The sequence below is a fragment of the Stigmatopora nigra genome, chromosome 20 (assembly GCF_051989575.1).
Source record: "Stigmatopora nigra isolate UIUO_SnigA chromosome 20, RoL_Snig_1.1, whole genome shotgun sequence".
NCBI lineage: Eukaryota > Metazoa > Chordata > Actinopteri > Syngnathiformes > Syngnathidae > Stigmatopora > Stigmatopora nigra.
In genome coordinates this window covers 5184000-5328178 of record NC_135527.1, presented here as the reverse complement: position 1 = coordinate 5328178, position 144179 = coordinate 5184000, and the positions used below count along the sequence as shown (strand labels likewise).

Genomic DNA, 144179 nt, shown 5'->3' with positions numbered 1-144179 from the left:
GTCCTGAAGACGTCATCGGCACCTGCGAAGAAATTGTAGATGAAAGATAATAAGATCATAAATTGTCAGGGTTTAAATGAGATCGTTTAAGAAAAATCTATTTGAGTTATAGTGTAATTATGGATAAGCTTGAGCTGAAAATAAACATGGCCTTTGGTATGATGTCATGTGAACTGGGGAAATGGAGAGAGTTTACTTGTGCATTATGCATCATAGCTCTAATTTGGGCTCATTTGGAACTGTCCTTATATAACCTGCATGAGGGATGGCCAATGTCCAATGTGGTGTTTCCCAAATAGAAAATAACCTGCCAAGAAGTCATATATTGTAATAATCTGAGAGAGAAAAAACTGTAATATTTTGAGGTTGAAATATGATGAAGATTCCATACTGTAATATTACCATAATTTCACAACTATAAGGCGCACTTAAAAGTCTTAATTTTTCTCCAAAATAGACAGTGCGCCTTATAATCCAGTGCGCCTAATATATGGGAAAAAACAGAAAACCAAAAACGAAAAACCACCACTGTCGGATATTAAAAAAAAACACAAACGCCTGTACTGAAACAATACTGTTAAATATGCAGATGCCATCTTAGTTTACAAAATCTTCCATCATATAGCTCCTCCCCCACTGCAAGATTTTATACAAAAAAATCCAAAACATCAACAATGGCTGGCTCTAGAGGTGACTGTGTAGTGAGTGCTTCATACCTGGAAGTCAATTGCAATTACCGTATTTTCACGACTATAAGGCGCACTTAAAAGTCTTACATTTTCTCCAAAATAGACAGTTCGCCTTATAATACAGTGCGCCTAATATATGAAAAAAATGTCATTCATTGAGGGTGCGCCTTATAGTCGTGAAAATATGGTACAACATTCAAATTGTACAGGGATAAAGTTGTTTGAATGTAATGTGAAACCAAAGTTGTTTCATGAGTATCAACCTTAGAGCATAAAACCATAAGAAATTGAAGTAATCTTGGGAGAGAAAAAAAAATCATTAATATTTAAAGATTCAAAAATTGGTACATTATTTATTGTATTTTAGGCTTTAGAAGGCGCACATTAAATCAATGGTCTATTTTAACATTTGCTTTTACATAAAAAGCGGTAATAGTGGTAGTAGGGGGTTGTGGTATACACCCACTAAATGAAACTTTTGTGTAGAAGTAGTAGTTTATGTTATAAATCCACTCGATGAAGCTGTAGTAGGAGTAGTGGGTTATGTTATAGATCCACTGGATGGAGCAGTAGTAGTAATATATGTAGGGGATTGTGTTAAAGATCTACTGGGTGGGGCTGTATTAGTAGGTGGTGTTATATGTCCAATAGATGGAGCTGTTGTAATGGTAGTACTAGTAGTAGTAGTGGTGGTGGTGGTGGTGGTGGTGGTGGTGGTGGTGGTGGTGGTGGTGGTGGTGGTTTGAGTGGTGGAGGTGGTGGTGGTAGTAGTAGTAGTAGTGGTGGTGGTGGTGATGGTGGTGGTGGTTTGAGTGGTGGAGGTGGTGGTGGTAGTAGTAGTAGTAGGGGGTTGTGTTTCATATCCCTTAGATGGAGCTGTATTAGTCGTAATAGTAGTAGTAGTAGTAGTAGTAGTGGTAATAGTACTAGCAGTGGTAGTGGTGGTGGTGGTGATGTTGGTGGTCCTGGTAGTGGTGGTTGAAGTATTATTATTATTAGTAATAGTAGTATTAGTAGTAGTAGAAATAGTAGTAGTAGTATTAGTAGTAGAAGAAATAGCAGAAGTAGTATTTGTAATAGTAGTAGAAATAGCAGAATTAGTATTTGTAGAAGTAGTAGAAATAGAAGAAGTAGTATTTGTAGTAGTAGTAGAAATAGCAGAAGTAGTATTTGTAGTAGTAGTAGAAATAGCAGAAGTAGTATTTGTAATAGTAGTAGAAATAGCAGAAGTAGTATTTGTAGTAGTAGTAGAAATAGCAGAAGTAGTATTTGTAGTAGTAGTAGTAGTAGAAATAGGAGAAGTAGTATTTGTAGTAGTAGTAGTAGAAATAGTAGAAGTAGTATTTGTACTAGTAGTAGAAATAGCAGTAGTAGTATTAGTAGGGGGATGTGTTTCATATCCCTTAGATGGAGCTGTGTTAAAGGGAATTTCATACATTGATTTACCAATATCGATCCATGTAAGAACAATAATAAGGAAAATACTGTTTTTTTTTACATCATGTAAACCGCAAGTCTTTCGGGGTCGACGGTTTTCCACTTTTGGCGATGTAAGGTCGATGAAAAAATAATTAAAATAGTTTTTATACAGTCCTTTGCTGCCTGTAGAAAAAAATAGGAGAAAGGATTTGATATAAAAAAGGTGATGTTGCTTGACTGTAATTGTTGCTTCAGCTCCAAAATTGTATTTTCAAGTTTTTAGGGAAATATAGCTTTGATTTAAAAAGCGTGGGTCAACAGTTGATATTAACTAGACATTTTAAGCAGATTTGCTTGTCGCCACAGGCATTGTCAAGCGCATGCAAATGAGCACTTTGGAGTTGCTATGTCCATTCATGTAATCTTCCCCGCAAATCCGCATGTGACACGGCCCGTCACAAATGCACGGAGGAGATTACCGCGTCATCATAACGTTGTCAGTCGGGGTTACGTAACAGCGCGGGATAAGCGAGCGACCACTCTCTATGCATGAATGGACTTCCTTTTGTATTGCAAAATGGTTTTATCACCGCCTGGTTTTAAGTTGCTGTGTACTCTGTCCAGAAAATTTAAATTGCCACTTCAGGGGGGGGATTGCCTGCTTAATTTTAAAATGAAAAAATATACGAACCGCAGGCGGTGTTTTACCTGACTTTGTAGCTCATTCATACTGTAAACACAGAATCGACTGTTTTTCAAACTAGAATTTTATCAGTTGTGTGTTTTGAGGTAAAAAAAGGTAAAAACTCTAAATCAATTGCATTAAAATCGTTGAATTTTACGATTTCTCTCGTATAAGCCGCCTCTGATTCACAATTTTAACCTCCATATTCATGGTTTTAATATGGAGTACAAATGTGTTACTTTGAAGGGGAAATCTTAAGAAAAATCATTGCAGGTGCGTAGAAAAATTAAAAAAGGAAGTCATGTGAGCAGTACAACCAGGAAGTGGTTTCTTCCTGAAACTCATTCACATTCACGATTTAAAATACAATTTGTTAAGCATTTTATCTGTTTATCTTTTCTCTATTTTGAAATAAATGACCGCAACGGACACATTTTATGGCGTCTATTTTGTGCGAATATAGGACGTACCCTCGATTCAGTCATTTTTTTGCGACAAATACGGCTTATATGCGAGAAAAAAGGGTAGTCTCCTGCATGCAACAGTATAAAAATGTTGTCGAAAGAATTCTGGCCATTTTTGGACTTTAAAAGAGGTGAAATGTAATTTTACGCTAATGTAATTCAAGGTACCGTATGTTCACGACGATAAGGCGCACCACATTATAAGGCGCACCCTCAATGAATAACATTTTTTTTCCATATATAAGGCACACTGTATTATAAGGCGCACTGTGTTATAAGGCACACTGTATTAGAAGGCGCACTGTATTATAAGGTGCACTGTATTATAAGGCACACTGCATTATAAGGCGCACTGTATTATAAGGCGCACTGTCTATTTTGGAGAAAATGTAAGACTTTTAAGTGCGCCTTATAGTCGTGAAAATACGGTAATAGCTATTGACTTCCAGGTATGAAGCACTCACTACACAGTCAACTCTAGAGCCGGCCATTGTTGATGTTTTGGATTTTTTGTATAAAATCTTGCAGTGAAAAACCCTAACCATGACCGTATTGGCCTGATAAGACGACCCCTTCTTTTTCAAGACTCAAATCTGACTTTTTGAACACAAAATTCTATTTTTTTCACACAACATAACGACAGTAATGATTATAAATATATATTCAAAAGAAAAAGCAGGTAGCACTATCTATCATTGTGAATGAATTTAATGTCTAAACCCCGAATGTAATACTTCAATATTTTTCAGCCTTATTTCAATGCAAAAAAACACCGTCTTATATTCGGGCCTATCCGGTACCACTACTATAGCTCCATCTAGTGTATGTATAACACAACCCAAATTTTAATTCATTATTTTGAGGGTAAAAAATACGGTAAATATTTATATATATACACACAAGAACAACAAAAGTTTAGAAAATTACAGTCAAAAAAGCTAATTTCAAGGCATTATTTCTTGGATAACATTAAATATTCAATAGGTATATTGCCAAAAATACATAAACTATGTTTAATACTTTATATTTACAATGCTGAAATAAACAAAGAGAGCATAGAAGTCAAGAATATATTAATCTAGAGAGTTTACTCTATCAAATTAGACTATTTTTCAATATTTTTTGTGAATATTTAACCGTAATTTGGTTGGTTTTAATGTTCTATGGCTTTATTCATACATTCGCATTTCTATGTGGATTTTTTTCTTTTCATTATAATTTTGAGGTATTGAATCAAATCCACAAACGTATTACTGTTAAAAAATATTATCAAAATATATTATTTGTGTTATTGATATTTTTTCAAATTAACATACAAATATGAAATATTATGTAATTGGATTTATTTCTGTAGAGGGGCAAAAACATGTAATTTTGTGGTTATAATAGGGGTGATCCTACTTTTTGGTTTTTCAATTATCGCGGCCATGTTTGGTTTATATTATACGCGTTATTTGAGGGATTACTGTACTTTATTTCCATTATTATAATTTAAAGTCATTCTATCAAATGAGATTTTTTCCACGTAGCATTCCCCGCGGCTAAACCATTAGCGCTATCTTATTCATGCGATTGAAATGTTTAAAAAATTCTGTCATATTTTTTTTGTGAGTGCTTTATTAGGAATAAGAGTTAAAAATCAAAATTTGAGTTTTTTTCTGACAAGGAGGGCTCGATGTGGCTCTGAGCAAGGTTGCCAGATGCTGCTGAGCTCAGCCTGATGTTTAGCTGCCGGACCGAACAGCAGGAGATTAAAAATGTACCGTGATTAACGTTGTGGACCTTGCCAACTGGCACGCTTCGCCTCGAGGTGTGGAAGGTACCATGAATGGAAAGAGGAAGCAAAGCGTTTTTAACCCTTAAATAGATTAGATTCCTAGTAAAGAACAGGCTCGGCATTAAACCAAGGGTTGTTGCCAGATTGGAGTAGTTCCAGCCCAATAGAATTGCATGGCATTCGTGCTATTTTAGATAAAAATGTTGATGTTTAATGTTTATTTTAAATAAAGCACTTACGAAAAAATATGACGGAAATTTTTAAACATTTAAATCACATGAAAAGATAGCGCTAATGTTGATTGTTTAGCCGTAGGGAATGCTACGTGGAAAAAATCTCATCTGACAAAATGACTTTAAATTATAATAACGTGAGCAAAAAAAGTCAACGGAAATGAAGTACCGTATTTTCACGACTATAAGGCGCACTTAAAAGTCTTACATTTTCTCCGGAATAGACAGTGTGCCTTATTATCCAGTGCGCCTTGTATATGGAAAAAACAGAAAACCAAAAATGAAAAAGCACCACTGTCGGATATTAAAAAAACACAAACGCCTGAACTGAAACAATACTGTTAAATATGCAGATGCCATCTTAGTTTACAAAATCTTCAATCATATAGCCCCTCCCCCACTGCAAGATTGTATACAAAAAAAATCAAAACATCAACAATATCTGGCTCTAGAGGTGACTGTAAAGTAGTGAGTGCTTCATACCTGGAAGTCAATCACAATTACCGTATTTTCACCACTATAAGGCGCATTTAAAAGTCTTAAATGTTCTCCAAAATAGACAGTGTGCCTTATAATACAGTGCGCCTTATAATAAAGTGCGCCTTATAATACAGTGCGCCTTATAATACAGTGCGCCTTATAATAAAGTGCGCCTTATAATACAGTGCGCCTTATAATACAGTGCGCCTTATAATACAGTGCGCCTTATAATACAGTGCGCCTTATAATACAGTGCGCCTTATAATACAGTGTGCCTTATAATACAGTGCGCCTTATAATACAGTGTGCCTTATAATACAGTGCGCCTTATAATAAAGTGCGCCTTATAATACAGTGCGCCTTATATATGGAAAAAATGTCATTCATTGAGGGTGCGCCTTATAATGTGGTGCACCTTACAGTCGTGAAAATACGGTAGTACTTCAAATTTTGCGGGAAAATGTTGAAATGCTTCTACTCCTAAACAAACATCCGTTCAGGAATCGCTTGCAATTACTTGGATGAAGATCAAATCATTTGGTCCAAGCAAAGGTTGGACGCATCATCTCACAGTCAATTAGACTTCCGAATGCCGAAGCCCGCCATAATAAATGTGCGAGCAGACTTTAATTAGCACGGATGCTGCCTCACATTAGTCACCAGCTCTCCAAAACCGAGATTTCACTCCGGACACACACCTGGATTGGTACCAGGTCATTGATTAAAAGGTTAAAACTTGGTTTAGCCACCTAGCTCGCTGTCAATGTGTAAATGTTAGCTTGAATCATCCTTGAGGAAAATGTAGTTCGTCCGACTTGGTTGCCACGGCGACAGCTGCCGTGGCAAAATGGGCAGGTGGCCGAAAGAGAGGGAAACCCCGCCCACAAACGTCATGTGAATAAGGAGAAGAATTGGATTAAGCATTGGAGTCTTAATTTGAATTTCCCATCGCTACGTGCGGGAATAAACGCAAGCTTCGTGTGAAGCCTGTAAAATCGCTCTTCACACAAGAGGTCGGCTGTTCGTTAGCACCCCCGACGGCTGTGACAAATTGACTCCTTTATGTGAGTCGAAGTGTGCAAGGGGGGGGGGGGGGGGGCGGTGAAGCGGTGTCTCGTTGGAAAATGATCGTTACATGCCAAAACGAAATCACAAGGAGCTTAGCGTTACCAAAATAAAAGCAGCTACCTAACGCGAAATAAATAAACGGTTGAATAATTGATCTTTCGCGTATAGAAATGTGTTAATATTTGAGCTATATAACATTAAAAACAACCAAATTACGTTTAAATATTTGGTTCTTGCAAAAAAAATTATATAACAATTAATCTAATGTGATAAAGTAAACTCTCTAGATTAATATATTCTTGACTTCTATGCTCTCTTTGTTTATTTCAGCATTGTAAATATAAAGTATTAAACATAGTTTATGTATTTTTGGCAATATGAAGAGAGAAAAAGCAGATGGCGCTATCTATCATTGTGAATGGATTTAAAGTTTAGGCCCCGAATGTAAGACGCCAACATTTTTCAGCCTTATTTCAATGCAAAAAAACACCGGTACCAATACTACAGCTCTATCTAGTGTATGTATCTCAACCCAAATTTTAATTCATTATTTTAAGGGCAAAAAATACGATAAATATTTATATATACATACACAAGAACCACAAAAGTTTAGAAAATTACCGCCAAAAAAGCTAATTTCAAGGCATTATTTCTTGGATAACATTAAATATTCAATAGGTATATTGCCAAAAATACATAAACTATGTTTAATACTTTATATTTACAATGCTGATATATATATATATATATATATATATATATATATATATATATATATATATATATATATATATATATATATATATATATATATATATATATATATATATATATATATATATATATATATATATATATATATATATATATATATATATATATATATATATATATATATATATATATATATATAATCATATTTAAGAGCTCTCATAGGTTCTGGGATCAAACGATGCAGTTCTCATAAGCATCTGGTATGCTCGTATCTCAAGTTCATGTTGTATCTCAAGGCAAAATCTTGCTCTGAATTTTCCTCATATCTCAAATTTCTCCTATGTTGGGACACTCTTATGTTAAGGTATTTGTAGTCGGAGTTGTTTTGAAGGCTGGGGTTATTTCGGCGAATTAAATGCAAGGTAGATTGTTTCAAATGAACGGTTACACGATTTTTACGATGTAGAATTCTGTTTCGGTGCGACTAGATCAAAGTGTGTCAAAGTCGCGGCCTGGGGGCCAAATCTGGCCCGCCGCATCATTTTGTGCGGCCCGGGAAAGTAAACCATGAATGCCAATTTTCTGTTTTAAGATCAAATTAAAATGAAGAGTATAGATGCATATTAAATTTCCTTATTTCCCCCTTTTCAAATCAATAATTGTAATTCTTAATCCATTTTTTCTGTGTTTTCAATTCAAAAATCATTTTGTAAAATCTAAAAATATATTTAAAAAAAAAGCTAAAATAAACATTGTTTTACATCTATAAAAAACTGAATATTCAGGGCTTTTAATCCACTTCCAATTATAAAAAAAAAAATCTAAATATTATATCTAAAATGATCCGGCCCACATAAAATCAAACTAACGTTAACGCAGCCCGCGAACCAACCCGAGTCTGACACCCTTGTACTAAACTGAATGAACATTTCCATTCAAGTCCACCATTTATTCCCCCCAAGAGCACCCAATCCCAACAACATGAGGACAAATTTCCTGATTACGACCCACCCACGCATCTTATTTTTGTGTCTGTGTGTCACACTTCCTTCAAAGTGCTTCTATAAATAGACACGACATTACGTAACCTTCCAAGGCGCACCCGTATCGCTGTCCTTCTAAGTCTGACCCCTCGTTCGATCTCATTGTGACCATCCTAATTTGTCACGGTTAATTTGAGGGTAACATTTATTTTGTTCATCGTGTATTTAAGCCTTGTATTGGCGAGCGGCGATGGCGAGTACGGCTGACCTACATTCCGTAAGCCGTGCTGCATTTACACCCGCCCCAATGACATATAACATCAAAATTCAGAGGCGGTCCTTGAACGCATCACACTGCTATCTTTGTGTCTCGTCCCCTCAAAATCCTTGTCATTCCTATTTGTCCTACAAGGTCATATTGACAATGTGTAGCCTTAAATCTTGTGTGAGCACTTTCATCATTTCCCACTAATCTATCAGGCCGCACCACCTGCGCACCACCCCCACTTCATCGCTTCCTTCCTCTTCTATTTCCCCGGTGTCGTGGTTCAATAGACACGCTAAGCTAAACCTCAAGTGGTTTATATTTGGCCCAAAATGTGAACTACCGTATTTTCTCGCATATTAGCCGCCCCTGCCTATAAGCTGTACCCTTAAAATTACCTTAAAATCATTGAATTTTACAATTTCCCTCATATAAGCCGCCCCTGCGTATAAGCCGCATCCTTAAAATTGCCTTAAAATGGTTGAATTTTACAATTTCCCTTATATAAACCGCCCCCACATATAAGCCGTACCCTTAAAATTGCCTTTAAATCATTGAATTTCAATATTTCCCTCATTAAAGCCGCCCCCGTGTATAAGCCGTATCCTTAAAATTGCCTTAAAATGGTTGAATTTTACAATTTCCCTCATATAAACCGCCCCCACATATAAGCCGTACCCTTAAAATTGCCTTAAAATCATTGAATTTCAAAATTTCCCTCATATAAACCGCCCCCAAATAAAAGCCGTACCCTTAAAATTGCCCTAAAATCATTGAATTTCAAAATTTCCCTCATAAAAGCCGCCCCCACATATAAGCTGTACCCATAAAATTGCCTTAAAATCTTTGAATTTTACAATTTCTCTCATATAAGCTGCCTTGTGATTTTTTCTTATTAAAACCATGAATACGGAGGTGAAAATTGGTAATCAGGGGTTCGACTTATACGCGAGAAATTGTAAAATTCTAAAATTCTTAGGCAACTTCCAAGATGCGGCTTATACGCGTGGGCGGCTTATATGCGAATAAATATGCTAGCTGTTTTTTTTCCTGCGTCAGGACGCCATTTGTGACTATCGTGACGTATACTACAAACTTGTAGTCCGGAAAATACAGTAGTTACAATACACCGGCTGTAAACCATTTGTAAAACAAGGCGCTAGTAACGGGCACGCCTGGTGTTTTATTGTCCAAATAAACCTTCTGTGGCTTCCTCGTTTATCAGACTTGCCGAGGTTTCTTAAGCCAGATGTCTAAACAGACAAGCGCAGTGATTGAGAAAAATGGCGAGGGAACGATCAACGCGCAGCGATGCATCAGCCCGTAGCGGCAAGGGCGATTGATGGAGCAAATAGCCTTACATGGGCTCTTTGCTATTCACAGCCGAGCCCCCCCGACACTATGCCAGTGACACTCCCAAACGGCCGGCTGCGATAAATAAAGACCGATTGCAGATTGAGTCAGTTTTGTTCGCCATCCAAAATTTACAAAAGGAGCATAGTGGGTTAGAGTACCGTATTTTCACAACTATAAGGCGCACTTGAAAGTCTTAAATTTTCTCCAAAATAGACAGTGCAGTGCGCCTTATAATCCAGTGCGCCTTATATATGGGGGAAAAACAGAAAACCAAAAACCACCACTGTCAGATATTACAAAAACAAAAACGCCTGAACTGATACAATACTGTTAAATATGCAGATGCCATCTTAGTTTATAAAATCTTCCATCAAATAGCTCCTCCCCCACTGCAAGATTTTATACAAAAAAATCCAAAACATCAACAATGGCTGGATCTAGAGGTGACTGTGGAGTGAGTGCTTCGTACCTGGAAGTCAATAGCAATTGCCATATTTTCACCACTAAAAGGCACACTTAAGTCTTACATTTTCTCCAAAATAGACAGTGCGCCTTATAATCCAGTGCGCCTTATATATGGAAAAAACAGAAAACCAAAAACGAAAAACCACCGCTGTCAGATATAAAAAAAAACACAAACGCCTGAACTGAAACAATACTGTTAAATATGCAGATGTCATCTTAGTTTTCAAAATCTTCCATCATATAGCTCCTCCCCCACTGCAAGATTTTATACAAAAAAATCCAAAACATCAACAATGGCTGGCTCTAGAGGTGACTGTGTAGTGAGTGCTTCATACATGGAAGTCAATAGCAATTACCATATTTTCACGACTATAAGGCGCACTTAAAAGTCTTAAATTTTCTCCAAAATAGACAGTGCGCCTTATAATACAGTGCGCCTTATAATAGGGTGCACCTTATATATGGAAAAATTGTCATTCATTAAGGGTGCGCCTTATAATGCGGTGCACCTTCTGTATGGTTTTTAAGTGCGCCTTATAGTGGTGAAAATATGGTAATTGCTATTGACTTCCATGTATGAAGCATTCACTACACCACAGTCAGCTCTAGAGCCAGCCATTGTTGATGTTTTGGATTATTTTTGTATAAAATCTTGCAGTGGAGGAGGAGCTATATGATGGAAGATTTTGGAAACTAAGATCTCATCTGCATATTTAACAGTATTGTTTCAGTTCAGGCGTTTGTGTATTTTTAATATCCAACAGTGGTGGTTTTTGGTTTTCTGTTTTTTTCCATATATAAAGCACACTGGATTATAAAGCGCGCTGTCTAATCTGGAGAAAATTTAAGACTTTTAAGTTCGCCTTATAGTCGTGAAAATACGGTATTACTGTATTTCACAAGTAGAGGTACAACCATTAAAAAAAATAATAAGAATACAAACAAGTTTTATCCATTTTGCTACAAGTTACCTGAAAACGTCTCCCTGAATACTTCATGTGGGCGGCGATCTAACGAGGGCTCGCGTCTCTAATTACGCAGGCTTCCACCGCTGAGTCACCGAGGCCACTCCGGGCCACCGAGCCTTACCTCGGCTCATCCCTTGCCGCCCTCCCCTGCCCCCACCAGTCTTGGCCGCCAGCAACCCTGCGCAACCTTCGATTTGGCAAGGAAACGCTACCAATTGGCCTTTGCGCCACTCTCCGTCTGTTTAGGTCTGTCTGCGTCCAAAATGACATTAAATGCACATTACATGTCTATGTATAGTAAATAGAAGCAGACAGAAAGCAGAGGGTGGTGCAGTGGAGAGGGAGGGGGGGTTGAAGCGGTATTTAAATGACTGCATTAGCCTGCTGTTAGACGTGGAGTGCTGCCACCGCTCTGGCACACGACCCGCTGATGAATATGCAGAGCAGCTGCAATGATGTGCAAGTGCACAGTGTGCTTCTGTTCGTAGAAAATGGCGCTGATAGCAACAGTCATGGTAAGCATACTTCGGTTCAAATGGGCAAAATACATTGCTTATATACTACAGTGAGTAGTACCTCTACTTATAAATGTTTCTACATACCAAATGTTCAAGATACGTAAACCAGGTCTAAGTTATGAAATTCCTTCAAAACGAGAACGCATTTCTTATGATATGACGGTATTTTACTTTGAAATTGTCACGGTAGAATTGTGTTCAATCCCTGGAAACATTTGTACCGTATTTTCACGACTATAGGGCGCACTTAAAAGTCTTACATTTTCTCCAAATTAGACAGTGTGCCTTGTAATCCAGTGCGCCTTATATATGGAAAAAACAGAAAACCAAAAACGAAAAACCACCACTGTCAAATATTAAAAAAACTCAAACGCCTGAACTGAAACAATACTGTTAAATATGCAGATGCCATCTTAGTTTACAAAATCTTCCATCATATAGCTCCTCCCCCACTGCAAGATTTTATACAAAAAAATCCAAAACATCAACAATGGCTGGCTCTAGAGGTGACTGTGTAGTGAGTGTTTCATACCTGGAAGTCAATAGCAATTAACGTACTTTCACGACTATTAGGCGCACTTAAAAGTCTTACATTTCCTCCAAAAAACACAATGCGCCTTATAATACAGTGCGCGTTATAATACAGTGCGCCTTATAATACAGTGCGCCTTATAATACAGTGGGCCTTATAACACAGTGCTCCTTATAATACATTGCGCCTTATAATACAGTGCGCCTTATAATACAGTGCGCCTTATAATACAGTGCGCCTTATAATACAGTGCGCCTTATAATACAGTGCACCTTATAATACAGTGCGCCTTATAATACAGTGCGCCTTATAATACAGTGCGCCTTATGATACAGTGCGCCTTATAATACAGTGCGCCTTAGATATGGAAAAAATGTCATTCATTGAGGGTGCGCCTTATAATGCGGTGCGTCTTATAGTCGTGAAAATACGGTAAGTAGAAGTACCACTGTACCCAGTTTCAATCTAGATGGGCTAAAAATTTATGTTGGTAGTTGGAACAAGGCCTATGATATTTATTGGGAGTGGAAGTATATCATTCATTCATTTTTTGAATTTTTTTCCCAGGGGTGGGCAACATTTGGGCCCGGGGGCCACATTGACTTTAAAAATTTGACAGATGGGCCGGGTCAGCACAAGATACGATACATATAAAAAAGTGCATCCGTACATATGAAACAGTACATATGAAACAGAAAAAAGGACTAAAGTATTAACATACTTATCACTCATCATTAAAGTAGAAAGTATAAACTAGAAAGTAAAGTAAAAAGGAATGTATTAAGAATTATTAAAACGTCATTTAAAAAAAGATAGAGGGGCTATGAAAAAACGAAAAACAAACAAGAGTGGACAGAGCTACTGCCACTGGCTTCCACGTTACGGCGCCATCTTGAAAAAAAATTACAAATAAAAAAAAAAAATACATTATTTGGAGGGCCGGATTAAAAGGCCTAGCGAGCCATATGTAACCCGCGGGCCGTAGTTTGCCCATGTCTAGTTTATCCTCACAGGGGTCAAGGGGGGTGCTAGAGCCTATCCCATCTGATGTGCGGCCGGACACTGAATCGGTGGCCAGCCAATCACAGGGCAGGCTGAGACAGACAACCATTCACAGTCATAATTTAGAGTATCCAACTCGCCTACCATGCATGAAACCAGAGTACCCAGATAAAACCACGCAGGCTCGAGAAAAACTTTAAAACTCCACACATGGATTCGAACCCAGGGACCCCAGGACTGTGAGGCCAACCCGCTAATTACTCATCCACCGTGCAGCCCTCAGGTTGACAGAGTCTTCCAATTTTAATCATTTTATCACTCGCTCACACAAGCAAGTGTTTTTTCACACTATTTACTCACTTTTGTGTATTTGTCCTACACATTCAGTAAGGTGCAAAAGAATCCTCCAAAATAAGAGTGCTATAAATAAAGTGTGAAGCATTTGCTTTTATTATTGAAAAAATGAACAAATGACACATCTAAATAAAATCCTTACTTGGTGTAACAACCCAACAGACATTAATTTATTTTGTTGACATGCTTCAACAGGTAATCCGAAAAAGAAATTTCAACATCACCTTTTCAAGGTTAGATGAGATTAGCATCATTTTTCTTTTAAAGGGGAGAGAGGCGGCTATTTTGTGCCTTACTAGGTGCCTTAAGCTATTGAAATAAAGATCTCTTCCTATTCTGGCAATCAATACATTCACTAGATGAAGCTGTAGTAGTAGTGGTGGGGAGTTGGTACACATTCAAAAGCTGAAGCAGTAGTAATAGAAGTAGTAGATTGTGTCAGTTATAGTTCCACACTAGAGTAGTAGTAGTAGTGGAAATAGTAGTGGTGGTGGTAGTAGTAGTAGTGGAAATAGTAGTGGTGGGGGCAGTAGTAGTAGTGGTAGGAGTAGTAGTGGAAATAGTAGTAGTAGTAGTAGTGGTAGTAGTAGAGGTAGTAGTAGTAGATTGTTTTAAAGTTGCACACTATAGTAGTAGTAGTGGTAGTGGTAATGCTGGTAGGAGTAGTAGTAGTAGTGGTAGTGGTAATGCTGGTAGGAGTAGTAGTAGTAGTAGTAGTAGTAGTAGTAGTAGTAGTAGTAGTGGTAGTGGTAATGCTGGTAGGAGTAGTAATAGTAGTAGTGGTGGTAGGAGTAGTAGTAGTAGTAGTGGTAGTGGTAATGCTGGTAGGAGTAGTAATATTAGTAGTGGTGGTAGAAGTAGTAATAGTGGTAGAAGTAGTAGTGGTAGGAGTAGTAGTAGTAGTGGTAGAAGTAGTAGTGGTAGGAGTAGTAGTAGTAGTAGTAGTGCTAGGAGTAGTAGTAGTGCTAGGAGTAGTAGTAGTAGTGGTAGAAGTAGTAGTGGTAGGAGTAGTAGTAGTAGTGGTAGAAGTAGTAGTGGTAGGAGTAGTAGTAGTAGTGGTAGAAGTAGTGGTAGGAGTAGTATTAGTAGTGGTAGAAGTAGTAGTGGTAGGAGTAGTAGTAGTAGTGGTAGGAGTAGTAGTAGTAGTGGTAGGAGTAGTAGTAGTAGTGGTAGAAGTAGTAGTGGTAGATTGTTTCATAGTTGCACACTATAGAAGTAGTAGTGGTAGATTGTTTCATAGTTTCACACTATAGAAGTAGTAGTGGTAGATTGTTTCATAGTTTCACACTATAGAAGTAGTAGTAGTAAGGGTTTTGTTATACATCCACTAGATGGACCTGTGCTAAAGTCAATTTCATACAATGATAAACCAATATTAATGGCTATATAAGGCACATCTGTTTATATGACGCACTGTCGGCTTTTGAGAAAGTGTTTTAGTTGCACCTCTCGTCTGATCTGTGTCAATTCAAAACTGCTTTTAGGGAAGAGCAAGTCATTTCCATCTAAAGGCTTATTATTGGTCAGAATGCATATAAGTCTTTACCAGTGTCTCCCTTTTTCTCTATTTATGGCGTCCTCCTTCCTTCCCATGGTAATTGCTATTCTTTTGACTCACCGAAAAGACCCATCTTTTTTTCTTCGGGGGTTTAATGTGATAAAAGGAGAGTGAAAAAGGCAACCCCCCCCCCCCCCCCCTCTAATGCACATACACACTATGCACTAGTCAAGCAGAAACTACCGCGTTGGGTACTTTGCTTTTGCTGCACTACTTCAAGCCTTTTATAGCACTTCACTTTAACCTCCACTAGAAAGTATACTAAAAATATTCCTAATATTGACCATTTTCTTTAGGTTGAAACTAATATTTATTCCTCTTCACTCAATTTTCTCTTCAATTTTCCATCTCCAAACCTTGGGTCATCCTCCATGGCACTTACGTTGATATATATATTATATATAAATATAGCTTTTTATTTTTTTACAATGAGTTCCTTTCAAGCGAACCAAGCCATCCCAGGCCGGCCCCAATAACTCAAACAGTGGAAGCTTTGATGCATCATTCATGGTTTTGTTCCCTAATGCACTCTCTCCGTCTCCATCACAGTATCAAATCTCCATCGCGGGCTTTTATCTGGTGTTGCAGCTTTGTCCCTTTCCCTTCTTGCTTTCAGAATCTCATCTTGTTGCCGCAGCTTCTGCAAAAACCCCCCTCCCCCATTTCCACCCATGCACCAAAACTCTCCCTTTCAACTCTTTTTCTTTGACGCCCTGGCTTCATCCTGCATCCGCTATCCCACATGTGTCAAAGTAGAGGCCCGGGGGCCATATCTGGCCCGCCGGAATAGTTTGTGTGGTCCGGGAAAGTCAATCATGAGTGCTGACTTTCTGTTTTAGGATTAAATTAAAAGAGTATAGATGCATATACAATTTCCTCACTTCCCCCTTTTTAAATCAATAATTAAAATTTTTAATCCATTTTTTTCTGTGTTTTTAATTCAAAAATCATTTTGTAAAATCTAAAAATAGATTTTAAAAAAGCTAAAATAAACATTGTTTTACATCTATAAAAAACTCAATATTCAGGGTTTTTAATCCACTTCTTTTAATCCATTTATAAAAAAAAGTATATATGTATACCAAATTTCCAGATTTTTACCACTTTTAAATCAATAAATGTCTTTTTTTTGATCGATTTCTTTCTGTGTTTTTAGTTTAAAAATAATCTGGTAAAATCTAAAAAAAAGCTCAAATAAACATTGTTTTAGATCTATAAAAAATGGAATATTTTAATCCAGTTCTGTTTCAGGATCAAATTAAAATGAAGAGTATAGATGTATATTAAATTTCCTGATTTTTACCCCTTTTAAATCAATAAATGTCTTTTTTTGATTGATTTCTTTCTGTGTTTTTAGTTAAAAAATAATTTGGTGAAATCTAAAAAAATAAACATTTTCAGTATTCAAGGCTTGTAATCCAGTTTTGTTTTAGGATCGATTTAAAATGAAGATTATATATGTATATTAAATTTCCAGATTTTTCCCCTTTTTAAATAAATAATTGTCATTTTTTAATCCAATTTTCTGTGTTTTTGGTTCAAAAATCATTTTGTAAAGTCTAAAAAAAAAGCTAAAATAAACATTGTTTTAGATCTATAAAGAAACTGAATATTCAGGGTTTTTAATCCAGTTCTGTTTTAGGATCAAATTAAAATGAAGATTATATATGTATATTAAATTTCCAGATTTTACCAGTTTTAAATCAATAATTGGTATTTTTTGATCAATTTCTTTGTGTTTTTAGTTAAAAATAATTTGGTAAAATTAGAAAAAAGCTAAAATAAACATTGTTTTAGATCTATAAAAAACGGTATATTAAAGGCTTTTAATCCAGTTCCTTTTTAGGATCAAATTAAAATTAAGAGTATAGATGTATATCAAATTTCCTGATTTTTACCTCTTTTAAATTAATAATTGTCATTTTTAATCATTTTTCTGTGTTTTTAGTTCAAAAATCATTTTGTATAATCTAAAAAAATGCTGTTTTTTCAGAGATTTGGAACAAATTAATCACCGTATTTTCACGACTATAAGGCGCACTTAAAAGTCTTAAATTTTCTCCAAAATAGATAGTGCGCCTTATATATCCAGTGCGCCTTATATATGGAAAAAACAGAATACCAAAAAAACGAAAAACCACCACTGTCGGATATTAAAAAACTCAAACGCCTGAACTGAAACAATCCTGTTAAATATGCAGATCAGCCATCTTAGTTTACAAAATCTTCCATCATATAGCTCCTCCCCCACTGCAAGATTTTATGCAAAAAAAAACCCAAAACATCAACAAGAGGTGACTGTGTAGCGAGTGCTTCATACCTGGAAGTCAATAGCAATTACCGTATTTTCACCACTATAAGGCACACTTAAGTCTTAAATTTTCTCCAAAATAGACAGTGCGCCTTATAATACAGTGCGCCTTATAATACAGTGCGCCTTATAATACAGTGTGCCTTATTATACAGTGCGCCTTATAATACAGTGCGCCTTATAATACAGTGCGCCTTATAATACAGTCCGCCTTATAATACAGTGCGCCTTATGATCCAGTGCGCCTTATAATACAGTGCGCCTTATATATGGGAAAAAATCATTAATTGAGGGTGCGCCTTATAATACAGTGCGCCTTATATATGGGAAAAAATCATTAATTGAGGGTGCGCCCTATAATGCGGTGAGCCTTATAGTCGTGAAAATACGGTAGTTTTTATTTCTATGGGAAACATTTGTTTGAGTTACGAGAAAATCGACATACGAGCTCAATCCTGGAACGCATTAAGCTCCTATCTCAAGGTACCACTGTATTCAAATTTGTATTTACCTTTTACATGAAAACAAACTCCAATTGGTTTAGTTTCAAGGTGCAATTCAGGTCACCTGGGAAATCACAGCTTTGCAAACACGGTCACTTAAATTGCAAAGCGGAAACGCAAATGACATTAACGGAACTCAAAGAGTCGACAAAAAGCGGGTTGCGTGTAAAGCCAAGAAAAACAAATCACCACACACCCACATAAAGCTGGCGGCACACCGTGAGTAAACCGCGTTTCCAGATTTTGTCACTCAGGCCGTTACATAAGCGTATTTTCTGATCTTTTCTGAGCTTTTGGACACTTGAAAAGTCTCCATTTTTGCCAAAACTAGTACAGCCTTTTCATTCTGGAAATTTGATACTTGAAATGATTCATCTTGTGATAATAACATAAATAATAAATGCTATTGTGCTTGGATTTCTGTAGCATTTCCCGAATCTGTCTTGAGAGGTTGTCGTTTGTCTTCGAGTGGTCTTCTTTTTTTCCCCCTTATCTAAAAATCACTCAAATCAAAACTCTCATAAATGTTGCTGCTTTTAAAAGAAGCTTTTATGAGAGATTTGCATATTAATTATTCACTAAACAGCCCTGATGTTTTAATAACTAACACAAAGGAATTGAATGCTTTTTGAGCGGCTTATATGCGAGTAAATACGGTAAACCTTGTTTTGTTTGCAAAATGAGATTTAAAGCTTCACCATGAACTGAGTAAATAACAAAAACACATAAATAAACGACTAAAATAATTAAAATTCAATAAATAAGTAATACATTTATAAGCGGGGAAGGGCAAATATAACAAAAAGAAACAAACAAATAAATAATACATTAATTAATTAATAGATAAGTAATAAATACTTAGTCAGCATAATAAATAAGTAAAAGTCCAAATAGATAAGTAGTCGTAATTATAAGATATTTAATAGATATTTAACATATAAAATAATAGAAAATAGAATAAAATAAATAAAAAAATATAATTTTATTTTCTTGCTATCCTTTCAACACTAAAATTATTATTTTTTGTTTGTTATTTTTGAACAAAGCTTTTGTTTGAAGGCTGTAATGCCATGTGACGTATTTTACGGACTATAAGCCGCATTTTTTTCATAGTTTTTGTGGGCCTGCGACGAATACTTTAACGTATGTTAGTTCTGAGTTTCTAATAAAATAAAAAAGTGCCCTCCCAAAATGGCGACTTCTACTCTAGTATGACATAGACATGTTTTTTTCTCTTTATTTGGGTTGTTTGTCTTATATTTGGGTGCGACATATAATCCGAAAAAGACGTCACTCGTTTATTTTTTGGCTGGCTAGCATCGGGTGGTATAGGATAGGCTTCAGCACCCCTGTGAACTCTGTGAGGATAGAAATTGCTTTTGAAAACAAATGTGAATTGCCGTAATGGCCCGGAATTGAAGACGGTATTTTTTTGGGAATTACCGTATAGACCCGAATATAAGACTATTTTTTGTGAATTACCGTATTGGCCTAGATATAAGTCAGTGTTTTTTTGCATTGAAATAAGACTAAAAATATGTCGTCGTCTTAAATTCGGGTTTTAGACATTATACACATTCACAACGCTAGATGGCGCCAGATATGTTAAAAGCGAATAGTGAATGCAGTCATTGCAATATATATATATTTTTTAATCAGTGTAGATTAGTTAATTGGTGTAATTAGTGTAATTTGTTAATTGGTTAAAGCTAAACCATTTTGTATGCACTTTAGTTAACATATTTAAATGTTCAGTGAATATTAAGATACAACAGACAATTTTGAATGTGAAAAAAACATGCATATTCCCTCAAATATATTCTTAGAAAAAAAGTACTGTCATTATTCTCTGGATAAAAATTGAATTTGGTGTTCCAAAAAGTATTTTTCCAAACATGAGTCTTGAAAAAAGAGGGAGTCGTCTTATATTCGGGCCAATACGGTATTATGGACAGACAGCAAGTAAGAGGGATTTCACCACTATGACTACCCCTACTACTACTACTACTACTATCACCACTATGACTACCCCTACTACTACTACTACTATCACCACTATGACTACCCTTACTACTACTGCTACTACTGCTATCACCACTATGACTACCCCTACTACTACTACTACTACTGTCACCACTATGACTACCCTTACTACTCCTGCTACTACTACTATCACCACTATGACTACCCCTACTACTACTACTACTACTACTACAACTATCAGCACTATGAGTACCCTTACTACTACTACTACTATCACCACTAAGACTACCCCTACTACTACTACTATCACCACTATGACTACCCTTACTACTACTGCTACTACTACTATCACCACTATGACTACCCCTACTACTACTACTACTACTACTACTACTACTACTACTATCACCACTATGACTACCCCTACTACTACTAAAAGTCTTATCATTCACCTCGGCTCACAGAAGCACGGAAACCATTTTTTATCCTACGCCTGAAAGAATCTCATTCAACTCATTGGCGACAGACGACCCGCATTTCCTCATCAGTCTTGACGGACCTTGAATTCCAGCTTTGATTGGACTAAATGGGGCGGCGTTACAACGGTCGCCGAGACAAGACTCAGAGTCAATTAGCCCCCTCCTCCCGACCAAAACATATTTACCTTCATGCCGCAGTGACAGTGAAAAGCAACCCGAGGCTCGTAAACCGGGATAGTCGTGACTGGGTGAACGGCAAAATCCGCGGGAATCACTTGAGTGACTTCACGCGCCCAGACGACACCTGGAAACCCCGGAAGACTTGGGGACGGTAGTGTCGGGTGACAGGATTTGTTCAGGGTACAAGGAAACAAGATTTTTCACAATGCTGAATGCGTAAAATACAAGACTCTACGGTTTCCCAGGAGCCATAGCAACAGCGTTACACCGCGTGAACAAGGAGGAATGCATCTAGCACCTCCTGGGCATGCCTGATTTCTCCTCAGCCCTGCAGGCATTCTGCATCTTTGAATCTTCACTCTTTTATATTGTCGGCCACGTGGGAGGAATGCAGCTTTGTCAGTTTTTTAGGTTATGGGGAAGAAAAAGGGAGGAAGACGGAGGGAAATCCACAGCCTCGCAGGTTGAATTAGCATTCTAGCGACTGTACAAATTGACATAATGAAGCCATCCTCAGTGACAAGTTGGGAAAGTAGTGGATTTTACCCACTATAAGGTGCGCCTTTGCTGAATTTTCAAATCTGTTTTGTATATAAGGTGCACCGGATTATAAAAATGCGGTAATAGCAGGGGTGGTGATGGTGGAAGTCATGATATTAGTAGTAGGAGGAGTAGTGGTAGTAGTAGGGGTAGTCATAGTGGTGATAGTAGTAGTAGGGGTAGTCATAGTGGTGATAGTAGTAGTAGTAAGGGTAGTCATAGTGGTGATAGTAGTAGTAGTAAGGGTAGTCATAGTGGTGATAGTAGTAGTAGTAGTAGTAGTAGTAGTAGTAGGGGTAGTGATAGTGGTGATAGTAGTAGTAGTAGTAGTAGTAGTAGGGGTAGTGATAGTGGTGATAGTAGTAGTAGTAGTAGTAGTAGGGGTAGTGATAGTGGTGATAGTAGTACTAGTAGTAGTAGTAGTAAGTAGTAGTAGGGGTAGTCATAGTGGTGATAGTAGTAGTAGTAGTAGTAGTAGTAGTAGTAGTTGTAGTAGTAGTAGTAGTTGTAGTAGTAGTAGTAGGGGTAGTCATAGTGGTGATAGTAGTAGTAGTAGTAGTAGTAGGGGTAGTCATAGTGGTGATAGTAGTAGTAGTAGTAGTAGTAGGGGTAGTCATAGTGGTGATAGTGGTAATAGGGGTAGTCATAGTGGTGATAGTAGTAGTAGTAGTAGTAGTAGTAGGGGTAGTCATAGTGGTGATAGTAGTAGTAGTGGTGGTCGTGGTTGTGGTAATAGTGATTGGGGTAGTGGTAATTGTAATATTGGTAGTGGTAATAGTAATAGTGGCAATAGTAGTGATGGTAATAGCAATGGTAGTAGTAGAAATAGTAGTAGTGTTGGTGGTAGTTGTAGTACTTAAGTACACGTAGTAACAGTGTGTAGTGTTGGTGGTGGTTGTAGTACTAAAGTACACGTAGTAACAGTGTGTAGTGTTGTTGTTGGTGGTTGTAGTAGTATAGTAGTAGTAGTGTTGGTGGTGGTAGTAGTAGTTGTATAAGTAGTAGTAGCGGTGGTGGTGGTGGTGGTGGTAGTAGTGGTGCTGGTAGCAGTATTAGTAGTCATAGTAGTAGCAGCAGTAATGCTAGCAGTAGTAGTAATAATGGTAGCAGTATTAGTAGTCATAGTAGTAGCAGCAGTAATGGTAGCAGTAGTAGTAGTAATGGTGGCATTATTAGTAGTCATTGTAGTAGCAGCAGTAATGGTAGCAGTAGTAGTAGTAATGGTGGCAGTATTAGTAGTCATAGTAGTAGCAGTAATGGTAGCAGTAGTAGTAATAATGGTAGCAGTATTAGTAGTAATAGTAGTAGCAGCAGTAATGGTAGCATTAGTAGTAATAATGGTAGCAGTATTAGTAGAAATAGTAGTAGCAGCAGTAATGGTAGCAGTAGTAGTAATAATGGTAGCAGTATTAGTAGTAATAGTAGTAGCAGCAGTAATGGTAGCAGTAGTAGTAATAATGGTAGCAGTATTAGTAGTAGTGGTAGTAGTAGTACTGGTCTGGTAGTAATAGTGGTGGTGATAGTAGTAGTAGAAAAGCAATAAAAACACTAGTAGTGCTTACCATATAGATGTTTTAAAATATCTATATTATACGTTTATCTCTTTTAAAGGGCTAGTTGTACTATTGGGAACCTTGTAATGAATTTACATGTTAAATGTCACTCTACTTTGGAAACATTCAGGTTATGAAACCAATTCTGAAACGAATTACTGTTCTAAATTAATGTAACACTTTCAAAACAAATAACTCATTGAATGATGAACCACACCAGCAAAATGTAATATTTACAATATACCTACAGCAAGTAGTAAATGTCCAGCATCTCCAAACGTGCCGATTAGCCTATTGGATAATGACCATGATATTAAAAATAATATATAGTTCTCGTTATGAAAAATTCAGGTTACGAAACAACAAATCGATAAATCACAACAATTCCAGTAACAGAATACCAGGTGAAGATCATAAGATCATCCTAATTGAGAAAATCCCACAGACTCCGCCCCCTCGAGTCAAAAGAAAGGAGAGGAAGGAAGAGGGGGAGGGGTGATGCTTTTGAGGCACACGAGGGTGCGCTTTGTGAGGCTAATGAATTGAAGGGGTTGTACAAGAGCAGCATTGACCCCCACCCAACTTCCTAGTCCCTTCAAATGCCTGGTCGAAAATATCCGGGTTTCTCCATTTCTGGCCCAGACATCAGATAAATTCTGTTGAAAACCCACAAGGGTGCGACAGCAGCAAATTGCCGTGGAGTGAGAGACGGGATTGGACGCCAGACTTTTCTTTAAAGGCCTTTCTGGAGGGATAATTTATGTGCACCTTGATCAATGGGTTAATTAAGTAGAGAAAGGGGGAGGGGCAAGATGAAGGGACAGATTTGGGGTCTGGAGAACGTTATCGTATCGACCCGAATATAAGACGATGTTTTTTTGGCATTGGAATAAGACTGAAAATTTTTCTGTGTGGGTTTTTTTTCAGGGTACTCCTGTTTACTTTCAAATCCCAAAAACATGCATAGTAGGCTAGATGAATATTCCAAATTGTCTTTGGGTATGAATTTGGACAAATATGCTGGTTTATCTCATTATGGTCTGTGATTGACTGGCTAACACTTCTGGGTGGGATATGATAGGCTTCAGCACCCCTGTGAACCTTGTGAATTGCTGTATTGGCCCGAATAGAAGACGGTATTTTTTGTGAATTACCGTAATGGCCTGACTAGAAGGCGGTATTTTTTTGTGAAGTATCGCATTGGCCCGAATATAAGACAGTTTTTTTTTGTAAATTTCCGTATTGTTCCAAATATAAGACTGTTTTCATGAATTACCATAATGGTCCGGATATAAGTCAGTTTTTTTGTGAATTACCGTATTGGCCCGAATTTAAGTCAGTGTATTTTGCATTGAAATAACACTAAAAATGTGTCGTCTTAAATTTTGGGTCTAGACATTATTCCCATTCACGGCGCTAGATGGCGCCAGATATTTTGAAAGGGAATGGTCAAAACTTTGATGATAAACGCAAATATTGTCATTTTGTTGTTTTATCACAGTGGATTGATTGATTTTCATTTGAAAAACCAGAAGCTAATCATTTCCAAATGTGAGTGCACTATAGTTTACCGTAACAGGACGTTTTGTCGCATAGACGTTTGGTCGGCGGACGTTTGGTCGCCGTACTTTTGGTCGCCGGACGTTTGGTCGGCGGACGTTTGGTCGCCGGGCGTTTGTTCGCCCGGACGTTTGGTCGCCGGGCGTTTGGTCGGCGGACGTTTGGTCGCCGGACGTTTGGTCGCCGGATGTTTGGTCGCTGTACTTTTGGACGCCGGACGTTTGGTCGCTCAGACGTTTGTTCGCTCGGACGTTTGTTCGCCGGACGTTTGGTCGCTCGGACGTTTGTTCGCCCGGACGTTTGGTCGGCGGACGTTTGGTCGGCGGACGTTTGTTCGCCCGGACGTTTGGTTGGCGGACATTTGGTCGCCAGACGTTTGGTCGCCTGGACATTTTGTTGTCCGGGTGAATATAATTTTGAGAGCTGGTTTCAATAGTAGATATTTAGATATTAAAATATTTAATATATATAACTTTGTGAGCTGGTTTCAACGGTAAACTCAACATGTCATGTTGTCAAACATTTGGCAACCAAACGTCCAGGCGACCAAAAAACCAGGCGACCAAACATCCGGCGACCAGACATTCGGCGACCAAACATCCGCCGACCAAACGTCCGAGTACGATAATTTACATTCTTAACTTTAGATAACATATTTAGATATGCAGATATTAAGACGTAATCGACAGTTTTGGCATGATTTGAAGAAAACTTTTTCTCTCAAATACATAAAAATGAGGGGTCGTCTTATATTCGGGCCAATACGGTAACTCATCAACAAAATAGTCAATTCAGATGGAAAACGCCATGTCAGGCAAACGATAACTAGCGTAGCATCTTCTTTAAAATGAATTTATTCCTAATCCAGATCCAAGAAAAATTGAAGAAAATAAGATTACTTCTACTCCCCGTTTCCGATTCCCCAACGTTTTATGTGGGTGCCAGGGGAACCCTGCACTACTTGGCGTTCTTTCCATGTTTTCAACCTCAACAGCAACCAACGAACCCTCTTCTCAACCAGCCCCAGCGTCCCCATCCAATCCCAGCAGCTGTTTAGAAACGATACGCACTAATACACATCCCAACGAGGCGCTCTCGTTTGCCACCAGCGTGTGATCAAGGTTACACTTTCTTCGCAGGCCTAATTAGGCTGACAACACCCAACATCTTTCTTCCTCTAATGCGGGTGCACAGTCGATGTGTTTTAGCGGGTTTTTGTGCCCCTACATGTGTGTATTGAGGAATGAGGGAATTCAGTCTTTTCTAGGTAAGATGGCGGCGCCCCCTTTAGCGAGCAATGGCAGACACAAGTGAGTTTTTTTTACGTTTTATGCAAGATACAGTTCATTTTTTCCTTGAATTTCATCCATAGACGTTAAAAAAATATTTTTTAGTAGTTGTTTGTGGACTGTGGAACAAATGAGAGAATTTGCTTATAAAGTACTACTTTACTTACAGAATTTTCAATTTAACAAAAAAGTTCTGGGGCAAATTATTGTATTTACTTGCATATAAGCCATTTTTTTTGACAAAAAATGATGACTGAGGGTACTGGTCAGATGTGCATAAAATACATGACATGCAAAAAAACATTACATGCAAAAAAATGAAAGTTGACGTCATGAAAAAGTGGCACCATTGCGTGCGAGTTGAAGTCTTGACGCAAACAATTTATTTTGACGTCTATGAATAAAATTCAAGAAAAAAACTTAGTTAAACGTTTTCTGATTGGCCAGATGCGTGTAGCCTTGTTTTTGACATAAAACAAAATTCCACTTTGATTTTTTTTGGTAGTATTTCTTGTTCGAATGTGCCAACTATTGGAATAATTTGAACATACACAATAATTGAGATATTTTGTCATTAGAAACAATATGGCTGCCAAAACTTAAACTTCTGGTAAGAAAATTGTCATTTCTGCAATTAAAAAGCATCAGGTTCTTATCAAGATAGACTTATTTCTTTTTTCAAAGTAAATAATTTGATATTTTGCATTTACAAAGACAAGCATAATAACTTTAGCTTATGATATTGATCCTAATAATGTGCTTTTGATTCATATCTCAGAAATGAAGTGAAAAAATTTTGAAATCATACTTTCTCGCATATAAGCCGTATTTGTAACTAAAAAAATGATGACTGAATCAAGGGTAAGGCTTATATGCGCATAAAAGTTAGAGCGTTGCAATACTCTTTTTAACCAGTAGATGTCGGCAAATTAACATTGACTTTTTGTTGGTTATTTTCTTTTTTGCAGTAAGATAACAACCATTATTGGATGAATTAGTAACTTCTTTATGATATTGACCCTAATTATGTGCTTTTGATTCATAGCGTATTTAGTAATACCACCTGTGATGATTTAAAAAAATATATTTTCCTTTCAAAGTAACACATTTGTTCTCATTAATAAAATATACATAACATGGAGGTCAAAATTGAGAATCAGGGGCGGCTTATACGCGAGAAATTGTAAAATTCAGAAATTTCAAGGCGATTTTCAGTGTGCGGCTTATATGCGAGTAAAAACAATAATTTCGTAAGTAGACATATGACTGTACATATAGGTTTGCGTGAGTCTTGATCATTCAAATTTAAATACTCAAACAAGATTCTATCATTCAATTGGTGTGTAGAAAAAAAAATCCATGATGGGGGGTTTGGAAGGGGTGGGGGGTCTTCAATATATGTCCCCGGTTTTTCCTCGGGTAATTCAAGACGTGACTCACGAATGGCGCTGGATTTAGAAGATAAAGCTGCGGGCCAGGTAGATAGCCGCTGTCGTAAAGTTCAGTGCAAATCACTGACATTTGCGTCGAAAAAAAACAATTCAGGCCAAAAAAAACGGAGGTTTTCGTCGGGTAATGTTTCTCAGCAAAGGACACACTCCAGCCTTGAAGTGGCACGTATTCACGCCGCGGCTTGTTTTGGGTATTCTCACGCTCGCTGTTGATGCGATGGCGAGAGTGACAACAAGTATCGCAGTCTGCTTGGCATCAGCTGAGGCCAACAGTGACACCCAGGCGCTCGTTTGTCACTGTCAGCCAACGACAAAACCATCTGCGCTGCTTTTTTTTCAAGTTCGCCTCACAAAACTACCGTATTTTCACGACTATAAGGCGCACCGCATTATAAGGCGCACCCTCAATGAATAGCATTTTGTCCATATATAAGGCGCACTGTATTATAAGGCACACTGTATTATAAGGTGCATTGTATTATAAGAAGCACCCTCAATGAATGACATTTTTCCATATATAAGGTGCACTGTATTATAAGGTGCACTGTATTATAAGGCGCACTGTATTATAAGGCGCACTGTATTATAAGGCGCACTGTATCATAAGGTGCACTGTATTATAAGACACACTGTATTATAAGGCGCACTGTATTATAAGGTGCACTGTATTATAAGGCGCACTGTGTTATAAGGCGCACTGTGTTATAAGGCGCACTGCATTATAAGGCGCACTGCATTATAAGGCGCACTGTATTATACGGCGCACTGTATTATAAGGTGCACTGCATTATAAGACACACTGCATTATAAGGCGCACTGTCTATTTTGGAGAAAATTTAAGACTTTTAAGTGCGCCTTATAGTCGTGAAAAGGCGGTAATTGCTATTGACTTCCAGATATGAAGCACTCACTACTTCACAGTCACCTCTAGAGCCAGCCATGTTTTGGATTTTTTGGTATAAAATCTTGCAGTGGGGGAGGAGCTGTATGATGGAAGATTTTGTAAACTAAGATAGCATCTGCATATTTAACAGTATTGTTTCAGTTCAGGCGTTTGTGTTTTTTTAATATCCGACAGTGGTGGTTTTTCGTTTTGGTTTTCTGTTTTTTCCATGTATCAGGCGCACTGGATTATAAGACGCACTGTCTGTTCTGGAGAAAATGTAAGACTTTTAAGTGTGCCTTATAGTCGTGAAAATACGGTAATTGAATCTTGTTGTTGAAATATAATGCATATTTGTGACCTCTTATTATGTTGATTATTCATTCATTTACTATTTATTTGTTGGTTGTTGTTATTATGCACTTCTCTACCTATTTATGTTGTTAATTACTTATGTTGAATACTTATTTACATATTAATTTTGTGTTGATGATTTATTATCATTATTATTTTTTGATTATGTATTTGTTTGTTGTTGTGGTTTGTGAACTTTCCTACCTATTTATGTTGTAGACTACTTATTTATTTATGACTGATGTATTGCTTATTAACGTAATCCCTATCTATTATTTATTATTCATTGATTATTTGTTTTTGTTGTTTTTCTGCACTTCCCTACTTATTTATGTTTTTGACAACTTATGTTGACAACTCATTTATGTATTGCTCATTTATTGATTATTTATTATTAATTGATGTTGTTTACCTAACTTGACTTATTATCGTTTATTACTTATTTATTGGTTAGAAATTATTTTTAGAATTATTTACTTTTGTGTAACGCCCTTCTTATGTATGTTGTTGACTACTTATTTGATGATTAATTTCTTGATTATGTATTTATTACTTATTTAGTATTTATTATGTATTTTTACTTATTTATTATTTCTTTTTGTTGTTATTTTCCACTTCTACTTATATATGTTGTTGACAACTTATGTTGACTACTCATTTATTGATTATTTATAATTCTTTATTTTATAGTTTTTGTTATTGGCGCACATTCTATATTCTGTTGTTGATTACTTATGTTGAATACTTTATTTATTACTTTTTTATTGCCTTCTCATCATTTTTATTATTATTTATTTGTTTGTTGTTGATGACTACTTATATACACTACTTATTTTATGACTTATTTATTATTCTTTGTTGATTATTTGTTTGTTTTTTATTATTCGTGCATTTTCCTACTTATTTATGTTGTCGACAACTTATGTTGACTACTTATCTATTTTTTACTTATTTATGGATTCTTTATTGTTCGTATTATTATTTATTGATTATTTATGTTTGTGTAACTCTCTACCTATTTATGTTGTTGACAACTTATTTTTTATTACTTATTTTTTAATTTTGTAAATATTTTGTGATTATTTACTGGTTGTTGTGATTTGTGCACAAACCTACTTATTTATGTTGTCAAAAACTTATGTTGATTACTTATCTATTTATTACTTATTTATGGGTTATTTATCATTTTTATTATCATTTATTGATTATTTATGTTCGTGTAACTCCTTACCTATTTATGTTGTTATCTACTCATTATTTTTACTACCTTTTTTTACTTATTTATTTATCTTATAAATATTTTGTGATTATTTATTTGTTGTGGTTATTTGTGTGTTTCTCTACTTATTTATGTTATTGACAACTTATGTTGACTACTTATCTATTTATGACTTATTTATGGATTATTTATTGTTATTATTATATATTGATTATTTGACTACTTATTTTTATTACTTATTTGATTTTATAATTAGTTTTTGATTATTTATTGGTTGTTGTTATTTGTGCACAAACCTACTTATTTATGTTGTCGACAACTTATGTTGACTACTTATCTATTTATTACTTATTTATGGGTTATTTATTATTTTTATTATCATTTATTGATTATTTATGTTCGTGTTACTCCTTACCTATATTTATGTTGTTGTCTACTCATTATTTTTACTATCTTTTTTTACTTATTTATTTATCTTATAAATATTTTGTGATTATTTATTTGTTGTGGTTATTTGTGTGTTTCTCTACTTATTTATGTTATTGACAACTTATGTTGACTACCTATTTATGTATTACTTATTTACTGGTTATATATCATTTTTATTATTATTTATTGATTATTTATATTTGTGTAACTTCCTACCTATTTATGTTGTTGACTACTTATTTATATATCACTTGTTTATTGTTTATTATTTGTTGTTGTTATTTGTGTACTTCCCTAATTTATGTCGTTGACTACTTATTTATTAATGGATATATATTGATTATTCATGTATTACCTATTTTGCATTTATTATGTATTTATTACTTATTTATTATTTCTTTCTTTGTTGTTGTTGTTATTTATGCACTTCCCTACTTATTTATGTTGTTGACAACTCATGTGTACTAATTATTATTTAACTATTATCTGTTTGTTTGTTGTTGTTATTTGTGAACTTTGCAGCAAAGCTTTAAATCTCATTATACTTGTATCATAAATTCAAATTTAATTAAAATTGTACTTAATTTCATTCATTTCAAACACACAGTCAACACAAATGAAAAATCTGGAATTTAGGGTGAAATTTTCCCATATTTTGCATCACATTTTTGACCAAAATACACACACTGACTACACACTTAAAAACACCCAAATCCATCTCGTCTCCGCCATTTCAGGGTTAAGCTTGAGCTTTGTTTACCTGCCAGAAAAACCTTTTTTTGTCATGTTTTGGGCCGGTGAACCACTTTTAAAAAGGGGTCCAAAATAAATGTAAAAAAAAAATGTAAAAAGCCAATTAACCCTAGCCAAAGCAGCCTTGGAGATGAGAACAGGGGTCTTCTTGTCCCCCGCTGTCATCTCGCAGGCTACATGGCATATCAATGCGCCCCATTCTTTGCCGCGTGCCTCATTTTTTGACGTGCCGGCTGGCATTTAGGCACTCAAAAAAAACCCTGCTTGGAAATGGAGTCAGAAAATCGACACCTGAAGTCGAAAACCGATGATTGTGTTGTCATATGAATGGAAAATGTCCAAGAATAGGATTTGAAGACATGTTTTTTTTTGTTTTTATCGGATCTTCATAGCCAACTGGTTAATGTCCATGTCCACTAAGACATATTTAACAGTTTAAATTGAGTGTGACATCTTACCTGTTAAATCCGGATCCCCGGGTGCAAACGGAGAGCCAGGTTCCGACAGATGTCCTTTCTTTTCTCCAATGGTGTCCTCCCTTTTCCAAAAAAGCCCATTCAAGCAGCAATCTTGGACAGTGACTACAAAAAAAAATGCAACAAAAAAAAAATGACAGCAACACTGCTCCCTATTGGACTCGAACCAACAACACAAGCATCTGACCGCTCCACAGGCGTCTAAATGCGTCTCAAAAATTAGACACTGGGGGGGACAATCAGGTAGCGGGGTCCACTCCGGGGGCAATTCCAGGCCCGGAAAAGCCACGACAGAAAATCGTACGTGCACGCGCCTGCAGACGCGACATTCCCGGGGTGGAAGCTGGGCTAGCTCCGCCCACCACGGCGTCGTCGATGAATTGTCAATCGGAAAAGCAGGAAAGGTCGCTAAAATCTAGATCAATTTCGGGCTAAGGACCGGTTCCGCAGTTTTACGGCTCGTCTGCCAATGAGGTGGGCGCGCGCCCCCGTCAATGCGCGTCCTCGCCGGCACGCCCCCGCTGCCGCCGCCGCCGCCGCCACGCACGCGCCGCAGTGTCCTCCTCCCCGAACGAGAGCAGGTCGCCATGGTAACGCTTGCCTATGACCTCAATAAGATGGTATGATCCAGCCTCGGCGTGAGGGGTTGCTTTGATTGTGGCTGGGATAGGCTCTAGCACCCCCTCCTCTCATACGATATTTGAAATGAGAAATAAATGTGGTGTCAAAGTGGAGGCACAGGGGCCAAATCTGGCCCGCCAAGTCATTTTCTAAGGCCCGAGAAAATAAATGACTTTGTTTTATGATCAAATAGAAATAAAAATGATAGATTTGTTGGGAATATTTACTGTTTCCTGTTTTTAGATTAGTAATGGCATTTTTTTAATTCAAAATTGCATATTTTAAAATTAAAAATAGAATTTTTTAAATTTCAAAATAGAATTTTTAAATACAAAATTGTATATTTTAAAATTCAAAATTGCATTTTTTTAAATTCAAAATAGATTTTTATTTAAATTCAAAATAGATTTTTTTGAAATTCAAAATAGATTTTTTTGAAATTCAAAATAGATTTTATTGAAATTCAAAATTGCATTTTATATAAATTTAAAATTGCATTTTTTATAAATTTAAAATAGCATTTTTGAAATTTCAAAATTGCTATTTTAAAATTGAAAATAGTATTTGTTATTATTCAAATTTTTATTTTTTAAATTCAAAATTGCATTTTTTAATTCAAAGTTGCATTTTTTTTATTCAAAATTTGTAATTTTTTTCTCTTGTTTTTGTTCAAAATGTTTTTTTTCAATTTAAAAGATTTTCTGTTTTTAGCTTTATTATTCAACATCGATAAAAAATAAATTTTCTTTCCTTTCAAAATGAAAAATAAAATAATAAGACAAATAAACATTATTTAAAAAAAATAACAAACAAAATATTAAAGGCTTTTGATCCAAATCCTTTTAATCAATTTTTTTCAAAATATATAAATATTATATCTAAGAAATAACCTTATTCCACTTTTATTTTTCACTGAAAATAGAGTTTTAAAAATGCTAAATTGATTAATGAAAAAACAACAGGCCAAAATATATGATATATTTAATATTTGCCAGTCTGAATTAAAAAAAAATACATTTTAAAAATTCCCTACAAGATAATTTTGCTATAAACACAATTAATGAACCGATTAATTTTGTACTATTTTATGTATATGCAAAAATTTGGTATAAAGTTTCTTTAATCCTGATACAACCCTAAAAAAGTCATAAAAAATTATAAACATTCCGTCCCTGTCAGACCTTTTATTATTTTTTTCATGTTCAAAAATTAGCATAAATATGAAACTATCTTGACATGGTTTCAGATATAAAGCTATAAATAAATAAGCCTTGACTTGGATTAAAAAAAGAAACAATCATTATTCCCTAGAACAGAACAAACAACAGAAAGATTCATATTTTTAGATCGGCCGTTCCCCAACCAGCGGTCTGTGGGCCGGTACCGGTCCACAAGTTGCCTGGTTCCGGTCCATCAGAAAAAGATTTACCGTATTTTCACGACTATAAGGCACACCACATTATAAGGCACACCCTCAATGAATGACATTTTTTCCATATATAAGGCGCACTGTATTATAAGGCGCGCTGTATTATAAGGCGCACTGTATTATAAGGCGCACTGTATTATAAGGCGCACTGTATTATAAGGCGCACTGTCTATTTTGGAGAACATTTAAGACTTTTAAATGCGCCTTATAGTGGTGAAAATATGGTAATTGCTATTGACTTCCAGGAAAGAAGCACTCACTACACAGTCACCTCTAGATCCAGCCATTGTTGATGTTTTGGATTTTTTTAATATAAAATCTTGCAGTGGGGGAGGAGCTTTATGATGGAAGATTTTGTAAACTAAGATGGCATCTGCATATTTAACAGTATTGTTTCAGTTCAAGCGTTTGTGTTTTTTTAATATCCGACAGTGGTGCTTTTTCATTTTTGGTTTTCAGTTTTTTCTATATATAAGGCGCACTGGATTATAAGGCGCACTGCACTGTCTATTTTGGAGAAAATTTAAAACTTTTAAGTGCGCCTTATAGTCGTGAAAATACGGGAATTGCTATTGACTACCAGGTATGAAGCACTCACTACTTTACAGTCACCTCTAGAGCCAGCCATTGTTGATGTTTTGGATTTTTTTTGTATAAAATCTTGTAGTGGGGGAGGAGCTATATGATGGAAGATTTTGTAAACTAAGATGGCATTTGCATATTTAACAGTATAATAGCATTTTATTTTAAAAATACGGCTTATATGCGATAAAATATGGTAAATATAACCATGTAATATCAAAATATTAGCATAACTTAACCCTCCCATACTATTAATAAAGTATTCTCTTAATTTCATTTTAAAATTTAGCTTTAACATTTTATGGTTAAATTTATGATTAAAATTTGACATTTAAATTAAGGATTTGGATTTCACATTTTAAATGAGAATTTATATTGAAGTTTCAATTTAGGATTTAAGTTTAACCTTTGTGGATTAAGATTTGACATTTAAATTTAGGATTTATATTCGATAAAAAAAATAATAAAGTTTCAAAATATTGCTAGAAATGTGCAAAAAAATGACTTACATGAGAAAAAATAACATGCTATTTTTCTCAAATATATTGTTATGATCATTGGTTTCAAATTTACTGTCATTATTTTCTGTCTAAAAATGGAATTTAGTGTTCAAAAAGTCTTTTTTTCAAAGTCCAGAAGTGAAAAATAGGTCGTCTTATAATCGGAGTCGTCTTATATTCGGTAGAGTTGTGGAGATGTTTATATTTTGAAGCTCTGTGGGAGGCGTTCACGCGAAAGTGACTGCCAAAAAATGTCTTGAATTATACGGAAATATGTAGATGTGGAAGCAGGTGGAATTTATAAGGGTTTGTATTGCTTGAAGGTAGAAATGGAAAACTTCCCCTAATTTTCGCCTCCATTAAACCGAGCGATCAACGCAGCATTTAATGAGGGAGCCTGTTCATTTGCACTGGCCAAGTCAGGCCTCGTAAATAGCTCGCTTGGCTCACTTTTGAAATTATTACCCAGAAATATATATACAGTGTTCCCTCGCTTATTGTAGTTAATGGGGACCGGGACCACCCGCAATAAGTGCATTTCCGCGAAGTAGGCGTGCCCCTTCAAAAATGCTTAAATAAACGTATAACAAAAGCACCACCAAGCAAAAACATCATAGTAGTCCGGATGGAGGATCTTCTGCAGTTTTTTTGCACGTAAGAAACATCGTTATTAGGAGTTGTGAACATTGTTTTTTGGGCGGTGAAGATGCCCCATGACGTCATCAATGCGATTCCTGAACTCTCACCATGTTATTGACCATTTCTTTGGCCTTTTTAGATGCAATTACTAATTCTTATTGAATATTTTGTTTCCACCTCTTGTAAAATGATGTAATTTATAATTTTAACTTAATATCTTTACATATGTTGCTCCGCCGCATAAAATAGTGTGTTGCAGTAAAACCACTAAGAGGGATACAGAATACCACACAGTGAATTTACATTGAAAAAATACAGAAGGTATTACTTTAAAAGTGATTGTACTTTAGTTTACATATTTAAATGTTTAGACAGTTTTTGCATGATTTAGATGAGGCAAAATAATGTGCCTATTTTTCCTCTAATTTATTGTATGTATTGAATATTTTGTTTCCACCTCTTGTAAAATGATGTAAATTATATTTTTTAATATCTTTAAATTTTTTATTTATTTTTTCCTGAGAAAAAGTCGCGAAGCTCTGAGTCCGCGATAGCTGAAGCGCAAAGTAGCGAAGGAACACTGTACTGTATTGACCCGAATATAAGACGACTTCTTCTTTTTTCAAGACTCATGTTTGGAAAATACTTTTTGGAACACCAAATTCAATTTTTATCCAGAGAATAATGACAGTACTTCTTTTATAAGAATATATTTGAGGGAATGTGCATGTTTTTTTCACATTCAATATTGTCTATTGTATTTTAATATTCACTGAACAATATGTAAACTAAAGTGCAATCAAAATGGCTTGGCTTTAACCAATTAACAAATTAACTAATCTACACTGATAAAAAACAAAAAATAATGCAATGACTGCATTCACTATTCGCTTTTAACATATCTGGGGCCATCTAGCGTTGTGAATGTGTATAATGTCTAAAACCCGAATTTAAGACGACGACATATTTTTAGTCTTATTTCAATGCAAAAAAACACTGACTTAGATCTGGGCCAATACGGCAATTCACAAAAAATACCGTCTTATATTCGGGCCTCTACAGTAATTCACAAAAAATACCGTCATCCTTTCGGGCCATTACGGCAATTCACATTTGTTTTCTAAAAGAAATTTCTATCCTCACCGTGTCCACAGGGGTGCTGAAGCCTATCCTATACCACCCCATGCTAGCCAGCCAAAAAATAAACGAGTGACGCCTGGAAACAGCCATGACGTCATCAATGCGATTCATGAACTCTCACCGTCTTATTGACCATTTCTTTGGCCTTTTTTTGATGCAATTACTAATTATTATTGAATATTTAGTTTCCACCTCTTGTAAAATGATGTAATTTATAAGTTTAACTTAATATCTTTAATTTTTTTTCCTGAAAAAAATCTGCGAAGCTCTGAGTCCGCAATAGCTGAAGCGCGAAGTAGCGAGGGAACTCTGTATATATATATATATATATATATATATATATATATATATATATATATATATATATATATATATATATATATATATATATATATATATATATATATATATATATATATATATATATATATATATATATATATATATATATATATATATATATATATATATATATATATATATATATATATATATATATATATATATATATATTTTGGTTCAGGTGGGAAAAGTCTGAACCAGGCGTACATTGGTTTTACGATTTGGTTTCTAAAAATAAGGTCGGGTTTTTCTTAATTCTGATGTTTTCTTAGAATTGGAAAAAGATCAGAAAAATTAGAAAGATGAAAAAGAACATTGAGACTTTTTCAATCCAATTGTTTTAATTCTAAATTCTGAGAAAAAATATTGTGAATTTTAAAATGAGTTTTTCAAGTTTCTGAGGAAGGCAAATTTCTGAGGAAGTCTGAGAATTCTGATGTTTTGTTGAAATTTTGATTTTTTCGTAGAATTGAAAAAAGTCTGAATTTTGACGTTTTCTCAGCATTGAAAAATGTCTGAAATTTTACCTTTCCTTAGAATTTAAAAATGTTTGAATTTTGACTTTTTCTCAGAATTTAAAAATGTTTGAATTTTGACTTTTTTCAAAATTGAAAAATGTCTAAATTTTGATTTTTTTCTAAGAATTGTAAAATGTCTGAATTTTGATGTTTTCTCGGAATTGAAAAATGTCTGAATTTGCACTTTTCCCCAGAATTTAAAAATGTTTGAATTTTGACTTTTTCTCAGAATTTAAAAATGTTTGAATTCTGACTTTTTCTCAGAATTGAAAAATGTCTGAATTTTTACTTTTCCCTAGAATTTAAAAATGTTTGAATTTTGACTTTTTCTCAGAATTTAAAAATGTTTGAATTTTGACTTTTTCTCAGAATTTAAAAATGTTTGAATTTTGACTTTTTTCAAAATTGAAATATGTTGAAATTTTGATTTTGTCTTAGAATTGGAAAATGTCTGAATTTTAACGTTTTCTGTGGATTGAAAAAATGTCAGAATTTTTACTTTTCCCCAGAATTTAAAAATGTTTGAATTTTGACTTTTTCTCAGAATTGAAAAATGTCTAAATTTTTTACATTTTCATAGAATTCGAATCTCAAAATTTTGACTTTTTCATAGAATTCAAATGTCAAAATTTGGACTTTCCCAGAATTGAAAAAAGTCAAAATTCTGACTTCATTGTAAGTTAAAATTCTGAACCATCAGATTTCATACTTTTCCAATTGACTTTCATACAGTAATTCCAGTCAAAATTCATATTAAAAAGTCAGAATTCAAACTTTTTAAACCAAATTCAACTCAAAAATCTCATAACAAAAAATCAAAACTCTAACTTTATCCATTGAATTCATTACAATAAGAATTCCTCAGCCATAAATCCTCTCCCATACCTTTTGACAACCCCTGCAAACCCAGCAAACCCCCCCTAAAAACCCCACAACCTCTCCACGCAGTATAAGCAAAACTACTCAAACTCCACATGCGTCCATCCCCAGGATTCCAAATGAAAAATGGAGGTGAATTATGCAGTAAATGCATTTCTTCCCCTGTGATGAAACCCTCGCAATAACCGAAGCTTCCAAGCTACAAGACAGACTTTTTGGGCCTAATTGGCGCCAGTGGCCAAATCGCATCTATTTGCATTGATCTCCTTTGAAGAGCAATGCAGATGAGCTTAACTAGGGCGTTAATTATGCTTGCGCGGCAACGTGTGGGGGTGCCTGATCTGGGTGCACCAGTCAACCTCATGCCTTCACAACAAAATTTACATCTGTGAGACCAATCCGCCTTTAATAAGGGACAAACAACTTGCCTTTAACCAGAGTTTTGAATGACATACCGGTCAACCTGTGCCGATAACTGCCCTTATAAATGATTATGATTCCCCGTACAAAACCCCCCAAAAACGTACAAACACCGTATGACGCATGTTTACTGGCGGTAACTCGTTTCTTATTAGGTGGCTCCTCCTTGCTTGCTTCCACGATATTTACTCTATGTATATCTACACACTTTCATTTTTAAAAAAGGGAACTGTCTGTATTCTTTCATATTAGATAATAATAATAGTAGTAATAGTAGTAATAGTAGTAATAGTAGTAATAGTAGTCATAGTAGTAATATTAGTAATAGTAGTAATTGTAGTAATAGTAGTAATAGTAGTAATAGTAGTAATAGTAGTAATAGTAGTAATAGTAGTAATAGTAGTAATAGTAGTAATAGTAGTAATAGTAGTAATAGTAGTAATAGTAGTAATAGTAGTAATAGTAGTAATAGTAGTAATAGTAGTAATAGTAGTAATAGTAGTAATAGTAGTAATAGTAGTAATAGTAGTAATAGTAGTAATAGTAGTAATAGTAGTAATAGTAGTAATAGTAGTAATAGTAGTAATAGTAGTAATAGTAGTAATAGTAGTAATAGTAGTAATAGTAGTAATAGTAGTAATAGTAGTAATAGTAGTAATAGTAGTAATAGTAGTAATAGTAGTAATAGTAGTAATAGTAGTAATAGTAGTAATAGTAGTAATAGTAGTAATAGTAGTAATAGTTGTAATCGTAGTAATCGTAGTAATCGTAGTAATCGTAGTAATAGTATTAATAGTAGTACGAGTAGTAAGAGTAGTAAGAGTAGTAAGAGTAGTAAGTGTAGTAAGAGTAGTAAGAGTAGTAAGAGTAGTAAGAGTGGTAAGAGTAGTAAGAGTAGTAAGAGTAGTAAGAGTAGTAAGAGTGGTAAGAGTAGTAAGAGTAGTAAGAGTAGTAAGAGTAGTAAGAGTAGTAAGAGTAGTAAGAGTAGTAAGAGTAGTAAGAGTAGTAAGAGTAGTAAGAGTAGTGAGTGTAGTAAGAGTAGTACGAGTAGTGAGTGTAGTAAGAGTAGTAAGAGTAGTAAGAGTAGTAAGAGTAGTAAGAGTAGTAAGAGTAGTAAGAGTAGTAAGAGTAGTAAGAGTAGTAAGAGTAGTAAGAGTAGTAAGAGTAGTAAGAGTAGTAAGAGTAGTAAGAGTAGTAATAGTAGTAATAGTAGTAATAGTAGTAATAGTAGTAATAGTAGTAATAGTAGTAATAGTAGTAATAGTAGTAATAGTAGTAATAGTAGTAATAGTAGTAATAGTAGTAATAGTAGTAATAGTAGTAATAGTAGTAATAGTAGTAATAGTAGTAATAGTAGTAATAGTAGTAATAGTAGTAATAGTAGTAATAGTAGTAATAGTAGTAATAGTAGTAATAGTAGTAATAGTAGTAATAGTAGTAATAGTAGTAATAGTAGTAATAGTAGTAATTGTAGTAATTGTAGTAAGAGTAGTAAGAGTAGTAAGAGTAGTAAGAGTAGTAAGAGTAGTGAGAGTAGTGAGAGTAGTGAGAGTAGTGAGAGTAGTGAGAGTAGTAAGAGTAGTAAGAGTAGTAAGAGTAGTAAGAGTAGTGAGAGTAGTAAGAGTAGTAAGGGTAGTGAGAGTAGTAAGAGTAGTGAGAGTAGTAAGAGTAGTAAGGGTAGTGAGAGTAGTGAGAGTAGTGAGAGTAGTGATAGTAGTAAGAGTAGTAAGAGTAGTAAGAGTAGTAAGAGTAGTAAGAGTAGTGAGTGTAGTGAGAGTAGTGATAGTAGTGATAGTAGTGATAGTAGTGATAGTAGTGATAGTAGTGATAGTAGTGATAGTAGTGATAGTCGTGATAGTAGTGATAGTAGCGATAGTTGCGATAGTAGTGATAGTAGTGATAGTAGTGATAGTAGTGATAGTAGTGATAGTAGTGATAGTAGTGATAGTAGTGATAGTAGTGATAGTAGCGATAGTTGCGATAGTAGTGATAGTAGTGATAGTAGTGATAGTAGTGATAGTAGTGATAGTAGTGATAGTAGTGATAGTAGTGATAGTAGTGATAGTAGTGATAGTAGCGATAGTTGTGATAGTAGTGATAGTACGAATGAATGAATTACATTTTTTCCATATATAAGGCGCACTGTATTATAGGGCGCACTGTATTATAAGGCGCACCGTATAATAGTATTGTTTCAGTTCAGGCGTTTGTGTTCTTTTAATATCCGACAGTGGTGGTTTTTCGTTTTTGGTTTTCTGTTTTTCAATATTTAAGGTGCAATGGATTATAAGGCGCACTGTCTATTTTGGAGAAAATTTAAGACTTTTAAGTGCGCCTAATATTCGTGAAAATAAGGTAATTTAAATTAACTTGATTACAATGCTTCTTGTTTCATACTAAAATTCAAATGAAGCTTATAGATTTATAGAGAATAATTATACTATTTTACAGTGGTACCTCTATTTATGATGTTAATTGGTCTCACAACTTGGATTTTTTATTTGTAAAGCAGAATTTTAACTCTAAATTATGTCAGCAGGTCCAAGGTTTTCAAAAATAACTACCAACTAAACCCTTTAAAAATACAGTGGTACCTCGAGATACAAGCTTAATTCAGTCCAGGACTGAGCTCGTATGTCAATTTTCTCGTAACTTAAACGAACATTTCCCATTGAGATGAATTAAAAACAAATTAATTTGTTCCAACCCTAAAAAAAAAAACACCAAAAACAGAAAGAAAACCAAAGCAAACAACATTCGATAGGTTGCATCTAAAAGTCAGAGTGGAGGCGGGGCTAATAGAGCCAACCCGGGAGAAGAAAGGTATCAAAATATCAAACAAAATTTGAATATAGTTTAATATAAGGTTCGATTAAATTTATTTTTGAGTGTCTGCATTGTAATCCAAGTTCATTTAGATTTGTTTGTTATGTTACGAGCGCGTTGCCATGCAAAAACTCTAATTTTAGTTCTATTAAACACATTTTAGTACTATAAAACTACCAGTTATTTGTTACTTTGTTAACAGATAGCAAATTAGAACAAATACATGTTTTTTTTCCAATCCAATAACCAGTTTTGGTGTTTTTTCAGAGGTTTGGAACAAATTAATTAGTTTTTAGTTCATTTCAATGGGAAACATTCGTTTGAGTGACGAGAGAATCAACATACGAGCTCAGTCCCAGCACGAATTAAGCTTGTATCTCAAGGTACAACTGCTTTTTGGTCCAGTGTAGTACAAGTGTACATATGCGACAATTTTTTTAAAGATGTTTAGGTGATATTCATTCTTTAACTTGCAAAAAAAATGAAAATAGTTGGTTCCCTATTTTGGGCTAATGACGTAGCATGCATACAAAATAATTTCTTGACTTAACCGTGCGCATGCCTAAAGCTGTTTGTCTCTCTGCCAAACTGTGTTTTTCAATGACAATGACTAGTTTTGACTTTCTTTGCACACAATGGCCCAAATTCTGAGACAACATGTCAGTGGACAGCGCCGTTTCTGCTGCCTCTTCCGAATCCTTCTTGGCTAAGAGCAGCGAAATGGATGACACGAACTTCTGATGTTAAAAGATGTGACAATCGGGCGAGCAGTGCATCTACAAATTCTCATAACACACAATCAGACGGATACTTACTTCTCTTAAAGTCAGTCAAAACATGCAAAGAATGTTATTATTGATGTTGCCATGCTAGTAGTGTAGCGCTAAAAAATGATTTATTTATGAAGCTATTTATTTATGTCTAAAATGTATTTTCCTGTGTCTGTATTGTGTCTCACTCTCTTGCTACTGTGACAGTGAAATTTCCCGAATACGGGATGAATATGGAAAAAAATACCGTATTTTCACGACTATAAGGCACACTTAAGTCTTAAATTTTCTCCAAAATATTCAGGGCGCCTTATAATCCAGTGCGCCTTATATATGGAAAAATTTAAAATGTGCCATTCATTGAGGGTGCGCCTTATAATCCAGTGCGCCTTATAATGTGGTGCGCCTTATATATGGAAAATACGGTATTTAGCTTCTATAGTCAAGTTTGAAATAGAATAAAGCTGGAAAACAACAAAATCTGTACTGACACTGATAAATGCAAAAAATATATTGAATAAACAATAATACTTCAACCAATAGTGGCCTCCACGCCGAATAAAAACAAAAAAATCTAAAAAAAAAACAAAAAACGTACTATATTTTCACGACTATAAGGCGCACTTAAGTCTTAGATTTTTCTCCAAAATAGACAGTGCGCCTTATATATGGAAAGAAAGTGCCATTCATTGAGGGTGCGCCTTATAATGCGATGCGCCTTATAATGTGGTGCGCCTTATATGTGGAAAATATGGTATTTAGCTTATACAGTCAAGTTTTAATCAGAATAAGGCTGGAAAACAACTAAATCTGTACTGACACTGATAAATGCAAAAAATATATTGAATAAATAATAGTACTTCAACCAATAGTGGCCTCCACGCAGAATAAATACAAAAAAAATCTAAAAAAAACTAAAAACGTACTGTATTTTTACGACTATAAGGTGCACTTAAGTCTTATTTTTTTTCTCCAAAATAGACAGGACGCCTTATAATCCAGTGCACCTTATATATGGAAAAAAAGTGCCATTCATTGAGGGTGCGCCTTATAATGCGATGCGCCTTATAATGTGGTGCGCCTTATATATGGAAAATATGGTATTTAGCTTATACAGTCAAGTTTTAAATAGAATAAGGCTGGAAAACAACTAAATCTGTACTGACACTGATAAATGCAAAAAAATATATTGAATAAACAATCGTACTTCAACCAATAGTGGCATCCATGCAGAATAAAAACAACAAATACTAAAAAAAAGTACTGTATTTTCACGACTATAAGGCGCACTTAAGTCTTAAATTTTTCTCCAAAATAGACAGGACGCCTTATAATCCAGTGCGCCTTATATATGGAAAAAAATTAAAATGTGCCATTCATTGAGGGTGCGCCTTATAATCCAGTGCGCCTTATATATGGAGAAAATGTCATTCGTTGAGGGTGTGCCTTATAATGCAGTGCGCCTTATAGTCGTGAAAATACGGTATCTAATTTCTTCTAATTCTTAATTTGACTACACCGAAAAAGAAAAGAAAAACCTTAGATTTGTTTTTCCTTCACAAAAAAATTTAAATTTGAAATGTAGAACAAATGCATTGCACATACCATAATTTCCGGACTATAAATCGCTTCCGAGTATAAGTCGCAGCAGGCAAATCATGTACAATAACGAAGAAAAAGTATAAATAAGGCACACTGGAGTTTAAGTCGTATTTTAGGGAGGACATTTTTTTTGTTTGATCAGAAACAATTAAAAAAACAACATACTTTCAAACAAAAGTACAGGACAATGGAACATGTATTTTTTTACTATAGTCTAAAACAGAGGTGTCAAAGTGGTGGCCCGCAGGCAAAATTTGGCCCGCATTTTCATTTTCTGAAGCCCGGGAAAGTAAATCATGAGTAACAACTTTCTGTTTTAGGATCAAATTCAAATGAAGAGTATAGATGTATATTAAATTTCCTAATTTCCCCCCTTTTACATCAATAATTGTCATTTTCTAATCCATTTTTTCTGTGTTTTTAGTTCAAAAATCATTTTGTAAAATCTAAAAACATAAAAAACTCAAATAAACATTGTTTTAGATCTATACAAAAACGGAATATTCAGGGCTTTTAATCCAGTTCTTTTAATCCATTTATTTTAAAAAAAAATCTAAATATTATATCTAAAATTGTCCGGCCCACGTGAAATCAAGTTGACGTTAAAGCGGCTCGCAAGCCAACCCAAGTCTGACACCCTTGGTCTGAAAAAAAAAGGGATTTGGAAAAAAACAAGTCACACTTGAGCAATACATACTGTTGAAAAAATGCAATTTATAGTCCGGACAATACGTGATGAGTGTACGTATTATATAAATTAATTCTAGGCCATATTATTTATCAAGTAACTAAATTAAACTGCTTGACACGAAACAATTTGAAATGGGAGGACTGGCAGACATAATGAACTGCCTCTTGCTAGAAAATTTCTATACTGTGCTCTCATTGGCTGTCTGTCTCACCATGTTTGACGGCCGTTGTCTGCTTAAACCAATTCATTTCATAAGTCAAGGTGCAACTGGGGCTGGCAATCAGTTTAAAAAGTTAAGATGGTGACCTCAAGTGGACAAAAATAGGAACTCCACATCATGCAAATTATGTCATTTCCTGGTACGTCACCTTTACGTAATTTATGGAACAAAAAAAAATCTGGGAAGAAAATAAATGCTGAAATTATGAAGTAAATGGTGTAATATAGATTTTTAAAAATTAAAACAAAACGATTGACACCAATTTTAATTAAAATGGGCATTACCATAAATAAAATTTTCAAAATTTTACAAATTGTTGAAAAACAAACAAAATTTTGACCTCAGATTGACCTATAAGACTAAAAATTAAAAGCTAAATATCTAAAAAAACATTTTAGCATTATTTTTTTCTGGCACAAACATAGCAGAAATATTTATAATTTTTTTTCTATCAGATAATAAAGAAGTAAAAATCCTGTCTGTTTTCCTTGTCTCCCTCCTGCCACACACCTGAATCAAATAATCAACTCACCAGCAAGCGAATGATTTGATTCAGGTGTGTGACGGAAAAAAAAAGACTGTAAATGTAAAGTTGACCTCTAAATTAAAGCATCAAAACTCTGTTAATATTAATTTAAACTTGTCATTAGTGTAAAAAAAATAATTAATCCTCGTTGCTACAGGTCAATTTAATGTTTTAATAGAGGAAAAAGATGTATGGACAGACAGCTGTTTAATAATAAGCTTGTAGTCTTTTAATTTGAAAATATTTTCCGTTTGAGTATTATAAAAAGTGCTGGAAATTGTGATATGTTCAATAAATGAAAACTTTAATCCAAGTAACATCCATTTTTCATAGATAATCAGTGCTGAATGTCGACATATATGACAACAGGAACATGTATGCATGCAGCGGTCACAGGACAAGCGCCAGCCAGCCCGCAATCATGGCCATTCCTCCCACGGGGGCAACTTTGCGTAAACCGGGGTCCCCCGTCATGGCTTGGTGGTAGAGTGATCCGCAGAACATTCCCATGCCAGCGATCAGGAGGGTGCCAGCCTACATTTTAAAAAGAGAGTAAAAATGCTCTTTAAATCAATTAAAAAGGTATGTGTCAAGTACTACACTTCTCTACTTGTGAGAAAACAAACTAAGCATCAATCAGCTGGCATCTAATTGATACTTTGTTGCCTTTCTTATTGTACAAGGCTGGAGTAGTGAACTGGTTCATGACCTATGACCTCAGGAAGGAAGTGAGGTGAGTTTGATTGGGTTTTTTCCTGCCCCCTGTTGGTCTGGAGGAGGGCAGCCGTATCTTCTCCATAGTTGACTATTTTAAGGCCAACCATATGTATACATGTGCATCTACGTGTATATAAACGTATACAGTGTTCCCTCGCTACTTCACGGTTCAGCTATCGCGGACTCAGAGCTTCGCGGATTTTTTTTTTTAAAGAAAATAATAATACAAATATTACATTGAAACATATTTTACAGTTTTTTTTGTTATAAAATGAATTTCAGTCTCTCTACCCGTATTCTATATGATGTACTGTATACAGGGGGGTAAAAAAAAAAAAAAATAATATATATATATATATATATATATATATATATATATATATATATATATATATATATATATATATATATATATATATATATATATATATATATATATATATATATATATATATATATATATATATATATATATATATATATATATATATATATATATATATATATATATTTATATATATATATACACATTTGGAATTCAATTTAAATTAAGCATTTTTGAAGGGCGATCCCTACCTCGCGGAAATTCACTTATCGCGGGTGGTCCCGGTCCCAATTAACCGCGATAAGCGAGGGAACACTGTATATACATATATATACATGCACACACATATATACATACACACACACACACATATACAGTGTTCCCTCGCTACTTCGCGCTTCAGCTATCGCGGACTCAGCTTTGCAGATTTTTTTCAGAAAAAAAAATAAAGATATTAAGTTAAAATTATAAATTACATCATTTTACAAGAGGTGGAAACAAAATATTCAATAAGAATTGGTAATTGCATCAAAAAAAGGCCAAAGAAATGGTCAATAACATGGCGAGAGTTCAGGAATCGCATTGATGACATCATGGCTGTTTACAGGCGCATCTTCACCGCCCAAAAAAACAATGTTCACAACTTTCAATAACGATGTTTCTTACGTGCAAAAAAACTGCAGAAGATCCTCCATACGGACTACTATGATGTTTTTGCTTGGTGGTGCTTTTGTGCACCTGATACACGTTTCTTTAAGCATTTTTGAAGGGGCACGCCTACTTCGCGGAAATGCAGCTATTGCGGGGGGTCCCGGTCCCCATTAACCGCGATAAGTGAGGGAACACTGTATACATACATAAATAAGCGGGTTGCTATGTTGCTATAAAACACCTCTGACCAATCATTCCATCATGGGCCTCATAATTACCAGGCCGGAAACGGAGTCGAGGAGTTCTACTCTCCTACTCTTGTCTGTTGCTATATATATCTATCTCTTTCTCTTTTATCTATTTATTTATTTAGCGATTTATTTATTCGACCAGAGGTCGTTGATAGGCAGGATTCTGTAAAATACATGATTGGCTGGTCACCAGATGACATCACTAGATGACGAATGTCACGAGATTGTACGCACACCCTGCTGCGTCACTACGGTATCGCATCGACGATCAACAGAACTTTTACGATGCTAGGATTCTGTAAGTGTCTGCTCCCCGTCTGCGTCGTAAAATTCATGAATGGTTCTTTCAATTGGTTCATTTTTAGTGGTTTATGGTTCTTTTTAGGAATTTGGAATCTTACTCAATCACGGGAGTACAAAAACATATTTTCCGTATTGCAGATTTATAAAAAAATAGTTACAAAAATATTTGTCTACGTAATTCTATGTGATTTTCCCACAAAAAAAAAAGCATACGATGAAAATAGTCACAGAAATAAAATAAAAAACATGATCGACCGCCTCCGATCGATTATGCTTACTATGTCACCTTTATTTATGTATTTATTTATGTATTTATTAACTTATTTAGTACTTATTTATTTATTTATTTATTCAAAAATGTCTTTTTCTGTGTCTGTATTCTCACCCTCTTGCTACTTGACAGTGACATCTCCCAAATAAGTAATAAATACAGTTATCTAATCTAATCTATTTTTTTAAAGATAACTTTTGTAGCCCGCCAAACTATTAGAAAGTATACTATACATGACTTTTCATCTTAAAGACTGAAGATGTAGTCATGTATTATATTTACAAGGTGTAAAAAGAAAACTTTACTTACCACAGCAGGTTTGCTGGAATGGGCTGCACCTAACAAGGCCAAACTGTGGTAGAAATGGTACTTGTTGGCTGTTTCAAATAGCTGTAAAACACATATTTAAACGATATTTTAGATTAATCGTGCTTTCTCGATACTAAAGGGTCATTAAATCATACCACTCTCTGGTAATCATCAGGGTCGCTGTGTTTAAAACCTGCCAAATGAAGTCACAACGACAGAAATTAAGCTGCGTGTTAGTTTTAAAAGATTATTTAGGGGAAAATATTTCAAAAGCAGTGAATAGAATATGATATAAAATAAATACCATGTGCTCCGTAGGCACCGAGAGCAACCGCCGAAGCCCCAGAGAGAGCAGCTAGCCGCCGGACAACAACAGCGGTCATGGTAGCTTAGCATGTAGCTACAAACAACCGGAAGTCAACAAAGCTGCTCGTCTTCTTCTGTAGTTTTATTGCAATTGCGAACATTACTGCCACCTCTTGGACTGAAGTGTAACAAGCCGTCATATATAAACTACTAAACTAGTAAGCTTCCTTTTGTAACATAATTTAGGCCTTCATGTTGTTGTTTTATATCGAAAATATTTCATTAGTTATAAAAATTATTATTTGTGTTAGTTTTTTGACTTTTAATCCATGTTTTTTGTTTATTCTTCAATTATGTTGTTGTAATTTTCATACGCGGTTTGCAAGATTTTTTGTTACTTCATTGCCTTGTTTTGTTTGAATAATTGTTTTTTTGTTTTAAAAAGAAACATTATTTAGAGAAGAGGATATTATCTTAAAATATTGATTACATTTTTTTCTCTGGCACGACTATGTGGACATTTACGTGTATCGCATGTAAGAATGAGTATTTGCGATTTTTTAAAATGCAGCATTTTTGTTATTGTGTTATTTAATTAAAAAAATATAGAATCCACCCTACTGCCTGTAAAAATAATAATCATAATATAAAAATAAACACAATTAATTAAACTGGTGCAACATGCAGTCAGTGAAAAAAATATTGTATTCACTTGAATTTATATCTTATATTAAAGATGTAAGCGCCCTTGAAATGTATTTGTTTGGGACAGATACATTTAAACACCAAAAAAATATCTTGCCATGATTATTTTAATCAGCCATCTTCAATATGGAAGAGCATTAAATATATAAACAATATTTTGAGCAATAATACAAATACAACATTCACAAGGATGCAATAATTTACATATTATGTCTTATAAACTTTCTTTTATGGCTATTTTACCATCATTCATGTATTTCATGCTAATACTCAGCAAAAGACAGCCATTTTACAAATTAATTTTCACAAATTAAAGAAATGAAAAACAATTTCACTGCAACAGCCACGTTTAATTTTGATTTACTTCCTCAAACATAAAAATAATAATTAAAATCTGAACCGTAGCAGCATTAAAATAACAACATTTGGACTATAAGTCACATAAGGAATAAACAAAAAAAAACAACAACATATAAGTCTCAAAGTCACAATGCAAAGTAACAATAGTAAACAAGCTTAGTAGAGATATCTCAGATAAACTCAGCTGAAAATTAAATAAATAAATAAATAAATAAATACCACCTGTGATGATTTTTCTCTAGATTAAAAAATTGTACTACCTATTAAAACCACGAATTTGGAGGTGGAAATTGTGAGTCAGGGTGCATCTTATACGAGAAAAATTGTCAAATTCAACAATTTTAAGGCAATTTTAAAGGTAAGACTTACATGCGGAGGCAGCTAACATGTGAGAAAATATGGTATATAAGTCGCACTTGAGTATTTGTCGCAGGCCAAACCATGAAAAATGAAGTTGGACTTATAGTCCGGAAAAAATGGCAACTTGGTTGATTGTCACATTTATACTCGTGAAAATTAATAAAATCATCATTCGAACCAAAATAATCAGCATGACAGACTAAAATGTTTATTGGTCACCATTTTCCATCCGAACACACACGTGTCTCTTAACCTGATATTTCCAAGACAATCTTTCACCACAAACTGAGCAGGAGAAAGGTTTCTCACCAGTGTGGGTTCTTGTGTTTGGAGAAGATTTGACCGCAAAATGAGCATGAAAACGGTTTCTCACCACTGTGGGTTCTCGTATGTTCCGTCAAGTGCTCCTTCTGAGCGAATCTTTGGCCACACAGTGAGCAAGTGAAAGGTTTCTCACCGGTATGGGTCCTCGTGTGTTTTGTTAAATCTGAATTGGCAGGGAATCCTTCCCCACCCACGGAGCAGGAGAACGGTTTCTCGTCCGTGTGGGTTCTTTGGTGGATTTTTTAGGAGTTCTTGTGCGCAAATCTCTGGCTGCAGACCGAGCAGGCATAAGGTTTCGCCCCAGTATGCGTTCTGGTGTGGATCCACAATTTAGCCTTCTCGGCAAATCGTTGGCCACAAACCAAGCAGAAAAAGGGTTCCTCCCCAGTGTGTGTTCTCGTGTGCTGTGTCAAGTTCTGCTTGGAAGTCATTTTCTTACTGCAAACCGAGCAGGAAAAAGGTTTCTCACCTGTGTGAGTTCGGGTGTGGTGGGTTAGGTTTTGCTTGGAAGACAATTTCTACCCACAAATGGAGCAGGGAAAACGTTTCTCTCCGGCGTGGCTCCTCAAGTGCCTCTTCAAGTTGGACTTCTTCCCGTAGGTTTTCCCGCACTGTGAGCATTTATGGTCCGCGGCATTATGAACTTCGTCTTCGTCATCGGTGTCCAACGACGTAGCGGCGTTGCTATCCGTTAGCGGAGCAATGAGCTTGCGCGCTCCCGTTGAACAGCTGCTGGCCTCGCTCAGAGCTCCGTCTTCGCTTTTTCAAAGGATCAAAAGTGCACGTGAGGATGTCCATCTCTTCTTCTTTAACATTGGGGGGGGGGGTCTCCTTCCTTTTTGAGGGGATTCTGCACCCCCTTAATGTGGGGGTTCCCAACTGTAATTAAATTCCTGCTCCTCTTTAACGGGTTTAAACTTTCCCTAGAGAAATGTAATCATGTACAAAATTCTTCGCTGATTACAGTTTTTATTCATGTTAATCCGTCTTTTCAAATGAAAACAGAGTAAACAGGACAACAGTATGGTTTCTCAATATTATATATTTTTTAAAAGACATTGTCATTGTAATACATCATCTGAAAACAAGTGCTATTTTAATAAACACCATTTTGATGATCGCCAATTGGTGAAAAAAAGTCACCAATGCACCAACTGAAAGATTATTTAACTTTATACAAAACGACAGTGATTAATATTAAGTATACACTCGTCAGAATAAAATCCCTAGTAAATTAATTATTAATCAGTAACAGAGAATAGATAACGCGACTGAACTTGGAATTTTTATCGTAAACGGAATTTTCATCAACAAATTATATAGTTTTCCTGGGCGTCACGTGGTGGTCAATTGACCACTTTCTCCTTCTCTTTCAATTGCTATGGTTTGGATGTGTACTACAAGTACTTTGGACTAGAACTAATCGCCTTGTTTGTCCGCTTATGTCGCAGTTATGCCAGGCTAAACTAAGCTAGGCTAAGCTAGGTTTCAGCCTTCGTTCATAAAATTCGAAAGGAAATGGAACAAATAAATGCTCTGTTCCGATACTTTTGGTGGATTCTTTCATGAGGCTAAGAAGAAATAAAAAGCGAGAAATAAAAAGCATATTGCCTTAAAACCCCGTAAAAATTCAAACACTTCCAAAACTATCGTATTGATTTGACAGAAACCCCGTGTCGCCGCTAGGTGGCAGCATTACGCCCAACTGCCGGAAATACAAGAGAAAAAGACTCACAGCCTTTTGGATCCGCGTTTTTGTTATTATATTCCTCATTTTTAGTCACTTAAATCTACCATATTGAAGTTTAAATTAGTCCTTTCCTTTTGTTTCATGTTTTATTTTGAAGCATAACTAAAAAAAAAGTACGATTTAGATCTAAGCAAATAACGCTTCTCTTTTTTGTCACCGTTGAATTTGGAAGGCTCATTTTATTCAACAAAAAGACCCCAAAATTATTTTCACCAAAAAGAGAGCTTTATTGGAAGTACACAAAATATGACAAGATAACTTATAATATGACAAAAGTATAAGGACATTGTACTACTTATTCATTTTGACAAAATTCATTCTTTCACACCATATTTCTACTGTTTCTTAGATCCTTGATTCAATATATCAATTATTTTCATTAAAATGGACTATGTTTGAATAACACTCAATACTTTTATTGGATTTGCAAACAAATTCAATAGACAAATACTGCAATTTTCAAATTTCGTTTTTAACTGTAAAGACATTTTCCATATTATTTACATCACATTATTGATTATTTACTTTTTCAATTTCCTAATTTAGGCTCTAGTATTTTGGATAGAATTGTGAAGTAAATAAAACACTCAATTTTATTATACAGACGATCTCCTACTTACGAACATTCAACTTACGAACAAACGGTACATACGAACATACCTGCAAATTGCGTTGATGTCGAAAAATGTTCATAAGTTCGATTTTGAATTGCTTTTTGTGAGTAGTGCTTTTTTCCGCCGCTAATAACGACGCCTGGCTCTGTGAGAGCTCAGCTCACCCAGCATCTACTACCTTCCTCTGCCCAGTTCGTTGCAATGCAGAAGTGCGTAGCGTATCTCCGGTGTGCAAAGAACCTTTTTCATTTCTATCATTAAATATCCGGTGCATCCATTATTCAATATGGTTGGTGAAAAGCAAAAGGCTTCTAGTGAGGGAGGTACAAGGAAGAGGCAAGCCATTTCCTTTGAAACCAAAGTGGCAATAATATAGAGGCTTGATGCGTGGGAGAAAGTGGTGAGCATTGCACGGGAATACAACTTGAATCGTTTGACCGTCAGTTCCATTTATAAACAGAAAGATCGAGCAGCGGGACCTAAACATTGAACGTTGCACAAAGGTTGCAAATCAATTGAATGATGCCATACAGTGCTACCGCATCATTTATGATGAAAAAAAAGAAGATAGCTTCTAGATAGCTTCTTTTGGCCAGTTTCTAGTAAATCTCTCTAATGTATGTATTCTCTCCATTTTATTAAATGATTTTTTTTTTCAGTACAAACCAATACTAGTTACTTATACAAGCCTTAAACATACAAATGCACTTATATAAACCCTCAATATACGTATATAGACATTAAACATGAATTATAATGCAAAATATAGCACTGAATCAACTTCAATTTGAAGAATTTCAACTTATGAACACTTTCAACTTATGTACACTTTCAACTTATGAACACTTTCAACTTATGAACACTTTCAACTTATGAACAAGCGCTCGGAACCTAACTACTTCGTAAGTAGAGGAGCGTCTGTACAGTAATACCTTGACATACAAGTGTTCCAACATACGAGAAAAATTTGAGATATGAGCCTACCAGATGGTTCCCAAATGAGTCGGTAGTAAATTAGAACAAATTTGATGTTTTTTTTAGGATGGAAATGGCTTAATTTATATTTTGTTCATTTCTATGGGAAGAATTGACTTGAGATACGAGTCAATTGACATAGTAGCTCAATCCCGCAATGAACTAGTATTTTAAGGTAATACTGTATTTGAAGTGTGGATTGTTATTACACATTAAAAAGTGTAAACATGATTTTCAGAATGCAAAATATTATTATACTTTGATTACAATGATCTTGCATACAGAATTTGATAAAGCAAGCAAAGCCGTCCTTGGTTATTGCTTGTCACAACACATTTGCATCTTTTAAGTCGATCCTTACGACTAAATCACTGGCAAGAAGCTGAGCAGGAAAAGGGTTTCTGACCGATGTGGGCAATTGTGTTTTTAAGATATTCCTGCCAAAAATTGAGCAAAAAAGGGCTTTTCTCATGTGAGGGTTGTTGAGTCTTCTTTTTAGGTTCACTTATGTGAAAATGTTGGAACATTAACAGCGCCTGGAAAATGTTTTTGAATTGCGTAGCTTTTAAATTGGGCTGTTGTAGCGCATCTGTGTTCACAGACTGAGCAGGAGAACATTGTTCTCCAGTGTGGGTTAATAAGTATTCTTCTAGGCTTCTCTTTCGGGAAAATGTCCGACCACAAACTGAGCAGGAAAATGGCTTTTTACCTGTGTGTATGCTTGTGTGCCCTTTTAAGCTTTGCTGTTGAGAAAATGATTTACTACAAACTGAACGCGAAAATGGCTTTTCACCAGTGTGGGTTCTTAGATGGGCTTTTAAGCTTTCCCTGTGTATGAATCATCGACCACAAATTAGGCACGAAAATGTTTTTTCACCAGTGTGGGTTACTACGTGTCTTTTTAAGTTTCCCTTCTCTGTGAATCTTTGACCACAAACTGAACATGAAAATGGTTTTTCACCTGTGTGGGTTATTACGTGTTTTTTAAGCTTCCCTTCTGTGTGAATCCTTGACCACAAACTGAACATGAAAATGGTTTTTCACCAGTGTGGGTTCTTGCATGGCTAATTAATGTTGCCTTCACTCTGAATCTTTGACCACAAGCTGAACATGAAAAAGGTTTTTCACCAGTGTGGGTTATTACGTGTTTTTTTAAGCTTCCCTTCTCTGTGAATGATTTACCACAAACTGAACACAAAAATGGTTTTTCACCTGTGTGGGTTCTTGTGTGGGTTTTTAAGTTTCCCTTCTGTGTGAATCTTTGACCACAAACTGAACACGAAAAAGGTTTTTCACCAGTGTGGGTTATTACGTGTTTTTTTAAGCTTCCCTTCTCTGTGAATGATTTACCACAAACTGAACACAAAAATGGTTTTTCACCTGTGTGGGTTCTTGTGTGAGCTTTTAAGTTTCCCTTGTCTCTGAATCCTTGACCACAAACTGAACACGAAAATGGTTTTTCACCAGTGTGGGTTCTTGTGTGGTTTTTTAAGCTTGCCTTCACTGTGAATCTTTGACCACAAGCTGAACATGAAAATGGTTTTTCACCTGTGTGTGTTCTTGTGTGCTGTTTTAAGTTTTCTTTAGTAGAAAAGGCTTTACTGCAAACTGAACACAAAAATGGTTTTTCACCAGTGTGGGTTACTACGTGTCTTTTTAAGTTTCCCTTCTCTGTGAATCTTTCACCACAAACTGAACATGAAAATGAGTTTTCACCAGTGTGTGATCTTACATGAATATTTAAGCTTCCCTTCTCTGTGAATCTTTCACCACAAACTGAACATGAAAATGTTTTTTCACCTGTGTGGGTTCTTGCGTGGGTTTTTAAGCTTCCCTTCTGTGTGAATCGGTGACCACAAACTGAACACGAAAATGGTTTTTCACCAGTGTGGGTTATTAAGTGTTTTTTTAAGCTTCCCTTCTGTGTGAATCCTTGACCACAAACTGAACATGAAAATGGTTTTTCCCCTGTGTGGGTTCTTGTGTGGGTTTTTAAGTTGCCTTTTTTATAAAAGGCTTTACTGCAAACTGAACACGAAAATGGTTTTTCACCTGTGTGTGTTCTTGCATGGCTAATTAATCTTGCCTTCACTGTGAATCTTTGACCACAAACTGAACATGAAAATGGTTTTTCACCCGTGTGGGTTCTTGTGTGTATTTTCAAGGAAGACTTTCTCCCAAAGGTTTTCCCACACTGAAAGCATTTGCAGAGTTTGTCACCACTGGGATTTTTCATATCTTCATCATCATCATCATCAACATCATCATGATCATCAAGCAACTTGTTGCCATCTGATAAAGGAGAAATTACATTTTCTGCTCGCCATCCTTCTGTTGAGCTGCCGTTCAGAAGCTCCACCCCTCTGTTGGCCACGCCCATATCGTCTTCACTCTTGAAAGATTCCCCAGTTGAACATTTAACACATTCGTTTTTGATTGGAGATTGGTCTTCTCTTTTGCACTGTTGAGGGAACTCTGGCTTCTCTTTAATTTGGGGCCATGCTGAGGCGTTTGCAGGCTCCGCCCCTTCACTGGCCAAGCCCAGATAATCCCTTTTCACGGACTCACCTGGTGACCAGGTGAAATGATCTTCCTCCTTTTTGATTGGAAGTTGCTCTTCTATTTGTTTTAGAGGGAACTCTGGCTCCTCCTCTTTAATTGGGGGCCCTGTTTTGGTGTTTGCAGGCTCCGCCCCTCCACTGGCAACACCCAGAACATCTTTCTTCTTCAGTAACTCACCAAGTGAACAGGTGAAATCATCTTCCTCCCTTTTGATTGAAAGTTGCTCGTCTCCCATTTGTTGCTGAGAGAACTGTAGCTTCTCCTCTTTGATTTGGGGGAGCTCAACTTCCCCTTCAAGGTCAACAGACTCTTGCCCATCAGCACTAAGATCATTTCCGAAACCTGCGAGGACACAAACATAATTGATTAACTATTTTCTAATTATAAAATGCCTGAATTTCTTGTTCCCAGAAATGAAACCAAACGGAAGAGGGCGCCATACATTCATTTTGTCTCAATGCTGTACTTACTACTGTATTATTTTCTTCAACAGCAACACGAGTTGAAAACAGTTTATGGGTGCATTTTTCAAAGTAAGGCACTATTAGTCAGAAAAGTTTCTTCACTGGTGATGTATCTCCTTAAAATTAGTCAAATCTTTTTTGGAGCCCTTTCATTGTAAACATTCTCTTTTATGTTTTAGATTTTAATTTAATAAAAATGCTTTCACCAAAGGGGAGACATTAAAAAAGGATTAACTTGTATTAAGTAGCAGGTCTGTTATTATTTGGAGGATTAATGAGATTGAAATAGAGGTAAAGTCTGATTGGACACTTAATTTCCCTTAGGTACGAGTGTGAGCATGAATGGTTGTTTTTCTCCTCGTGCTCTGCGATTGGCTGGGCACCGATTCAAGGTGTTCCTCGCCTCTGGCCTGAAGGCAGCCGGGATAGGCTCATGCACCCCCATAACAAGATTTAGCATATCAGAAAATGAATGAATGAATGAAGGGATCAAAAACAGTGGGAGAAGACCAACGTAGCCTCAGCAGCAAATCTCGACTGGTTGGATGGTGCATTTCCAGACAATTTTCTGGCACTTGGCTGCCAGATTCAAGTATTCGGCCTTCTTGCCTTCGAAGGTGGTGTCGATCCCCTCCTCTGATGGTACGGGTAGTTCTATGAAGTGAAGCGCTTTTGCCTTAGAGGACCATACCTCAATGTCTGTGCGGATTGATGCAGTGAATATCTCTAAGGATAGTTTATATTCTATTTATTTATAAGCTGCATTTGAATTTTAGCATTAAATGTAGAACTACTTTCGCAGGCCGCACCACGGAGTGGTAGTGGGCCAGGCTTGGCCTTCGGGCCGCAACTTTGAGATCATTGTTTGATCGCTGCTCTCGTTGTTTAGTTCATCTTTATTTTTTTCCAAGATGGCGCCTTTCACACCGGCTGCCGGTAGAGGTACCTCTGCCCACTCATGTCTTTCAGGTTTTACAGCCCTTCTATCTTTTTTCATGACATTTTAATATTTCTTAATACATTCCTTTTTACTTTAATGTTTTTACAACTTTCCTTGTTATGTTAGCCTGGCTTCTTTCTGCTACTTATTTTTTGGAACCATTCAGCCATGCCTACGCTCTCATTCACATGGGACTAGCTGTTACAATACACAGCAAAAGGAGCAACACTTCAATACCGGTGGATATTCGGCGCAGGACAAAAGTGGCGGGAGAAGAAGCAACACCTGTGACCAATCATTCCATCATGGGCTTCATAATTACCAGGCCAGAAACGGAGTCGAGGAGTTCTACTCTCCTACTCTTGTCTTCAGCTCCACACTTCTGAGGAACTGTGTGGATAAGCTTGGAAGAGTGACTCTGCATATTCTCTACCTCGGTCACAGGTTGCAAAAGTTCCCCATCTTGTGGAAGACTTCCTGTGTGTTGTTCCAAAAAAGACTGCGCTACAATGGTAAACAGCCTCTCATGTCATAGCCACCTGGCTTGATCGCATCTCGACATTTTGATCATATCGCGGGCGGACTATTCGATCTAAATTTTCATCGTACCACGAGCATGTCGTAGGTTGAGGTACCACTGTACAAGAATATTTCATGTTCAGAACAATACATCATGGTGGGCAGCAATGTTTTATGTGAATACAAGGTTACTTTAAAGTTACAGAACACATACCTGTCAACCTCTGCCGTTAACTGCCCTTATAAATGATTATGATTCCCCGTACAAACCCCCCAAAAACCGTACAAACACCGTACGACGTGTTTACGCGCGGTAACTCGTTTTTTACTATGTGGCTCCTTCATGCTTGCTTCCACGATATTTACTCCATGTATATCTACGCATGTGCATGTCATCCTTTACCGATATTGCCGTACACACCTCTAAAACAATACATACGATTGAGGATAATTTTTGCTGGTATACCGTGACAATAGTAACGGTCGATGACAGTAGCGTCGTTGGCTACCAGCCTACGAAACTATCTGGATTTCAGCCAAAACGGTCTCGTTGAGATCGGTTATCATAAATATTGGCGATATTTTTTATTCCCCCGTACAAAAGTCGGTGTACGGCGTACATGATTTGAAATGGTAAGAAAACGTATAACATACGTATAAAACTTACAAATTGACAGGTATGAGAACAGTAATCTAAAGGAAGATGTTGCAGATTAAAGGCATGAATATTGAGCAGCTGGCGACATCTAGTGGTTTATTATTGTAGCACGTTCTCAGTTCGACTAATAATGCTAAGCGCTGTCGTGCTGCGATTCATTCAATAAAGTCACGATCAGAAACAACATTGCCACCCTGTTAAATATTTCATTAGGAAATATTAATTGTGTAACATAAAGTACATATTGGTCTATTATGCAATAATGCTCGTCTAAAGTGAACGTACCTTCGAGTTTGTGAAGAACAACTTTAACTTGCATCATTTTGCAAACAATAGAATGTTGATGACATGAGAGATCCTCTTGCACGCTATTAAGTTCCATCTGAAACTTTGCAGCAACCGGCGTCGTTCTCGCAAGCATTTTTTTACACTTTTTGTCTTCGCTTGACGACGTACTGATGCAGACGACGTGTTCCTTTGTTAGCCGCCAGCTAGGCTAGGCTAAAGTACGACTCCCAAAACGCATAGAAGAAAAACGGACTGGCCTCCGATTGCACAAACTATTTAATTTTGAGCGTGTTGTCTAAGTTTAGTTTCATTTAAGTTCAATCAAATTGAGGAGAAACAAGAGGCGCACAAACAAAAAGTTAAAATCCTAGCCATGCAGAAATGAACACCCCACCCCTTCTTTCTCTTTATGTTTTCCGGTTAGAGGCAGCCAACGTACTGCAGCATTATCGCCCTCTACTGTCTCAGTACCTCACGCCAGGTTCTCAATTCAGATTTTAAACAGAGGGGGTGATAATGTTAAATTTGGTCTCCTAATGCCACAGCGTGAAGAGAGCAGCTCGAAGTCCAGGTCGAGTCTAGCTAGCCGTGACACTAAATCGAAAAGCTACATTTTGAGAAAAAGTTAGGTAATTTTAAGAACATTTGTTTTAAATAATACATTGTGTTTAATCTTATTGCAAGTAACAAATTACATGTTTCAATATTTAAATATAAGGGTGTTTAAGGTTCATTTACAATTAATGCATGCGCCACTTAAAAGGCCAAAGGTAGTGTGGCCGAGCGGTCTAAGGCGCTGGATTTAGGCTCAGTCTCTCAGGAGGCGTGGGTTCAAATCCCACCACTGCCAATAATTCATGCACTGAATACTTATAATTTTTTCTTAGTGCTTATGGCTCTTCACTAACCTGGAAGACAAAATATGAAACCATGGGTGAGAAAGCGGAGTCCCGAACTCACTATTATGAGTGTTGTTTTTGCACACCACCGTGCCACTGACGGTGCCTCAAGCTTTGCGTTAATCATTATGAATTTTTTATAAGACCCAGTTTTGCATATCAAAAGTGTAACGATGTTAAAGAATTCAGAGATTTTTGTGTTTTAAAAGTAGGAATATTAAATTAAATGCACACAATTTCACCTGTGCGGCTTAGTGTCATGAGTGGTTAGTGTGTTGGCTTCACAGCACTGGGGTCGTGGGTTCAAAGCCAGGTCATGTCCATCTGTGTGGAGTTTGCATGTTCTCCCTGTGCCTGCGTGGGTTTCCTCTGGGTTACTCTGGTTACCTCCCACATTCCCAAAACATGCATGGTAGGTTGATTGGACACTCTAAATTGCCCCTGGGTATGGGTGTGTGTGTGTGCGTCATTGTCCGTCTCCTTGTGCCCTGCAATCAGCTGGCCATTGATTCAACACGTCCCCCGCTTCTGGCCCGGAGACAGCTAGGATTGGCTCAAGTATGCAGGGGTTTCATAAGCCTAGAGAGGATAAAGTGGTTCAGAAATGAGATGAGAGATGATAGACATTTTCAGGTATTTTTACTTTTAAATTCTGGATCTAAAGAATACTACAATTTAAGAATATAAATTGTTTATGACTGTCAAAAAGTCTGATATGTTAGTTTCAACCCCACCAACATTTTGCTTGTAACATTCTGCTGAAAGAGATGCCTCCCTAAACAGCCGAGGAGTTACAACTCATTGATTTTTGGGCTGAGCAGACCACTACTGCTGCGGGAACTTGTCTTTTCTTACACAGTACTTGGGATGAAGCTGTATGTAGACTATAGGCAAAGTCAGTCCATTATGAGAATTAAAATTTGGCAATATTTCTTCCATTTCTAAAGCAATACTCGCAATAATTGGCAGTTATTTTTTATTTTATAAGTGGAAATAACACATCAAATTTCAATTAGATTGGTAGCATGGTTTAGAAAATCCCCTATTCACTCAACGTTAAATAATAGTCAATAAATTCCTATTCACCTAATGTTAAAATCTATCAATTGCATGCTAATTGGGTAAACATGAACATTTTTTAAGTGTCCATCTGATCTTTATCAAATTTGGTGGGAAGTTAACCTCTTATAAAATAAATAATAACTGTCACAAATTGTGAGTATTTGTTAAGATTTATTGAAATTACAGTGATCCCTCGCTTATCGCGGTTAATGGGGACACCCTCAACATAACGCCTCTCTGCTGCTCCGTCTGCAGAGGCTGCATCTCCATGCAACGACACATTCTTTAGTCCGACTCGCCGCTTAAATCTCTCAAGCCAGCCCTTGCTGGCAGCGAAAGCCGTACGTGGTCGATGGTTAGTCTGGCTTGAGGCACCGGGCAGAGGATCACCTTCGTCGTCGTCACCGTCCTCTTCTTCCTCGTCTAGAACGTTGTCGTCGTCGTCACCACCCTCAGGCACCATAGCATCAAACAAAGATTTAGCCTTACTTCGGATTAAGTTTCCGTCCAGGCTGATTTGCTTCGCGCAACAATCACGGATCCAAATAACCAGTGCATGGAGAGCGTTTGGGAGGCATCACGAAGGGCTTCACAAAACTTTTACGCTTAACTTGGCGAGAAGCGTACTGTATAGCACGAGATAAGCGTGGACTGAGAATGGGCATCGGGAGAAGCTTGGGCTTCCGTGGTGAATGGGCCAATGGGGAGTCGAGTATATTCAGTGAGCATTCAGATGGCCAATCAGCTTGCGTTTTTGCCGTGATGCTTCCGTGATGCCCCGTGATGCTTTGCGCATACGTGCATTCTTTGTGTTTTAAAATTTTGTAAAATTATGCAATTACTAATTCCAATTGAATATTTTGTTTCCACATCTTGTAAAATTATCTCATTTATAATTTTAATATAATATCTTTAATTTTTTTTTCCCAGAAAAAAATCCGCAAAGCTCTGCGTCCGCGTTAACTGAGGCGCGAAGTAGCGGGGGAACACTGTATCTTATGAGAGTAGTTTTTTTACATTCAGGGAGGACGGGGTTGGTTGCCACAAGGGTTGGATTTGCCTACATATTTATGGAATAGATGAGCGTTTGTTTTCCTCCGTCTGCCATTGTGGGTGGAGTTTACGATTTTATGATCTATTGTGGTTTTTCAAAGGTTTTCTTGTGTTTGCAGTTGTTTAAATGTATAGATACCATCTAATCTGTTTAGTTAATCTGATACGATTCATGTCAGAAACTGTATTGTAAAATAAGTTCAATATTAACATTTCGATTTTAAAAAGGGGCCTATATTTATTGCTTGACATATGTGCAATTATCTTTGTTATATGATTTACGATTTCTGCTGCTAAATCTCTGACGCCAAAACTTGGGGGTTATGCTTCTAAGTAGTGTGTTCATAAATTGCTTTGTTGTGATTTGGAAAAAAGAATCATTTTTAAATGTGAAATTACCCATCACATTCAAATTTAATATTGTCGCGTATATTTTCATAGATGAACTTAGTGGATGAACTTAATACAGTTGAACTTCGGTTATCGCAGTTAATGGGGACGGAGACCACCCGCGAAAACTGAAAATCCGCGAGGTAGCGGCGCCCCTTCAAAAATGCTTAAAAAAGCACCACCAAACTATATGCTGTTCATTCAGGTGTTTTATTCCACATCAGAATGCAGGTGCCATGTTGATGCATACAAACAAATCAAATACAGTTTAGTAAAAAAAACTGTAAAATATGTTGTCTGTTTACAATAACAATTGAGGGTCTAGAACACTGTTCTTCCAAACAATTTACTTACAAACAACTAATTATCGTTATTCAGCTTTCAAAAACAAGCAAACACTACAATTAGCTAACACAATTAGCTAACATAGTAGTCCGCATGGAGGATCTTCTGCTGTTTTTTGCACGTAAGAAACATCGTTATTGGGAGTTTTTTTTGGTCGACGAAGATGCGCCTATGAACAGCCATGACGTTATCAATACGATTGCTAAATTCGACCGCTCTTACCATGTTATCATCAATTTCTTTGGCCCTTTTTTGGAGGTCTTTGGCAACATTGAAGAGGTCCTGTAAATTATTCAATGTAAGGCCACCTTTGTCAGCTTCGTCAGTAGTAGACTCGTCTTCCTCCTCACTCGCCGATTTGGTCATTACCTGTAGGTCCTCCTCTGTCAGTGGGTTTAGGGGCAGTCGATGAGATTTGTAATTTCATCAGCTGTCATATCCGAAAAGCCTTCAGTCTGCACCAACCGAGCCAGCCTGACAGCCTTATCAACGGCAGAGTGATGGATTTCGTTAGGCTTGAAACCCTCATAGTCTTGAGTGATTTTGTATGGCCACAATTTCTTCCAGCTGGAGATGAGTGTCTGTTCTTTCAGGTCCCTTAGGGCATTCTGAATATTAGTCAGACACGTAGCTATGTTGTAGTCCTTCCAATAAGATTTGATGCTGAAGGTCTCGTCGGGCTCTTCAATGGAGGACGTTAGACCCTCCATTGTCAACCAGATTCTCTGGCTACGCTCGCGTAGCTATTTCATGCTCTCAACCTATCCAATAAACTCACTTTTTCGTTAATTGTTAACATATTTCGCTTTTTCTTCGATTCCATAGATGCACCAAGGGATAAAGAGCGTTTGGGAGGCATCACTAAGGGCTTCACAAAACTTTTACACTTAAGTTGGAGAAGATAAGCGTGGACTGAGAATGGGCATCGGGAGAAGCTCGGGCCACTGTAGTGAATGGGCCAATGGGGAGTCGAGTAGTTCAGTGAGTATTCAGATGGCCAATCAGCGTTCGTTTATGCCCGTGATGCTTTGCCCATACGTGCATTCTTTGATTTAAAATGTTGTAAAATGATGCAATTACTAATTCTAATTGAATATTTGTTTTCAAATTTTGTAAAATAATGTAATTTCTAATTTTAAATTAATATTTTTCATTATTTATTTATTTTTACATTTAAAAAAAACAACCTCAAAGCTCTGAAGCCGCGATGGATGAACCGCGAAGTAGCGAGATCCCAATATAATTTCATGAGTCCATCATCCAAACTGCATGCTTCTACTTGATCTGGATCAGCTTCAGAAGATATATCCCATATGGTCTAGCGGTCAGGATTCCTGGTTTTCACCCAGATGGCCCGGGTTCGACTCTAGGTATGGGAAACCTCGTGCTATGTGGATGGATTGAGAACTTTTGACTTTCTATAATTTCCAGAAACAAATCCCACAAGCCTTTCCCACTTCTAGCCGAGTAGATGTGTATTGCAAATGATGTGGTAATTGAATGAGTCTGTCATCAAAGGTTCATACTTCTTATGAAATATCCCATATGGTCTAGGGGTCAGGATTCCTAGTTTTCACCTAGCAAGGCCGGGTTCAACTCCTAGTATGGGAAACTTTGAATTAGATGTCTGGAATCAGAAATATTGGACCTCTATACCTTCCGGAAACGAACTCCAATTTTTCGCCATAAGGCGAAATAGAACAAACATCTAAAACTAATGACAACTTACAGGGTCGGGAGACTCGAATTGAGGAGGTAAATGAGCAGATCAGTAACCGACTGTTAAAACTGGAGAAGGAGAACCAAAGTCTTCTCCAGACTCTCGAAGAGCTCAGAGCGGTCCATATTCACAATCGCATGCAGTCCCACAAACATACTCACTACAGTGAAAAGGATGATGCCCAACAGTCCCTTTTGTGTAGTGGCTGGAAGTTATTGATAAAGGAAAACATGCCATTTACACAGCTAGTGAAACAGCAGATATTTAATACCTTGCCGTCTGGAGTATTCATGAGCATCAGCTCACAGAAGAGGATGTGAGGCGACAAGTTCGCAAGACTGTTCAGAATAACCAACAGGTAGAGAGACATTTGGAATGTAATGATGTCATCTTTTGTGGGGGAGAGTGTGACATGCTAAAGTGTTTAAGTTATTAATTATTGCATGTTGGGGATTAAAACTAGTTTTGGATTGGATGTTTATCAGTGTTCCATTATTGATTCCTTGATCCAAATAGCAAGAGTGACATGGTAAAGCCTGAACCGGTATTTGATTATTGATGTCTAGGTGCATATAGCTTGGCAAACACAGGAGATGTTCCTCATTACAGTAAAACTTGGATTGAGGACAACAACTAATCACTGTGTAATTATTTCTCAGTGTTTCGAGCAATAAAAAATGCATGGGTGTAACAATTCCAATGATTACAAATCTATAATTTCTTAATTATATTTAATTCCTTGCATTGTTGGTCATTTGCTTCAAATATTGCCCATGAAAAGTGACAGCTGATTACATCAACATTAAGTAAAAAGTAAATTCTAGATTTGTATCCCTATAGAGCAGATTTTTCCGCAGTATCAAAGTAATAAACAAAGACAAGTAGACTCTAGACTTGGCAAATAATGTGTCGACTGCGGGGGAAGCGCTTTGTTGCGGCGGCTGCTGATTATATTGGAATGAAACATGTGGGCCGTGGGGCGGCCGATTTGTACAAGCGACTAAAATATTTTTTGGGCCCCTTCCATGAAGACGTTACAATAATTGGCCTTGGGGGTCCTAAAGCAAAAATGGTGTTTGCTATGATATTGTTGTGCTTGCAGTATATTTTTGATTATGGGGTCTTGGCAAAATATTGTGATATAGTTGGATATCGGATGAGGAATTAATTTAGCTTATTAATGAAAGTCCTCTCTAAAATGTGTGATATACAGGGAAAAAAGAGATGACATTTCAATTCATTTGGGACCTTGCTGGGGAGGAATAAAAGACTAAACAAAACAAAAAGATAAGAACGCTGATTTCGCAGCGAGCGTCAAGGTCACAGGTAGCGGCTAAAGCATTTCATAATAAGAGCAAAACACGGTCTGCAAGAAATGCAGGGATATGCGAATGCTTTCACATTCATTTTTCGAGTTTTAAACAGAAATGTATATTAAGATGATAGAAAATCTGTTTAGTAAAAGGTTGATTTGGTAAAAGATTTGGATTTGGGAATTCAGCAAAATGGCCATTTTTGAGCAATTGTGGGTTTCAAAGGGCTCCTAATTAAAAAAAACTAGCTTTTGGAGGATAAAAGAATATTAATACTATTTTTGAATGGTTGGATTGTTCAAAATACTTTAACGTAGGGGTTTGGCTGGCTAAACGAAAAGAAAAAGATGCAAAAATGTATATTATGGTATATTGGTGACCATTTTTAGGTCTTTTATTAAACATTGAAAATTGTAATTAGGAAATGCCTAGCAAGAGGTTGATTTCTCGGATTTAATTGTTGTAGATTTTTATTGTGGTAACAGAGAGCTATATGAAATGACTCTTATCTTAAGTAAACATCGTATCAGGTGATTTGCAAGGTATATCTTAGGTATTGAGAGTTATTTGGTTGTTAATAATATCAAACAGCGAATTTAACAATGCAATCACAATCGAGCCTGAAAACTTTGAGTGCAGCACAGTAGAGAGTGAGAACATTGGAGAGACCCTTCAATGGTAAGAACATAATCACTTCAACAAACTTCTTGTGTTCACATTTCTTTTTAATGTGGGTTCAAATTACTGTGGTACCTTGAGAAACGACCTTAATGCGTTCAGGGACTGAGCCCGTCGAAATGAACTACCGTATTTTCACGACTATGAGAGTGGTTATCACGTTGGCGTTACAGTTCCGAGGTCATGGGTTCAAAATACACACAAGAACTCATACAGGTGAAAAAACATAGTCAGGACGAATGTACTCAATGGACGTTTTCAACTTTTAGTACTATGCGTGTGATTTTATCTAATACAAGAGTGTTGGAGTGTGGGAGAATTTGGAATTTTGCTGGATGTTCAAGTACTTACATTGAACTCACTGAATTAGTTTACAAAATACAGTCCAAATACAGGCTGGAGACGATGGACAGTGACTTTGAAGGTTTGATTACAGAATATTCTGGGCACAGGTTAACCACGGGCAATGCTGTCGTCCACAAATGCGTCGAGACAGACAACGTTCATTCATTCACCTTTATTCTCTCAAGAGGGTGATATCAAAACTGAACAGGAATGGGATTTTACCCTACTTCATACAGTAAGAAATTTGTTATGAACCAGCGAATAGAAGATAACGACAATGTTGCAAGTCTTCAAGGATAAGCCATTTGTTATGAACTGGCAAATAGAAGATAATGACAATGTTGCAAGTATTCAAGGACACATCTGGCTACAGGACAAAGCTCTACTAAGGAGAAGCTTGAGACTCATGGAGTCATGACTAGAAACAGGCAAAATACATATTTCAACATGAGACCCACTTCATGACCCAGCTATTTGCAAAGCCCCTCTTTTTAGGCAATGAATCGAATATTTGTCCCAATATCAGTGGTGTGCCGTCGGGGCCTTCAAGGCCTTCTCTGCTGGCCTAAGGAATATCTGAATCACAGACCGATGCTAATTATATTTTGCTTATGAAAAAAAATATATATACACACATACCCACATACACAGTCACACCCCACCCCCACGCACGCACGCGCACGCACACGCACACACGCGCACACACACACACACATACATTTGTTAACTGGTAAATCATGCGAAATAAAAGTGATTATTTCGTTTTGCCTGACACGATCAAAATAATTCCACACTGGGGAAAACTTCTCAGAACGAGCCATAATTACGCCAAAGTCCGTCCAACAGACCCACGTACTTTGATACAGTTTATTTCTTTAAACTATTATCACACTTTGGCCAAACGATACATTTCTTGTTCTTGTCACGTGATTCTTTCTTAAAGCTTTACACGCCCCACTAAAGGCTTTCTCTCTTGAGCCATCGGCACAGAGCTGACGCACCAGCGTCGCTCGTTCCATCACTATCTATCAACAAACCTGCTTTAGCTATACCAGCTAGCAGCTATCAAAGAAACAAGTCGCTGACTAGCATATTTATAATCTAGCTTTATTTAGCTAGAAGCTGTCAAAGGAATAAGTCGACGAAGAGGTCGTTTTAGGTTTACTGGCTATTTTAGCTCAGCATAGCTAGCAGCTATGTCGGCAAGAACACAACGGTCAAAGCTCCGGGGGGAACTTTTTGAGGTCAAAAAGGTGCATTCAACTCACGAGCAATCGACGGTTTGCTACATAACGCAAGAAAAAGTTGTTCTTCGTAGACTAGAAGGTGGGTTCACTTTTTTTTTCCATATATTCTCTCAAAGGTATTCAATTCACATGACACTATAGTAGCGTACGTGCGTTTTCAAGAAGTCGCAGTGGCACCATTCGAAGAAAGACGTAATAAATTATTTCTATGTATATGTAACCACTCTAGGAGGGAAATGATGAGTCTCAACACGTGTTAATACTTACCAACGGCATTAAACAGTAGCTTTCCTATTGCATCCTTATCACAAACAATGTATTTTTCAAATTACGCAAAGCGTGAGCGCCCACCAGAGGCGTTCAAGAGTAAATCCTGCTACTCGCCCTCCATTTTTGGCTATTTGCTTGAGGAACATAACACTTATTTACATACTCTAAATTGAAAATTAAAAAATAGAGATGTCATACCTGTCAACCTCGAACCATTTGTGATCTTACCAAATTTTGTTTTCGCCCTTACATATATGTATAAATACATGGAAAATCTTACCACTTTACTTTTTTGTAAAAAATCACGAACAACAAGTAGAAATTCTTGACTTGTAAACAGACCAGAAACAGCTGATCAAATGAAAGTAAACATAAACAAGGGAACAGGAAACGGAAATCACATGGTGAAAGTGTTACAAAACGAAATGTTTATCATGATCTTTTTTTTTTAGCCAATCAGAGGCGCCGGTACATATATCACTTGGCAGACATGCGTTTCCGGGAAGAAACAATGGCGGATGGTGAAAAATGGCTAGAAAGTGCCTTAATTTATTTTTTTTTCTCAAAATCACCGTTTAGCGTACCATTTTCATGTGTACAGCGTACCAATATAAAAATGGGCTTTCAGTTGTACCAATTACGGCGAGAACGTACCAGTTGACAGGTATGAGATGTAGATGTACTAAACAACAACGAGAGCAGCGTTCAAAGAATGGTATCAAAGTTGTGGCCCGATGGCCAAGCGTGGCCCACTACCACTCTGTGGTGCGGTCCGCAAAAGTACCTCATATTTAATGCTGAATTTCAAATGCAGCTTATACATGAATAGAATATTAACTATCATCAGAGATCAGCCAAGTGCCAGAAAATTGTCTGGAAATGCACCATCTACCCAGTTGAGGTTTGCTGTCGAGGCTACGTTGGGCTTCTCCCACTGTTTTTAATCCCAACATTCATTCATTCATTCATTTTATGATATGCCAAATCTTGTATAGGGGTGCTGCCTATCCCAGCTGCCTTTGTGCCAGAGGCGAGGAACACCCTGAATCGGTGGCCAGCCAATCGCAGAGCACGAGGAGCAAAATAACCATTCACGCTCACACTCGTACCTAGGGGCAATGTACAGTGTCCAATCAGACCCTACCTCTATTTCAGTCTCATTAACCCCCCCAAAAAATAGATCCACTACTGAATAAAAGATAATGCTTCTTTTAATGCCTCTCCTTTGGCGAAATCAGTTTAACTATGTTAAAATCTAAAACATAAAAAGGAATGTTTACAATGAAAAGGCTCCCAAAAAGATTTGACAAATTTTAAGGCGCTACATCACCAATGAAAAGGCTCCCAAAGAGATTTGACAAATTTTAAGGCGCTACATCACCAGTGAAGAAACTTTAATGACCAATTGTCCCTCACTTTGAAAAATGCACCTATAAACAGTTTTCAACTCATGTTGCTGTTGATTAAAATACTACAGTAGTTAGTACTGGTCACCGGTCTTTTGGTCACCGGTCTTTTGGTCACCGGTCTTTTGGTCACCGGTCTTTTGGTCACCGGTCTTTTGGTCACTGGTCTTTTGGTGACTGGTCTTTTGGTCACCAGTCTTTTGGTCGCCGGTCTTTTGCTTGCAGTTAGGGTTATGGTTGTCAAATGTACCGTATTTTCATGACTATAAGGCGCACCACATTATAAGCCCTCAATGAATGACATTTTTCCATATATAAGGTGCACAGTATTATAAGGTGCACTGTATTATAAGGCACACTGTATTATAAGGCGCACTGTATTATAAGGCGCACTGTATTATAAGGCGCACTGTATTATAAGGCGCACTGTATTATAAGGCGCACTGTATTATAAGGCGCACTGTATTATAAGGCGCACTGTCTATTTTGGAGTTATTTAAGACTTAAGTGTGCCTTATAGTCGTGAAAATACGGTCATTGCTATTGACTTCCAGGAAAGAAGCACTCACTACACAGTCACCTCTAGAGCCAGTCATTGTTGATGTTTTGGACTTTTTTTGTATAAAATCTTGCAGTGGGGGAGGAGCTAGATGATGGAAGATTTTGTAAACTAAGATGGCATCTGCATATTTAACAGTATTGTTTCAGTTCAGGCGTTTGTGATTTTTTAATATCCGACAGTGGTGGTTTTTCGTTTTTGGTTTTCTGTTTTTTTCATTTATAAGGCGCACTGGATTATAATGCGCGCTGTCTAATTTGGGGAAAATTTAAGACTTTTAAGTGCGCCTTATAGTCGTGAAAATACGGTACTTGGATATTAATCACTAACCTTAACCCTAACGGCAACCAAAAGACCGGCGACCAACGGGACCAAAAGAACTGCGACCAAATGTCCGACTGAGCTACTTTAACTGTTTTTATTTGGATTGGATTGGATAACTTTATTCATCCCGCATTCGGGAAATTTCTTTGTTGCAGTAGCAAGAGGGTGAGGATGCAGAAATAGGAAAGGCATTTTACACAAATAGGTAGTTAATAGTAAGTTAATAAATAAATACATGAATAAACATATAGATAAGTAACCGTGTTGCTGAAATATATATATACATACACATACATATATATAGAAGCACATGTATACTATATGAGAATTCAGTACGTCCTAGCCCACAGCCTTTTTTTGGTTAAAAAGCCTGACAGCTGATGGGAGGAAGGATCTGCGGAAGCGCTCCTTCCTGCAGTGAGGGTACCGCAGTTGTGACAAAATGAATATATGGCGCCCTCTTCCGTTTGGTTTCATTTCTGTGAACAAGAAATTCAGTCATTTTATAATTAGAAAATGGTTAATCAATTATCTTTGTGTCTTTGCAGGTTTCAGAAATGATCTTAGTGCTGATGGGCAGGAGTCTGTTGGCCTTGAAGGGGAAGTTGAGCTCCCCCAAATCAAAGAGGAGGAGCTAGAGTTCCCTCAACAACACTTGAGAGACGAGCAACATCCAATCAAAAGGGAGGAAGATCATTTCACCTGGTCACTTGGTGAGTTCGTGAAGAGGGAAGATGTTCTGGGCGTGGCAAGTGGAGGGGCGGAACCTGCAAACACCAAAACATGGCCCCGAATTAAACAAGAGGAGCAAGAGTTCCCTCAAAAACAAATAGGAGAGCAACTTCCAATCAAAAAGGAGGAAGATCATTTCACCTGGTCACCAAGTGAGTCCGTGAAAAGGGATTATCTGGGTGTGGCCAGCGAAGGGGCAGATTCTGCAAACGCCTCAGCATGGCCCCAAATTAAAGAGAAGCCAGAGTTCCCTCAACAGTGCAAAGGAGAAGACCAACCTCCAATCAAAAACGAATGTGTCAAATGTTCAACTGGGGAATCTTTCAAGAGTGAAGATGATCTGGGCCTGGCCAACAGAGGGGTGGAGCTTCTGAACGGCAGCTCAACAGAAGGATGGCGAGCAGAAAATGTAATTTCTCCTTTATCAGAGGGCAACAAATTGCTTGATGATGATGATGATGAAGATGTTATGAAAAATCCCAGCGGTAACAAACTCTGCAAATGCTTTCAGTGTGGGAAAACCTTTGGGAAAAAGTCTTCTTTGAAAATACACACAAGAACCCACACGGGTGAAAAACCATTTTCATGCTCAGTTTGTGGTCAAAGATTCACACGGGAGGAATACTTAATTAGTCATGCAAGAATACACACAGGTGAAAAACCATTTTCGTGTTCAGTTTGTGGTCAAGGATTCACAAAGAAGGGAAACTTAATTATCCATGCAAGGACACATACTGGTGAAAAACCATTTTCATGTTCAGTTTGTGGTCGGACATTTGCACGGAAGGATAAATTAGGAAGACACACAACAACCCACACTGGTGAAAAACCATTTTCATGTTCAGTTTGCAGTAAAGCCTTTTCTACAAAAGAAAGCTTAAAAAGGCACACAAGAACCCACACAGGTGAAAAACCATTTTCATGTTCAGTTTGTAGTCAAAGATTCACAGAGAAGGAAAGCTTAAAAAGACACATAAGAACCCACACTGGTGAAAAACCATTTTCATGTTCAGTTTGTGGTCAAAGATTCACATTGAAGGCAAGCTTAAAAAAACACGTAATAACCCACACTGGTGAAAAAACATTTTCGTGTTCAGTTTGTGGTGAAAGATTCACACAGAAGGGAAACTTAATTAGCCATGCAAGTACACACACGGGTGAAAAACCATTTTCATGTTCAGCTTGTGGTCAAAGATTCACAGTGAAGGCAAGCTTAAAAAACCACACAAGAACCCACACTGGTGAAAAACCATTTTCGTGTTCAGTTTGTGGTCAAAGATTCACAGTGAAGGGAAGCTTAAAAAAACACGTACTAACCCACACTGGTGAAAAACCATTTTTGTGTTCAGTTTGCAGTAAAGCCTTTTCTACTAAAGAAAACTTAAAACAGCACACAAGAACCCACACAGGTGAAAAAACATTTTCGTGTTCAGTTTGTGGTGAAAGATTCACACAGAAGGGAAGCTTAAATAGACACGTAATAACCCACACTGGTGAAAAACCATTTTTGTGTTCAGTTTGCAGTAAAGCCTTTTCTACAAAAGGAAACTTAAAAAGGCACACAAGAACCCACACAGGTGAAAAAACATTTTCATGTTCAGTTTGTAGTCAAAGATTCACAGAGAAGGCAAGATTAATTAGCCATGCAAGAACACACACAGGTGAAAAACCATTTTCATGCTCAGTTTGTGGTCAACGATTCACACAGAAGGGAAGCTTAGATTTTCATGCAAGATTACACACTGGTGAAAAAACATTTTCATGCTCAGTTTGTGGTCAAAGATTCACACGGAAGGAATACTTAATTTGTCATGCAAGAACCCACACTGGTGAAAAACCATTTTCGTGTTCAGTTTGTGGTAAAAGATTCACAGTGAAGGGAAGCTTAATTACCCATGCAAGAACACACACAGGTGAAAAACCATTTTCATGTTCAGCTTGTGGTCAAAGATTCACAGTGAAGGCAAGCTTAAAAAAACACACAAGAACCCACACTGGTGAAAAACCATTTTCGTGTTCAGTTTGTGGTGAAAGATTCACACAGAAGGGAATTTTAAATAGACATGTAATAACCCACACTGGTGAAAAAACTTTTTGTGTTCAGTTTGCAGTAAAGCCTTTTCTACTAAAGAAAACTTAAAACGGCACACAAGAACCCACACAGGTAAATAAACATTTTCATGTTCAGTTTGTCGTCAAAGATTCACAGAGAAGAAAAGCTTAAAAAAACATAATAACCCACACTGGTGAAAAAACATTTTCATGTTCAGTTTGTGGTCAAGGATTCACACAGAAGGGAAGCTTAAAAAGACACATAGTAACCCACACTGGTGAAAAAACATTTTCGTGTTCAATTTGTGGTTGACGATTCATACACAGGGAAAGCTTAAAAGCCCACCTAAGAACTCACACTGGTGAAAAATCATGTTCATGCTCAGTTTGTGGTCAAGGATTCAGACACAAGGGAAACTTAAAAGCTCACAAAAAAACCCACACTGGTGAAAAACCTTTTTCGTGTCCAGTTTGTGGTAAATCATTTTCTCAAAAGCAAAACTTAAAAAGGCACACAAGTACACACAGGTAAAAAGCCATTTTCCTGCTCAGTTTGTGGTCGGACATTTTTCCGAAAGAAGCTTAGAAGAACACTTATTAACCCACACTGGAAAACAATGTTTTCCTGCTCAGTCTGTGACCACAGATGCGCTACAACAGCCCAATTAAAAAGCTGCACAATTCAAAAACCTTTTCCAGGTGCTGTTAATGTTCCAACATTTTCACATAAGGGAACCTAAAAGAAGTCTCAACAACCCACACAGGAGAAAAGCACCTTTTTGCTCAATTTGTGGCAGGAATATCTTAAAAACATAACTGCCCACATCGGTCAGAAACCCCTTTCCTGCTCAGCTTCTTGCCGGAGATTTAGTTGTAAGGATTGACTTAAAAGATGCAAATGTGTTGTGACAAGCAATAGCCAAGGACGGCTTAGCTTGTTTTATCAAATTCTGCATGAAAGATCATTGTAATCAAAGTATAATTGTATTTTGCATTCTGAAAATGTTTTTTTTAATTCAAATACAGTAATACATTAAGCTATGAGCTTACAGCGCGATCGAGCTAGTATGTCAATTTACTAATATCTCAAGTCAATGCTTCCCATGGAAATTAACAAAATACAAATCTATCGGTTTCCTTCTGAGAGAAAAAAAAAACTGAATGTAACAACGGTAAAAAAAATCTTAATTGTTAAAAATTTCCACCGACTCACAATCTGGAACCATTTGGTGTGCTCATATCTCAAATATTTCATATCTCAAGGCAAAAATTTGCTCAGAATTTTTCTCGTATCTCAAATTTTATCATATGTTGGAACGCTTGTGTGTCAAGGTATTACTGTATAAGCAAATTGAGTGTTGTTGAAGATTTTATTTACTTCACAATTCTATCCGAATTAGTAGAGCCTAAATTAGGAAATTAGAAAGTAAATAATCAATAATGCGATGTAAATAACATGGAAAATATGTCTTCACAGTAAAAGACATGCCTAAGAAATTTGAAATTTTTTATTTGCTAGGAAATCCAATGAAAAGTTGAGTGATATTCAAACATACATTTTAATGAAAATAATTTATATATTGAATCTAGGATCTAAGAAACATTAGTAAAAATATATTGTGTGAAAGACTATGAATTTGCTCAAAATAAATAGGTGGTACAATGTACTTTTGTCATATTAAAAGATGAATCATGTTTTTAAACTGATTTAACGTGTAATCTTTTTGGAAGTTCCAATAAAGCTCTCTTTTTGATGAAAAATACTTTTTTGGTCTTTTTGATGACAAAATCAGCTTTCCAAATTCAAAGGTGACAAAAAATAGAAACGTTATTTGCTAAGATTTAAAACTAAGAGTAAAATGAATACATTAATTTTAACAATTTGACAAAATAATACGGTAACTTCGATATTCCAAATTCAAAGTAACACTTGGAAGGGGGATAGTTTTCTTCTGCAAAAAAACCTGACTGTTAGTAGCAAAGCATGGTTTTGATTCAATGAGTGGCAGCGAATTGTTTTGATTCAATGACCTCTGGGTTATGGCCCGAGCATGTTTCCCTTGCACTACTCTGCTTCTTCTCACTTCAGGTTTCACAAGCTGACTCAAAACTAATCAACCAAATCAATCGAACAGATATCAAAGGTGCCAGCCAGAGTATTTCTAAAGGTAATGCGATTCAGGCAAAATTGTTATAAAATGGAAAAAAAAACAAGCATAGGACATTTAAATCAAACATAATTGTCCATAATTTAAATACTGCATTTTTGCAATCTATTGAAAAAGTACAGCATAATGAGAAAGCATTGGACCTAAGATCTAAAGTTGCCTGGTTTAACCATGGGCTTCAGCACTCCCTTGGCCTGTATCTAATCAGCTAATAATCTATTTGAGTTCAGTTTACTAGGGACCCTAGAGTCAATATACAGTTCATGTTAATTTTTATTGACCTACTGAAGCGCAAGTATCTTTGGTGAGAGAGCATTTGACTGAAAATCTAAAGGTCCCTGGTTCAACCTTAGGCTTTGGCAGTCTGTTGGATTGTATCAAACCAACCAAAATCAGCCACAACTCAATTTGTGATCAATTGTCCTGTAATCAGTGTGTAAATATGCAGTCTAGGTTGGTTTTTGTTCACCTACGTGAGTCAAAGTAACTCAGATGGGACAGTACTAGCCTGAAGATCTACAGCAGTGGTGGCCAAGTCCGGCTCTCGAGAGCCCTTATCCGGTCTGTTTTCTATAACTTCCTCCACCAACAGACCTGAATCAAATAATCTGGATCCATATTAGAGCTTCTGGATATCTTGCTGATGAGTTGATCATTTGATTCACGTGTGGTAGAGGAGGGTATATGGTGAACAGACTGGATAGGGGCTCTTGAAGACCGGACTTTGCCACCTCCGATCTACAGGTCCCAGAATAAACCCCACAATTTGGCAGTTCATTGGACTGTAAACTCAACTAAAATCACGATCGCGAGTTCTCCTCAGACCAATTGAAGAAGCTTTCTGATAGGTCTGAAAATACAACTTCAGGAGCAGGTTAAGAACGAGTGAGATCAATTTAAATAGGCCGTATTACGTCCGCCTTCATCAGAATTTCAAGGCATTTGGGGGACCTGTTTCAGAAAAATGATTAGTTTTTTTATCAGATTCCGATCTTGTGAAAATGATGCGTTCAGGCCCGATTTTCGACCAATTTCGATCGGATTTTTGATCAGAAGAATATGTGAGAAAAGGTAACTTTTGCAGAATTAATCATTTTCAAGAACATTTCTCACACCAATGGCAACACTTGGAAGTGGCGTAGTTCGCCATTACATAAAGGGAACTGGTGTTAGCAGCAGAGAATGGTTTCGATCCAATGACCTCTGGGTTATGGGCCCATTATGCTTCTGCTGCGCCACTCTGCTTCCAGCTTCATGCATCAAATCAAAGCAGATATTCTGATGAATTGTGGGTATTCTCACCTCCTGACGGAGCTTCTGTGGACCACCAGCTCAAGAACCTCGGTCTCGGCCGGGGACTGTCATGAGTTAGTCCTGCTATTCACAGAGTCATCCATTATGCATTTAAAAATTTCCATTCCAATGAAAAACTCGGTATGAGACATTCGGCGCTAGGATTTACAAAACAATATACCATGTTGAATTTAAGTTAATAATACCCCACCGTCGCACCCGAGCCAATGCCAACACATTGCTCTTTATCTCATTTAGGCAGAGCATGGTGCTGTAAATGCCAAAGTCGTGGGTTCGACCGCAAGGTTGTGCATTTAACCTCCATACGGGCCACGACAACTCCAAACTCAATTGAAATTATCTAGTCCAACTTCTTTTGCCTTACCATAAATGTTTAGCTAGTTGACGTGTTGCATTTGCTTCATTATGAAAATACCTGCACTGGGCAGCACATGGCCTGTTAACTCAGTTGGTCAGAGTGTGGTGCTAATAACGCCAAAGTCGTGGGTTCAACCCCCACATGGGCCATGACCATTTTGATGTTTCCTCAGTTTCTGTGATCTGGTAATTTCTCTGCACCACAAGGAAGGAGATGCCACTCTGGATTAGAATCATCTCAGTGAGGGAAGACTAGCTAGGTTCGTTCCCACCACATTTCTGCTCTTCCAAAATTGTTTTAAAATTACATTTGTCTTCCTACTCAAGCGGGCAGAACAGTGTTTCTCAACTTTGCTTAGCCTCCAATGAGGAAGCCTGTAGAAAATCACAATGTGGTTATCTTAATAGTCGTCACAAGTGCAAAATCTCTAACTAAAAATGTAAAAACTCTTCAATTCGAATCAACAAAATGCAGTACCATAGTTGTTTATCTGTCAGGTAAGGTGACTGAGCTACCTTGCTAATGTTAGTGGGCTAACATTTTGAACCTTAGCTTTTCATAATATTTCTAGCAAGCACGAACACGAGATGAGACACAATTGGTATATGTTCTATCAATATTACAACACATCACAAAATATTTATAGTTGAGGATTGTGGTCACATTTTTCACTCATTCATGGATATCTTTTTAACTTTACGCAAAAATCTAAGATAACCACAAACGACATAGAACCCTTCTTTAGAGAGCAATTACTTGTCCAAGATGCTAAACAAAAAGTGCATAAGCTGATGACAACACATTTTTTTTCAAAATTGAATGTAATTTTTACAACCATAAAGAGGTAATTAAAGAGGTAATTAAATCTTAAATGGCCATCCATAATGATTTCATGATCACATTTCCCTTCCCAATACTTGTATGAGACCAACGAAAACGGCGACCAAGTGGTCCTCGGAAAAGGCATGTACGGGGTGCTCTATGCCGGCAGGGACGTTAGTTACCAAGTGCGCATCGCCATCTAGGAGATTCCAGAAAAGGACAGCACGTGAGTGGATTGTTTGTCCCTCTACTTGACAGCCACTAACAAACACTCCTTGGACAGTTATTCCCAGCCGCTCCACAAGGAAATCTGCCTGCACAAGGGACTGTGTGTCTGGGCTCCCCTCTTTCATCAAGATCTTAATGGAAGAAGTCCCAGGAGGTTTGTAGACAAAGCAGCGTTGATGAATAAATCACAAGAGAGTGTCCTGAGAGACTGGAGCCTAAATTCAGTGCCTTGGACCGCTCGGCCACAATACCATAAATTGGGGTGATAGAAGGTTTCCACAAACCTACAGCAATCTATCCCAGATCTCTGAGGGTGCAGTGAGACACCCGGCTGACTTGCAGGCAGGCGTGGCCTCAATTCCTAATCGTGGCGGTTTGATTGTGAGTGCAAATAGTTTGTGCCCTACGGCTGCCTGGTGTTGTCTGCCTTTCGCTTGAAGTCAGGTGGGATTGACTCCAGCAACCCCCACAACACTTGCTAGGATGTGCAGTATGAAAGATGAATGAATGCATGTTGACATTGGCATGCCCAACTCCAGCCCCCAAGGGCCCGCATCAAATTTGTTTTCCATGTCTCCCTCCATCAGCACCCCTGAATCAAATAATTAGGATCATTATAAGGCTTCTGGGCAGCTTTCTGAGGAGTATATCATTTGATTCAGTTGTGGTAGAGGAGGCAGATAGGGAAAAGAGACCGGAAAAGGGCTCTAAAGGAGCGGAGTTGGACTGCTTGTGCTGGCTATGGTGTGAGAAGAAGCAGAGTGGCGCAGTGGAAGCGTGCTGGGCCCATAACCCAGAGGTCGATGGATTGAAACCATTCTCTGCAACTTACAATTATTTCCTTTTTTTGCAGAAGCAAAATACCTGATCTTGACAATTATTAATTCTGTAAATTAATACCTGTTGGGTTTATTCTGTATTACTATTATAAATATAGTTGTGTTAAGTCATTTCTTTGTTAAATCATTCTCTTATTATTCTCAAAGTGTTGCAAGGTCATAAACTGCCGCCTAGTCCACTCTCACATGGACTTCTCCAAGGATTGTTGACGCTACATCCACATACCCAGTATCGGGCTGAGAGGGTTGTTGATCGGGCAAGGACTGGATATCTGCCATTTCCAGCAACGGAGCCCATAACAAAGATATTGTTTCTGCCACGTCCATAACACTCGTGACGCACTTCGGGTTTTTCTTTATGTAATTATTATATGATTCTTAGGTCAAGGAAGGCATAATTGTTCTAATCTAAATGTTGTTTAGGTCTAGTCTCCTGTTTTTGTTTTTGGTAAAATACTTTGATTGTTATTGCAGTCCCAGATGTTGTTTTTACTCATACGTGATGGAATGATCAACAACTCTGTAAATTGTTTTGATTCATGGCAATAAGAGTCGTACGAAAACGTCTATTCGGTGAGACGTTCGGAAGTTGTAAGAGGAACTTGCTGAAACTCCCCTCGGAGGTTTTACCTGTTGTTAACCATTTCTATTTAATTAAATGTCAATAATTGAATAAGATGTCTTCCTGCAGTTATTGATAATTACGGACGAAGGTAATTATTAATGAACCTGACATTTTGGTCCTTCTGAGCCATGGAGGTCAATATACCGGAGCGAGAACCCAGGCGCTGCTGTTCGACATCTGGTAAGTGACCGTGCGCACGGCGTCTTCAAAACCCTTGGTGGGCCGGAGTTTTTCGACGGGGGCGCCTGGATTCTCGGCGGTTGAAGACTTTTCCTGCTGGAGGGAGACATCTGATGGATCTCGGGTAAGTCCACATTAATGTCTGCATGTTGTGAAGGTGTTTACAAATGCGTTAAAGGGACATTGTATGTGAGGCCCATTGTTGGGCTGGTTTCGCGTCCTGGGTGACGGCGATAAAACCCTGTGTTTATACTAGTCAATGGCAGGTACGGTGGGGCACTTTGCTGGAAAGTGTCCTGTGTCTCAGGGGTAGGCACGAATATATTGTACTAGAGGTACAATATTGGGGCCGGGGAGTGTCCTGTGTCTAAAGGGTAGGCACGAATATACGTTGTATGGTGTTTGTGTGGTTTCTGCAGTAAAATTAGGAAAGGCCTAGGAGATACAGTCGATACAGTCAAATAGATAATAATAATAAAAATAGATATAATAAAGTTAACTGTGTGAGGCACACGAACTCACTACAAAAAAAGTAAAATATGGGAAACACGTGTTGTAAGGCGGGTTTGGATGACGATCCAAAAAATACGTCTAACTTGTAAGGATTGGAAAAAATTGGAAAGACAAAGCGCTTTAAAAATATTATACAGCTATATTTATGGATAAATAAATATGGGTTTGCTGGCCAGCTTAAAATGCATAAAATGCAGGATAATATATGCACTAATGCATAGAGGTAATATACATATATAAATAATATGTGAGTGGATAAAAGTGTAACAGCTTGTTCCACAGACACTAATGGAGGTAATATACATATATAAATAATATGTGAGTGGATAAAAGTGTAACAGCTTGTTCCACAGACACTAATGGCGAAATAAGGCCGGGGAGAAGTTAAAAAAATACTATTTTGGGAAAATAGTGGGGGGTCCCTCGGATAACGGGGATATATTTAAGACCGTGGCGGCGGGAAAGTACTGTTTGGTAAGGAAAAATAGCGGGGCCTCCTCGGCTGACGGGGAAAATATTTACCGAGATAGGTGACGGGCGCGGAGGAAGTTTAACAAAAATAAAGGGAGCTAGAAAATTAATGGGGACACTGGTATTTGATTTGGTTAATCCGGGTATGACGTTTTGTGATTACAATAAATTGGGTTTTTTTGTGATGCTTGGGCTTGTATAACAACAATTAGAATGGTTATTTCCAAGTGCTGGTGGTGCTTTGTTAATATAACCTATATGTACTGTCAATTTACAGCAATGTGATGGCTTATTGCAGCTTGGTTTTTGATCCCGTCCGCTAACGGGAAGATGGTGTTTAAAAAAAAAAAGACAAAAGAATATATACAAAATGATCATTTAAATGTTTAGCAGGGAATGTCACCTGTGTTTTTATTATGCTCTAGACTTGCCAAAAAATGTGTCAACTGCGGGGGAAGCGTTTCTGGTGCAGCGGCTGCTGATTAGATGGGAGTGAAACATGTGGGCCGCGGGGCAGACGATTTAACTGTGTTGGGCTTTCGGGAGCGTTCGGACCGTGTAAACGACTAAAATTTTGTGATCCTTTCCGTGAAGACATTATAATAATAATAATTGGCCTTGGGGGTGCTGAAGCAAACTTGAGGGCAGAAAATGGGTTTTTGCCATATTGTTGTGCTTGCAGCATACATATTCTGGATATATGGGGTCTTGGAAAAAATATTGTTATGTAGTTGAATATCGGAAGAGGGGTTAATTTGACGTTTTAATGGTTGTCTTCTCTAAAAAGCGTTGTATTTGGGCACAGGGAAAAAGCTGGTTTGTAAACATAAGATAACAATGCTGTTTTCGCAGCAAGAGTGGAGGTCATAGTTAACGGCTAATTGCGTTTTCTGTTTGGACTTTTCAGAATAAGAACAATACATGGGCTGCAAGAAATGCAAGGTTATGCGAATGCTTTCGCATTGATATTTTGGGTTTTAAAATGAAATGCATTAAGAGGATAGAAAAATCTGTTCAGTAAAAGGTTGATTTGGTAAAAAGCTTTGGATTTGGGAAATAGACCAAAATAGTCATTTTTGAGCAATTGTGGATTTCAAAGGGCTCTTAGTTAAAGGAAACTAGCTTTTGGAGGATAAAATAATATTAATACTATTTCAGAATTTTTTGATTATTCAAAATACTTTAATCCAGGAGGTTGGCTGTTTAAAAGAAAAAAAGGCCAAGATGAAAAAATTTACAAAATTATGGTATATTGGTGACGATAAGGTTTTTAAAACATTAAAGTTTGTAATTAGGAATTGTCTAACAAAAGGTTGATTTGTCTCATTTAATTGTTGTAGATTTTTGTTTTGGTAACAGGCTATGGGAAATGACTCGTGTCTTAAGTAAACATCATATGAGGTGATTTACAAAGTATAGTAGGTATTGAATTATTTGGCTGTTAACGACATCAGATGGGAAATTTACAATGCAATAGTGGCATGATAAAATTCATGGCATTCATCCAAATAATTAGGTGAATTGTAAATAAAATAATTGATTTAGGATGAGCATATTTTCCCTAAGAATGGAGTAACATGGAATGTTTTTCAAAGTGCACTTGAAAGAACATTGTCTGTTGTCCTGGCAGGAGGAAATATGCTTTGTCACAGGTCATATTGATGACTTTAAGGATATTACGGATTGGATAAGCATTGGTCAATTGATACAACCAAATAACGTTGCTTTTACGGCATTAAGGGCATGCAAATTGGTGAGAACTTTAGCAACGATGGGGTTAATACGCCTGAATGTTACAGTGATAACGAGTGACAATAACAAGCTTAGATAAGGGAGGGAAAGGAGAAATTCTCCAAATTCCAGAATCTGGCTTAGAAACAGGTTATGTTAGTCGTTTTGGGTTTTTGACAGGATGTGGTAGTACATTAATTCTGGGAAATTTTGGGAAATTGGGGACCCCATATCTAAAACAAGTTTGAGACAAATGTGTAAATGGCAACCCTAATGCCGTCCTAAAATTATAAACTCGTTGGTCATTTATTTCCTATCTCTAATGTCTTCCACTGTATTGGGACAATGAAAACAACTGCTAAGAAAGTAAATGACGCTCCACTTCACTGGATTAATGTGTTGAACACATATTTCATAGATAATACGCATCCAGTTAAAAGTTCTCTGTAGAATCTTTGTCCCAATGTTGTCACCGACTGAAAATTTATCTTTATAAAAAAGAATTCTTCGAAAAATCTAATTCTGGTGCTGCAGGTTTTGCTCGTTTAATTCTGGCAACACAAAATATTTTTAAATATTCATATACACGTTTCCCAAACATTTGAAACAAATATTGGTGCCTTAGTCTATGTATATTCTAATTCAGAGTGAGAAATGTTGCTAATTTGTTCAAGGAAACGCTTGAAACTAAGGGATTTTCACCCAGTAAAATTAAATATATACAGTGGTACCTCGACTTACGATCGTAATCCGTTCCAAGACTGTGTTCGTATGACAAGCATATCGTAATCAAGCGGACGTTTCCCATTGAAGTGAATTGAAAACAAATTAATTCGTTCCAACCCTTTGAAAAATTACCAAAAACAGGATATTGGATTGGAAAAAAGGTTTCATTTGTTCTAATTCGCCATATATTGACAAAGTAATGAATAATGAGTGGTTTAATAGTAATAAAATGTGTATAATGAATGTAAATTTAGACGCATTTCGCGGAGTGGAGAGACAATGACACACATGGAATAGGGGTTGGGGGCTGTTCGGCGGTCCTTCATGGGTTTGTGTAACGGTAATGCCTTCTCATCTGCTTCGATGAATGTCCACCTGAGCACGAAATTTTGATTGTATCTCGGGCGAATTATTCGACCGAAATTTTCGCCGGAAGACAAAAATATCGTATGGTGAAGCGGTCGTATCACAAGGTTCGACTGTATTGTACTAGTAGGCCATGAGTCAATTTGAAGTCCAAGTTGATTCCTTTTTCTTACAATCAGCCGAAGTAGCTCAGTTGGGAGAGCGTTAGACTGAAGATCTGAAGGTCCCTGGTTCAACCCCGGGTTTCGGCAGCAAGTTGGATTTTGCAAACCCACCCTAAATCAACTGATTCCTTGTATGCCATGAGGCATTTTGCAGTCAAGTTTGACTCTTGTCACCGACATGATCCGAATTGGCTCAAATAGTGAACGATGGAGTGTTCCCTGAATAGATCTCGATCTTCGTCAGTCCATTGGACTCTCTAAACCAGATCAATATATGTTAAAACTCCAATTGTAATATTGTACTAGTAAGCCATGAGTCAGTTTTCAGTTCAAGTTGGTTGTTATTTTTATCAATCAGCCGAAATTGCTCAGTTGGGAGAGCGTTAGTGATAGGTCTGAAAATGCAACTCCAGGAGCGGGCTAAGAAAGAGTGAGATCAATTTAAATAGGAAATAGGTTTACTACCAGACTGCAGCTCTAACAGTGGAGTCCTGTTCATCGTGATGTTCTTGCAACTCTTGTCGAATGACCAGTGAGTGTGTCTTAAATACAGGCAAAACTGACAGTTGTCAGTAGGACTTTGGACAGTTATGTTTCAGTCATTAGCAGGGCAAAAAGTAATTGATCAGTGTCGGACAGTTGAGTATTTGTGCTGACATATCAAGTCAATCAGAAGACTAAGATTGATTATTCAGTCAGACAGTTGGGTGTTTATGCTGACATGTCAGTCATAAGGATGACTACGATGTTGTTATACTTACAAAAACTAATAATGTATAAACAAGCCATTGCAAAGAGACTTTGTCTTATATTACAAATCCTATTATGATTTTCTACAGGCTTCCTCATTGGAGGCTAAGCAAAGTTCAGAAACACTGTTCTGCCCGCTTTAGTATGAAGACAAATTTAATTTCATAACAATTTGGGAAGAACAGAAATGTGGTTTGAACAAACCTAGATAGTATTCCCTCACTGAGATGATTCACATCTTGGGTGGCATCTTCTGCCTTCTGGAGCAGAGAAATTAACCGATCACAGAAACTGAAGAAACATCAAGACAACATATTATGTTATGTCAGGGAAAAAGTTGTAGTTAGGCAAATTCAACAGATACACAGAGGTCATGGTCTGTGTGGGGGTTGAACCCATGACCTTGACATTATTAGCACCACACTCTGACCAACTGAGTTAACAGGCCACATGCTACACAATCCAGGTATTTGCATGATGATGCAATGACATACAGTCCTGGAGTCTCACATATTGTGGTCTGTCGGTGAGGAAGTCGATGATCCATGCAGCTAGGTGGTTCCTTACTCCAGCCACCTCCAGTTTCCCTCTCAGAAGGACCGGCTGAATGCTGTTGAATGCACTGGAGAGGTGTTATGTTACGGCAAAATAAATCATTTTAGGCAATCTTTACTTACTCTAGAGCAAGGGTGTCAAACCGCACAAAATGTTGCAGCAGGCCAGATATGTTCCCCGGCTGCCTCTTTGACACCTTCTGTTCTAGGGAGGCTTTGCCCGTTCCACGGTCGAACCCACGGCTTTGGCATTTTCAGCACCATGCTCTGCCTAAATGAGATAAACAGCAATGTGCTGGCACTATTACTAAACTATCACTAGACTATGCCGAGCCGGAATTTCTCAACCTTACGCTCAGGATCTTTCCTAACCGCATCCCGGCAAAGGAAATTTCGTCCAATAGTGTTGCTCATCATAAGAGGTCATCTGAGCCAATCTTTGTCTGATCCCTCACATCAGACAAGTTGACCATGGGTAACCCTACCAGGGCTACAAGGCTCCAGTCAACATTGGTCCAAGGATCACTGGGATTGATTAACCCCACGGGGCACACATCATCAGTTCCTTTTTTTGTTGAAGCAAACTACCCCACTTATAAGAGTTACCATTGCTGTGAAAAAACTATTCTTGAAATTGCCATCTAGATTCATACACATACTTGAGAGCATGTTACCAACAAAAAATGCAGTATCATTTAAAAAAAACAACTGAACAAGACAGGTAGAAAAAATTGAAAACAATCGAAAATTACATCTAAATATGAGAAAAGAAATATTCATCCCTAGTGTTGGACAGTATTCAGTAATACTATTATATATGTGTGTTTAATCATTTTTGTATGAAAGCTTCTTCAATTTGTCTGAGGAGAACTCACGATTGAAACAAGTCACCAAGTCCTCGTCTCAAGGACTGTGTACTGAACCTTCACCACAGAATGCAGACCTAGAAGGACACTTAAGAAGATGCTGATTGAGCGGGATCACTGTCTGAACAACCTTTGTGATTCAACGCATATTGTCGTAAATTTTCAACAATCTGTGTCTGAGCCTATTTGGGTCATGGAGGTGATTAGAATCTAACTTGACTGCAAAGCAACTCATGGCTTACAAGGAAACCATTTTTTAACTGAGAGCCAGCTGATTTAGGCTGGGTTTGCAAAGTCCGATATTTTGCCGACACCAGAGGTTGAGCCAGGGACCTTCAGATCTTAAGTGTAACACTCTCCCAACTGAGCTACTGCAGCTGTTTTATAAAATCAACATCCAACTTGAATTGAAAATTGACTCATAGCCGAGACTCGCACATTCACGCATACACATCAAAAGTAAATAAACATTACTAAACATAATCTTCCTTCTCACATGCTAAACACTGCACAGTCGAACATTGTGATATGACCACTTCGCCATACAACATTTTGTCTTACGACAAAAATTTCGATCGAACAATTCGCCAGTGGCAGTAGCTCTGTCCACTCTTTGTTTTTTATGTTTTACAGTCCCTCTATCTTTTTTTAAATTACATTTGAATATTTCTTATAACATTCCTTTTTACTTTACTTTGTACATTATACTTTTTACTATAATAATGAGTAATAAGTATGTTAATACTTTACTTCTTTTTTTCTGTTTATGTTTCACATGTACTGTAACGGATGCAGTTTTATATGTATCATATCTTGTGCTGACACGGCCTATCTGTCAAATTTCTAAAGTCAATGTGACAGACGTGCCAGGGGTGCCCATACGGTGACACTTTTTTCCTTAGGTGGCTCATGTGAAATATAAATGGTATTCTTATATTAAATCTTGCACCCTTTTGCACTCTGATGTATTAAAAGTTACTAGAATAGAATTTAATTTACACCTATTGGTTAAAATGTACACAACACCTTTTGTACTCCACCTCCTTCATTTGTATTAACGCCTCCCATTTTTATGACTTGTCTTATCTCTATTAAAAACACAGTTGAAGCAGCTTTTCAGCGGGAAATAGCTTTGGGGAGCCTGGAGAGTTGTCACACTCTCCGGCCTCTGAATTGTAGCATCCCCGCCTCTGCAGACGCGGCCTTAACTTTCATTATTTCTGCCTCAGTATGTCTTCCAATGTTCGAGTTTATTCAAGTATTGGCCAACAAGCTAGAGGAGCTCTTAAACTGACACTTTTTTTCTTAGATGGCTAATGTCCCATATCACCCACCCCATCATATATCATCATTCAATAAAACCAGGACTCGTTGGGGAGTTGGACCCGGGACCTCTCAGACCCGGAGCAAGAATCATACCACTAGACCAACGAGCCAATGACAGTAATTTAACTATGGAGGGGTGGCCAACTCCGGTCCTTCAGGGCCCCTTTGCGGTCTCTTTTTCATATCTCCCTCCTCTATCACACCTGAACCAAATGGTCAACTCATCGTCCAGAAGCTTGATAACGATCCCAATTATTTGATTCAGGCGTGTTGATGGAGGGAGACATGGAAAACAAATTTGATTGCGGCCCTCGAGGGCTGGAGTTGGGCACGCTAATGTAATGTAAACGATCCCAATTATTTGATTCAGGCGTGTTGATGAAGGGAGACATGGTAAACAAATTTGATAGGGGCCCTATACTACACATCCTGATGATGGAGTCTATCCCACCAGACCTCAAGCGAAAGGCAGACAACACCAGTAAGCCGTAGGGCACAAACAACCTTTTGCACTCATAATCATACCGACACTATTGGGAATTGAGGCCACGCCTGCCTGCAAGTCAGCCGGGTGTTCCACTGCACCCTCAGAGATCTGGGATAGATTGCTTTAGGTTTTTGGAAGACTCCAATAACCTCATCCAAGGTAGTGTGGCCGAGCGGTCTAAGGCGCTGGATTAAGGCTCCAGTCTCTCAGGAGGCGTGGGTTCAAATCCCACCACTGCCAGTTTCTTCTGAGCTGCTTAAGTCTCTTTTAATGGGTGCAACTGGCTCTTCCCTAACATTTCAATTAAAATGTGAAAACCACTTGGGAGGGAGCCGAGTCCCGGGTGCATTAATAGGAGCCTCATGGTTTCCCACCACTGTGTTTGGTAACATCCACAAAATACATTTGTTCTGTGTTGAAGCCATCATGGATGACAGACAATCGTTATTGTCCACTGCTCACCATCCAAGACATATGTGTCTCTTTGCTTTTAGCTTCTGACTAAACCTTTTGCCTGAGCAGTAAAAAGGTTTGTCACCAACGTGGTTTGTTAAATGTATTTTTAAACACACTGTTAAATTGTCTTTAAATCAAGCTTGTACATTCAGTCGACTTGAGAATTTAAAAAAAAATCAATTGCAGCGAACAAAAAGCCCTTTTGTTGCACACTGAGAATATATATAAATATAAAAAAGTGAACCCACCTTCTAGTCTGTTAAGAACAACTTTTGTTCTTCGTGGAACACTCCCACACGTAAATTCTGTTGGAGGCACCTTTGATAGTTAATAGCAGGCTAAACCTAAAGGCAGTGGCTCCTTAGCCGGTATCCGGTCAAGTAGTCGCAGGGGCTATTTAGCCGGTAACCGGTCAAATAGCCTATACGGCCCCATATGGCTATTTACATGCACCATGTTGTTGGAGAAGGGCAGACTTCATGAATTTGATATAATGGCTTGGTGTACTCTGGCAGGCCCATGACGGATGAGTATAGTATGGCTTGTTTAATGGTGTGGAAAGCTTCTTCAGCAGCTGGAGTCCATTCTACGGGATCTGACAGGTTGAGGTCTTTGTCACTCATGAGGTCCAATAGTGGCTGGGTGATTTGTGCGAAGTAAAGGATCCATCCTCGACAGTAGTTGGCTAACCCAAGGAAAGCAAAGACTTGCTTCTTGGTCTGGGGGCATCTTTGAGTGCCTTCTTCCTGTTGTCCGTTAACCTTCGACCTTTTTGTGACAAGAGATGTCCCAAAAATGTGACTTTAATCTGGCAAAATTGAAGTTTAGATAACAAAGCCTTGTTCCCCGTCTTTTCCAGGTGTCGGAACATTCTAATGGACTGTTTTCGCTTTTCTTCTGCTGTTGGGCTTGCAATTAGGATGTCGTCCACATAGTTGAGGACTTGTGTGGACTCTGGATGTGGATGGTAACTTATGGATCTCTGGATCTCTGTGGAGAATATGGTTGGGCTGTCGCAGAATCCTTGTGGCAATCTGGTGGAGGTGAACTTTCTGTTGCCAAAGGTGAAGCCGACATGGTGGTGGCTTGAAGCAACTCGGTTATCATTTGTGCGCTGGCTGTCACCTGGGCCCTTTTCTTCTTGGAGCAAATGTTCTCCTTTGCGTGGCTTGCCCAATGGAGTATCTCAGCGGATGAGGCAGTCTTATAGGTGACCAAGTGTATTTTGATGAATCCAGAAATGGGAACTTGGAGTCCTTGGATAAAGCATTATTTAAACTGGACTCGGAATGGGCCATTTTCATCGTCGTCATCCATCATGCGGCTGTTGGACTTGACACAGCTTTCTAATCTGGCATAGTAATAATTTGTCGTCTCGCCCTCTTTATGCCTACATGTCCTTATTCTTTGGTAATCAGAGGGTCTCTGGAACATTGTCCCTGCTCTTCCTATTAGCTTTTCTATTTCTCCGGTTAGGGCATGGGGGTCGTAGGCTAAAATGTTTCCCCCTACATCACTTCCTGTCAATCTCTCTCTGACTCTGCCCAATCTATGTTTCAGTGAGTTCTTTAAGGCTTTCTCCACTTCAGCTGCATACAGGTTATAGGATGCCTCTAACTGACAGAATTTTCTGGCCTATTGTTCCGCATTTTCTTCCACATCTCCGAGTCCCTTTGCATGCTTCCAGGCATCGGGCCTTGGTCCAAGATCGGTAGACCAATAAGGTGGGTTGTTGTTGTTTTTCCCCCCACCTTGGATTCGCCGCAGCCATCATTGGGTAGGTTTGGACATTTCTTTTTTCTGTCATCATCGTTTGTAAAGCGGGCTGTGGAGCTCCTCTTCCGTTCCAATATTCTCAGGAGTTTTGAAGTCGGTAGGAGTTAGCGGATCTGGTGTGGCCTGGTGACAAAATGGTGTCGTCAGGGCGCGAGGCAGCAGTATCATAATCGGGGGGCGTTCCAATCCTACGAGGGAAGGGTAGATGGGACCTTTGGGTGGCGCCGCTGGAGGAAGAGAGTTGGGCAATCTTTCAGCAACTTGGGCATTTTTGGTTGTGTCGGTCTTTGATGAATGATGGTTTCCTCTTCCGGGCTGATTTTCATGGTGGTGATGAGACCTTGTTTTCGCTCGTTATTCTTATCTTATTTTTTCAATGTCCTGTAGACGTTTCACACACTGTTCTTTCCATATTTTCAACACCGACCACTGTTTCTCAACTTCATCACTTTTCTTCCTCTTCCTCTCCCTTTTCTTTAACAATTCCCTTTCTAAGCTCATCAAACCTTTCATATCCTTCATATTGGGACAGAAACCATGTTTCGTCACCAACCTTGGCAGATACAGGCAACTCCCCATACATTGCATTTGCATACATTTCACATCTGGTAACTCCCCGATTTTAATTTTGCAGTCTGACAATAAACCCACCTCTTTTGTTGCTTTCTGACCCATATTAATCATTTACTTAATAGTTTAAACAACAATTAGTTTCTAAATTACCTGAAATTGATCTCAATACTTCGTGATTCACCCAATATCTCTGAATATACCAAGACCAAAAGTCCCTGACTTTGTCTTAGGAGAGTCCCTGACTCTATTAACAGACCAAGACTATAAGTCCCTAACTTATTCTTGTTCTACTTACGTTGGTCCCTGTCCAAAAATTATAATGCTCTACGTACGTTGGTCCCGAACCACAAATTATAATGTTCTACGCACGTTGGTCCCAGACCAAAAACTATTATGTTCACCGTAAGTTGGTCCCAGACTGCAAACTTTTAATACTACCGCAGTGATAATACTCATTCAAATCATTACACTTCACATTGACAGAAATCAAAGGGTGAACTCACGATCTTTCTCGTTCCGAATCTGCCCTAGTCCGGGGACCCGTCACCAGATTACAGGAGTGGCGAGGGAACGTCAAAGGAGGATGCTGTCGTCGTGCCCCGTCGTCGCTCCGGCAATTGTTGGTTGTTGGGTCTCAGGTTTTCGGCAACCAAGTATGATAGATCTGAAAATACAACTTCAGGAGAAGATTAAGAAGTAGTGAGATCAATTTAATAGGAAATAGGTTTATTATCAAACTGCAACGAGGGGAGAGAAAGGTTAAACAGTGGAGTCATGTTCAGCGGGATGTTTTTGCAGCTCTCTATCGAATGAACAGTGGGTTCGTCTTTATATAAGAAAACAGGGCATAGTATGGTTTCTAGACAACGACCAACTCTGGGCAATGTCCGATTAATTTGTGTCAGGTCTCCATGACAACGACCAAACTTTGGGCAAAGTCTGATTAATCAGTGGCAAGGTTCCATGGCAACGACCAAATCTTGGGCGAAGTCTGGTTAATCAGTTGGGAGAGCATTAGACTGAAGATTTAAAGGTCCCTGGTTCAATCCCGGGTTTCGGCAGTACTTTGGACATTAGTGAACCTGCCCTCAATCAGCTGGCAGTCGTTTTACAGTCAAGTTTGACTCTTGTGAGGGAAGATAGGGAATGTTGGAGAGCGTTCCATGAATCGACCTCGGCCTTTGTCAGTCCATTAGACTCTCTAAACCAGACCAATATCAGTTCATGCTCCAATTGGAATATTGTACTAGTAAGCCATGAGTCTATTCCTAGTCCAAGGTGGTTGTGACTATCAGTCGGCTGAAGTAACTCAGTTGGGAAAGTGTTGGACTGTTGACCTAACAGTACCTTGTTCAACCTTTGCAAAGCCATGGGTTGTTTTTTTTTTTTTACATACGGTTAAAATACTAGAGTGGGGGTGTGTGTTTCAATGTGTCACGACTTTTCCGTTATTGCATTATTGGCAAACAGATAGTTAATCACAGCCACTCCAATGGCAGTCGCTCATGCTGACTGACTGTGGCGATGAATGGCGGCACTTTACCTTCCAAAACAAATTTCTATTTGTAGATGTGTGGCACACGAATCTAATGCATAAATTACCTGGTTCCTTCTGGAATGAATATTGCTGATAAGGCAGCAAAAGGGGGTGGAGCTTCCAGGAGCCGATATGGGGATGTGTGAGGTTCATTAATTAACTCAAGGCATGTTGGTCTAGTGGTATGATTCTTGCTTAGGGTGCCATAGGTCCTGAAGCCAACCATTGGATGAGTCATTGCTGTGTTGTTTGGTGATCTATGGTGGGAAAAAAAGTGTCTCTACATCTGGCTCGTTGGTCTGGTGGTATAATTCACATTTAGGGTGCAATAGGTCCTGGGTCCAACTCCCGCATGACCCATTGCTTTGATGAATTGTGATCTATGGTTGAGTGATATGGGACATCAGCCACCTGAGAAGAAAAGTGTCACTGTTTGTGCATCCATGCCACGTTGGTCCAGTGGTATGATTCTTGCCCAGGATGTCATAGGTCCCGGGTCCAACTCCTGCACGAGACCTTGCTATGTTGTTTTGTGATCTATGGTGCAGTGATATCGGACATAAGCCATCTGAGAAAAAAGTGTCATTCCATGAGCACATCTGGCTCGTTGGTCTAGTGCAGGGATGGGCAAACTTTTTGACTTGCGGGCCACTATGGGTTATAAAATTTGAACAAGGGGCCACAGCAGTACATTGACTGCCGGGCCAAATATAATAAAGCGTTGCTTGTAGTATCCAAACCTCATAGTACAGCAAGCACATGCAAATAAATGTTCAACACGTTTCACTAACATTGAGGACTGCATTTTCCAAATGTACAAGAGAAATAGTAGGCCAAATAGATTAGAATAGAAAACTGTGATCTATCAGCCCTGGAGATTGCATCTGTTTTTAATACAATTCAATTGAAGGCACCAAGTAAAACAAATATCAAAATTTATTGAAATCTTGATGAATATAACTTTCAACATTCAAAACATTACTACCCAACAACATAGGCGACTAACCTCAATCCTTTCTGTCCCGCTGCAGTGCGTAATTAAAAGATGCGCCCTTTCAAACTTTCAATTTTTTTATCATAGTAGAAAAACTCGAACTTTCAGTGGGAACAGTGTTGTTGGTCTCCCTTTTTTGCCAGTGCATCAAAGTTTGGTGTTAGTTTTGTTGTGGAAAGTCTCAGGATAGATCGGAGGTGTTGGTCAGTTAACTTTGATCTGTGACGGGCTTTGTTGATGTTCATGATGCTGAACGTCTGCTCACAAACGTAGGTCGAGCCAAACAACACCAGCATCTTCTGTGCCATCCTCCGCAGGTTTGGAAACATGGCTTCTTTAAGTGAAGCGTAAAAGTCATCCAGTTTAGAAGAGTTAAACTTCTCCTTTGAAGTGGAATCGGACTGAAAATCGATCAGTTCCAATTGCAGCTCCAGTGGCGCTGTTTCAGGGTCTTGTGATAATGGACAGGAGACCAACAGAAGTGACTTCTCAATTTTTTCAAAATCTGAGAACCGACGGCAGAATTCTCTGTGCAGGTCGTCCAGTGTTTTGCAGTATTTCTTTATGTTTCGGGTGGCCTCTTTTAGCGTGGCTAGAGTGGGAAAATGAGAGAACGATTTGTTTGACATTTGTCTGGAGAATAAAATCAGCTTCGATTTGAAGGCTTGCGCATTTGTGTACATGTTGTGTACAAATTGATCTTTCCCCTGTAGTTTCACGTTCAGCTCATTCATGTGCGAAAAAATGTCAACAGAAAAAGCAAAGTCGAACAGCCAGTTCACGTCTCTCAGCTCGGGAAACTCTTCGGATTTCCCAATTAACTCCAAAAAGGAGATGATCTCCTCTTTGAGCTCCCATACTCGTTGTAGCACTTTGCCCAAACTTAACCAGCGGACACGGGAATGGTAGAGTAAGCCCTGGTGATCCGCATCAGTTTCCTCCAAGAACCTAATGAACTGACGGTGATTAAGTCCTCGTGCGCGTATGAAATTAACAAGTTTTACAACTGGATCCACGACATGATTAAGCTGCAATACAGACTTACACAGAGACTCCTGATGAATTATGCAATGAAGGAAGATAAGATCCTGCCCAGGGTTTTGTTCTTTCACCTTATCCTGGATTCTTTTCAGCAGTCCGACGTTTTTTCCAGTTAAATTTGGCGATCCATCTGTGGTGACATTGGCAAGTTTATTCCATGGTAGTTTCATTCTCTCAACGACAGCAGACAAATGTTCATATAAGTCCTCGCCTCGCGTTTTCCCCTTCAGCGGCTCCATGCTCAAAAGTTCCTCAGTTATCTCAAAACTTTTGTTTATCCCGCGGATAAAAATGAGGAGCTGAGCAGTGTCTTTAATGTCCGTACTTTCATCAAGCGCTAATGAAAATAACTCAAAGGTTGCCGCTTTTTTGTTTAACTCGCTCACTATATCTTCATCAATGAGTTCCACACGGCGAGTTATTGTCCTGCGTGATAAGCTGATTTTTTCGAACTTGCCTTTGCTCTCCGGACACAAAACACCAGCTGTCTCTATCATGCATTCTTTCAAAAACTCGCCTTCGGAGAAAGGCTTGCTAGCCTTTGCCAGTTTGAAGGCCAGCAAAAAGCTTGTCTTTGTGCTTGCCTCTTGAATTGCAGTTTGGCGGTGAAAAAAATTCTGCTGACTGCAAATTAGCCACCAATCTCTGAGCAGTAGCCGCTCGTTGTTGTGTTGACTGCTTGCTAGCGTAGTTTGCATGCTTCGTGGCAAAGTGACGGCTGATATTGTACTCTTTGAAAACAGCAATAGTTTCTTGGCATATCAGACATACAGCTGTTGATCGGACTTCAGTGAAGAAATATTTAGTTGTCCACTCTTTATTAAATACACGACACTCACTGTCCACTTTCCTTTTCTTTGGTCCGCTCATTTTTACAGAAGGGCTCAAATGACAATGAGAAAATTAAAGAGGGATAAATAAAGAGAAAGGCGCGACTCAACAAAGGCCTAAATGTCAGCACGCCATTTATTGGTGAAACACGGAATTGCATGGACAAGATGTAATGAATGATTTATGAAGCATTATTATTTTATTTATTGGACAAGCTCGACGGGCCGGAATAAATTGTCTAACGGGCCGTATACGGCCCGTGGGCCGTAGTTTGCCCATGTCTGGTCTAGTGGTATGATTCTCGCTTAGGGTGCGAGAGGTCCCGGGTCCAACTCCTGGACGAGCCCTTGCTTTTTTTGAATTGTGATCTCTTATGGGGGTTGATATGTCACAAAGTAACCTGAGAAAAAAAGTATCACTGTATGGGAGCCCCAGGCTCCTTGGTCTAGTGGTATGATTCTCACATAGGATGCGAGCGGTTCCGGACCCAACTTGACTGCAAAACGACTCATGGCTTACAAAGAAACAGTTTTCAAACTGACTGCCAGCGGAATTAGGCTGAGCTTGCAAAGTCCAAAGTATTGCCAAAACGAGGAGGTAAACCAGGGACCTTTAGATCTTCAGTCTAATGCTCTCCCAAACGAGCTACCAAAACCAAAAACAACTTGAACTGTAAATTGACTCATGGCCTACTAGTATAATATTCCAATTGGAGCATTAAGTGATATTGGTCTGGTTTAGAGAGTCCAATTGACTGACGAAGCCCAAAGTAAATTTAGGGAACGCTCTCCAACATTCCCTATCCGAGCCAATTCGGGTCATGTTGATGATAAGAGTCAAACTTGACTGCAAAACGACTCATGGCTTACAAGGAAACGGTTTTTAAACTGACTGCCAGCTGTTTTAGGGTGGGTTTGCGAAATCCAATATGCTGCCGAAACCCGGGGTTGAAGCAGGGAACTTTAGATCTCCAGTCTAAATGGTTTTGGTTGAGTTTACAAAGTCCAATGAACTGCCAAAGATTGGGGTTTATTCTGTACATCGGGGGTGGCAAAGTCCAGTCTTCAAGAGCCCCTATCCAGTCTGTTTACCAAATCTCCCCCACTACCACACCTGGATCAAATGATCAACTCATTAGCAAGATATCCAGAAGCTGAATATATAGATTATTTGATGCAGGTCTGTTGGTGGAGCGAGTTATGGAAAATAGACCAGATAAGGGCTCTCGAGAACCTGACTTGGCTTACTTTGACTCACGTAGGTGAACAAAAATCAACCTAGACTGCATATTTACACACTGATTACAAGTCAATTGATCACAAATTGAATTGTAGCTGATTTTGGTTGGTTTGATATAGTCCAACAGGCTGCCAAAGCCTAAGGTTGAACAAGGGACTTTTAGATCTTCAGTCAAATGCTCTCTCCCCAAAGATTTATCCGCTTCAGTAGGTCAATAAAAATTAACATGATTAGATACAGTCCTAGGGAGTGCTGAAGCCCAAGATTAAACCAGGCAACTTTAGATATTAGGTCCAATGCTTTCCCATTGGAGCTATTTTCGGTCAGACCTACCACAAAACCACCCTGAACTGCATATTCACTATTGGTTAATTTATACTGTAAGAGCTCAAGTAATTCATTTTGTTGCAAGTATTTTTCAATCCTGTTTGTGTTTCATTCATTGATTTATGTCCTTGTCAGCTGATTAGAAATCTGTTCCTTTATCAGAATACATCTCTGTTATTTGTATTCTTCTGGCAAGATATCTTCTGATTCCATTGAGCCAAGCATTAGTCTCGAGGGAAGATGAAACTTTCAATGAATTAATTCATTCAACTTCCGTATTGCGCACCCTTGTTAGTTAGGGTTGCGTGATCTTCTTAATGTATCAATATTGCAAAAATGTATACCAAAAATAATGATGGCTCACCTATTAGGGTATGTTTTGTGCATTGTCTACATTATAAAAGAAACAAGTTTTTCCAGGGTTAAAGAAACTGTTGGGAAATGTTATTTTTTCCATGACTCTATTTGAAATGTGAATTTTCCTTGCGGGGTGCAAAATTACCCAGGTTTGCTGCTGTTAATAACTACCTGGGATAGATCCAGCAAACCCTTAACCCCCTTGAGGATAGGCAATACAGAGGATGAACAAGTGAATCCATAACACCCCGCTCATCTATTTCATAAATATGTAGGCAATTCCAACCCTTGTGGCAACCAACCCTGTTCTCCCTGAATGTAAAAAAAACTACTCTCATAAGATATTGCAACAAAAATGAAAACTTTCCCCATCTTAGTGGGATACATGATATCCATACATTTTTAGATGCAGTAGTTTTTCATGGCGAGAAAAAAAACTAGAAATACGTACCCCCAAAAAATGGAAAAGGGCAAAAAAAGCACAATTTTGGTCAGCCTGCTCCACAATGGCTAATATGTAATGTAAACTATTAGCGAAATTGCAAGTTTAAATTCAACATGGTATCTTTTTTGTTAATCCCGGCACCGAATGTCTCGTACGTCGTTTTTTTGAAAATGGAATTTTATAAATGCAAAATGGATGACTGTGAATATCAGCACTAACCGTGGTATGACGGTCCCCAGCCGAGACCGAGGTTCTTCAACTGGCGATCCTGAAAGGCTCCAGTAGAAGGTTGGAAAAAGCCACGAGTCTCACTATATCTCAGGGCAGCCAACTACTCTGGAATTCCATGAATTTCCCTGGAAATGCATCACAAACTCCGGACCACCTGCTTAAACTCGAGAAATCCTGAAGTTTTAATTTTTTTGAAGCAACCATTTTGGAAAAAGTACCATATTTCCAATTTAAATGCCTCAACATATTTCTCAAAATTCACACCATCGCTATGGCTTCCGTCATTTTTATTCAACTGTACAATAAACCAGAAGAATTCAGTAACACGAGTGCTATGTGAATCATTACAAGTTACAAGTTTCGACAAATGATTACACTTTTGCGAGTTCAGCGTAGCAATCGATTTGGAATTGATTGCATAGGTAACCCCTATCGCTTTAACAGTCTCGTTTTTATTTTTTTCATAAGGGAAGTAACTATTATCAAGGCTGACTAAACCACCAGTTTTTTTAGACAAATCCTATCATTTCCAGGGTTGTTCTAAAGAAAGTACTCGTACACAGCACTGACTGGTAAGTCAACCAGTCACTGGTTAAGTGCTAAATTAACGGCATTTTGGATGAAACCTCTAATACGAAACCCAGATAGTCACAGAAGTTTATTGGTTCGTATTTGACAAAATATCCCATGTTGGAGCCATCGCCAAAAAGACCGACATTTGCGCATTGCACTACATCCAAGTGTTCAGCGTGACAAGTTGGAATTACTGACAATAGAACACACGTAGAAGGACCCAAACACAAACATAAATGTATTTTCATTATGCTGTACTTTTTCAATAGATTGCAAAAATGCAGTTTTTCAATTAATGTACAAATATGATTGATTTATATTTCCTATGCTTCTTTTTATCTCCATTTTATAACAATTTTGCCTGAATCGCATTCACTTTAGAAACACTCTGGAATCGGGGCATGTCTACTCCTGAAATGGGGTCGGCGGAGGTTGGCACCTTTGACTTATGTTGTTGTTGTTGAGCCACCCAGGCGCCTAGGGGTTACCCTCAGCCGCGCGAGCGCTGCCACTGGAACGCGGATTAGTTCATCCGGGGGGGTAGCCGGAGGAGGGGGCAGTCGAATATCTCCGGCTGGATGAAAACGTAGCGTGCCACATTCCTGGTTGGCAGGTCTGGGTGGTATTTTGTTGGATTCACAGGCTGCGCCAAGCGAGCCCCTCTCAGGCGACACCACGTGAACGCTTCCAACTTTGTCTCCCTTTGATATCTGTGCGATTGGTTTGATTGATTAGTTTTAAGAGTCAGCTTGTGGAACCTGGAGTGAGAAGAAGCAGAGTAGTGCACGGGAAACATGCTGTGATCATAACCCAGAGGTCATTGAATCAAAACCATGCTCCGCTACGAACAGTATTTTTTTTTTTTTTTTTGCAGAAGAAAACTACCCCACTTTCAAGGTTTACTTTGAATTTGGAATGTTGAAGTTACAGTATCATCACATTGTAGAAACAAAACTATCTTTTATTTTTTATGAATTTGTCAAATTGTTCAAATTAATGTATTCCTTTTACTCTTGGTTTTATATCTTAGCAAATAACGTTTCTATTTTTTTGTCTTTTGAATTTGGAAAGCTGATTTTGTCATCAAAAAGACACAAACATTATTTTTCACCAAAAAAAGAGCTGTGTTGGAACCACCAAAAATATTACACGTTAAATCGGTTTAAAAACATGATTGATATCTTAAGGTATGACAAAAGTACATTGTACCACTTATTTATTTTGAGCAAATTAATAGTCTTTCACACACACCATATTTCTACTAATGTTTCTCAGATCCTAGATTCAATATATAAATAATTTTCATTAAAATGTATGTTTGAATAACACTCAATTTTTTATTGGATTTGCTAGCAAATTTAATAGACAAAAAATACATTTTTTCAAATTTCTTAGGCATGTCTTTAACTGTGAAGACATATTTTCCATGTTATTTACATCACATTATTGATTATTCACTTTCTAATTTCCTAATTTAGGCTCTACTATATCGGATAGAATTGTGAAGTAAATAAAATCTTCAACAACACTCAATTTGCTTATACAGTAATACCATGACACACAAGTGTACCAACATATGATAAAATTTGAGGTATGAGAAAAATTCTGAGCAATTTTTGACTTGAGATATGAGATATTTGAGATATGAGCACACCAAATGTTTCCTGATCGGTGGAAAATTAGAACAATTAAGATGTTTTTCCATTGTAACATTCTGTTTTGTTTTTTTTCTCGGATGGAAACGGATCAATTTGTATTTTGTTAATTTCTATGAGAAGAATTGACTTGACATATGAGTAAATTGACATACTAGCTCGATCCCGCTGTAAATTCATAGCTTAATGTATTACTGTATTTGAATTAAAACACAAGATTTTCAGAATGCAAATTACAATAATACTTCGATTACAATGATCTTTCATATGGACATTGATAAAGCAAGCCAAGTCGTGATTGGCCACTGTTTATCACACCACATTTGCGTATTTTAAGTCTATCATTTCGACTAAATCTCTGGCAAGAAGCTGAACAGGAAAAGGGTCTATGACCGATGTGCCTAATTGTGTTTTTAAGATATTCCTGCCACAAATTGAGCAAAAACGGGCTCTTCTCCTGTGTGGTTTGTTAAGTCTTCTTTTTAGGTTCCCTTATGTGAATATGTTGGAACATTAACTGCGCCTGGAAAATGTTTTGAATTGCGTAGCTTGTTAATTGGGCTGTTGGAGCGCATCTGTGGCCACAGACGGAGCAGGAACACATTGTTCTACAGTCTGGGTTAATAAGTATTCTTTTAAGCTTTCCCTTTGGGAAAATGTTCGACCACATCCTGAGCAGGAAGATGTTTTTTCGCCAGTGTGGGTTCTTGTGTGACCTTCTAAGTGGTGCTTTAGAGAAAAGGCTTTTCAACAGTGTGGGTTCCTATGTTTTTTAATCTTTTCTTGTGTGCGAATGTTTGACCACAAACTGAACACGAAAACGGTTTTTCACCAGTGTGGGTTCTTGTGTGTATTTGTAAATCATGCTTTTGAGAAAAGGCTTTATCACAAATTGAACACGAAAATGGTTTTCCACCAGTGTGGGTTCTTGTGTGTCTTTTTAGATTTCCCCTCTCAGTAAATGTTTTACCACAAACTGAGCATGAAAATGGTTTCTCACCCGTGAGGGTTCTTGCGTGGAAGCTTGTTTTGTGTATGAACGCTTGACCGCAAACTGAACAAGAAAATGGTTTTTCACCAGTGTGGGTTCTTAAATAGGTTTTTAAGCTTTCCTTGTGTGTGAATTGTCGACTACAAACTGAACACGAAAATGGCTTTTCACCTGTGTGTGTTCTTGTGTGGCTTTTTAAGGATTGCTGTTGAGAAAAGGCATGGCCACAAATTGAGCACGAAAATGTTTTTTCACCAGTGTGGGTTCTTGCATGTGATCTTAAGCTCTTTTTGTTTGTGAACGCTTGTCCGCAAACTTAACAAGAAAATGTTTTTTCACCAGTGAGGCTTCTTGTGTTTTTTTAAATTTCCCTTGTCATTAAATGTTTTACCACAAACTGAGCATGAAAATGTTTTTTCATCAGTGTGGGTGCTTATGTGGGCTTTTAAGCTTGTCATTTGTGTGAATCTTTGACCACAAACTGAACACGACAATGGTTTTTCACCAGTGTGTTCTCACATGACTATTTAAGTGTCCCTTCTGTGTGAATGCATGACCACAAACTGAGCAAGAAACTGGTTTTTCACCAGTGTGGTTACTTGCGAGAGATTTTAAGCTTTTTTTGTGTGTGAACACTTGACCGCAAACTGAACAAGAAAATGGTTTTTCACCAGTGTGGGTTCTTGTGTGTGCTTGTAAATCTTGCTTGTGAGAAAAGGCACTACTGCAATTTGGATACAAAAATGTTTTTTCACCAGTGTGGGTTCTTGTGTGTCTGTTTAAATTTCCCTTCTCAGTAATTTTTTTACCACAAACTGAGCATGCAATTGGTTTTTCGCCAGTGTGGGTTCTTGTGTGTATTTTAAATCTTCCCTTGTGTGTAAATATTTTACCACAAACTGTACATGATAAGGATTTCTCCCCAGTGTAGATCCTCATATGTCTTTTCAAATGAGACTTTTTCCCAAAAGTTTTTCCACACTGAAAGCATTTGCAAAGTTTGTCGCCCCTGGGATTTTTCTTGATATCTTCGACATCACAATTTTCAAAAAGCAAAAGTTGTTGTCATCTGATAAAGGAGCAATTAAATTTTCTGCTCGCTATCCTTCTATTGAGCTGCCACTCAGAAGCTCCGCCCCTCTGTTGCTCACACCCAGATCATCTTCACTCTTGAAAGGCTCACTAGTTGACCATTTGACACAGTCCTCATTTTTGATTGGAGGTTGCTCTTCTCTTTTGAACTGTTCAGGGAACTCTGGCTCCTCCTCTATAATTTGAGGCCAAGTTGAGGCCTTTCCAGGCTCCACCCCTGCGCTAGCCACACCCAGATCATCCCATTTCATGGCCTCACCAGGTGACCAGGTGATATCATGTTCCTCCTTTTGGATTGGAAGTTGATCTTCTCTCATTTGTTGTTGAGGGAACTCTGACTCCTCTTCTTTGATTTGGGGGGGGGGGCTCTTTAAAGCCAAAAAACGTTTGCCCATCATTTTCCCTGAAACCTGCAAAGACAAAAAGTTCATATGCATCAGGACATGTACTGTATTTTCACGACTATTAAGCGTGTCCTGTTTTTTGCCGCAATGTCAATAACTAGTGCTATTGCTGTATTTTAGACACACAAAGGCCGGTTCTTCTTCTTCTTTTTCTTCTTCTTCTTCTTCTTCTTCTTCTTCTTCTTCTTCTTCTTCTTCTTCTTCTTCTTCTTCTTCTTCTTCTTCTTCTTCCTCAATTGGTTTTACGGTTGTTGGCAGACAACGTACTGTAGCAGTATCACCCTCTACTGTCTCAGTACCTCAAATTGCCAGGTTCTCAATTCAGATTTTATACAGAAGGGGCGATGATGTTAAATTTGGTCTCTTAATACCACAGCGTGAAGAGAGAAGCTCGAAGTCCAATTCGAATCTAGCTAGCCGTGACACTAAACGAAAAGCTACATTACAGATTGCCCCGTCTTTTTCTGTTTGGTGTAATTTAGAAAGTTTTAACAGGGCAGAGGTCAAATTTTGTGATTTGTTTTTTTTCTTTGACCTTTTCTTCATCATACATCTTCCAATGGTGAGTCAGGTGACGTTTAAATCTAGGTTCGTCACCTGTCAACAAGTCTTGGTCCTTCTTCAATTCCTTTTTCACAGGTTCCGGAAGACCCTCGACAACAGCTGTTCTGAACAAGGTTTCACTCTCATATATACCAGATGGATGGCGGCCGTGCTTTCTATCCAGTTTTTAACACATTGTTCATTCTGCACCGGACCTCCAGCTCCATCGGTGTGTGGAAACACGGTTGGGGCCGAATCATGAGGTCTTGGGGAGGCATTTTTAATTACCTGGGTCAATGGAATTTCATGAGGATGTCTAGTAGTTCCTGCCTCTTCTTCTATCATTCGTATCTGATGTTGAGTGCAGGAAGCTGACATGGCCTGTCTCAGGTCACCAAGCGCACAATTCTGTCCACTCATTAAGGCCAAGAATTTCTTGAGCCATGGACTTCCTCCCCTAGCCAGAGGAGGGAGTTGTTCAATCAATGACGCCACATCTCTAAGAACAAGAGGGTCATATGTATCGCTTTTTTGTCAAATTGTGTTGTGTTTTGTTGTCATTCATTTGAAAAAGAAAAAAACTTGAGACCATACAAATTTGCTTGTCACAACACATCTAAATATAGGTGTCTAGTCAGAAGCTTCCCATACTGGGAGTTCGAACCCAGGCCTCCTGGGTCAATAGCAGGAATCCTGACCACTAGACCATATGGGATATCTCATGGGAAGCAGATCCAGATCATTTAGGAGCAAGAAGCATGGATGATAGACTCAATAAATAACCACATCATTAGCAACAAACATCTACTTTGTAAGAACCGTGAAAGGCTTTTGGCGACCAATTGGCATTTTTTTCCAGAGTGTACAGAGGTCCAATATTTCTGAATCCATACATTTAATTCACAGGGATTTGTTTCTGGAAATTATAGAAGTTCAAAAGTTTGAACTTTCCCATACTGGGAGTTGAACCCGGACCACCTGGGTGAAAACCAGGAATCCTGACCACTAGACCATATGGGATACGTCATGCAAAGCTGATCCAGATCGAGTAGAAGCATGTAGTTTGGATGATAGACTAATCAAATTTCATTGGGACCTCGGTACTTCGCGGTTCATCCATCGCGGCTTCAGAGCTTCCCGTTTTTTTAATGAAAAAATAAATAAATAATGAAAAATATTAAATCAAAATTAGATATTACATTATTTTACAAAATTTGAGAATACATATTCAATTAGAATTAGTAATTCCATCATTTTACAAATTTTTAAAACAGAAGGAATGCACGTATGCGCAAAGCATCACGGGCATAAATGCAAGCTGATTGGCCAGCTGAATACTCACTCAACTACTCGACTCCCCATTGGCCCATTCACTACAGTAGCCCAAGCTTCTCCTGATGCCCATTCTCAGTCCACGCTTATCTTGTGCTATACAGTACGTTTCTCGCCAAGTTAAGCGTAAAAGTTTTGTAAAGCCCTTAGTGATGCCTCCCAAACGCTCTTTAAACAATTAACGAAAAAGTGAGTTTATTGGACAGGTTGAGACCAGGAAATAGCTACGCGAGCGTAGCCTGACAATCTGGTCAAACTGACCACCTTTACACCTCCGCTCAACACGGAAATTTCTGACACGTCTTTACTGTCTCTCTGATGATCTCAGCTTGGCCTCAGAAGACGAGTACTCAACTGCCAACTTCCATTTCTTAACAGCACCTCTCCTCGCTGCCTTCTTCCTGGTTTGTAATGTTTGGATTTAAGAGGCTCAGAATTTAGTGAGCAGGTCATCTGAACTGCAATCCCAGCGGTGCCTATGAATATTGCACCCTGCATTTTCATACTGCTTGAAACACGGAGAAATAATCACAGTAATTAGTTGTTGTCCTCAATCCAACTTTTACTGTAATCCCCAACATGCAATCATTAATAACTTAATCACTTTAGCTTGTCACACCATGAGTCATTTGGCAATCCAAGTTGGTTGCATTGTTCATCAATCAGTCGAAATAGCTCAGTTGGGAGAGCATTAGACTGAAGATCTAAAGGTCCCTGGTTCAAGCCCGGGTTTCGGCAGCCCATTGGGCTAGGCAAATGTGTCCTACATCAACTGTTTCCTTGTAAGCAATGAGTTGTTTTGCAGTCATGTTTGACTCTTGTCACCAACATGGTCTAAATTCGCTCAGATAAGTAATGATGGAGAGCATTCCCCTGATCGACCTTGGTCTTCGTCAGTCCATTGGACTCTCTAAACAAGACCAATATCAGTCAATGCTCCAGTTTCAATATTGTACTAGTAAGCCATCAGTAAATTTGCAGTCCAAGTTGGTTGTTAATCATAATAATCAGCCAAAGTAGCTCAGATGGGTGAGTGAAGGACTGAGGATGTAACGATACCTGGTTTACCTCCGGCTTTGGCAACACATTGGACTTTACAAACCAAGCCTAATTCAGTAGGCAGTCAGTTTGAAATTGGCTTCCTTGTAAGCCATGAGTGGTTTTGCAGTCAAGTTTGATTCTTGTCACCTCCATGACCAAAATTGGCTCAGATAGAGAATGTTGAAAATTTACGACAATATGCGAGTAATCACAAAGGTTGAGCGGATAGCAACCCTGCTGCATCAGCATCTTCTTAAGTGCTCTAGGTCTGCATTCTAGGGTAAAGGTCCAGTAACCAGTCCTTGGAATGAGGACTGGGTGACTGGTTACGACCCCGAGTTCTCTTTGGACAATTTGAAGAATGATTTAATACAACAATGAATAAATACACACATATATAATAGTATTACAGAATAAACCCCACAATAAGAATTTCTTTTCTCATATTTAGATGTAATTTTTGATTGTTTTCAATTTTTTTACCTGTCTTTTTCATTTGTTTTTTAACTGAGACTGAATTTTCTTTTTGGTGAGAACATGCTCTCAAATATGTGTATGAAACTAGAATGCAATTAAACACTTGTTGTTAGTATTTAAATAGATGACAAAAAGAAAAATGGAATGAAATAAAAAGGAATTTTCCTATTTGACTATTTTCTGTTCTTTTTTCACAATGATTTTTAGGCCTGACCATGTTTTACTGTATTACTTCCGCCTTCATCAAAATGTCAAGGCATTTGCGGGACGTGTTTCAGAAAAATGATTAATTTTTTATCAGATTCCGATCTTGTGAAAATGATGCGATTAGGCCCGATTTCCGATAAATTTCTATCGGAATTTTGATCAGAAGAATATGAAGTGAGAAAAGGTAACTTTTGCAGAGTTAATCATTTTCAAGAACATTTTTTCACAGCAATGGTAACACTTGGAAGTGGGGTAGTTTGCTTCTACAAAAAATGAACTGTTGTCAGTAGCAGAGAATGGATTCGATCTATTGACCCCCAGCTATGGGCCCAGCACGCTCCCGCTGCGCCACTCTGCTTCTTCCACCTTCTAACATCAAATCGAAGCACACATACTGAGGAATCGTGGGTTTTCTCACCTGCTGACGGAGCTCCCGAAGACCACCAGCGCAATAACCTCGGTCTCGGCCTGGGAATGTCATGAGTTAGTCCTGCTATTCACAGGGTCGTCCATTATGTATTTAAAAATGTCCATTCTAATCAAAAACTCGGTACGAGAAATTCAGCACCAGTATTTACAAAACAATACACCATGTTGAATTTAAACTAATAATACCCCACCAACGAGTCATTACCTTATCGTGGTGGTGAAGTTCTTGAGTCCCGGTGGTGGGGTTAATCAGTCCCAGTGAACTTTGGAGCAATGTTGCCCGGGGCCTTGTAGCCCTGGTAGGCTTACCCATAGCCAACTGGTCTGTTGTGTGGGATTAGACGAAGAATGGCTCAGAGGATCTCTTATGATGAGCAACATTATTGGACGAAATCTTCCCTCGCCTGGACGCGGTTAGGAAGAGCCTGAGCGTAAGGTTGAGAAATCCTGGCTCGACATAGTTTGGCTCTTGAGTTGCCCGCTGGACAAAAGGGTTGCATCCCTCCATCTTTGGGTGGGGGGACGGCATCTGATTGTTGTTTTTGTGCATGCACAAAACAGCAGTTCAGAGTACCTACTCCTTTTGGAGTCCTTTGGGGGACTCACTTGTTCTGCTGGGGGACTTCAATGTTGATGTGAAACCTGGGGGAGTGATTGGGAAGAACGTCCCCCTTGATCGAAATTTGAGTGATGTTCTATTGTTGGATATCGGCGCTCGTATATTATATATACGAGCGCCGATATCCAACAATATTATATATGTATATTTATATCGTATATATTACTTCCGCCTTCATCAAAATGTCAAGGCATTTGCGGGACGTGTTTCAGAAAAATGATTAGTTTTTTGTCAGATTCCGATCTTGTGAAAATGATGCGATCAGGTCTGATTCCCGATCAATTTCTATCGGAATTTTGATCAGAAGAATATGAAGTGAGAAAAGGTAACTTTTGCAGAATCAATAATTTTCAAGAACATTATTTCACACCAATGGTAACACTTGGAAGTGGGGTAGTTTGCTTCTACAAAACAACAACTGATGTTAGTAGCAGAGAATGGTTTCGATCCATTGACCTCTGGGTTATGGGCCCAGCACGCTGCCGCTGCGCCACTCTGCTTCTTCAATCTTCAGCTATCAAATCAAAGCACATATACTGAGGAATCGTGGGTATTCTCACCTGCTGACGGAGCTCCTGTGGACCACCAGCGCAAGAACCTCGGTCTCGGCCGGGGACTGTCATGAGTTAGTCCTGCTATTCACAGAGTCATCCATTATGCCTTTAAAAATTTCCATTCCAATGAAAAACTCGGTACGAGACATTCGGCGCCAGGATTTACAAAACAATATACCATGTTGTATTTAAGTTTATAATACCCCACCGACGAGTCGTTACCTTATCTTGGTGGTGGGGTTTGTGTGTCCCGGTGGTGGGGTTAATCAGCCCCAGTGATCCTTGGAGCAATGTTTTTCGGGGCCTTGTAGCCCTGGTAGGCTTACCCATGGCCAACTGGTCTGATGTGAGGGATTAGACGAAGAATGGCTCAAAGGACCTCTTATGATGGGCAACATTATTGGATGAAATCTTCCCTCACCCGGACGCGGTTAGGAAAAGAGCCTAAGCGTAAGGTTGAGAAATCCCGGCTCGACATAGTTTGGCTCTGGAGTTGCCCGCGGGACAAAATGGTTGCGTCCCTCCATCTTAGCATCTTAGCTACCTGATTGTTAATTGTGTGCATGCACAAAACAGCAGTTCAGAATACCCCTTTTGGAGTCCTTGGAGGGTGTGCTGGAGAGTGCTCCTTAGGGGGACTCCCTTGTTCTGCTGGGGGACTTCAATGTTGATGTGAGAACTGGAGGGGGTGATTGGGAAGAACGTCCCCCCCTTGATCGAAACCCGAGTGGTGTTCTATTGTTGGATTTCTGCGCTCGTATTGGATTGACAATAATGAACACCATGTTCAAGCATAAGGGTGTCCATATGTGCATTTGGCACCAGGACACCCGCATGTCTTGAATATTTGGGTAAAGAGAGGGATGGAGCTCTCAACCAATCACAACTTGGTGGTGGGTTTGCTCAGATGCCAGTGCAACCCGGGAGACTTAAACGTTTCGTTCCCCTATTAGAAGGACATTCAATTCCCACTCGCCGCTCCCCACTCGACCTCATCCGTTCAAGCTCTCCGCTCGCCCGTCCATCCCCGCATCTCCATGCCGATTGGCCCAACAGTCGCACCCGAGCCAATGCCAGCAGATTGCTGTTCATCTCATTTAGGCAGAGCATGGCGCTGTAAATGCCAAAGTCGTGGGTTAGACCGCTCAACAGGCACGGCCTCTCTAGAACACAGTTGTCAAAGAGGCAGCCCGGGGAACATATCTGGCCTTCTGCATCATTTTGTACCGTTTGACACCCTTGCCCTAGAGTAAGTTAAGATTGCCTAAAATTATTCATTTTGCCGTAACGTAACAGTTTAGCGAGCTGACATTTGCAATTGCGGTCATCACACTAAAATCATGGCCATTTTGCACATGGCTGATTAGCTCAGTTGGTCAGAGTGAGGTGCTAATCATGCCAAGGTTGTGGGTTTAACCTCCATATGGGCCTTGACAACTCCAAAGTCAATTGAAATGATCTAGTCCAACTTCTTTTGCCTTAACATAAGTGTTTAGCTAGTTGACGTGTTGCATTTGCGTCATTATGAAAATACCTGGGCTGTGCAGCACCTGGCCTGTTAACTCAGTTGGTCAGTGTGTGGTGCTAATAATGCCAAACTCGTGGGTTCAACCCCCACATGGGCCATGACCATTTTGTTGTTTCCTCAGTTTCTGTGATCTGGTAATTTCTCTGCTCCACAAGGAAGGAGATGCCACTCTGGATGTGAATCATCTCAGTGACGGAATACTAGCTTGGTTCGTTCCCACCACATTTCTGTTCTTCCAAAATTGTTTTGAAATTAAACTTGTCTTCATACTCAAGCGGGCAGAACCGTGTTTCTCAACTTTGCTTATCCTCCAATGAGGACGCCTGTAGAAAATCACAATATGGTTATCTTAATAGTCGTCACAAGTGCAACATTCTCTAACTAAAAATGTAAAAACTCTTAAATTCGAATCAACAAAATGCAGTACCAGAGTTGTTTATCTGTCTGGTAAGGTGACTGAGCTACCTTGCTAATGCTAGTGGGCTAACATTTTGAACCTTAGCTTTTCATAATAATTGCTAGCAAGCACGAACATGAGATGAGACACAATTGGTATATGTTCTATCAATATTACAACACATCACAAAATATTTATAGATGAGGATTGTGGGTTCGCCTCAAGCTCTGCCTATTACCCGACCGAGAAACTTCTTAAAGTAATTGACTGGCAGCCCACTGACATCCCAGGACTGACTTATTCCAAAATGCACGACTCTTATCAGACTAACTAAAAAGGTTAGCTAATATCTATATATTTAAACAACTGCAAACATTGTAGGGCATGCATTTGTAACGTTTATAGAAAAATTTAATTTGAGAAAATGCACACTGGTAGTACGCTTGTGACACCTTTCTGATATGTGGTAAGATTAACTATGTTTTTATAATATCGAAAATCCACAAGAACTCAAACAGGTGAAAAACATGTATCATGCTCAGTCCTTGGTCAAAAATTCAGTTGCCAAAACACCTTAAAATCACACGAAAGGACCCAGGCAGGTTAAACATATGTTCTTTGTCAGTTTATAGTTAAACGTTCACTTGGAAGGCCAATGTAAAGCATCACAGAACTAATCCACGCACAAGAAAAATAATCACAAGAACACCTTTAAAAAACACAAGATCTCATAATGGTAAAACGAAAAAATTCTTCCTGCTCGATTTTTAAAGTAACATTAGCTATTAGCTAAATTGACAGTTTAAATTCGACATGGTAGGTTGATTTTGTTAAATGTGCCGCCGATCATCTCATATTTGTTGTTTTTCATTGAAATGGAAGTTTTTAACTGCAAAATGGATGAACTCACCATGGATAAGACAGTCCACAGTCGAGACCTCAGGAGCTCCGGCAGCAGTTGGGAATTGTCACGTGCCTCTGTATGTCTGCTTGGATTAGTCTGATTGATTAGATTTGTGAGTCAACTTGTCACATGACAGATGAGAGGAAGCAGAGTGGCGCAGCGGAAGTGTGCGGGGTCCATAACTCACCGGTCAATGGATCAATACCATTCTCTGCTGCTTACAATCATTTCTAATTTTCAGAAGCAAAATACCTCACATTCAAGTTTTGCAGCAGCTGTGAAAAACTGATCTTGACAATCATTAATTCTCAAAATTAATAACTCACTTCACATTCTTCTTAAGGATGCCCACCGATCAAAAATCGTATCAGAATTTAACGAAAATCGGGCCCAATGCGTCATTTTCAGAGTATTGTAATCGAATAAAAACAAGATTTTTTGATTTACTGAATTTATATTTGGGATGGCACGGTGGTGGAGGTGGCCTCACAGCTCTGGGGTTCTGGGTTCAAGAACAGGTCGGTCCACCTGTGTGGAGTTAGGATGTTCTCCAAAAGCCTGGGTGGGTTTCCTCCGGGTACTCCGGTCTCCTCCTACATTCCAAAAACTTGCATGCTAGGCTGATTGGGCATTCTAAATTACCACTAGGTGTGAGTTTCATTAGCTGCCATTGACAGGGAGAGATGTCCAATCTATTTTGACTGCAAATTGGATTGGATGCCTATCATCAATGGGAGTGAAATAGGATTACTTGTTCTGGCAGTTAATGAGTTAAGATAGCAAGTAATAAAATTACCCATAAGGGTGAGACTAAAATGATCTGACACATTTGCAGGTTTTAAAAAAATGTAAATAAAGTCAAGAAATATGTTGGGGTTATTCTGGGATGCTTTTATATGTGTGCATTTAATTATTTTTGTATGATAGCTTCTTCAATGTCTGATGAGAACTCGGGATCGTAGCAAGTCACAAGTAGTGAGTCGCGTTCCAAGGACTGTTTAATGGACCTTTACCCAAGGAATGCACACTTAGAAGGAAGCTTAAAAAGAAAAAAAAGAAAAATGAAAATCAGACATAGGCATTGTCGTCATCATTGACTTGACAAAAAGCCTAGTAGTCATTATCCCCAGCAAAGCGTATGACGAAATTGGATAGTGCTCCTCCACAAGTTCGTCTTCCCAGGAAAGACCCATTAATGACATATTCATACTTGTTAGCTCTCCGCCTCCTTGAGCGCCATCAATCCGGCGACTGCAGGTTGCCTCACCGATGCCAACAAGAATAAGATGGATCACTTACCTCTCACTGTCTTCTTACTTACCCTCCCTCAGTCAGCCTGTAGAAGGCAGATCCATGCCAAACGACCTTCCTGTTACTTCACTGCGACTTAATTTCATAGAAGGGATTTGTGTTGCCGTCACGTCTCGTGTTGCTGCAGGTTCAAAGTCCTGATGGCTGTTGGGAAAACGTTGTCCTAGAGCCTGTTTGTCCGTGCTTTGTAGGACTTGTAGCGTCTGCCAGATGGAAGCAACTGGAACAGGCCGTGTACAGGATGGTATGTGTCCCCAACAATGATCCCGGCTCTGCTGAGGTACCGGGGGTTGGCAATGTCTTCCAGTGATGGCAGAGAGAAGCCGACAATCTTCTGGGCAGTGTTAATCACCCTCTGCAAGGCTTTTTTGTTTGCTGCCGTGCTTCCGGCATACCACAATGTAATGCAGTAGGCCAGGATGCTCTCCACAGTGGCTCTGTAGAAGGTTGCCAGAAGTTTGGTGTCCAATTTGTTCCTCCTCAGTAACCTGAGAAAGTAGAGTCGTTTCTGGGCCTTCTTCACTACCACTGTGGTGTTTGTAGACCAGGAGAGCCTATCCGTGACATGGACTCCCAGAAATTTGAAGGACTGGACCCTGTCTACACATATTCCGTTAATGAGGAGTGGGCCAGGTCTGTGCTGTGCTTGCGAAAGTCCAGGATTATTTCTTTAGTCTTTGTGGTATTTAGTGTAAGATTGTTCGCCGAGCACCAAAGAGACAGTTTGTCGACCGCCTCTCTGTAAGCCGACTCATCCCCACCTGAGATGAGTCCGATCATAGTGGTGTCATCGGCAAATTTGATGATGGAGTTTGACTGGTGGGCTGGTGTGCAGTCGTATGTGTACAGGGAGTACAGAAGAGGACTCAGTACACAGCCTTGTGGTGGGCCAGTGCTCAGTGTAATGGAGGAAGAGAGGTGTGGACCCATTCTAGCAGTTTGTGGTCGGCCAGTCAAGAAGTTCTTTATCCAGCAGCAGATTGAGGAGGATAGTCCAAGGTGGGAGAATTTGTCCTTCACAATGTCCCGCTTAATGGTGTTAAAGGCTGAGCTATAGTCAATGAAAAGCATCCTCACATGAATCCCCTGGTGCTCTAGGTTGCTCAGTGCTGTGTGTAGAGCCACGGCGATAGCATCCCCAGTGGACCTGTTTTCTTTATACGCAAACTGGTGAGGGTCAACTGAGGGGGGGATTGTAAAAAGATGCTGATGCAGGCAGCATAATCACTATCCAAGTAACCTTCGTGATTACTCGCATATTGTCCTAAATCATGACGCTCTTTTGGCTTCTTTATGGCATTAATTTGTGAAATGAAGGCTTGTTTGTTCAATTCCAATGGAGTTTTGTTTTCAGTTTCCACTTAATTGTTATTATTGAATACTGAATAATGATATGATTATTGCAGGTAATTATTTTGCTTACGCAGTTCGATTTAATCAATAACTTTTTAATTGTTTTGATTTATGGCCTAAAGGGGCAGGAAAAATTACCGCACGGTAGAATTATTCGTGACGAGGACTCTCTTGCAAGTTGATCACCACCATATATAATTGAATCAGATGTCCCCCTTTTTTGTATTATAATTAAATTAAAGTATATTTATTGATGAACCTATCATTTTGGTCTTAAGAGCCTTCGAGGTCAATACGCCGAAACGGGAACCCAGGTGCTACAGATCGATGTCTGGTGTGCACAGCGTCTACAACACTTTCTGCGGGCAGGATATTCTACGGGAGCGCTTGGACTCTTGTCGGTTGAAGACTAATCCGAATGGAGGGCGACATCTGATGACATCCCTGGTGAGTCCACATATGGGACAATAACCATGAGAAAAAAAAAGTGTCACTTAAAGAGCACATCTGGCTCGTTGGTCTGGTGGTATGATTCTTGCTTATGGTGCGAGAGGTCCTGGGTCCAACTCTCAATTGAGTTCATGCTTTGTTGAATTGTGATCTATTGTGGGGGTTAATATGTCACATGAGAAAAAATAAGTGTCTTGGCATGGTCATGCCAGGCTATTTGGTCTAGTGGTATGATTCTTGCTTTGGTTGCGAGTAGTCCTGGGCTCAACATCCCTGGACTACCCCTTATTTTGTAAAATTGTGATCTATTAAGGGGGTTGATACGTCACATACTTCACCTGAGAAAAACAAGTGTCACTACTTGTGCACCCCTGGCTTGTTGGTCTAGTGGTAAGATTTTTGCTTTGGTGAGAGAAGTCATGGGTACAACTCACGGACTAGCCCCTATTTTGTAAAATTGTGATCTATTACCTAAGAAAAAAGTGTCCCTATGCAGGCGTCCTAGACTTTTTGGTCTAATGGTATGATGCTTGCTTGGGATGTGAGAGGTCCTGGGTCCAACTCCCAGATGACCCCTTGCTTTGTTCAATTGCGATTTATTGTGGGGGTTGATATGTCACCTACTTCACCTGAGAAAATAAGTTTCAATATTTGGGCCTGCCAGGCTCGTTGGTCTAGTGGTATGATTCTCGCTTTGGGTGCGAGAGGTCCCGGGTGCAACTCCCGGACGAGCCCTTGCTTTGTTGGATTGTGATCTATTATGGCGGTTGACATGTCACGTTTGCCACCTTAGAAAAAAAGTGTCCCTGTAGGAAAACCCCTGGCTCATTGGTCTAGTGGTATGAATCTTCTTAAGGGTGCTATGGGTCCTGGGCCCAACCCCCAGATGAGTTCTTGCTTTGTCAAATTGTGATCCATGATGGGATGATATGGGACATTAGCCATCTGAGAAAAAAAGTGTCACTGAATGAGCACATTTGGCTCGCTGGTGTATTGGTATGAGGTCCTGGGCCCAACTCCCAGACGAGCCCTAGCTTTGTGAGAGCCATCTGAGAAAAAAGTTTCATTGGGTAGGCATCTCTAGCTCGTTGGTCTAATGGTATGATTCTTGCTTTGACGAGCCTTTGCTTTGTCGAATAGTGATCTATGGTGGGGTAATATGGGACATTGGCCACCTGAGAAAAAAACTGTCACTTAACAGGCATCCCTGGCAAGTTGGTCTCGTGGTATGTTTCTTGCTTAGGGTGCGGGAGGTCCCGGGCCTAACTCCTGGATGAGCCCTTGTTTTGTCAAATTGTTATCTATTATGGATATGTAATATACATTTGAATTTGATCCTTAAACAGAAAGTCGATACTCATGATTGACTTTCTCGGGCCACACAAATTGATGTGGTGGGCTAGATTTGCCCCCCGGGCTGCCACTTTGACACATGTGCTCTGCAGGGAAACAAATTCATACACAATAACATTGTGATGAAACTCCTAACAAAGGCCCACATGCGACTTGAACCAACCAAGTAGAGCAATAATAAGGATTTACTACTCAATGGAGTGGAGGGACCCTTACCAAACCAACACATTGTCACGCGGCCAATTCACGGTCATAACTTTGATTGGTTTGTGAGAGAGTTATGTAACAGTCGTGGCAAAACATGCCGTTTGGACAACATAATGTGAGCGGAAGGCAACAACAAGGAGTAAGCTTGTACTTCCCCTGGCAAGTAAAAAACTGATTTTCTCTTTTTTGGCAGTGTTGTCCCAGAGAAAGAAACTCAGGGGTTCAAATATGCCCCAACAAACGTGGGGAGCTTGACAATTCTTATGGCCGTTACCTGGAATTAAAAAGTTGGGTAACGTGTATGTATTTGCTTTTTATAACTTTCTCATATTATTTTTGTCATCAATGGCCCAGTTATAAGGCTTATCTTATTGGGAATACATTTATATACATCTTTTTGCAATTTTCAAATTTTACACAAAATAGTATTTTTTCAAAATTTTGTTTTAGGATTTTTTTCTTTTGGAATTTTTGTTGAAATTCTGCTATTTTGGCCCATTTTTGTTCATTTTGTCTCTTTTTTGCAATTTACTAATTTAGACAAAAGAGTGTGTTTTTCCAAATTTTGTTTTAGGTTTTTTGTCTTTAAAAATATTTGCTGAATTTCTTCCAACAATTGACTGTCATCCACAAAGGTGCCGGCAACAGAATTTACTTGTCGGAGTGTTCCTAGAAGAACTCTTGTTTGCAAAATAATGCATTCAAAAGTTGTTCTTAACAGACTAGAAGGTGGGTTCACTGTTTTATATTTATATATTTTCTCAGTGTGTAACAAAAGGGCTTTTTGTGCACTGCAATTGATTTTTTTAAATTCTCAAGTTGACTAAATGTACAAGCTTGATTTAAAGACAATTAAACAGTGTGTTTAAAAATACATTTAACAACCCACGTTGGTGACAAACCTTTTTGCTGCTCAGGCAAAAGGTTTAGTCAGAAGGTGAAAGCAAAGAGACACATGTCTTGGATGGTGAGCAGTGGACAATAACGATTGTCTGTCATCCATGATGGCTTCAACACAGAGCGAATGTATTTTGTGGATTTTAACAAACACAGTGGTGGAAAACCACAAGGCTCCTATTCATGCACCCGGGACTCGACTCCTTCCCCAGTGGTTTTGAAATTTTAGTTGAAATGTCAGGGAAGAGCCATTTGCACCAATTAAAAGAGATTTAGGCAGTTCAGTAGATATTGACAGTGGTGGGATTTGAACCCATGCCTTCTGAGAGACTAGAGCTTTAATCCAGTGCCTTAGACCGCTCGGCCACACTACATTGGAGAAGAGTGTGGAAGGTTTCCACACTAATGAAACTAATGCTAATGCTAGTCCTCAAGAAGATTGCCAATTTTCAGTGTTGAAAAATAGTAACATCAATATTAAGTTAATCAATTTTTTAACCGATGAAAATGTTTGCCAAAATAATAAATTTGACAGTGATAGGGAATTTCACATTCAAAATGTATCTTTTTTTCCAAATCATACAAAGCAATTTAGGAACACTATTTTGAAGCATAACCCCAAAATTTTGGCATCAGAGATTTATCAGCAGAAATAAAAAATTATATTACAAACACGAATGCACATATTACAAGCAAGCAAAAATATAGTCTCCTTTTCAATATCAAAATGCTAATACTGAACTTATTTTACAATACAGTTTCTGACATGAATCTTATCAGACTAACTGAACAGGTTAGATCAGTGATTTTCAACCACTGTGCCGTGGCACACTAGTGTGCCGTGAGAGATCGTCAGGTGTGCCGTGAGAAATTATCCAATATCCTTTTTTTTTTTAAATTAACATTTATTAATAGTTTTCTGCAAATATGATGTCGTAAATATACTATACAGAGTGTCATTTTGTAAAATGTTTGGTTAGTGGTGTGCCACAAATTTCTCCAATGTAAAAAATGTGCCGTGGCTCAAAAAAGGTTGAAAAACACTGGGTTAGATGACATCTATATATTTAAACAACTGCAAACATTGTAGGGCAGGGGTCTCAAACTCAATTTACCCGAGGGCCGCAAGAGGCAGAGTCTGGGTGAGACTGGGCCGCATCAGGATTTCCACATGAAAAGCGCTGATAAAACATTTCAATGTTATCAAATATCTTTATTTTTTAATAAAAAAATAATGAATTAAATACATTAACTTCAAGATGAATAAAAAATAAATCAATAAGTAATAAAAAATAATAATAATAATGAGAATACAATAGATATACAGTGGCTGGCTAAGTAGAGAAAACTAATTATTTTTATTTTGTTTCAAATGTCTGTATTAACAGCTCTTTATATTTTATCTTTCTGAACTTTACTTCTTGCTGCTAGAGACCTGGCAGTGTTTCTTCTCACATAGCTGAGTCACATTTGGCTTGAGGGAGGAAGCAGTGGAGACCCTCAATAGAGCTTGAAGATGCTCATCAGTAAGTCTGGACCTATGCTTGGACTTATTGAAGTTCAAGGTGGGGAAGAGTTTGTGCTCCCAAAAAGGCACATGGTCCGCTTGAACATTCGGGAAAGTTCAGGGAAACTGAGGGTCAACTCTCTCAAAAATGGCCCAAGCTTGTCTGCTTCTCCACTCCCCTCTCCTCCCTGAACTTGGCTTTGAGTGCAGAGTTGCACTGCAGGTCAATGAGCTCCATTTGAAGCTCAGGGGGGGCATCTTTCACATCAAAGGAGAAGGGGTCTGCAAAAATTTGAAATGTGGCTTTGTGCGTCTTGAAGTCTGCAAATCTGTGATCAAATTCCTCCTGCAGCTTCGAAACACATATTTCTCACCACTGAATGCTGTGTCTGCGTCCACAAGAGCCTTTCGTGCTGGAAAATGGAAAAGGTTTGCCTAAGAGAGCTGGGCTTTCCATAACAAAGGTTTAGTGCAGAATGTTCTCACGTTGTCATAGGCAGCACTGACAAGTTGCCCCTGGCCTTGTAGCGTCTCGTTCAGTACATTAAGCTCATGTGTGATATCAACAAGAAAAGCTAAGTCTATGAGCCATTTGGGATCACTTAGCACAGGAACAGCAACCCTGTCTATCTCCATGAAGTCTTTTACTTCTGCTCTCAACTCAAAAAATATCTTCAACACATTTCGTACCTCAGTGAAGTAGAGCACATCCGCATATTCAACAAAGAAATATTGCACTCCCCATTTTTCTTGAAACTGTCTGTGCTCATCACTGACCTTTCTCTTCACAGCAGGCTTTGAAACAAACATCTCTGGGGCTGTAATATGTGTTTACACTAAGAATGAGCCTCGGATTGAATTTTTAACTTTCAGTCGCGCGGTTCTGTGGCGCGTGCGCACTTTCGATTTGACCGTTTAACTTTCAGTCGCACGGGTCTGTGGCGCATGCGCACTTTCGCTCTACGATCGTATTGGATTATGGCAGCTCTCCGAGCCAAGCGGAGTGAGCGAAGCACTGGACAGCCCAGCCAATGTCCCACCCTCCAGAGCCGTATACGTCACCGTGATTGGTTCATCCAGCTCCGAACACATTCCCCCATGTTATTATATATTTGTACGCAATCCCATAATCTTTTTTTATTTATGACAAATACAAATACACTTGGGAGAAGTCCGTTCTCTCGATCTTTACCAGCGCTTCCTTACTTGCATATCTGGCCTGAAAAGGAAGAACAAAATAATTCTCGTTAAACTCATTTTCATAATTTGCATAATCCTGGACATTAATGTTATCAGGAGTATGATGTCTAACAAGAAAATACAATCCTTGCAATTTGAAATTTGTAAGAGCAATTGCATCAAGCATAAGTTGGTCTAGCAAAGAGCGTAAGCAGGTTCTAAAACAATACCCACACATTGTAAAAGTTTTAGACAAAACAGCCATTGATATCACCTCAGTGAAGGACGTGTCGTAGACTGCAACATTTTCAAACATTGCATATGCCCCCTGCTCCATCAAGAGCACATCGACCATCAGAAGCATATCAACTGCTTTGCAGTCCTGGAAAGTCATGAGACTGATGGCTGCCAGCTGTTTTTTCATTGCAAATCCAATTTCTTTTTTTTTGTTTTTTTTTGACATTGTAATGGTTGTTGTTCACCCTATTCATATTTTTATTTGGCATAACCCAAAAAAATAAACTTCTGCTACGATTTGGCAAACGAACCCGTAAGTCAGAACGCCATCCCTCGATGAGGCTCAACGTCATCGAGAGAGGCCAGCTGCCCCACCGAAATTCTGAGCCGCCAATTGTATCTCCTCCACTCTAAAACATACTGATTAAACAGTGAAACCAAAACACATAGTCTTATTTCTTTTACGACAGGAATTATATAATGTATTTGAACAATTTCACTACCATAAGCCAAAACGTGCAATCAGTGGCGCAATTTGTCTTGGACAATGGGCACACAATGTCTCATCTACCGCACCAGATTCAGACCATGCCCTTTAAGGTTCAAACAGGTAGGTAGCACAAAAATTGGCTTGTCATTCACTGCTTGCGTAACAGGATGGACACCGTTTCAATATTTTTCCTTTTCTTTACAAGCAGGACACTTTTTTTTGTAAAAACACTTTGAGTTGCTGTTATATCCGATTGTATTTACCCTCGTCTGGTCATTTTTTTTTAACCCTTTGTAAGATTTAGTCTCATTTGAAACACTTTTACATTTGGACACATGTGGAGACAATAAAACCAATATAAAAGAGTTCCCTATGGTTTATGGCATTGCTCTCTGCAATAATATTTCCAATCAATATTGGAGTGGTTGCCGTTTCAATTTATTCATCAGACAGTTGTTCTCACCTGTCTCCCCAAACGTTGCAACTGATGAAACCTTACAGTGCAAAAGGTCGATCCACATACCCCTCTCGGCTATTTTCATGTCTGCTGGTTGGTCAGCAACAAGTTGGACGTTCCCCCTTTGGGTCGGCGAATGCTCCTTCTATATACTTCAGGTTGAGCCCCTAGTCTCCTGGCACCACTGTTGGTCAAGTCCGTTTCCTGTTGAGAAGCACAGTCTCCTTCTGCTAACCCCAACTCAATGCGTGTTCTTAAAAATGTTCTCTTTTAATGTAGTTAATGAGATTAGCCTCATCATACAGTTCCAATCGTGCAGTGAATATCGACGTTTTGTATAATCTACCAAATACTATTTTCATATGTTGTTGTCCGGTTAAACCTGTTATGTACGCGCAGTGATGTCATAGCACAATTGTGGAACCTTCTGCAATCCCATCAATTATTTTGTTCACACAATTTGGGTACTGTTATCACTATAAGTCAATGGTTCTTTGGAATTCCGTATCGTGCACTGATATGCTGAGCGCAGGTTAAGAATGCTGTGCAAAAATTTCCACAAACAACTTAAACCCATAAGTTGTGTAGTGGTACCGTTCCAAGGCCACCATCGCCCCTGTCGAGAGATAGGACTCCCCATGACTCAATATGGCAGCTCACCCAAGAAAGCTGATATACAATTGTTTTTTTCTTCTCAGTGCTCCCAAATTCCCCATTTCAGAGATTATTTGTTCCTTCACGTCAAGTTTCACGTTTGGAATACTGCTGCTGCATTCTCATCAAACATTTAATTTGATATTTTTTTCCCATAATTTATCGCTGCATCCCTGAAAAGGGCTTATTAGCGATTTCAGAAATCGATTTCAAATTTCCAAATCCTCTTCCACCTTGATCTCTGACCGATTGATTATATCTTGTGTGAAATATGAATTGTATTCATATATTTAATCTTGCACCCGTAATATAGTCCGGAAAAAATGGCAGCTTGGTTGATTGTCACATTTATACTTGTGGAAAATAATAGAATTATAATTCGAACCAAAATAATCAGCATGAATGACTAAAATGTTTATTGGTCACCATTTTCCATCCGAACACACACACGTGTCTCTTAACCTAATATTTCCAAGACAATCTTTCACCACAAACTGAGCAGGAGAAAGGTTTCTCACCAGTGTCGGTTCTTGTGTTGCATTAAATTCCCATTTTTAGAGAATATTTGACCACAAAATGAGCATGCAAAGGGTTTCTCGCCACTGTGGTTTCTCGTGTTCCGTCAAGTGCTCCTTCTGAGCGAATCTTTGGCCAGACAGTGAGCAAGTGAAAGGTTTCTCACCGGTATGAGTCCTCATGTGTTTTGTTAAATCTGACTTGGCCGGGAATCCTTCCCCACCTAGGGAGCAGGAGAATGGTTTCTCGTCCGTTTGGGTTCTTTGGTGGATTTTTGAGGAGTTCTTGTGCGCAAATCTCTGGCTGCAGACCGAGCAGGCATAAGGTTTCTCCCCAGTATGCGTTCTGGTATGGATCGTCAATTTAGCCCTTTCGGCAAATCGTTGGCCACAAATCAAGCAGGAAAAAGTTTTCTTCCCAGTGTGTGTTCTCCTGTGCTGTGTCAGGTTCTGCTTGGAAGTCATTTTCTTACCGCAAACCGAGCAGGAAAAAGGTTTCTCACCAATGTGAGTTCGGGTGTGGTTGGTTAGGTTTTGCTTGGAAGACAATTTCTTCCTACAAACGGAGCAGGGAAAGAGTTTCTCACCGGTGTGGCTCATGTGCCTCTTCAAGTTGGACTTCTTCCCGTAGGTTTTCCCGCACTGTGAGCATTTATGGTCCGCGGCGGCCGCATTGTGAACTTCGTCTTCGTCATCGGTGTCCAACGACGTAGCGCCGTTGCTATCCGTTAGCGGAGCAATGAGCTTGAGTGCTTCCGTTGAGCAGCTGCTGGCCTTGCTCAGACCGCCGTCTTGGCTTTTTAAAGGTTTAAAACTGCACGTGAGGATGTCCATCTCTTCTTCTTTAACATTGGAGGGGGTCTTTTTCCTTTTTGAGGGGATTCGACACCCCCTCAATGTGGGGGTTCCCAACTGTAATTAAATTCCTGCTACTCTTTTACGGGTTCAAACTTTTCCTAGAGAAATGTCGTCATGTACAAAATTCTTTGCTGATTACAGTTTTTATTCATGTTAATTCGTCTTTTCAAATGAAAGCCGAGTAAACAGGACAAAAGTATGGTTTCTCAATATTGTCCATTTTAAAAGACTGTCATTGTAATACATCTCAATCTGAAAACAAGTGCTATTTTAATAAACACCATTTTGATGATCGCCAATTGGTGAAAGAAGTCATCAATGATAATGCACCAACTGAAAGATTATTTAACTTTATATGAAACGACGGTGATTAATATTAAGTATACACTCGTCAGAATAAAATCATTAGTAAATTAATTATTAATCAGTAACGGAGAATAGATAACGCGACTGAACTTGGAATTTCTATGATGAACGGAATTTTCATCAACAAATTGAGTTATCCTGGGCGCCACTATTTTTAAAACAGCGCCCACTGATGGTCAAACGACCACTTTCTCCTTCTCTTACAATTGCTCTTGTTTGGATATGTACTTGTACTACAAGTACTTGGACTAGAACTAAAAGCACGTGTACTTGCGTGCACGTGTGTGTCCTTGTACTAAATGTATGTGTGCTATTGCAAAAACTACATGTACTACTACTGCAGGCAAGAACGTATATTTTCATGTACCTTATTGACAGAGGGTCATAAAATAAATCATATTTTGGAATATAATTCCTTGAGAGCCATACACAGAATTTCAAAGTAAAAATTATACACCACTTTTAAAGTACAGAAAGTCACTTAAATCTTTTGATAACATTGTTACACTGTTACTAATCCGTGATAGTCAACGAGTATGCATTCACTAGGGAGTTTAATGGAAAAAAAATAATGAATAAAGCTGGGCTTTTAGCTTCTAAATTAGCCATACACACCCAACAAAAGAGCCACATATGGCTCGCGAGCCTTAGGTTCTCTCTACCTGGTTTAGAGGTGTCATATTGTCCTCCGGTACGACTGATAAAACCGAACCGTACACCCGTGTAAAAGCCCAAAACGAATTTTTGGTATACGTGAACATCAGGAAAACGTGTTTTTGACGTTAAAACAGGGTCTTGCTGACTCCGAGTTGTCACGAAACCGAAAACTAATGTCACTCTCGACTGTGTTTACATAATGAACCTCAACCACGGAGGGTGAAAATAAATCTATAAATATTCAGATGATCATCTATTTGAGAGATATGAGTTATAAAACCATTTACCTGACATTTTTTGGTGTTTGTTGTTAGCTTGCTCGGATGCGTTGATCCTAATCGCCTTGTTTGTCCCCTTATGTCATAGTTATGCCAGGCTAAACTAAGCTAGGTTTCAGCCTTCGTTCATAAAATTCGAAAGGAATTGAACAAGTGCTCTGTTCCGATACTTTTGGTGGACTCGTTCATGGGGCTAAGAAGAAGTAAAAAGCGCGAAATAAAAAGCGTATTGCCTTAAAAACCCAGTAAAACACTATTCCAAAACTATCGTATTGATGTGACAGAAACCCCCTGTCGTCGCTAAGTGGCAGCATTGCGCCCAACTGCCGGAAATATAAGAGAAGAAGACTCACAGCCTTTTGGATCCGCGTTTTTTGTGATTGTATTCCTCATTTTTAGTCACTTAAATTGACCATATTGAAGTTTAAATTAGTCCTTTCCCTTTGTTTCATGTTTTATTTTGAAGCATAACCAAAAAAAAGTACGTTTTAAATCTAAACAAATAACGCTTTTCTTTTTTGTCACCTTTGAATTTGGAAGGCTGATTTTATTCAACAAAAAGACCCCAAAATTATTTTCACCAAAAAGAGAGCTTTATTGGAAGTAGACAAAATATGACAGGATAACTTATAATATGACAAAAGTATAAGGACATTGTACTACTTATTTATTTTGACAAATTTCATTCTTTCACACCATATTTCTACTGTTTCTTAGATCCTAGATTCAATATATCACTTATTTTCATTAAAATGGATTATGTTTGAATAAGACTCAATATTCTTATTGGATTTGCAAACAAATACAATAGACACATACTGCAATTTTCAAATTTAGTTTTTTAACTGTGAAGACATTTTCCGTATTATTTACATCACATTATTGATTATTTACTTTTTAATTTCCTAATTTAGGCTCTACTATGTCGGATAGAATTGTGAAGTAAATAAAATCTTCAACGACACTCAATTTTATTATAAAGACGCTCCCCAACTTACGAACATTCAACTTTACAAACAAACGGTACATATAAACATGCCTGCAAATTGTGTTTATGTCGAAAATGTTCATGAGTTTGATTTTGTATTGCGCGCCTTTTTCTGAGTAGTGCTTCTTTCCGCCGCTAATACCGACGCCTGGCGCTGTGAGAGCCCCCTTCTCTGCAGTGCGTGGCGTATCTCCAGTGCGCTAAGAACCTTTTTCATTTCTATCATTAAATATCCGGTACATCCATTATTCAATATGGTTGGTGAAAAGCGAAAGGCTTCTAGTGAGGGAGGTACAAGGAAGAGGCAAGCCATTTCCTTTGAAACCAAAGTGGCAATAATAAAGAAGCTTGATGTGCGTGACAAAGTGGTGAGAGTTGCACGGGAATACAACCTGAATCGTTCGACCGTCAGTACCATTTATAAACAGAAAGATCGAGCGGCAGGACCTAAACATTGAACGTTGCACAAAGGTTGCAAATCAATTAAATGATGCCATATAGTGCTAGCAATAAGCAGCAGCAAGATATGGCATGGAGATCAGCGCCGAGAAAACGAAAATCATGACGAAGAGTGTTAGGCCTATGATGAGCAAGATTGCAGTAAATGGCTCCCAGCTAGAAACTGTGAAGCAGTTCAAATACCTTGGATCGACCATCAGTAACGAAGGCTCCAATGCTGAAGTCTTGGCTCGTGCATCTCAAACTTTGGTAGCACTGGCCAAGCTGAAACCGATATGGAGAGACAAATCCATCAACCTCCGCAGCAAACTCAAGCTGCTGCGTCCCCTCGTCCTGTCAATTTTCCTCTACGCAAGTGAGACGTGGACGTTGACTGCTGAGCTTCGAGGGGGAGAATACAAGCATTGGAAATGAAATGCTATAGGACGGTTCTAGGTATCACCTACACAGACCGGGTATCAAACGATGAAATTCGTGGACTAATTACTGCTTATGTAGACAAGTATGAAGACCTCCTGTCAATCGTAAAGAAGAACAAGCTCAAGTAGTACGGCCATGTCGTCAGGGGTAATGGACTTTCCAAAGTCATTCTCAAAGGAAATGTCAGTGGCAAACGCAGACGAGGTGCCCAGAGGAAATTGTAGACGGACAATATTAAGGAGTGGACGGGATATGGCCTCAACGCAATCAGTCGCCCGCGACCGAGACAAATGGAGACAAATGGTTCAAGAATCTTCATCACGGTGCCCCTACGACCCTGGTGGGTTACGGGACCGTAAGTAAGTATATAGTGCTACCGTATAATTTGTGAGGAAAAAAGGAAGATAGCTTCTAGATAGCTTCTTTCGGACAGTTTCTAGTAAATCTCTCTCTAATGTATGTATACAGTACTCTATTCTCTCCATTTTATTAAATTATTTTTTCAGTACAAACCAATGCCGGTTACTTATACAAGCCTTAAACATACAAATGCACTTATATAAACCCTTAATATACTTATAGACATTAAACAAAAATTATAATACAAAATATAGCACTGAATCAACTTCAATTTGAACAATTTCAACTTATGAACACTTTCAACTTATGAACAAGCGCTCGGAACCTAACTACTTCTTAAGTAGGGGAGCGTCTGTACAGTGATACCTTGACATACAAGTGTTCATACATACGAGACAAATTTGAGATATGAGCCTACCAGATGGTTCCCAAATGAGTCAGTAGTAAATTAGAACAAATTTGATGGTTTTTTTTAGGATGGAAATGGCTTAATTTATATTTTGTTCATTTTTATGGGAAGAATTGACTTGAGATACGAGTCAATTGACATTGTAGCTCAATCCCGCAATGAATTAGTATTTTCAGGTAATACTGTATTTGAAGTGTGGATTGTTATTACACATTAAAAAGTGTAAACATGATTTTCAGAATGCAAAATACAATTATACTTTGATTACAATGATCTTTCATACAGAATTTTATGAAACATGCAAAGCCGTCCGTTTAATTGGGCTGTTGTAGCGCATCTGTGGTCACAGACTGAGCAGGAAAACATTGTTCTCCAGTGTGGGTTAATAAGTGTTCTTCTAAGCTTCTCTTTTGGGAAAATGTCCGACCACAAACTGAGCAGGAAAATGGCTTTTTACCTGTGTGTACTCATGTGCCTTTTTAAGTTTTGCTGTTGAGAAAATGATTTACTACAAACTGAACACGAAAATGGCTTTTCACCAGTGTGGGTTCTTAGGTGGGCTTTTAAGCTTTCCCTGTGTATGAATCGTCGACCACAAATTGAGCACGAAAATGTTTTTTCACCAGTGTGGGTTACTACGTGTCTTTTTATGCTTGCCTTCTCTGTGAATCTTTGACCACAAACTGAACATGAAAATGTTTTTTCACCTGTGTGGGTTCTTGTGTGCCTTTTTAAGTTTCCTTTTGTAGAAAAGGCTTTACTGCAAACTGAACACAAAAATGGTTTTTCACCAGTGTGGGTTATTACGTGTCTATTTAAGCTTCCCTTCTGTGTGAATCGTTGACCACAAACTGAACACGAAAATGTTTTTTCACCAGTGTGGGTTATTACGTGTCTTTTTAAGCTTCCCTTCTCTGTGAATCTTTCACCACAAACTGAACATGAAAATGGTTTTTCACCCGTGTGGGTTCTTGTGTGTATTTTCAAAGAAGACTTTTCCCCAAAGGTTTTCCCACACTGAAAGCATTTGCAGAGTTTGTCACCGCTGGGATTTTTCATAACATCTTCATCATCATCATCATCATCATCATCATCATCATCATCATCATCATCATCAAGCAAATTGTTGCCATCTGATAAAGGAGAAAATACATTTTCTGCTCGCCATCCTTTTGTTGAGCTGCCGTTCAGAAGCTCCACCCCTCTATTGGCCACGCCCAGATCATCTTCACTCTTGAAAGGCTCACCAGTTGAACGTTTGACACATTTGTTTTTGATTGGAGGTTGGTCTTCTCTTTTGCACTGTTGAGGGAACTCTGGCTTCTCTTTAATTTGGGGCCATGCTGAGGCGTTCGCAGAATCTGCCCCTTCGCTGGCCCCGCCCAGATAATCCCTTTTAACGGACTCACCTGGTGACCAGGTGAAATGATCTTCCTCCTTTTTGATTGGAAGTTGCTCTTCTATTTGTTTTAGAGGGAACTCTGGCTCCTCCTCTTTAATTAGGGGCCCTGTTTTGGTGTTTGCAGGCTCTGCCCCTCCACTGGCCACACCCAGAACATCTTTCTTCAGTAACTCACCAAGTGACCAGGTGACATCATCTTCCTCCCTTTTGATTGGAAGTTGCTCGTCTCCCATTTGTTGTTGAGAGAACTGTAGCTTCTCCTCTTTGATTTGGGGGAGCTCAAATTCCTCTTCAAGGCCAACAGACTCTTGCCCATCAGCACTAAGATAATTTCTGAAAACTGCAAGGACACAAACATAATTGATTAACCATTTTCTAATTATAAAATGCCTTAATTTCTTGTTCCCAGAAATGAATCCAAAAGGAAGAGGGCGCCATACATTCTATTTGTCTCAATGCAGTACTTACTACTGTATTATTTTCTTCAACAGCAACACGAGTTGAAAACTGTTTATAGGTGCATTTTTCAAAGTAAGGGACTATTGGTCATTAAAGTTTCTTCAGTGGTGATGTATCTCCTTAAAATTAGTTGGATCTTTTTGGGAGCCTTTTCATTGTAAACATTCTCTTTTATGTTTTAGATTTTAATTTAATAAAAATGCTTTCACCAAAGGGCAGACATTAAAAAAGCATTAACTTTTATTAAGTAGCAGGTCTATTATTAGTTGGGGGATTAATGAGATTGAAATAGAGGTAAAGTCTGATTGGACACTCAATTTCCCTTAGGTACGAGTGTGAGCGTGAATGGTTGTTTTTCTCCTCGTTCTCTGCGATTGGCTGGCCACCGATTCAAGGTGTTCCTCGCCTCTGGCCTGAAGGCAGCCGGGATAGGCTCATGCACCCCCATAACAAGATTTAGCATATCAGAAAAAGAATGAATGAAGGGATCAAAAACAGTGGGAGAAGCCCAACGTAGCCTCGGCAGCAAATCTCGACTGGTTAGATGGTGCATTTCCAGACAATTTTCTAGCACTTGGCTGCCAGTTCAAGTATTCGGCCTTCTTGCGTTCGAAGGTGGTCTCGATCCCCTCCTCTGATGGTACTGGTAGTTCTATGAGGTGAAGCGGTCTTGCCTCAATACCTTAATGTCTGTGCGGATTGATGTAGTGAATATCTCTGAGGATAGTTAATATTCTATTTATTTATAAGCTGCATTTGAATTTTAGCATTAAATGTTGAACTACTTTCGCAGGCCGCAACACGGAGTGGTAGTGGGCCAGGCTTGGCCTTCGGGCCGCAACTTTGAGATCATTGTTTGATCGCTGCTCTCGTTAATTAGTTCATCTATTTTTTTCCAAGATGGTGCCTTTCACACCGGCTGCCGGTGGCAGTAGCTCTGCCCACTCATGTCTTTCAGGTTTTACAGTCCTTCTATCTTTTTAATTGCATTTTAATATTTCTTAATACATTCATTTTTACTTTACTTTGTACTTTACACTTTAATGTTTTTTTCAACTTTCCTTGTTCTGTTAGCCTGGCTTCTTTCTGCTACTTCTTTTTTGGAACCATTCAGCCATGCCTACACTCTCATACACATGGGACTAGCTGTTACAATACGCAGCAAAAGGAGCAACACCTCTATACCGGTGAATATTCGGCGCAGGACAAAAGTGCCGGGAGAAGAAGCAACACCAATGACCAATCATTCCATCATGGGCCTCATAATTACCAGGCCAGAAACAGAGTTGAGGAGTTCTACTCTCCTACTCTTGTCTTCAGCTCCAGACAACTGAGGAACTGTGTGGAAAAGCTTGGAAGTGACTCTGCATATTCTCTACCTCGTTCACAGTCTGCAGAAGTTCCCAATCTTGTGGAAGACCTCCTGTGTGTAGTTCCTATTTTTACCACATATTTGAGTCTGGATCCGTTTTTGCTACCGCAACCAAGATGGCACTGTTCATGTGGCAGCCTACGGCGGTAGCTCCTCCTGCGCGTTTTGTGTTTTTGCTGCTTTTCTGTCTCATTGATTTAATTAGATGATTCCTCATGATCCCATTTACTTTGCTTTGTACTTTATCCACAACGCACTCGTAAACGAACAAACAAATTTAAATTAACTTAGATCAATATATAGACACACTCAAACATATATTTAATGTAACTTTACACAAAAGCTTGTAGATATCTGTTATACACAAAAGAGATGCGGAAAAAAAGACTGCGCTACAATGGTAATCAGCCTCTCATGTCATGGCCACCTGGCTTGGTCGCATCTCGTCATTTTGATCATATCGCGGGCGAATTATTCGATCTAAATTTTCATCGTACCACGGGCATGTCGTAGGTAGAGCTGATCGTAGGTCGAGGTACCAATGTATAGAATAGTTCATGTTCAGAACAATGTGTCATGGAGGGCAGCAATGTTTAATGTGAATAAAAGGTTACTTAAAGTTACATAACAGCAGTGGCGGGCGTCAGGGCCTTCAAGGACTTCTTTGCTGGCCTAAGAAATGTCTGAGGGGGGCTGTGGGCCAAGTTCAGATATCTGAAGAGCTCCAGTGTTTGTATTTAATCACTAAATGACTGACTGATGTAGCTTCTCAAAGGGACAGCGCATGTACATACAAACTCTTATACACTCACGCGTTGGCTCAGTGAAACTGCTCATGGCCATTGTTGGCTTTTATTGATGTGTAGACCGTGTTGTTTTACCTTGTTTTTTCGCCGGTCCTTTGGTCACCCGTTGTCGCAGTCCGGGCGACTGTTGGGTTTATTCTGTATTACTATTATAAATATATTTGTATTAATTCATTTCTTTGTTAAATCATTCTCTTCTATTTTCAAAGTGTTGCGAGGTCACGAGTATTGCCAAGTCATCTTTAACCTGGACGGCCTGTTCCAGGATGGTTATACAAACAATCCACCCAATCTGGGTCCTTGAGATTTGGTGGGCCCTTGGTGACGAGGCCAGGGCTATTCGGCCAATAACAAGAATGTTGTTATCGTTATGTAACCGAGCACTTCGGGTTTTTCTGTCTGTAACCATTATATGATTATGACTATATTATATGATTCTTAGGTCAAGGAAGTTGTATAATTACTCTAATCTAAATGTTGTTAGGTCTAGTCTCCTGTTTTTGTTATTGGTAAAATACTTTGATTGTTATTGTAGTCCCAGATGTTGTTTCTACTCTTCCGTGATGGAATGATCAACAACTCTGTAAATTGTTTTGATTCATGACAATAAGAGTCGTACGAGAACGTCTATTCGGGAAGACGTTCGGAAGTTGTAAGCAGAACTAGCTGAAACTCTCCCCTTCGGAGGTTTTACCTGTTGTTATCCATTTCTATTTAATTAAATGTCAATAATTGAATAAGATGTCCGCCTGCAGTTATTGATAATTACGGACGAAGGTAATTATTAATGAACCTAACAGCGACCAAAACACCAGCGACCAAAATACCGGTGACCAATCGACCGCACACACACACACACACAAGGTTTTATAGCCATAAAATAGGTTTTGAGGGTTGGATTGATTTTGATTCATGGAAGGCGCTACGAGAAAATTCACACACCGCCACTGCATAACAGTAATCTAGAAGAAGGAAGATGTTACAGGTTAAAGTATTGGATTAAAGTAATGAATATAGAGCAGTTAGCGACATCTAGTGGTTCATCATTGTAGCACGTTCTCAGTTCTACCCATAATGCTATGGGCTGTTGTGATTCGATTCATTCAATAAAGTCACGATCAGAAATGACATTGCCACCCCCTTAAATATTTCATTATGAAATATTAATTGTGGAACATAAAGTACATATTGGTCTATTATGCAATAATTATCGTCAAAAGTGAACGTACCTTCTAGTTTGTGAAGCACAACTTTAGCTTGCATCATTTTGCAAACAATAGAATGTTGATGACATGAGAGATCCTCTTTCACGCCATAAAGTTCCATCTGAAACTTTGCAGAAACCGGCGTCGTTCTCGCAAGCATTTTCACACTTTTTGTCTTCGCTTGACGACGTACTGATGCAGACGACGTGTTCCTTTGTTAGCCGCCAGCTAGGCTAGGCTAAAGTACGGCTCCCAAAACGGATTGAAGAAAAACGGACTGGCCTCCGATTTCGCAAACTAATTAATGTTGAGCATGTTGTCGATGTTTAGTTTCATTTTAGTTCAATTAAATTGAGGAGAAACAGGAGGCGCACAAACAAAAAGCTAAAACGCTAGCCATGCCGAAATGAACACCCAACTCCTTCTCCTTCCTCATTAGGTTTTACGGTTGTTGGCAGCCAACGTATTCTAGCATAATCGCCCTCTACTGTCTCAGTACCCCATGCCAGGTTCTCAATTCAGATTTTAAACAGAGGGGTCGATAATGTTAAATTTGGCCTCATAATGCCACAGCGTGAAGAGAGCAGCTCGAGGTCCAATTCGAGTTTAGCTTGCCGTGACACTAAATCGAAAAGCTACATTTTGAGAAAGTTGGGTAATTTTAAGGACATTTGCTTTAAATTATACATCGTGTTTGATCTTATTGCAATTAACAAATAACACATTTCAATATTTAATTATAAGGGTATTTAAGGTTCATTTACAATTCACTGATGCCCAATCCCCCACTCCTCATCATTGAAGGTAGTGTGGCCGACCGGTCCAAGGCGCTGGATTTAGGCTCCAGTCTCTCAGGAGGCGTGGGTTCAAATCCCACGCCTCCTGAGAGACCCATGTCCAGTCCCAAGTCCAGTTCGAGTCTAGCTCGCCGTGACATGAAATCGGAAAGCTACATCTTGAGGAAAAAGTTGGTGATTTTAAGAACATTTGCTTTAAACGATACATTGTTTTTGATATTATTGTAACTAACAGATAATATATTTCATTATTTAATTATAAGGGTGTTTAAGGTTCATTTACAATGTACTGATCCCCAATCCCCCATAAATATCGTTGGGGGTAGTGTGGCCGAGCGGTCCAAGGCGCTGGATATAGGTTTCAGTCTATCAGGAGGTGTGGGTTCAAATCCCACCACTGCCAATAAATCATGCCCTGTTCATGAGTGTTTTGTTCCTAGTGCTTATGGCTCTTCAGTGAAGAGCCATAAGCACTAGGAACAAAACACTCATTTACAGGGCATGATCCAAATAAATGGATTAAATAAATTAACTTAAAGATTTTAAAAAAATAAGTAATCCAAAAAAATAAAAATAATGAGAATACAGTAGATATACAGTGGCTGGCTAAGTAGAGAAAACTAATTATTTTTATTGCAGTATCATCCAATTTTTGGTGGAAAATGAATGTCTGCGTAAAGTTGTGGCAGTGTTATGATGGTGCAGCGGTCATGTCTTCTAGAATGACGCTCCTTGACACCTCTGCCCGTGACAAAACGCAGAACCAGTGCGAGCTGCGCTGTGTTACTCACATCTGCTGTCTCATCGACCATAACAGTGACAAATTGTGCTTCATCAACTCCTCTCTCTATCTCTTCCCTCATCACTTCAGCAATAGCAGTGATAAGGTCATTTTGTATTTTGCCCAACGTCCCACTAGACATTATTAGTGGACAGGTGGCAATGTAAATCTGTATAATTTCCTGTTTGGGGATGCAGCACTTTCATCGTGTCCCTGAAATGAAAGTTCCTGCTTACCCCCCAAAAATGACAGTCTATTAGTTATTTTAAAATGTCTCTATTTTACCTTACCTTTTCGTTGTGTGCTCATCGGAGCACGTGAGCCAGGGGTAGCGTTCGTAGTTAGCAAACTGAAAGTAGCGGACAAACCTCTTCCCTGGTTGTAACAGGCTTGCGCTTCGGAGTTGACCACCCTTTCTTAATGATGTCCATTTTTATCTGGAAAAGGACTTTGTCTGCAAATCTGCAACCAAATCCATTTGTTTTCTTCCGTCGGCCATTTTGGGTGGAGTTTGCGATCTCTGGCTGGCTGACTTTGGCTTTGGTCTGCCTATTCTATCACTAGCCAATCTTAATTGGTGAAAGTGATGACGTTTCCCTACGACTGCGAGAAGGCAATGACGTATTCCTACGCCTTCGAGAAGGTCTTGGTGTCATCAAATTGATTTTTGATTGGTTAAAGCATGTCTTGTCGACACTTGTTTAATGCAGCAGAGCCTGCAGAACTGATTGAGGCCTTGAGGCAGATTTCTGACACTGACAACAAAAAATGGCAGAAATGTGATTGGTTAAATGCATCAATATGAAAACACACCTGAGAGCAGTGCAACCAGGGGGAAAGCAATGAAAGGAAGCTGACAGACGATTTGGAAGTATTCATGGACAAAATATAATATATGATTCAGATATTTCTTAGGCTAGCAGAGAAGGCCTTGAAGGCCCTGATGGGACACCACTGAGTAATGCCTTGACATACAAGTGTTCCAACATATGAGAAATTTGAGATACGAGGAAAATTCTGAGCATTTTTTTGCCTTGAAATACGAGACAAATTTGAGGTATGAGCATACCAGATGGTTCTCAATTGTGAGTCGGTGGATAAAAAAATTACCACTAATTTCAGACATGAAGTTACTGTATTTTCACATCTGTAGAAAGAAAAGAATATTTCATATATTAATTTGTCAAATTGTTCAAATTATTGTATTCATTTTTGTTGGGGCTACTGGCCAACACTTAAATAAACTCAAACACAGGAACACACACTGAGGCAGATGGAATGAAAGTTAAAGGCCGCGTCTGCAGAGGCGGGGGAGTGGACCATCCTGAAGCCCGAGAGTGTGACTACTCTCCAAGCTCCTCGAAGCTGTCTCCCGCCGAAAAGCTGCTTCAACGGTGGTTATATTAGAGATAAGACAAGTCATAAAAATGGGAGGCGTAAATACAAATGAAGGAGGTGGAGTGCAGAAGGTGTAGTGCACATTTTAACAATTCGGTGTAAGTTAAATTCTATTCTAGTAACTTTTAATACATCATAGTGAAAACGGTGCAAGACTAAATATAAGAATACAAATATATTTCACAATGATTAACTATGTTTTTACAATATCGGAAATCCACAAAAACCCACACAGGTGAAAGACCATTTTCCTGCTCAGTCTGTTGTCAAAAATTCAGTTGCCAAAAACCTTAAAATCACACAAAAGAACCTAGACAGGTTAGACATATTTTCTTTGTCAGTTTGTAGTTAAAAATTCACTTGAAAGGTCAATTTAAAGCATCACAGAACGAATCCACACACAGGAAAAAAAAAACCTTTTCCCTGCCCAGTCCGTGGTTAAACATTCAATCACAACAAAACCTTAAAAAAACACAAATTCTCACAGTTGTATAAAACAAAAAAATCCTTCTACTCGATTTGTAAAGTAACATTAGCTATTAGCTAAAGTGCCAGTTTAAATTTGACATGGTATCTTGATTTTGTTAATTGCGCCGCCGAACGTCTTGTATTCGTTTTTCATTGAAATTGAAGTTTTTAACGGCAAAATGGTTGAACTCACCATGGATGTGACAGTCCACAGTCGAGACCGAGGTGCTTGTGCTGGTGGTCCTCAGAAGCTCTGGCAGCAGGTGGGAATCATCACGTGCCTCTGTATGTCTGCTTGGATTAGTCTGATTGATTAGATTTGTGAGTTAGCTTGTCATGGTATTGATAGGTTCATTACACTTTAATATAATTTTCAAACACTGCAGGCAGATATCTGATTCAATTATTGACATTTAATTAAATAGGCATCTATGATAAACAATTAATAATAGTAATTTCTCGTACAGCTTTAAAGCCATAAATCAAAACAATTACAAGGTTATTGATTAATCCAACATGCGTAAGCAAAAACAACATCTGAAATTATAATAACAATGAAGGTTTTTAACAATAATAAAAAGAGGAAACTAAAAACAAACTTCATTTGAATTTAAACAATCACGCCTTTACACGGCATAACAATTCCATGAAGAAGCGAGAAGGGCGTCCTGATGTAGGAACACTATGCGAGTGTTCCTGGAAGTGATTGATATCCATCTGCTGGTATCAAGAGTCCTTGACGGCTCTTCGCTGCAAACCCAGATCAACAGTCTTCGGAGCCCCGGTCTGGGTGAGACGTCAGGACAACAGTCCTTGGCGCGAGGACTCAGTGACTTGATACGACCCCGAGTTCTCTTCAGACAATTTAAAGAAGCTTTCATATAAAAATGATTGAATGCACACATATATAATATAATTATCAAATAAACCCAACAGGTGGCGATGCGAAGAAGCAGAGTGGCGCAGCGGAAGCGTGCTGGGCCCTTAACCCAGAGGTCAATGGATCGAAACCATTCTCTGCTACTCACAGTCACTTGCTTTTTTGCAGAAGCAAAATACCTCACTTTCAAGTGTTGCAGTTGCTGTGAAAAACTGATCTTTATAATTATTAATTCTTAAAATTAATAACTCACTTCACATTTTTCTTAAGGATACCCACCGATCAAAAATCGTATAAGAATTTAACGGAAATCGGACCCAATGCGTCATTTTCAGAGTATGGGAATCGGGTATAAGCTAAATTTTTTGATTCAATGAATGACATTTGGGGCAGCCTTGTGGTGCGGTTAGCCCCACAGTTCTGGGTTCAAGACCAGGTCGGTCCAACTGTATGGAGTTAGCATGTTATCCCCTGCGTGGGTTTCTTCCGGGTACTCCGGTCTCCTCCCACATTGGACATTCTAAATTGCCACTAAGTGTAAGCGTCATTAGTTGCCATTGACAGGGAGAGATGTTCAGTCCAGTTTGACTGCAATCCCTCCGGTCAAATTGGATTGGATGCCTGTCGTCGTCAATGGGAGTGCTCTGGTAGATACTGAGTTAAGATAGCAAGTCACAAGCATGTCCATAAAGGTCAGGCTAAACAGATCTGACACATTTGTAGGTTTTAAAATAATGAAAACAAGCTCTGGCTCATTGGTCTTGTGTTAAAATTCTTGCTTAGGGTGAGAGAGGTCCTGGGTCCAACTCCTGGATGAGACATAACTTTGTCGAATTGTGATCTATTATGGGGGTTGATATGTCACATGCTTCACCTGAGAAAAAAAGTGTTGAATTGTCATATATGGTGGGGTGGTATGGGACATTAGCCATCTGAGAAAAAAATTGTCATGGTATGAGTATGTCTGGCTCGAGTATGTCTGGCTCGTTGGTCTAGTTGTATGATTCTCACTTCGGGGTTGTGAGACGCCCCGGGTCCAACTCCAGGACGAGCCTTGGTTTTATTGAATTATGATATATGATGGGGTGATATGGGACATTAACCATCCAAGAAAAAAAAGTGTCAGTTTAAGAGCACCTCTAACTCGTTGGCCAATACCTCAATAAACTCGAACATTTTAAGACACACTGAGGCAGATAGAATGAAAGTTAAGGCTGCGTCTGCAGAGGCGGGGATGCAACAATTCAGAGTCCGGAGAGTGTGACTACTCTCCAGGCTCCCCTTTCCCGCCGAAAAGCTTCTTCAACGGTGTTTTTAATAGAGATAAGACAAGTCATAAAAATGGGAGGCGTTAATACAAATGAAGGAGGTGGAGTACAAAACGTGTTGGGCACATTTTAACCAATAGGTGTAAATTGAATTCTATTCTAGTAACTTTTAATACATCAGAGTGCAAAAGGGTGCAAGATTAAATATAAGAATACAATTTATATTCCACATTAGCCACCTAAGGAAAAAAGTGTCACCGTATGGGCACCCTTGGCACGTCTGTCACATTGACTTTAGAAATTTGACAGATAGGCCGGGTGAGCACAAGAAACGATACATATAAAAAACTGCATCCTTTAACAGTACATATGAAACATTAACAGAAAAAAGGACTAAAGTATTAACATACTCATCACTCTTCATTAAAGTAAAAAGTATAAAGTACAAGGTAAAGTAAAAAGGAATGTAATAAGAAATATTCAAATGTAATTTAAAAAAAGATAGAGGGGCTGTAAAACACGAAAAACAAAAAGAGTGGACAGACCTACTGCCACAGGCGAATTATTCGATCGAAATGTTTGTCATAAGACGTATCATAAGGTTTGACTGCACAGTGTTTAACATGTGAGAAAGAAGGTTACGTTTAGAAATGTTAATTTACTTTTGATGTGTATGCCTGAATGTATGAGTCTTGGGTAAAGCACATGGAATAGTAAGCCATGAGTCAATTTTCAATTCAAGTTGGTTGTTCATTTTACAAACAAGCCGTAGTAGCTCAGTTGGGAGAGCATTCGACTAAAGGTCCCTGGTTCAACCTCCGGTGTCGGAATCACATCGGACTTTGCAAACCCAACCTAATTCAGCTGGCAGTCAGTTTGAAAATGGTTTCCTTGTAAGCCACTTTGCAGTCAAGGTAGATTCTTATCACCTCCTTAACCCAAATAGGCTCAGACACAGATTGTTGAAAATTTACGACAATATGCGAATAATCATAAAGGTTGTTCAAACGGTGATCCCGCTGCATCAGCATCTTCTTAAACGTCCTTCTAGGTCTGCATTCTGGGGTGAAGGTCCCGTAAACAGTCCTTGGGACAAGGACTTGGTGACTTGTTACAATCTTGAGTTCTCCTCAGACAAATTGAAGAAGCTTTCATACAAGAATGTTTAAACACATATAATAGTATTAATAATACTGTCCAACACTAAGGATAATAACTTCTTTTCTCATATTTAGATGTAATTTTCGATTGTTTACATTTTTTTTACCTGTCTTGTTCAGTTGTTTTTTTAAAATGATACTGCATTGCTGGAGAGTGCTCCTTAGGGGGACTCCATGTTCTGCTGGGGGACTTCAATGTTGATGTGAGAACTGGAGGGATTGATTGGGAAGAACGTCGATCGAAACCCGAGTGGTGTTCTATTGTTGAATTTCTGCGCTCGTAGTGGATTGATAAATGAACACCATGTTCAAGCATAAGGATGTCCGTATGTGCATTTGGCAACAGGACACCCGCATGTTTTGGATACTCGGTAAAGAGAGGGACGGAGCTCTTAACCAATCACAACCTGGTGGTGACTTTGCTCCAAAGGTGGGGGCAGATGCCAGTGCAACCCGGGAGACCTAAAGGTTTCGGTCCCCTATTAAAAGGACCTCCAATGCCCACTTGCTGCTCTCTGCTTGACCTCACCCGTCCGTCCACGCATCTCCGTGCTGACTGGCCTGACAGTCGCACCCGGCCCAATCCCGGCACATTGCTGTTCATCTCATTTAGGCAGAGCGTGGTGCTGCAAATGCCAAAGGCGTGGGTTCAACCATGGAACGGCTACAGCCTCTCTAGAACACAGGTGTCAAAGAGGCAGCCCGGGGAACGAATCTGGCCTGCTGCATCATTTTGTGCGGTTTGACACCCTTGTTCTAGAGTAAGTTAAGATTGCCTAAAATGATTTATTTTGCCGTAACATAACAGTTTAGCTAGCTGACATTTGCAATTGCGGTCATCACAAGAAATTCATGGCCACTTTGCACATGGCTGTTAACTCAGGTGCTAATAATGCCAAGCTCGTGGGTTTGACCTCCATATGTGCCATGACCTCTCTAAAATCAGATAAAATTACCTAGACCAACTTCTTTTGCCGTAGCATAAGTGTTTAGCGAGTTAACGTGTTGCATTAGTGTTATTAGTCAAATACTGAGTTTGTGCAGCACATGGCCGGTTAACTCTGTTGGTCAGAGTGTGGTGCTAATAACGCCAAAGTCGTGGGTTCAACCCCTACACGGGCTATGACCTCTCTGTAGTGGTATGCCCATCACAAAATATTTTGCCCCAACATAACATAATATCTTGTCTTGATGTTTCCTCAGTTTCTGTGATCTGGTAATTTCTCTGCTCCACAAGAAATCTCAGTGAGGGAATATTAGCTAAGTTTGTTCCCACCACATTTCTGTTCGTCCCAAATTGTTGTGAAATTATATTTGTCTTCATACTCAAGCGGTCAGACCAGTGTTTTTCAACTTTGCTTAACCTCCAATGAGGAAGCCTGTAGAAAAGAGATACCTTGCTAACGGTAGTTGGCTAACGTTCTGAACCTTAGCTTTTCATGCTAATTGCTAGCATGAGCAAACATGAGATGGGACACAATTGACGTATGTTCTGTCAATATTAGAATACAACAACACATCACAAAATATTTATAGTTGAGGATTCTGGGTCACATTTTTCACTCATTCATGGATATCTTTTTAACGCGAAAAGCTAAGCTAACCAAAAATGACATAGAACCCTTCTTGAGAGAGTAATTACTTGCTCAAGATGCTAAACAAAAAGTGCATAAGCTGATGACAACACTTTTTTTTTCAAAATTGGATGTAATTTTAACAAATGGAAGTATAGTTCTATGACCATAAAGACATAATTAAATCTTATATATATATATATATCTATATATATATATATATATATATATATATATATATATATATATATATATATATATATATATATATATATATATATATATATATATATATATATATATATATATATATATATATATATCTATATCTATATCTATATATATATATATATATATATATATATATATATATATATATATATATATATATATATATATATATATATATATATATATATATATATATATATATATATATATATATATATATATATATATATATATATATATATATATATATATATATATTATATATATAATATATATATATATATATATATATAGATATATATATATATATATATATATATATATATATATATATATATATATATATATATATATATATATATATATATATATATATATATATATATATATATATATATATATATATATATATATATATAGATATATATATATATATAAGATTTAATTATGTCTTTATGGTCATAGAACTATACTTCCATTTGTTAAAATTACATCCAATTTTGAAAAAAAAAGTGTTGTCATCAGCTTATGCACTTTTTGTTTAGCATCTTGAGCCATTTTGCGGGATTTCGTAACCTGGATCTTCTTCGTATAACTCGAGTCACTCATTTGCATATAATAATTTCATAACCTGAAAATGTCATACTTAGAGTCATTCGTAAGAAGAGGTATGACTCTTTTATAAACTGTCAATCCAACAAAAAATCCATAAGGTTAGACTGGGACCAATGTTCCCTCTAATTTTCCGTTGGTTTGGGCAGAAAGACAACCACCCTGAATGCACTGAGTACCAGTGTGAGTGACATCATCATTGCTCGCTATGGGCAGACCAGTGTCACACCTGCCATAAGCAGTTGCATGCCAATGTTCCCTCTAATTTCATATAAAACATGCTGTAAAACACAAAAAAACTTTGCAAAGTTGGCAAATCTGTCAAATTTTTAAAGTCAATGTGGCCCCCAGGCCAAAAAGCTTGCCAACCCCTGCAATAGATAGATGAGCCAGGGGTGCCCATACAGTGACACTTTTTTCCTTAGGTGGGTAGGTAGGTTATGCCACATCGCCCCCAAAAGAGATCACAATTTGACAAAGCAAGGGCACATTCGGGAGTTCGACCCGGGATCTCTCGCACCCTGAGCGAGAATCATACCACTTGACCAACAAGCCAGGGGTGCCCACATAGTGACACTTTTTTTCTCAGGTGGCAAATGTACCATATAACCCCCCATATTACATCGCAATTTGACAAAACAAGGGCTCGTCCGGGAGTTGGACCTGGGACCTCTTGCACCCTAAGTGAGAATCATACCACTAGACCAACGAGCCAGGAGTACCCATACAGTGACACTTTTTTTTTCATGTTGCAAATGTGCCATATCACCCCCCATATTGAATCAGAATTTGACAGAACTAGCACTAGTCCTAGAGTTGGACCCAGAACCTCTCGCACCTAAAGCAAGAATCATACCACTAGACCAACAAGCCATGGGTATCCACAAAGTGACACTTTTTTGTCAGGTGAAGCATGTGACCTATCAACCCACATAATAGATCACAATTGGACAAAGCAAGGGCTCATCTGGTAGTATACATCCAATAACTTCGGATCAAAGGAAGCACACAGAGTCAGTCATGATGAGGTTTACCGGACTTCAGCTGAAGGAGGGGGTCAGAATAGCCAGCACTGGGAGATGTGTCCATCCTCCGGCCTGACCAGTTCGAATTCCCAAACAGATGAGCTAGTTTTATCAACAGAACGTCATGTGACATAGGTACAAACTTTAGGCGGGAAAAGGTGAACAAAGAAATGGGCGTGTCATGGTATGTGATGCACCCCGAACCCATAGGTATCATCATGGAAATTCCCTCTAGGCCAGTGGTCTCAAACCGGTTCCACATAGGGCCGCAGTGGGTCCTGGTTTTTGTTCCAACCGATCCAGTGCCGACATTTTAACCAATCAGGTGTCTTTAAAATAAGTAGCACCTGACTCTAATTAACTGATTGCACTTGCAAAAGGTATCCTTGTTGAGTTGGAATGAAAACCTGCACCCACTGCGGCCCTTTGAGGACCGGTTTGAGACCACTGCTCTAGGCTATCTAAATTTCAAACCTCGTGACGATACTGAATAAGATTATAAAGAATACATTCTATACTCCACATTTCCACCCTATAGTAATTTTGAAAGAATTTTCATTAAATACATCAATTTATATCCCTCCTATCCAGGTTCTAGAATACAAATATCATCAGCAGTTATTTATCAAGAGGTATGGAAAACAATAAAATCACTTTTCAAGGCAGAGGCAAAAAACTCGAAGTAATTTTAGGGTTATTCGAGAAAAATTCCCCTGCGTCCCTCTTTATGAACAGGAATAAAATCGCAAGTGAGGCAGTTGCAAATTTAAACAGAATTGAGAACCACGACCCGTGTTGGACAAGGCTTTCATTTCAGCTATCGCACAAGTCATGTAGTGGCTTCATCTGGGAGGAAGGTGCAGCAGTGTTCTCCCTTCATGGCACACACACCTCCATCCTTGGCTGTTATCAGATCCAGGACCATCTGGTCCTGCAACTCCATTTCCCTTAGGGCGTTTAAATCATCTGCTATACCCTGTAGGGCCTTGACAGTTTGGGTAAATCACACACATGTAACAGTTCAATGTAATTTTACCCACTCGAAGTTGGCAAAGTTGCGACAGTATGATTTTCTGGGGGGGTGGACCAAAACTTATGGTCACGTGGAACACCTCCACCCCAGATTGAATCATGTGGTTTGAATTGCACTGATTTTGATCTCATATCGCCTACTGTTATTTTCATTACCCTTAAAAGGTATCATGTCATCTGCATAACTGCAGATTTAAGTATGACGTCTAGACCCAGTGAATTCCGAATGTCAGGATACCACACATCTTCTTAATAGTAGTTCTCCAGATTGATCTTTTCATACCATTTCACTCTCCTTTGTGACAGGAGTATGTCACCATCTTGTTTTCCAACTCGAGTCTCTGTGGGCAGGGCATTCAGACACGCCCAGGCAGTGCAACCAGGGGGAAAGGAAGCTAACAGACAATTTGGAATTATTTAGTATTGATGGACAAAATATAATATATGATTCAGATATTTCTTAGGCTAGCAGAGAAGGCCTGGAAGGCCCTGACGGCCCACTACTGTCGTACAAGTGCAATGAGATTTAATGCTTTCACCATGTAGCGCACAAATAATAACAACAAACAGACAAATAAATAATCAATAAATAAGAACTAAGTAGCAGCCCAGTGATGCGAGTGGTTGGCGCGTCGACCTCACAGCTCTGGAGTCCTGGGTTCAAATTCAGGTCGGTCCAGCTGCGTGGGGTTTGCATGTTCTCCCCGGGCTTGCGTGGGTTTTCTCAGGGAACTAATAGTATTTCAATACTCTGAAAATGACGCATTGGGCCCGATTTCCGTTAAATTTTGATACAACTTTTGATCGGTGGGCATCCATAAGAAGAATGTGAAGTGAAGTATTAATTTACAGAATTAATAATTGTCAAGATGAGATTTTCACAGCAACTGCAACACAATAAGTGAAGTATTTTGCTTCTGCAAAAAACAAAATCATTGTAAGTAGCAGAGAATGATTTCGATCCATCAACCTTTGGGTTATGGGCCCAGCACGCTTCCGCTGCGCCACTATGCTTCTCCTCACTATGCACCAGCACAAGCATCTAGGTCTCTAATGTAGAATTTCACGTTCACGGTGAGTTCATCCATTTTGCAGTTAAAAACTTCCACTTCAATGAAAAACACAAATACGACATACCATGTCGAATTTAAATTGGCACTTTAGGTAATAGCTAATGTTACTTTGACACATCGAGCAGGAAGAATTTTTTGTTTTATCAGTATGAGATTTTGTGTTCTTTTGATTGAATGTTCGATGATACACTGGGCAGGGAAAAAAAGTTTTTTTCTCTGTGTGGATTCGTTCTGTGAGGCTTTAAATGGGCCTTCGAATTGAATGTTTAACTACAAACTGACAAAGAAAATATGTCTAACCCGTGAGGGTTATTTTGTGTGATTTTAAGGTCTTTTGGCAACTGAATTTTTGACAACAGACTGAGCAGGAAAATGGATTTTTCACCAGTGTAGGTTTTTGTGGATTTTTTATATTATAAAAACATAGTTAATCATACTACATGTCAAAAAGCTGTCACAAGCGTACTACCAGTGTGCCTCTTTTCAAATTAAAACTTTCTTTAAACGTTACAAACGTATGCCGCACAATGTTTGCAGTTGTTTAAATATATAGATATCATCTAATCTGTTTAGTTAATTTGTTAAGATTTTTGTCAGAAACTGTATTGTTAAACAAATTCAACATTGACATTTTGAAATTGAAAAGGGGCTTATATTTATTGCTTGACATATGTGCAATTGACTTTGTTCATCGATTTTAGATCTTTGCTGCTAAATCTCTGACGCCAAAATTTTGGGGTTATGCTTCAAAATAGTGTGTTACTAAATTGCTTTGTTGTTATTTGGAAAAAAAACATTTGAAATTGCCTATAAGTGTCAAATTTAATACTGACTGTTATATTTCTTAGGTTAAAAATGTATTAATTTAATTTGATGTTTCTATTTTTCAACACTAAAAATTGACAATCTACTTGAGGATTAGCATTAGTGTCTCTCATGACTCCA

The 144179-nt window shown here is 38.4% G+C and overlaps 5 protein-coding genes and 9 non-coding genes across 15 annotated transcripts in view; 8 read left to right on the top strand and 6 right to left on the bottom strand.

Moving 5' to 3' along the window:
• nlgn2a (neuroligin 2a) overlaps positions 1-32013 on the bottom strand; it is an 89702-nt gene extending 57689 nt beyond the window's left edge. For both annotated transcript variants that reach the window (XM_077742176.1, XM_077742177.1), the window contains exons 1-2: positions 31476-32013; positions 1-22 (exon numbers count right to left, since the gene is read on the bottom strand). The exon at positions 1-22 is cut by the window's left edge and continues 644 nt beyond it. The gene's annotated coding sequence lies outside the window, so the exon portion shown is untranslated. The remainder of the gene's footprint in view (positions 23-31475) is intronic.
• Positions 32014-45481: 13468 nt separating this feature from the next.
• Positions 45482-48462, bottom strand: tmem256 (transmembrane protein 256). The gene is made up of 4 exons (XM_077742208.1): positions 48330-48462; positions 48181-48218; positions 48026-48106; positions 45482-45732 (listed from the first exon to the last, which is right to left on the bottom strand). Exons 1-4 carry the CDS (start codon positions 48406-48408, stop codon positions 45589-45591), a joined length of 342 nt encoding a protein of 113 aa, XP_077598334.1. The 5' UTR covers positions 48409-48462; the 3' UTR covers positions 45482-45588.
• Positions 48463-52426: 3964 nt separating this feature from the next.
• Positions 52427-59298, bottom strand: LOC144213356 (uncharacterized). Its single transcript, XM_077741780.1, has 2 exons — positions 58848-59298; positions 52427-56323 (listed from the first exon to the last, which is right to left on the bottom strand). The coding sequence occupies exons 1-2, from the start codon at positions 58981-58983 to the stop codon at positions 54393-54395; spliced, it is 2067 nt and encodes a 688-aa protein (XP_077597906.1). The 5' UTR covers positions 58984-59298; the 3' UTR covers positions 52427-54392.
• A 321-nt stretch (positions 59299-59619) lies between these two features.
• trnal-uag (transfer RNA leucine (anticodon UAG)) lies at positions 59620-59700 on the top strand. The gene is given in 2 exon segments: positions 59620-59657; positions 59666-59700. It is a non-coding gene; the product is annotated as a tRNA-Leu (tRNA).
• Positions 59701-67455: 7755 nt separating this feature from the next.
• Positions 67456-73709, top strand: LOC144213343 (uncharacterized). The gene is made up of 2 exons (XM_077741756.1): positions 67456-67981; positions 71010-73709. Exons 1-2 carry the CDS (start codon positions 67852-67854, stop codon positions 73331-73333), a joined length of 2454 nt encoding a protein of 817 aa, XP_077597882.1. The 5' UTR covers positions 67456-67851; the 3' UTR covers positions 73334-73709.
• Positions 73710-77160: 3451 nt separating this feature from the next.
• Positions 77161-77234, top strand: trnai-aau (transfer RNA isoleucine (anticodon AAU)). The gene has a single exon. It is a non-coding gene; the product is annotated as a tRNA-Ile (tRNA).
• Positions 77235-83764: 6530 nt separating this feature from the next.
• On the top strand, positions 83765-83837 carry trnaf-gaa (transfer RNA phenylalanine (anticodon GAA)). The gene has a single exon. It is a non-coding gene; the product is annotated as a tRNA-Phe (tRNA).
• Positions 83838-84874: 1037 nt separating this feature from the next.
• trnai-aau (transfer RNA isoleucine (anticodon AAU)) lies at positions 84875-84948 on the bottom strand. The gene has a single exon. It is a non-coding gene; the product is annotated as a tRNA-Ile (tRNA).
• Positions 84949-87891: 2943 nt separating this feature from the next.
• Positions 87892-87973, top strand: trnal-aag (transfer RNA leucine (anticodon AAG)). Its single transcript has one exon. It is a non-coding gene; the product is annotated as a tRNA-Leu (tRNA).
• Positions 87974-89995: 2022 nt separating this feature from the next.
• On the bottom strand, positions 89996-94702 carry LOC144213944 (general transcription factor II-I repeat domain-containing protein 2-like). The gene is made up of 2 exons (XM_077742668.1): positions 93296-94702; positions 89996-90192 (listed from the first exon to the last, which is right to left on the bottom strand). The coding sequence occupies exons 1-2, from the start codon at positions 94605-94607 to the stop codon at positions 89996-89998; spliced, it is 1509 nt and encodes a 502-aa protein (XP_077598794.1). The 5' UTR covers positions 94608-94702.
• A 9044-nt stretch (positions 94703-103746) lies between these two features.
• Positions 103747-103818, bottom strand: trnae-uuc (transfer RNA glutamic acid (anticodon UUC)). The gene has a single exon. It is a non-coding gene; the product is annotated as a tRNA-Glu (tRNA).
• Positions 103819-104795: 977 nt separating this feature from the next.
• On the top strand, positions 104796-104868 carry trnaf-gaa (transfer RNA phenylalanine (anticodon GAA)). The gene has a single exon. It is a non-coding gene; the product is annotated as a tRNA-Phe (tRNA).
• Positions 104869-114063: 9195 nt separating this feature from the next.
• Positions 114064-114135, top strand: trnap-ugg (transfer RNA proline (anticodon UGG)). The gene has a single exon. It is a non-coding gene; the product is annotated as a tRNA-Pro (tRNA).
• Positions 114136-135330: 21195 nt separating this feature from the next.
• On the top strand, positions 135331-135402 carry trnak-cuu (transfer RNA lysine (anticodon CUU)). Its single transcript has one exon. It is a non-coding gene; the product is annotated as a tRNA-Lys (tRNA).
• Positions 135403-144179: the final 8777 nt, after the last annotated feature.

Bases quoted from the DNA above. Each gene is read 5' to 3' on its own strand.
- tmem256 (XM_077742208.1), bottom strand. From the start codon at position 48,408: ATGACCGCTGTTGTTGTCCGGCGGCTAGCTGCTCTCTCTGGGGCTTCG. The intron at 48,219-48,329 runs GTATTTATTTTA...TTCATTTGGCAG, and splicing joins CGGTGCCTACGGAGCACATG to GTTTTAAACACAGCGACCCT. The intron at 45,733-48,025 runs GTAAGTAAAGTT...TTTAAAATGTAG, and splicing joins ATTCCAGCAAACCTGCTGTG to GCTGGCACCCTCCTGATCGC.
- LOC144213356 (XM_077741780.1), bottom strand. From the start codon at position 58,983: ATGCTTGCGAGAACGACGCCGGTTGCTGCAAAGTTTCAGATGGAACTT. The intron at 56,324-58,847 runs GTACGTTCACTT...GTGTCCTCGCAG, and splicing joins TGTTCTTCACAAACTCGAAG to GTTTCGGAAATGATCTTAGT.
- LOC144213343 (XM_077741756.1), top strand. From the start codon at position 67,852: ATGTCGGCAAGAACACAACGGTCAAAGCTCCGGGGGGAACTTTTTGAG. The intron at 67,982-71,009 runs GTGGGTTCACTT...GTGTCTTTGCAG, and splicing joins TGTTCTTCGTAGACTAGAAG to GTTTCAGAAATGATCTTAGT.
- LOC144213944 (XM_077742668.1), bottom strand. From the start codon at position 94,607: ATGATAGAGACAGCTGGTGTTTTGTGTCCGGAGAGCAAAGGCAAGTTC. The intron at 90,193-93,295 runs GTCACAGATCAA...CTCTTCCTCCAG, and splicing joins CATGAACATCAACAAAGCCC to CGGCGCCACCCAAAGGTCCC.